At 51.6% G+C, this 111,513-nt stretch overlaps 28 protein-coding genes across 28 annotated transcripts; 14 read left to right on the top strand and 14 right to left on the bottom strand.

Annotated features, from left to right (window-relative positions):
* Window positions 1-5,553: 5,553 nt before the first annotated feature.
* Window positions 5,554-9,141, top strand: LIDS (Linoleate diol synthase; the record flags this gene model as incomplete). Its single annotated transcript, XM_032031552.1, has 5 exons — window positions 5,554-6,192; window positions 6,247-6,470; window positions 6,521-7,423; window positions 7,472-8,515; window positions 8,568-9,141. 5 exons carry the CDS (start codon window positions 5,554-5,556, stop codon window positions 9,139-9,141), a joined length of 3,384 nt encoding a protein of 1,127 aa, XP_031888720.1.
* A 242-nt stretch (window positions 9,142-9,383) lies between these two features.
* Window positions 9,384-11,114, bottom strand: pnbA-4 (Para-nitrobenzyl esterase; the record flags this gene model as incomplete). The annotated part of the gene is made up of 4 exons (XM_032031551.1): window positions 9,384-9,794; window positions 9,842-10,521; window positions 10,570-10,806; window positions 10,859-11,114. 4 exons carry the CDS (start codon window positions 11,112-11,114, stop codon window positions 9,384-9,386), a joined length of 1,584 nt encoding a protein of 527 aa, XP_031888719.1.
* A 701-nt stretch (window positions 11,115-11,815) lies between these two features.
* Window positions 11,816-13,089, bottom strand: CGGC5_v002688 (uncharacterized protein; the record flags this gene model as incomplete). The annotated part of the gene is made up of 3 exons (XM_032031550.1): window positions 11,816-12,488; window positions 12,542-12,783; window positions 12,847-13,089. The coding sequence occupies 3 exons, from the start codon at window positions 13,087-13,089 to the stop codon at window positions 11,816-11,818; spliced, it is 1,158 nt and encodes a 385-aa protein (XP_031888643.1).
* An 802-nt stretch (window positions 13,090-13,891) lies between these two features.
* Window positions 13,892-15,457, bottom strand: spe2 (S-adenosylmethionine decarboxylase proenzyme; the record flags this gene model as incomplete). The annotated part of the gene is made up of 1 exon (XM_032031549.1): window positions 13,892-15,457. One exon carries the CDS (start codon window positions 15,455-15,457, stop codon window positions 13,892-13,894), a length of 1,566 nt encoding a protein of 521 aa, XP_031888725.1.
* Window positions 15,458-17,754: 2,297 nt separating this feature from the next.
* On the bottom strand, window positions 17,755-18,712 carry CFD1 (Cytosolic Fe-S cluster assembly factor CFD1; the record flags this gene model as incomplete). The annotated part of the gene is made up of 2 exons (XM_032031548.1): window positions 17,755-18,621; window positions 18,680-18,712. The coding sequence occupies 2 exons, from the start codon at window positions 18,710-18,712 to the stop codon at window positions 17,755-17,757; spliced, it is 900 nt and encodes a 299-aa protein (XP_031888724.1).
* A 1,253-nt stretch (window positions 18,713-19,965) lies between these two features.
* Window positions 19,966-22,395, top strand: CGGC5_v002685 (uncharacterized protein; the record flags this gene model as incomplete). The annotated part of the gene is made up of 1 exon (XM_032031547.2): window positions 19,966-22,395. The coding sequence occupies one exon, from the start codon at window positions 19,966-19,968 to the stop codon at window positions 22,393-22,395; it is 2,430 nt and encodes an 809-aa protein (XP_031888723.2).
* Window positions 22,396-23,435: 1,040 nt separating this feature from the next.
* On the top strand, window positions 23,436-25,041 carry bphA-2 (Benzoate 4-monooxygenase; the record flags this gene model as incomplete). The annotated part of the gene is made up of 2 exons (XM_032031544.1): window positions 23,436-23,743; window positions 23,823-25,041. The coding sequence occupies 2 exons, from the start codon at window positions 23,436-23,438 to the stop codon at window positions 25,039-25,041; spliced, it is 1,527 nt and encodes a 508-aa protein (XP_031889045.1).
* A 652-nt stretch (window positions 25,042-25,693) lies between these two features.
* Window positions 25,694-28,191, bottom strand: CGGC5_v002683 (uncharacterized protein; the record flags this gene model as incomplete). The annotated part of the gene is made up of 3 exons (XM_032031543.1): window positions 25,694-26,119; window positions 26,170-27,397; window positions 27,449-28,191. 3 exons carry the CDS (start codon window positions 28,189-28,191, stop codon window positions 25,694-25,696), a joined length of 2,397 nt encoding a protein of 798 aa, XP_031889046.1.
* Window positions 28,192-30,215: 2,024 nt separating this feature from the next.
* Window positions 30,216-31,568, top strand: nob1 (20S-pre-rRNA D-site endonuclease nob1; the record flags this gene model as incomplete). The annotated part of the gene is made up of 1 exon (XM_032031542.1): window positions 30,216-31,568. One exon carries the CDS (start codon window positions 30,216-30,218, stop codon window positions 31,566-31,568), a length of 1,353 nt encoding a protein of 450 aa, XP_031889041.1.
* A 1,237-nt stretch (window positions 31,569-32,805) lies between these two features.
* Window positions 32,806-33,868, bottom strand: cctO-5 (Cyclochlorotine biosynthesis protein O; the record flags this gene model as incomplete). Its single annotated transcript, XM_032031540.1, has 5 exons — window positions 32,806-32,873; window positions 32,933-33,224; window positions 33,279-33,400; window positions 33,454-33,579; window positions 33,637-33,868. The coding sequence occupies 5 exons, from the start codon at window positions 33,866-33,868 to the stop codon at window positions 32,806-32,808; spliced, it is 840 nt and encodes a 279-aa protein (XP_031889043.1).
* A 1,377-nt stretch (window positions 33,869-35,245) lies between these two features.
* On the top strand, window positions 35,246-35,708 carry CGGC5_v002680 (uncharacterized protein; the record flags this gene model as incomplete). Its single annotated transcript, XM_032031539.1, has 2 exons — window positions 35,246-35,321; window positions 35,374-35,708. The coding sequence occupies 2 exons, from the start codon at window positions 35,246-35,248 to the stop codon at window positions 35,706-35,708; spliced, it is 411 nt and encodes a 136-aa protein (XP_031889044.1).
* Window positions 35,709-36,305: 597 nt separating this feature from the next.
* CGGC5_v002679 (uncharacterized protein) lies at window positions 36,306-38,939 on the bottom strand (the record flags this gene model as incomplete). Its single annotated transcript, XM_032031538.1, has 1 exon — window positions 36,306-38,939. The coding sequence occupies one exon, from the start codon at window positions 38,937-38,939 to the stop codon at window positions 36,306-36,308; it is 2,634 nt and encodes an 877-aa protein (XP_031888655.1).
* Window positions 38,940-40,514: 1,575 nt separating this feature from the next.
* ayr1-0 (NADPH-dependent 1-acyldihydroxyacetone phosphate reductase) lies at window positions 40,515-41,695 on the top strand (the record flags this gene model as incomplete). Its single annotated transcript, XM_032031537.1, has 4 exons — window positions 40,515-40,555; window positions 40,649-40,701; window positions 40,785-40,953; window positions 41,059-41,695. The coding sequence occupies 4 exons, from the start codon at window positions 40,515-40,517 to the stop codon at window positions 41,693-41,695; spliced, it is 900 nt and encodes a 299-aa protein (XP_031889039.1).
* Window positions 41,696-41,818: 123 nt separating this feature from the next.
* Window positions 41,819-43,249, bottom strand: CGGC5_v002677 (uncharacterized protein; the record flags this gene model as incomplete). Its single annotated transcript, XM_032031536.1, has 1 exon — window positions 41,819-43,249. The coding sequence occupies one exon, from the start codon at window positions 43,247-43,249 to the stop codon at window positions 41,819-41,821; it is 1,431 nt and encodes a 476-aa protein (XP_031888964.1).
* Window positions 43,250-44,297: 1,048 nt separating this feature from the next.
* Window positions 44,298-45,335, bottom strand: vlmA (Fatty acid hydroxylase vlmA; the record flags this gene model as incomplete). The annotated part of the gene is made up of 1 exon (XM_032031535.1): window positions 44,298-45,335. One exon carries the CDS (start codon window positions 45,333-45,335, stop codon window positions 44,298-44,300), a length of 1,038 nt encoding a protein of 345 aa, XP_031889040.1.
* Window positions 45,336-47,019: 1,684 nt separating this feature from the next.
* Window positions 47,020-47,921, bottom strand: CGGC5_v002675 (putative sterigmatocystin biosynthesis peroxidase stcC; the record flags this gene model as incomplete). Its single annotated transcript, XM_032031532.1, has 4 exons — window positions 47,020-47,126; window positions 47,180-47,476; window positions 47,536-47,751; window positions 47,816-47,921. The coding sequence occupies 4 exons, from the start codon at window positions 47,919-47,921 to the stop codon at window positions 47,020-47,022; spliced, it is 726 nt and encodes a 241-aa protein (XP_031888902.1).
* A 4,435-nt stretch (window positions 47,922-52,356) lies between these two features.
* Window positions 52,357-53,547, top strand: invA1 (Atromentin synthetase invA1; the record flags this gene model as incomplete). Its single annotated transcript, XM_032031531.2, has 1 exon — window positions 52,357-53,547. One exon carries the CDS (start codon window positions 52,357-52,359, stop codon window positions 53,545-53,547), a length of 1,191 nt encoding a protein of 396 aa, XP_031888903.2.
* Window positions 53,548-59,382: 5,835 nt separating this feature from the next.
* alt5-4 (Highly reducing polyketide synthase alt5) lies at window positions 59,383-64,449 on the top strand (the record flags this gene model as incomplete). Its single annotated transcript, XM_066151021.1, has 6 exons — window positions 59,383-59,428; window positions 59,516-59,784; window positions 59,854-60,190; window positions 60,248-60,273; window positions 60,350-64,353; window positions 64,407-64,449. The coding sequence occupies 6 exons, from the start codon at window positions 59,383-59,385 to the stop codon at window positions 64,447-64,449; spliced, it is 4,725 nt and encodes a 1,574-aa protein (XP_066009571.1).
* Window positions 64,450-65,917: 1,468 nt separating this feature from the next.
* On the top strand, window positions 65,918-67,079 carry mlcB (Compactin diketide synthase mlcB; the record flags this gene model as incomplete). Its single annotated transcript, XM_032031529.1, has 2 exons — window positions 65,918-66,851; window positions 66,919-67,079. 2 exons carry the CDS (start codon window positions 65,918-65,920, stop codon window positions 67,077-67,079), a joined length of 1,095 nt encoding a protein of 364 aa, XP_031888901.1.
* A 2,028-nt stretch (window positions 67,080-69,107) lies between these two features.
* On the top strand, window positions 69,108-70,254 carry aclL-6 (Cytochrome P450 monooxygenase aclL; the record flags this gene model as incomplete). The annotated part of the gene is made up of 3 exons (XM_032031528.1): window positions 69,108-69,776; window positions 69,827-70,149; window positions 70,197-70,254. The coding sequence occupies 3 exons, from the start codon at window positions 69,108-69,110 to the stop codon at window positions 70,252-70,254; spliced, it is 1,050 nt and encodes a 349-aa protein (XP_031888787.1).
* A 935-nt stretch (window positions 70,255-71,189) lies between these two features.
* CGGC5_v002670 (Reducing polyketide synthase) lies at window positions 71,190-72,005 on the bottom strand (the record flags this gene model as incomplete). The annotated part of the gene is made up of 1 exon (XM_032031527.1): window positions 71,190-72,005. The coding sequence occupies one exon, from the start codon at window positions 72,003-72,005 to the stop codon at window positions 71,190-71,192; it is 816 nt and encodes a 271-aa protein (XP_031888899.1).
* A 1,412-nt stretch (window positions 72,006-73,417) lies between these two features.
* On the bottom strand, window positions 73,418-79,577 carry BOA6-1 (Reducing polyketide synthase BOA6; the record flags this gene model as incomplete). The annotated part of the gene is made up of 4 exons (XM_032031526.2): window positions 73,418-73,423; window positions 73,479-74,666; window positions 74,722-78,734; window positions 79,247-79,577. The coding sequence occupies 4 exons, from the start codon at window positions 79,575-79,577 to the stop codon at window positions 73,418-73,420; spliced, it is 5,538 nt and encodes a 1,845-aa protein (XP_031888898.2).
* A 3,089-nt stretch (window positions 79,578-82,666) lies between these two features.
* On the top strand, window positions 82,667-83,398 carry FUS5-3 (Esterase FUS5; the record flags this gene model as incomplete). Its single annotated transcript, XM_032031525.1, has 1 exon — window positions 82,667-83,398. The coding sequence occupies one exon, from the start codon at window positions 82,667-82,669 to the stop codon at window positions 83,396-83,398; it is 732 nt and encodes a 243-aa protein (XP_031888663.1).
* A 3,138-nt stretch (window positions 83,399-86,536) lies between these two features.
* On the top strand, window positions 86,537-87,961 carry gltA-1 (Citrate synthase; the record flags this gene model as incomplete). The annotated part of the gene is made up of 1 exon (XM_032031524.2): window positions 86,537-87,961. One exon carries the CDS (start codon window positions 86,537-86,539, stop codon window positions 87,959-87,961), a length of 1,425 nt encoding a protein of 474 aa, XP_031888786.2.
* A 563-nt stretch (window positions 87,962-88,524) lies between these two features.
* CGGC5_v002666 (uncharacterized protein) lies at window positions 88,525-89,249 on the bottom strand (the record flags this gene model as incomplete). The annotated part of the gene is made up of 4 exons (XM_032031523.2): window positions 88,525-88,892; window positions 88,954-89,018; window positions 89,065-89,182; window positions 89,237-89,249. The coding sequence occupies 4 exons, from the start codon at window positions 89,247-89,249 to the stop codon at window positions 88,525-88,527; spliced, it is 564 nt and encodes a 187-aa protein (XP_031888897.2).
* Window positions 89,250-90,854: 1,605 nt separating this feature from the next.
* On the top strand, window positions 90,855-92,694 carry mpaDE-1 (Cytochrome P450 monooxygenase mpaDE; the record flags this gene model as incomplete). The annotated part of the gene is made up of 6 exons (XM_066151020.1): window positions 90,855-91,020; window positions 91,073-91,245; window positions 91,303-91,552; window positions 91,601-91,709; window positions 91,759-92,162; window positions 92,219-92,694. The coding sequence occupies 6 exons, from the start codon at window positions 90,855-90,857 to the stop codon at window positions 92,692-92,694; spliced, it is 1,578 nt and encodes a 525-aa protein (XP_066009430.1).
* Window positions 92,695-93,378: 684 nt separating this feature from the next.
* aflT-5 (Efflux pump aflT) lies at window positions 93,379-98,690 on the bottom strand (the record flags this gene model as incomplete). Its single annotated transcript, XM_032031520.2, has 9 exons — window positions 93,379-94,928; window positions 95,636-95,809; window positions 96,229-96,394; window positions 96,463-97,260; window positions 97,972-98,161; window positions 98,251-98,290; window positions 98,375-98,401; window positions 98,585-98,610; window positions 98,668-98,690. The coding sequence occupies 9 exons, from the start codon at window positions 98,688-98,690 to the stop codon at window positions 93,379-93,381; spliced, it is 2,994 nt and encodes a 997-aa protein (XP_031888692.2).
* Window positions 98,691-100,269: 1,579 nt separating this feature from the next.
* Window positions 100,270-104,213, top strand: CGGC5_v002663 (uncharacterized protein; the record flags this gene model as incomplete). The annotated part of the gene is made up of 5 exons (XM_066151019.1): window positions 100,270-100,287; window positions 100,466-100,470; window positions 100,525-100,609; window positions 100,985-103,183; window positions 103,260-104,213. The coding sequence occupies 5 exons, from the start codon at window positions 100,270-100,272 to the stop codon at window positions 104,211-104,213; spliced, it is 3,261 nt and encodes a 1,086-aa protein (XP_066009431.1).
* Between the last annotated feature and the right edge of the window lie 7,300 nt (window positions 104,214-111,513).

Below are 111,513 nucleotides of genomic sequence, written 5' to 3'. Positions count from 1 at the left end.
GAGCGACGAGCGGGTGGACGCAGACGGGTCGGGGAATGTAGAGGTTTTTTTTTTCAGTTTGGGGATAATTGTCGAGGCACGCAGCGATGGGAGAGCAATTTGAGGGTGAATTCAGCCGGCGCGTGGTTGCTGGTTGACGGATTGTCTCTTGGGCGCTAGTTTCAGAGCGGGAAAGGGGGTGACAAGCTCAGATGCGGTTGGCGTGATGCAGGTTGCTTCTTCGGGAGAAGGTTCGGTTGATTGGCGTTTGTCGTGGTTTGTGTGTGGCGGAAGTATTGAAGTCCCAACGAGGAGGGGAAGGGAGGGGACGCAGGGAAGAGGAGGAGGCGTTCGATGGCTTGCAGCTCCCAGTTCGCACGAGACTCGATTCGACGCGAGATAAGGTAGGTAGGTAGGTGGACAATGTCGAGTCGAGGTGAGCAGGTGTGTGCAGGTGAAGACACAGTTATGCAGGTGAAGGACAAACGGTAGAGAAGAGTCAGGTAAGGTCAGCGATACGAAGGGTGTCGGGTCGAGGACACGAATACGCGACGGACTGTCTGCAGTTGCTGAATCAGATGAGACGCAACACGAACAAGACGAGAGATGCGCGACGGCAAGTGCGAGGACGAAAAGAGCAGGAGAGCAGGTGCAAGTGCAAATGCAACTGCATCATGGGGCAAGCAAGAACAATCACAATCAATCAATGCAAATTGGCATCCTCCTTCCTTACTTTCTTCCTTCCTTCCTGCCGCCCCCCCCTTGCTGCCCTGCAATCCAACCTAAACGTAAGGTAGAAGGTGCTGCCCTTGGGTTCTTCCTTCCTTTCCCGCCTCAGACCAAAACCTAAGGAAAGAGCGACGGCAACTTCCTCCTCCCTTCCTTCCCGTTTTCCCTTAAATCCCCCCTTCCTCCTTCCCCAGACACAGCCAGGCCACAGCAAGGCAAGAGGTACCCAGTTAGGTGCAACATGGGACTCTCCTTCCCTGCTAATACTGAACCTAATACCTTAGGTACGCACCTATCCAGATGCATACTGCGACCTAGCGACCCAAGAACGAGGGTCCTTGGGGTCTTGAATTCGGTTTGGGGTTCCAGGTTGAGCTAAAAAGGAAAATAACGGGAGCCATGCCATGCGTCTTAGCACTGCGACCCTGAAGCTCGGGTCCGGCTAGGGAGGCGCCTGTCACGGCGACTTTGCAAACTGTATTCCGCCTGTATTTTCGCACTCTGCGTGTCTTCCACTCACAGCTGCGGATACCACCGTCTGTCCACAGAGCAGGCCCCAGTCTGATAATTCATCATTTCTCTGCGACGCGCTGCCAAACTCAATCTGCTGTGGCAGCCGGTTCTGACATTAATCATTGACGTGCTCATCGCCATCTTCACCGTCCTTCTGAAGCCAATCTCGCCATCCGCCAAGCGGATCTCACTAGCACGGTTTGAGGAATGTCAATCTCTCCTTAGCGCTCCCCAGAGATCTTGTCCGTTGTGTGCCTGAAGTCCCTAAGAAAACTAATGCACAAGGGACTTAGACTTACTAAGCCTGGGGCAGACACTTATCAACGGTTCTACGGCTCAAGACAGCGCGGACTGTGATGGCGGACTCAATTGCCATATTGAATGCACCGCAGTCTCAGCTCACAGTGCTCCGAGTCAAAGTCGGGCTTCACCATGGTGGATAATTGAATTTGCAAACTCTTCATTAACTTATTAATTATCCACGCAAACTTTGTTCGACACTGACCACGCGTCTCGTCTCAAATTCCGGCTCGGCATCCACCCCCTTAAACCCTTTTCCATGCCTTAAAGCCGACAGCAAGAGCTTGGCGCAAGACACACTTGAGAGACAACAAACACTGCGGGCGCATTTCCCCCCTTGCTTCAAATCTCAGGAGAGCAAACAAAAACAAACAGTTTTAGACTACTCTTGCAAGCTGCAACAGACTGCATGGCCCGGCTCTGTCTGCTGGAGGAGTCCGGAAACACCTGCAATGGCAAAGCACTCCCGTGGGACGCAGACCAGACGTGTCTTGTTCGAGGACGCCTACAACGGCAAACACATCAGCCTGCCGACGTCATTTTCACGTTTGGGGCGCACGACCGCCGGGACCTGAGAGTGTCGAGACGCATCACCTGTGTGTTTATTTTCAGCATCCGGGAACCATGCGTCATCCCAACTCTAGTTCTATCCGTACTCATCCTTCTTTCTAAGCTTGAAGACGCTCAGAGGTGCAGAAGCTGCCATGTTGTCGCCCGATATCCACTGAAAGCCCCATCTCTCACCTAATACTTCGCTGTTGAAACCAGGCAAAAACACTAGACTAGGCCTTTTGCGATATACCGGTCAGGCACAACGAACGTGTGTCAACTCAGGTTAGCCACATCAGCCTCCCGCATGCTCCAACTGTTTGTGGCGTTCACGGCATGTTTTCTCTTCCCTACAATCATCTGCATTTACACGCCTTTGGAGGAAAGAGCTCGAGCGGACCTTCCCTTATCCACCCGCCGCTATGCGACACTTCTCATTCGATATCTCAGCAAGTTCAGGAACAAACACAATTTCAGACCACAGGCCGTACCACCGCCCTCACCTAAGACGACGCCAAGCGATGAAATTGGCCAATGATCACAGATTCTGCGCACAAACCTTGGTTGTTACTCCAGCGCTTGCGCAGTAAGCTGACTGCGCGGGGTTGGAGGACGCCAGTCACAACACTGTATTAACATACTCGCACACACCACTGCTTCCCTGAAGCTCCAGGGACTATGGGGATGGAGAACCAACATCTCTCAGCCCTACACTCCGGAACCCTCGCTAGCGGCCGTAACACTGACATGCTTCACCGGTGCAAATCGAGATGCATGAGACCGGCCATGCTAGTCAGCGATTTACCTCGCCAAACCTACTAGTCATCGTCAGCAATGCAAGCCGGGTACACCGAGTTGTTGTGTCTCTTCACGGAGCTGTCAGCTGTGTGTCTCGGGGGACGGGTACACGGCTTCTGATCGCATCGTAGAGGCTGGCTGACTGGCTGGCGCTTTGCTTGACAACTCAAAGGTGTGGCCGAGGCTGAATCGAGGCTGAACTCGACCTCAAGTACGAGATCAGCAAGGACTTGCTCTTTCTTTCCCCGGAGCCCCCAAGGCCCCCATTCCCATTGAAGCCATCCCAAGACCCTGAGCGCGGTGAACCACTTTGTCTCGGACCCCGCATCCAAGGCCACGGAACTGTGCTCCGCCCACTAACAACATGAGTTTTGGTATTATTCCCAAGGCATGCCACCTCATCTCAATGGCAAATTGCGCAGATGCGAATTACAATTGAGGCGACCTGAGTTGACGACCCGGACGACGAGGCAAGATGGGGCGAGACGAGAGGCCGGGGACACGGCAGGCAGCGGCCCTATCCGGTGAATGGAGGTCGCTGCAGCCTGCAGGGCCTCACTTGCGCGTCAGAAAGGCCCTCGGCTCGTTCGATCGAAACCGGACAGCGGCCAGTGACGGTCAGCAATGACACTCTGCAGAAAAGCCCCCCGGCGCCACGCCCGCTGCACAGCCCAGCGGCACGGAAAGGCGACCGGTCAGATGGGCCCGGCGAGAGGGCCCGAACCGATCATCACTGTGCGGAGCCCCCACGAGGAGGAGACCACTGAAAGAGTGCGGTCCTCTCTTCTGCAGCCACTACACACAGCCTCTCCCGCGAGGTGTGTGTGACGCATTTACAGAGTGCTGACGGGCCAAGAAGCTGACTGATATGACGAGAGACATGGCCGGCTTCAACCTCGAGCCACTCTTCCGCGATTGTAATATGCATGTTGGTGCAGAGTTACAATTCGCATCACATCAGAGGGGGCCTCAGTGAAACCTCCCTACCTAGCACGGTGCTGAGCTGCCGACTCAGAGCCTGCAATACTGACAAGTGAGAGAAACATCGGACTTTGGTCACGTCCACCACGACGACCACCAACAGCAACAACAAATATCACATCAGGCTGTCATTTACCTGGGGTCCGTCTCCATTACACTGCAGTCGGTAAGGCCCCCAGCCCCAGGTACGGACGCCATCTACACAAATCGACAACGGCCCGAAGTCCGCCAATCCGAACCATGCCGGAATTGGGCGGTACCAGACCCCATAGGCTTGCATGCGCTGGGGGGCCATCATGAAGAATACGATGCCCTACAACTCCTTGCTGGGAATGGCGTATGCCTAGAAGCAGCCTCTCGACCGCGGACTTCAGTTGCTACCGAGTATCTCCATATCCGTTACGACGACGGTCAAGAATGAAGTCACAAGCCTTGCTGCCTCTGTCGGACACGGCAATCACATGTGTGTTTAGCAACCGGGGGAAAGAAAGATCGACTCATACTGCGCAAATGCGTCCTCATCTCCCCACAGTTCCTCGGACACGCGAGAGACACTCACCGAAAGCCCCCCATCTGAGACAGAGTCATCGAATCGCTCTGGTGGTGCAGATAGTTCGGCCAACAGGGATGGACGGAACGCAGATGGAGACTTGCGCAGTGAGGGTGAGGTTTAAGGCAACCCGGCGAGGTACGAGAAGGCGCCAACGATTGGCCCTCGTTGCATCTCGTCAGCGACCTCAGGAACTAATTGTCTTCAGCCGCTCGCTCCCCAGCGCAGCATCCTAATCATCCTAACCCAACAGGTGTGTCTTGCGCGGTGCGTTTCCCGCTTTCGTTCTACCTGCCCCTCCAAATCTGGCAATGAGGGACATTTCAAACAAATCAACATCGGCTGCTTCTATTGCGACCTCATTGCTCTTGTCCTTCGGCCCCAGCGGCGCAAACAGGCAGACGGCACAGGCACGCAGGGTACGTTCAGCTGCGCCTTAGCAGCCCCCACGATGCAGGAGATGCGCTGCGATATCGTCCATTATTGGCTCGGCCACGCACGATAGACAGGGGGCCCGTTGGTCCCTCGCGTCGCACCCCGTCCAATGGCTGCCTGCGTTTTACCAACTGCATCTTTCTTCACCAATCTTGGGGCCTTTTGGGGCTGCTTCTTCCGGTCAAGACCGACGAGCGATTGACATGCCTCGGAAACTACGCACTTGCGCAGCTTGACAAGACTAATGGCGGGAACCCTAGAGGCCGGGCTCCCTGGCAGGACTCTAGTTCGCAAATGGATCATCGTCTAGGTACGGCGTAGTTCCAATGATCGAGCTAGCAACACCCATGACACCTTTGTGGACCTCCAACATCTGACCTCAGCGCCAACCTGAAGCTACCGTCTACCTCGTGCAGAGCCTGATCCTCAACGTCAGTTAGTTCGGTAGCATTTGTTCCTTGAGGCCCATTCATCCGCGCCTCGTTCTCGTCCTCGTCCTCGTCCTCGTGGCTATGGAGAGGAGGGTACCCGTATCCCCATGTTCGCCCTAAACTGGGGTGGATTTGTCCCGCAACCGTACTTGTAGTCCAAAGGCTATGTTCCTGTCTGTCTATATATGAAGGAAGCAGCCATCCCAACAGTAGATCAGAATTTCTGCTCCTTCTTGTTCTTAGACATCGCTCCTTACCTGTTCCTCTGTGAACTGATCTATCGACAACATGTCTCAACAGTCACATACTGAGCAGTTCCCCAAGAACCAGCCGCCCCTGGCTGAGAGGTTGGCATCAGCCCGCCAGCTTGTCACCAAGGCCATTTCAGCAGTGCCTCCTCATCCAGAGCCTCTTCCCAGCCCAAATTCCGACCAGGGTGAGCCTAGCAACTTGCTCCAAGATGTCAAGAAGCTGGGCTTCGATGACTTTGATACCCTCGTACACTTCTTTTCTTCGGCCGTCGAGGGCCAGATCAACGACAACGAGTTATTGCTCGAGAACCTCATCCAGCTCTTTGCCAAGCTGCCCCAGAACTCAGTCAAGGGCAAGAGGCTAGAGAACGGCTTGATCAACCAGCTATGGAACGGCATCGACCACCCTCCCATGACGACGCTTGGAGAGGACCACAAATACCGCGCCGCCGATGGCTCCGGCAACGCCATTCATGATCCCAAGATGGGTGCGGCGGGACAGCCGTACGCCCGCTCAACACCAGCCAAAAGCTACCAGAACCCTAACCAGCCCGAGCCGGAGATGATCTTTGACATGCTCTTTGCCCGCGGTGGTGAATTCAAGCCTCACCCCAACAAGATCTCCAGCTTCATGTTCTACCTGGCTACCATCATCACCCACGACATTTTCCAGACTGTAAGATCTTCAAATGTCGAGAATACCAGAGCAGTGCTAACAACATGGCTACAGAAGAATGGAACTTCACCTATTAACCAGACTTCCTCGTACCTGGACCTCGCTCCTCTGTACGGTCGCAACCAAGCCGAACAGGACCTCATGAGGACGAAGAAGAACGGTCTGCTCAAGCCGGACACATTTTCTTCCAAGAGAGTTCTGGGATTCCCTCCTGGCGTTGGTACTCTTTTGATCATGTTTAACCGTTACCACAACTACGTCGCTACCAACTTGGCAACGTGAGTTTCTCGAGTTCTGTGTACTTGCGTTCAATGCTAACAATCGGCAGAATCAACGAGGGTGGCCGATTCCAGAAGCCAACTGGCGACGACCCGGAGAAGACGGCAAAGTATGACAACGACTTGTTCCAGACTGCTCGCCTCATCACTTGCGGTCTTTACGTCAGCATCATTCTCCGCGACTATGTCCGCACTATTCTGGGTATGAACCGCACTGCATCAAGCTGGGCCTTGGATCCCCGCACCAACGAGGGCAAGAGCATTCTCAGCCAGCAGACCCCTGAGGGTACTGGAAACCAAGTGTCTGTCGAGTTCAACCTCATCTACAGGTGGCACAACACAATCTCCCCCAAGGATGAGCAGTGGACAAAGGATGTTATGAAGAAGGTTCTCGGAAAGGACCCCACCGAAATGTCGCTGATGGAATTCGGCCATGCGATGAGAGACTGGGAGCAAGAGATCCCTGACGACCCCGCGCAAAGAGGCTTCATGGACCTGCCTCGCAACGCCGACGGCACGTTGAACGAGGCGGATCTGGCCAAGATCTTCAAGGAGTCCGTCGACGATGTTGCCGGCTCCTACGGCGCCAACAGGATTCCCGAGGTAATGAGGCCCATTGAGCTGATGGGAATCATGGCATCCCGCTCCTGGAACTGTGCCACGCTCAACGAGTTCCGTGAGCACTTTGGCCTTACTAGGCACCCGACATTCGAGGACATCAACCCCGATAAGGAGGTTGCTGCGAAGCTCAGATTCCTGTACGGAAGCCCTGATGCAGTCGAGCTTTACCCCGGCCTGATGGCCGAGAAGGCGAAGCCGCCCATGGCGCCGGGCAGTGGTCTCTGCGGTAACTTCACCATGACTAGGGCCATCTTATCTGATGCGGTCGCGTTGGTTCGCGGCGATCGCTTCTACACAATCGACTACACGCCCAAGAACCTGACCAACTGGGGGTAAGTTTCGATATTCTACGGGAAAGTGAGAGGTGCTAACCGTTACAGATTCAACCAAGCCAGCTACGACCTGAATGTCGACCAGAGCCACGTTCTCTACAAGCTGGTCTTCCGCGCTTTCCCCAACTCTTTCCAGAACAACAGCATCTACGCCCACTTTCCCTTCGTCATCCCCTCAGAAAACAAGAAGATCCTCGAGAGCATCGACAAGGCCTACCTGTACACCTGGGACGAGCCCAAGACCAAGACCCCGCTGATCCCTATCCTGTCGCACAAGGCCGTCAGCGAGGTCCTTTACAACCAGCAGGACTTCAAGGTCATCACCGGTGACGCTATCAACCACCTGGTCGCCCAGCCCAACAAGCCCCACTACGGCAAGGACTTCTGCCTCTCTGGCGATGGAAAGGAGCACGCCAAAAACCGCACGCTCGTCCGCAAGTCTCTGATCTCCGGCCCGTGGGAGACGGAAATTTGGAAGTGGTACACTCACATGACGCCCAAGATCCTCAACCTCAACAGCTTCCCGATTCCCGGAAACAAGAGGGAGATTGACCTGGTCCGGGACGTCATTAACGTCACCAACACCCGCTTCAACGCTGCGCTGTTCTGCATGCCGATCAAGAACGAGGAGTCGCCGTGGGGCGTGTACACCGACCAGGAGCTGTACTCGGTCCTTGGCGCCCTCTTCCAGGCCGTGTTCATGGATGCCGACATTGGAAACAGCTTCAAGCTTCGCACAATCGCCCGTGAGCTTGCTCAGGATCTCGGTAAGGTTGTGATGCTTATCGCTCAGACCATCAAGAAGGCGGGCCTGATTACGGACATCGTCGCCAAGATTCGCGAGGGCGAGGCGTCTCTTCCCACGTACGGCAACCATCTTATTGAGCGCATGCTCTCCGACGGCAAGGACGTCGAGGAGGTTGTCTGGGGAACCATCATGCCCGTCATCACGGCCAACGTCGCGAACCAGTCTCAGGTCACTTCTCTCTGCGTCGACTACTACCTCGACAAGGAGGGCAAGAAGCATCTGCCCGAGTTGTACCGCCTGGCGCACGAGAACACACCGGAGGCGGACGAGACCTTGCTGAAGTAGTAAGTTGCATCCCAAAATCATTCTTTCAAGAATACCGCTAACAGTGTATAGCATGCTTGAGGGCTGCCGTCTCCGCGGACCCGTCGCGGTTTACAGAGAAGCTACGTCCACACAGGTCATCACTGACTACTCCCCCTGTCTGCCCTCTGAGTCCGACCCGACCGGTCGCGACCCCATCACCAACCCCGACATCGAGGGCACCAAGCGCGAGGTCAAGATCCCCAGGGGCTACCGCGTGGTGTGCAACTTCGCCACCGCCGGCCGTGACCCCGCCATCTTCGAGGACCCCAACGAGGTTCGCCTCGACCGCCCCCTGGACTCTTACGTCCACTTCGGCTTGGGCCCGCATTGGTGCGCGGGCAAGGAGATGTCTCGCGTCGGACAGACGAGTCTGTTCAAGCAGATCGTCGGCCTCAAAAACCTGCGCCGCGCGCCCGGCGGACGGGGCGAGATGAAGAACTTCCCTGCCTCCCCGTGGAACGGACAAGTCGGTCTGCCTGTGGAGGGCCAGAATGGAAGCGCGGCGCATCAGCAGCCTTGGCTTGGACTGAGGGCCTTCATGACTGTTGACCAAAGCTCGCTGTGGCCTATCCCCACGACAATGCGTGTGCAATGGGATGAGTAAGTGTAATAATTGGCGCGTGTGGACTTTTTTGTATGAGTAATGCGGCAAAATTGTACGAGAATGATGATCGGTTCGATTTGAATAGCGATTTGAATAGCCCTTTGAATAGAATACTGCAGGGTATAAAGGAATCTTAACTCTCCCACATTCCCGTGACAATAGTTGACGTTGTCAGTCACCGACTGTGTTGTCTCGAAACACGCCTACATCAGCTCACTCCTATCAATCGGGAGGACATACTTTTAGCCAGACATGGCCTCCAACTTTGAGTAGATATCCTTGTACAAGCCACACCTCTCGTCCAAGATGGTGGTATTGAACGGCGTCACAGCAGTTTGAACGTTGCCGACATCCCCTAAAACGACAAGATCTAGAGGTGCGTATTGCGAACCAACGGCTGGCCATCCTGGGCCCGCATTAGGTTCCTTGACAAATCGCCCGATCGCGCCCCTGAGGTACTCATATACTGCGTAGGATTGGGGTGTATAGGTCGTGTTGCTAGGATCAGTGAAAAGAAGGATGGCCTCTGAGCCATGAAACTTGCCGAGCCAGGCGTACTCCTCAGGGAAGAAGTTGAGGATGGAGGTGTTGAAGTAATAGCGCCATGATGGAATCTTGTGGGAGGCTGCCGCGGATGACAGAATAGACTGAGGCTATCGTAGTGTCAGTTTTGTATCATCCGAGAAACCAGGAAACGTACACATAACCAAAGGAAGTCTGTGGTTATAGCTGAGGCAATATCGAAGTCGGTTGTCAAGCCAGTGGAGCGATAGACTGACACTTTCACCTCTCTGTCTTCTTCCTTGATCAGACCATCCGGTAGATTTGCTTCAAGCCAGCTCGCGAGGTCAACCTCATCATTCACAAGGCTCCTTCCCTCTTCAGCCACTGTTCCGGTCAGTATTGGGACTCTGGTAACCCGGCCGCTCCTCCACAGCTCAGCAGGACTACCCCAGACGGTGACATAATCTAGTTCAGGCCCGAATGAAATGTTGTGTTTCGACATGGCCTCGACAAGGTCCTCAGACGGAATCTTCATGCAATCCATGCCGCCAGTCGAGTTCGCACAGCCAACGGCGGAAGCAAGTGCCGACCACTCTTTTCCATCACTCGGAGGAGGTGATGCGAGCAGACCGAAGCTTGTTTGGCCACTCGACATGATTGCGGCGCGAAACGGTAGAGGCAGTTCGGTGGCATACGCCTTGAGATGCTGGTCGACTGAGAGAGCCCCTGCCGACTGGCCCCAGATAGTGACCTTGGTGGGATCACCTCCAAAGGCCTCGATGTTCTGCTGAATCCAATCGAAAGCGAAACGCTGATCATAGAGCCCCAAGTTACGTTCCGGAATGGGGACGTCGGGCGAGGAGGGAAAACCAAAGACTTGAGGTCACATTAGCGCATGTAATGACAGGGAGGAGGAGCCCGGACCGTTTGTTCTGTACTGGAGGCTCACCACGATGATGTCCTCATACGCTGCGAAAGGGGAGAGATCGATCCTTGCGTGGCCCATCTGGTAGCCCCCGCCATGGATGAAGACCAACACTGCCCGGGTGGCGTTTGACGTAGAGTCCGGCGCAAAGACGTTGATGCGCAGACAATCCTCGCTCTCGGGTGGTTTTGGGGTGTTGAACAAAGTCTGCAAAAGTTCGGGACGAGGACCAAGTTCTAGATTGTGGATTAGTATACACTATGTCACCTTCGAGAATTGTGGACGAACCATTGAGACCGAAATTCTGATAGCAAGCTGGGCCAAATTCCGTTGCATCAAGAGGCTCTGTCCATGACTCTGGAGACTCCGGACGGGAGAATCGGGCTGGTGTCGTAGCGTACGGGATCCCGAGAAACTTGTTTACTGTCGCCAACCCGTCCCCAATGTTCGTTGAGATGCCTCGGACGGCCCCTGAAGATATCGTGACAGTCGGTTGCGCGGAGACCACGATGAGTGGCAGCAGAAGGGATTGGTTTACTCGCATGGTTACAGCTTTCGAGCAATTGACATGTCGACAAAGCATGCAATACAATAACGTGTTTATCAAAAGGTCGTAGTCCATCTTTTATATACGTCGAAACAGCGTGTAGCCGAAGCTTGTCGTAAGAATGCCCCGGCATGATCTGACGTAAGTGCATCTTGCGATGCCACCCTTATTCGACTGTGCCCTTTGCAAGATCCTCCACGCCAAGATCAGCTACTTTAAAACTCACGATGTGGCGCCGATTGACGCCTCTCTTTGGCCAGCGTGTTACCAAAACATGAATGTGGCATTGGGTAATTTCACACAGGATCCCTTGGCCCCCGGTAAATTTCAGCTGCAGATCCTGAATTGCGCGGAAACAAGGTGCAATACGAAACACGACGCCAAGAAACGTGGCTTGCTGATGCCCACAAGACAACGGGGGACGATCTCAGCCGATGCGAGATACGAGACCAAGCCACATGGAGGAATTCGGCAGGGCGAGAAAACGTGTCGATGGGTCCTACAACCATGGCAATGAAACCAAATTACTTGATTGTTCACTGAGACTAGACAGACATCATGTAGCGACTATACAAAAGGGATGAACAAAAGAAATAATACATGGTGATCGAATGTTGAAAACAAGAAACACGCTTCATCCCTCGTTACCCGTAACCTCATCATCATCCATAACCCATACGACAACATACTTACCATTCTCAAACCGGTTCAGGACTGTGTGTGACAATGATGGACGGCAGAGGCGGCTTCAACGCGCTCCCGCCCACCTCCGACCGCCCATCCGTAGTCTCAGTCCCGGCGGAGGACCCGTAGTCGCTAACAGACCCGTTCCGCCTGACACCGGCGTCCACCGCCAGCTGTTCCCAATCCCTAGCCCAAGCAGTTCCCGGCGGAGGTGGGCAAGGCTTATTCTTGTCCGCCGGGAGGCCTTTTCCCGGAATCAGAATGTCGGGAGGGGCCGGTGTGATTTTGATCTTGGGTTTAGGGTTCGTCTGTTCGAGCTCCGGCAGCGGGGGAAGCGGCTCCGGGATGGGGAGCATGATGCCGAGCGAGTCCGGGTGCGGGTACGGCATGGCGGGGACAGGCGGGACGTTCTGGGCCATAAGGTGCTTGGGGTAGCTGGCCTTGCGGACGAGCTTCGCGCGTGCGGGTGCCGGAACGGTGTGTCTGTAGCTGGCAGGGAAGTAGTAGTATGCCGGTGGGGTTTGTTGCCGGCTCGGGGGGCGGCTGGGTGGCTTTGGCTCCTCCTCCGGCTTGGCTTCCTTGTCTGCGTCTTCGACGAGGATGACGGTAGTGGCCCGCTTGAAGCAGGGGAGCTCGAAGGGATGCGCCGCGATTTCCAGAACTAGGACAACCACTATGGCACTGGCGCTGAGGGGAGGTCAGACTATGGTACACATCTGCGAGGTCTGGGTAACACTTACATCCCCACGATGGACACCGCCAGGTTGAGCTCCGTGATGGGGCTCTCCGCGAGAAACCCTGGGAAGTGTGCAACGGCGCCACACGACAAGATGATTGCCGGAATCCAGAGGAGCAGGGCCAGACGGGAGACAATGATGGCCCAAGAGACCAGAGGTGATTGCAGAGACTGTCTCCTGATGAACTGGCAGTTGCGAAAGGAGACGACCAGATGCAGCACGAGATACATGGGCGAGATCATGGACTAGCAAAAGTGTAAGCGAGCATTCCAGTGAGCGTGCGTGCTGGGTAACGAGGACGTGCTTACAGCGAACAGGATGAAGCTTTGAGTGAGACAGTCCCGCTTCCCCGATCTTGAAGGCCTGAACTGAAGAGCGGAGGTGGTCAAACCACCGCCGGACGCAATGAATAGGAGGAACATGGCGATGCTCAACAGAATGGGAAGAGGTTTCGGCGGAGACTTTGTGGAAACATCGCTCCCAGATACGGACGATTTGACATCCAGCGACTCGACAACGCTCACGGCGTCGTCTTTCGAAGTAGGCGCCATGGTATGAGGATGAGCTGGATTGACTTGATCATGCAGGTTTCGCTTGATCTTTCGGGGATTCATATGTCTGTTCTTGCGCAAGTTCATATATCGCTGCGCATTGGATGGCTGGAAAATTGCTGGTCAATCACGATGACGGCCAACGCTTGCTGTTGTGGCGGGTGGGCCTGGGAACATTCCAATGTAAGACAAGCTTTGGGGGTCGGAGGCCTTTGTAGGACAGGGTCTACGACGGGATAAGGTCCCAAACTGCAGATCAGCCTGGTGCATTCCACGCAAGGGCTGTACTAACAATTACTTTGGCTGGACTGGAAAGCAGCTGGAGGTTGGAGACCCCAGATGCAGCCGGTTGCGAACAGCATACCATCGTGAACATTTCCCGTCAGTCAAGAGCCCCAAAGAAAGGCTGGCGGATCGATGTTGAGGACCTAAAACTTATCTAGCATCGTGAATCACGATCGTCCTCCACGTTAAATCGAGATGGCCTCGAGATGGACTACGTCTATCGAGGTTTAGTGGACAGGGCAGTCAACCTAGCCAGGTTGTTATTGGTTCAACGAATCATGCCGCAATTGAAGATAACTCAAAATCATGTATTGTGGTGGACCAAGGTTGTCTCGGTTCAAAATATGGCGCGGGCCGATGGATGGCAAGTGGCAGGGGGTTTGCTACTCGCAAAGTGCCCCGAGAGAAGGAGAGGAAGTTGGGAGCGGGCCCTAGGAGTATGAACTACGGCAAGTCAAGGAAATAGGTTGTCCAGCAAGACGGAAGAGACTGTATCCTCCGCAATCCCGTTTTCATCCTACATCAGCTCGCCGAGGCGGGCCTCACGATCACCCGCCCAGTCCTCCTTCTCGTAGAAACGGAACACGAGATCGTAGTCCTCGAAGTCATGGACAATGCGGTCGATACGACGGTATCCCCGGACAGGGTCAACCAAACGCTGGGCCGCAGTAGTTCTGGAGACAAAATCACCCATACCGTAGGGGTTGGCACTCTTCCCCTTGGCCTCGAATAGGGTAACGCTGAAACGTCCAGGCTTGAAAATCTCTACGACGTGCTCAATGATCTCCGCGGTGGTACGGCCACTCTGGCCGCCGGGCACGTTGGTCTCGAAAGAGGCAAACGAGCAGTCGGGCTCAGGGGTCACATGGACGGTGAAGTAGTGAGCAGCGTTGGCCCCCTTCTCGCTCTTGGACGCGTCCTCATCGTCGGTGATGGCAGGAACGACGCCGTTGGCGGAGAAACCACAGGGGCTGAAGAGATAGGCATCGACACGCGCACCGGGGTACTTGCTTGTGGGGTAGACGCTGGACAGACCGCATCCCTCAGACACGACGGTACCGAGAGCATGGCCCTCCGTTGTCATAGCCTCCTTGACAGCGCGGTCAGCATCGGTGAGGTCCGACTCGCCAATGTTGCTGAAAACGTCCACCTCCTCATCAGAACTCTTCTCAGGAACCTGGGAAAGGTCGCCCAAGCTCTCGTGGGCCTTGTCTCGAGCAGCCTGAGTCTGCAGCAGATGCGATTTGTCGCTAGCGACCGCACTCGCGTGCGACAAATAGAATTGCTTCGCATTCTCAGGGTCGAGGTCGGTCATGAGAATCTCCAAAGTTTCGTCGTTGTGCTCCTCGACACCGCTGCTGAAGCTGGCAACGCTGCCAGTCGGGATACGAGACGCAGACCCAAGAGGAGTCTCCTTCTCCTCGGGAGTGCGGGGAGGTGTCAAGGTCTGGTTGGGCGAGGTGATGTACAGGTACCAATGGTCTCCGTTCATCTTGCCAACCATGTAAGCACTGCCGCCTTCAAACATGTCGTCGAGGTACTTGACTTCCGACTTCCAGCTGCGATGGGGACCCTCCTGGCGATCAGGGAACAGGAAGTTCTTGCGACTGTAGAAGACGCGGTAGGGGGTCGCGGCAGCCTTGATGTCGGTGGCCGCCTTTGCGTTGTGGAAGGGGAATCCAGCGTGCTCAGCAGCGATATGGAGCAGACGCTGCAAGCCCAGCAACAAAGTCGTGGTGCCGCAGGTCTTGAGGATGAGCTTGTGGGGGAACACAAACAAGCTGGACTCGGAGAGCAGGTAGGCATCGACGGAGTCGGACTCGAGGACGGACAAGATCTTGCAGTTGACCATGTCGAGCATGGTGACCCAAGTGTCGGCGGAGACAGCCTTCAGTCCATCGGGCTGGGCGCTCGCGGGGAGAGCGTCGGGACCAGGAGCGAACCAGACTTCGAGGAGCTTCTCGGGGCCCTCGAAGGCGTTGCTCGAGTCTAGATCGGCAGCGACATCGTGATTGATAGTCAGATGAGGAGTTGCCTCAGACGGAGAGAAGGTGTAGTTGTTGGGGACCGAGAGGTTGACCATCTTCAGCGGGGCGGGCTATCTGGGCGCGACCCGGGATATTATTGACGAGATGGAGATGTGGTGTTCTCGGAACAGGAGGGCTAGAAGTCCGCGGGACACTAGCTACCACTCAAACGAACTTTGCGGCGTTCGTTTGAGAGAGTAGGCCCACAGGAGGGTGGACGTTCGTTGAGGCTGGCGGAGCCAGCAGCAATGGTATTGATAGAGGGGTTTTAACGTCACTCGAAAGGACGTTAGGGAGGCCGGGCTTGGAGGGGTAGGAAAAAGACCCTTGGGAGCGGAATGTTGGCTCGATAGAAGGGCCTCGCTCTGGCAGACACCGATACCTGTGGTGGAGTATCGGACCTAGCAGACGAGGTTATCTGCGTGATCGGGGTTTGAGGGTACGGACGAGGAAGACAAAGAGGCTCGTATGGGCAGTCAGTCGAAGTATGTTGGTGCTTGGAATATCAGCAGGTGTTATCTGGGCCTGGGAAAATCTGTTAGTAACATGAGGAGAAGAAGGATGGTAGATTGCAAAAGCATGGCTGGTCCTCAAAGGACCAACACCTCATTCCCGGCGGCTTGGAGCTTTACAGCAGACCCAAAGAGGGAGAGAATGGGAGAAGGACGGAGAAACGTACTTTGCGGGCTTGGAGAGGAAGCGTAGGAGGTCGATCCGGTTCATAGACGGCCAGAAATCGGCAGAGATGGAGGGGCGAAGGCGGCAGAAGCAGGCCAACGACGTGTGTATCACCGTGATGTGGTGTTAGATTCGAGGATTGATCATCGAAAGATTTGGATCTCTAGATGGGTATCTCGAGAAAGGTCGGCCGGAGAAGCTTCCGATTGATGCGCTGGCACGATACGGGGAACAGGTGTCGAGGAGGAGTCTCGTGACGGCAGAGAGTGATGCGCCGGCGATGGCAAAAATTGAAGCTGAAGTGATCGAACTAGTCAGAGAGCAGCTCTCGACAGAACGAAACAAGGCGGACGGGTTTTCAAGTCGCACAACGTGTCTTGAGGGTGGAAGACAGGATCAAGCTCGAATTTTGAAGCTTCCAGCTAGATTCTGCGAGGTTGTTGTGGTTGTGGTTTTCTGTGGAGGCCGTGGAGGGGAACACAAAGTGGAAAAAAAAGTTGATTCTGCGCATCGGCGATTGGCGGTTCCCTGTCTTGGACACCCAGGTAAGGTTAGGTATTTCTAGGTACCCCTCCCCTCGCGTCCCGTCAGGCCAGTGTCCCCCCTCGGCGGGCTGGGCGCGTTGTCGTCCCCCACCTAACCTGGAAAATTTCAGCCCAAACAGCCAAACAGCGACAGGGAACCTTATGAGGAGGTGTTTTTCATCTCATGTATCTGGTCGTTTCTTTCTGTTGACCAGCCCTTCCTCGCTGCATCTTGTTCCCGTTCAGTAGCTTCCGTCCGCATGTTCGCGCCAGATCATTGGTTTATGGGGGAGCTCTGCCCGGGAGAGAACGGGCAGCGGATAATATGCGTCTGCTCGTGAGGTACAGCTAATTGGCTTGTCTCGCGGAAGGGGGCGACTATGCCATGCAGGAGACGCGCCGTGAAGAATGGAGCGAGACGTCATTTTCGTCAGCTCCCCTGCTGTACTCTGTACCTTACCTCGTGGTCTGGGCTTGACACCGAGACACACTCATGCAATGGGAACAGAGGGGTCAGGGGAGTACATAATCTTCCTGGCGAGTAATTGTGTAAATAATCGATTGATATTGGGTTGAGTCTTGTTTAGTACACTGACTCTTGAACAACCGACGTAGTATTCTCCGTTGTTTCGCAAGGTAAGGTACACTTTCAATAATGCGGTGAGACCGCGAGTACTAATAAGGTACCCTCGGCGACTGAAGCCTGAGTTCGGCCGCTCCAGGGCAGGCCAATTCAATGTCAATCAGGCACCGTCGAGACGTTGGCGGGGCTTTTTCTGGGGAGAACGCCAGCCCGGCCAGGGATTCCGCCAATCTCAGCCACCCTCACATGTCCCGACTCCAAGCCTGCCCAGTGCCATGCATCGTATTCTACGCTGCCCATCAGTTGTCGCCGACAATGCGTTGCATCGCCATGATCCGCAGCAGTCATGCTGCTGCAATTTGAGCGGAACTTGATGATGCGTCAACAGGGGACTCTTCCGGTTGTGCTGCTGCTGGCGTCTCTGCACAGCGCCTTCATCTTGTTGGAGTAGGCAGGGCGTGAAGGCTCTCTCAACCCAAGTCCCTCTGGACCATCGCCTGGACATTTGAGCCACCAAGTGCGCGGATGGCATCTGCTTGGTTGTGTGATGGATGCTTCTTCAACTCGTTCATGACTGGGCTTGACTTTCGACGGTCGTTGTCAACTTGGTCGTAATTTCCTTGAAGATACCTGAGAGTGAACAGTCCTGATATTTCTCAACGAGAGTATCGCCTGACTGCATATTGGACTGGCTGAGGTCCTGACCGTTGACTTGGGTACCTTGGGGGTACTGCGGTCTCTTGCCCGACTCGACAAGCTCACCAAACTGAGGATCGATGGGGACGGTTCCAAGGAAAGGCACCGAGAACTCCTGAGCCATGACCTCTCCGCCCCCAGAGCTGAAGATGTTGGTGCACTCGGAGCAGTGCGGGCAGACGAAGCCGCTCATGTTCTCGATGACGCCGAGCACTTTAAGGCCAGTCTTGACGCAAAAGTTGAGCTCCTTCTTGACGTCGGCGGTTGCGACGGCTTGAGGGGTTGTGACGACCACCGCGCCCGCCACCTGGCCAGGCCGAGCATCGCGCATGAGAGTCTCTGCGAGAGAAATGTGCTCGTCACTGGTGCCGGGAGGGGTGTCGATGAGGAGGTAGTCGGTCTCATCCCAGAGGACGTCCGAGAGGAATTGCCGGACCATGGCCGTCTTTTTGGGACCGCGCCAGACGACAGCGTCGCCGCGCCGAGGAAGAAGGAATCCGAGACTCATTGCACGGAACGGGCCGATGCCCTTTTCTTCGACGGCATCGTGGACGGGTACGGGAAGCCAGCCGCCGGGTGCCTGGGTGACCTTGGAGGCTTCAATAGAAAGCATGCGCGGGATGGAAGGGCCTGTGAGGTCGACATCGAGAACGCCGACAGAGAAGCCCGCCAAAGAAAGCGATAGGGCGAGCTGAGTCGTGACGGACGACTTTCCGACGCCGCCTTTGCCCGACAAGACCTGCACAAGCCAGTCAGTGTACGATCGTCGCGAGGAAAGTGGGATGGCGGGGTAGTACCAGCACAATATGCTTGACCTTGGTAAGCGACATGTTGGTTTGACGTTTCCGAGGGAGAGAAGAGTCGAATGTCTGGCACGGATGACGAGGTATTCCAATATTGTGTCTACACAGGAGGAAGTCAAGGTTGTTGAGATGTGAGGATGCAGACAAGTCAAGGGCGGCACATTTCAAATCAACGAAAGACGGCGAAGCTGCGATGTCCGTCCCCACCCTGCCTCTGCCGGCCAGGTCAATCAATCGGCGCCGTGGTTGGTAAGCACTGGTCAGTCAAAGACGGAATTCTGGCCAGTGGCTGGGTTGATCAGGGTTTGATTAGCCTCCGTTCAAATTGTCAGTGAGGCTGCTTTTGAACGGAATTTTGACACGTTCTAGAAGACTTCCATTCTAAAAGGAAGGTTTTTTTTCGCCTCTCACATGCCGTCATCGGCGCTGGCCGTAGTGAATTAAAGGTGTATGGACAGTGACTGCTCCCCTCCTTATCTAATCTTCTTATCCTGCTCCTCCGGCTGGCTAAACCTCGGCATCGAGCTCTCGGTTTGTTTTGAGCGAGTAAACGGCTGGGCAGCCAATCAACGATACCACGTCGCGACCTGCATTTGGTCGGTGTACCTACTGCCGGGGCGTCTTGGCGATGATACTCGAGCTGTCCTCCTCGAAACAAAGGGGTGAAGTTGCAGGCAGCCAGAACCTGGGATTCGATAACGCACCTTGGAAAGCAAATAATTCTCCATGAGAGCTGAGAGTTGACAGTGACAGGCTTAGTCACCTCGCTTAGCTCAGCATCCTCCGGTGCTGAAGACAACGCTCAGGCCGGCCGCAGCCAGCCAAAATAGACGCTGCTGAAGCTCCCGAGGAACCGTGAGACAGCGCTGTTGTCTTGGACGTGGGTCCGGAGTCCCTGGACATGGGTGGTCCACTGGTCGCGGTCTGGGACATGCAGCCGTCCATTCCACGAGTGTCCTCGCTTGCCATCACAGTCCATTCCCTCCTGCGTTGCAGAAGCTCCTTTTTTCCATGTTCCACGCTGGTGCCGTCGCTGTTTCCTGACCGATTGAGACATTTGCGCCCCCCTCCAACGCCGCATCCGTCATCCCGTACGGATACCTAGGCTGATACCTCAGCCATTGCCACCAACCCCAGGAACCGACCTCTCGAGCTGCGCATCGCGAACCGTCGACCATGGCCATCTAATCTCGGACTCCGATCACCACAATCCGCCGATGCGCGAAGGCCTGATCCCTTCGATTGAGCATCGACAACAACATGAGCTGTAGTTCCACACTATGGACGATCCATGGGGCTCCCCGTGGGCAACTTCCGACAATCCCACCGCGCCGTCAACCAGTCCCTCCAAGACCATCCTCGAACCTCCGCCAGCCGCCTTCCTCTCCACCCCGAGCAATCTGACATTGCCTTCTGCCCAGTCACCATGGGGGCTAGACGACGATGCGTTTGGCGATTGGGCGTCTCCGGACCCCGCCAAAGCTTCGAACGCGTCGCCATGGGCTTGGGGCAACGAGCCTGCGCCAATTGAGCAGCTCACCCCCAGCTACGAGCCGAGGCCCCGTCGCAAGAGCAGCACTCCCAAATGGCCCTTGAGCCGCTCAGCTTCGCCAGGCCTGAGGGCACCAACTACACCAAATAGCCTATCGTCAGGCCGCTTCTCACCAGATCCATGGGCAAATGCTTCCTCCTTCACCAAAGACGACCCCGAGCCTTTGGCGCAACTGCCCCAGATACCCGATGTGCCGTCGACGGCACTTGACACTCCCACCATCGAGCTCGAACCAGATACCCCGAGACAAATAATACCTGAAAGTAATTCAACAAACGGACGCCCCATCTTCGACTTCCACCAAGACATACTCGAATCCATATCCAAGCCTCCCGACGACATCGCGGATATTCCCGTGAACGACTATCAACCTGCGCAGTTTGACGGGCCGTCACCTTCCTCAGCATCCGCATCATCTGGAGAAGAGGACGAAGTTGAAGATGACGACGACGACGACGACGAACCTCAAGATGTGCCACACGCCGACTCCCCCATAACTTCGATCGAAGACAACCCAATTGCCAAGAGCATACAGAGGAAAGCCTCGTCCAAGGTCCAGTCCTTGGTAGAGATGTACGATGGAATAGCCAAGAGGACAACCGTCACTCCCGAGCGGCAGCCTCCCCCCCGGCGAAGTGCCAGCAGAGATTTGAACGCAAGTACAGACGATGCCTCGATCCATGACTTGGATGACTCCATATCCTCGAACGACGACGAATCAAGACCGGTGCAAGCATCCTCCACTGAAGACGTTGAGAAGGATTCCGCCAAGACTCAAAGCGACGTTGCAAACGAATGGGAGGAGCTTCGAAAGCCAAAGGTTCCAGAGCACGATCCTTTCGTGGTCGACTTAAGCAATCTAGACGCCTTAGTACCTGAGTCTACCTCTCTACCAACACCAGAAGACCCGGGAGACGTGACGGACCGGATCATCACCGACAGTTTCACCGGCATATCAGAACGCAAGATGTGGTATCGGCTGTCGCGCCACGAATCCCTTCGCAAATTCAACGTTGGACACGATGAGAATTATGTCCGTATCACTTGGATGAACTCCACGATGCGAGATGAGACGATGAAGATTGTGCGCAGGTGGATGGAGGAAGACTCAATGGGAGGACGCGCTTTCCGGGGAGGTCTGGCTAGGAAAGCAGGCGGCAAGTTCTTTGGCTGGGACTCGACAACAGAGTCGACGCCAGTTGACTTGGATCGGGTGTTTGGACGCAAAGCAAAGCGGCAAGCTTCCGTGCATCGACCTACCCACTCTATTCATGCTCTGCCTTCTCTTTCGACGGCACCCATGGTTCCTGCGTCCAAGGAGAGCACGCCAGCTTCTGCTCAGGCCAAGGACAATTGGGGAGGACTGGCCTCGTTCGGCTGGAGCACTGCACCTGGTGATACAAAGGCAGGAGAAGAAGCAAAGGCACCTGAGCGCACTAACTTCGCGAAACCGCTTCCCCTCGGTTTCCGAGGCTTTGACAACACACCAAAGTCGCATGCCTCCTTGCCTGTCTTTGCGTCCACTAAGCCATTCGTGCCTGCGACTTCAACGGCCGATAAGCCGTCTGAAAAAGAGGCAGAGGATGAAGACGAGGACGATGAATGGGGCGACATGGTTTCTCCGACAACTGCAGAAGCAACAGACTCGACGTCTCTTCCCAAGACGAGTTGGGATTCGTTCTCGACGAACCCGCTACCCGATGCACTGCTGACCGCGCCCTCTGACGGCCCCTTGGCTTCCAATCCCAGACCCGAAAGTCTCGGCACCGGGAATAAGACAGCGGAAGAGAGCAAATCAGGAGTCAAGGATATTGGCAATGTAATCCGCCCCACCCCCGCCTCCACACCAGCTGCACCAGCAGGCGCACCCCATAGCCAAGTCGGTTCGATTAAGCCGCCAGAGTCGACGTACGCCTTCAGACCGGCGTCAGTGAAGAAGCGACCACCGAACATCTCCATAGCGCCAAACTCGACCGACCCGCCAGCCCCATCTCACGATGGTAAAGCCGGCGTATCTGCGGGAGGGCTGCTGAACACGCCTCTAACATCGGGCCTAGGGACCCCGTCCACAGCTCAGCCGCGGAATAGTACCGACGATTCTGAGCTGGTGCAGCAGATTTTGCGGAATCTGCCTGACCTATCATACATGCTGAAATGACACTGGGGCATCTTGAGATTCTATACATAGAAAGAGAGCGACATCGGCCTTGCTTCACCATAGAAGACGTGAGACACGGCGCCATTCATATTCTCGTTATTTCACATCATTTAGCCATGCGACTCAGACTCAGCGCATCAGCTACGGAGTTTCTTGGGGCATTGGAAAACGGGCTTTAGCAAGTGGCTTGTTGATATATTCACGGCGTGTTTAGTATGCAATCTAAAAATATGGACCACTACTTCACCAACGATTACTGAACCTCTCCTATCTCCAAGGCCTCGTCAGGGAGGAAACACGACACGCAGTGACTGCAGACTGACACATGTCTAGGGGGCATATGACGTGCGGCCAAGCCGAGCTGCATGACGGAGCGAACCCACTTGAGGCGGTGGGATCGGTTGGAGAGACGGAAGAAAGACGACCTCGCGCCGTCTTCAAACGCCGTTGTAGGCCGAGTCGTGATCCCGATATTCATTGCCGTCTCGCCCGTACTTGCCGGGCTCAGTGCCGGGTGCGGGGGCGCGGGGGCTCCAAGGGGAGCGTCTTGGGGCATTTCGTGTTTAGACGTGGTCATTCCTTGGCCCCAGCACCGTCTTTCTCTTACACTAGAACGAGTTCGGAGGCGCCCAGAGGAGCCCAGGAGCCACAGAGAGGCGGCGGCTGGACAGACACCGGTTCTCCGCGCATCCCCGCAAGATCCACCCAGCAGGGTCCGAAGAAAGCTTAACGCATAGCGTCACGGCCGTCTCGGCGGTGCTAGTTTTAGCATTTTCCCCTTCATCCCTTCTATTTCAAAAAAGACTCATGTGAGAGGACCAAAACGACTACAAGAAGGCCCCGGCGCCCCAGTCTCGACACTTTTTGATTATTCCCGTAAACGTTGCTGATGTGTGGATGACCTGGTCTCAACTGGTTTATATCAGTCTCGCTTCTTCGCTTCCCCATCTTTTTTTTTTTTTTTTTTTTCACAATATTTCTCTTCACACAATTCCTGATCCGAGAGAGTTGAGACACACTGAGAAAAGCAGACCCTCACGATGGCCCTCATCGAGCTTCTCATCTCGCCATGGGCACCGGCCCTGCTGGCTGCAGGCTTGGTGGCCTACTACCTATACCCGTATTTTGTCACGTACGCACATTTGCGTGGCATCCCCTCTCCCTTCCCGGCGCAGTTCACAAATCTCTGGTTGCTGTATATTGTCCGGCGCGGAGACAGATACGAGACGGTTGATAAGCTTCACAAGGAGCTGGGTCCTGTGGTGCGGATCCAGCCCAACCACGTGAGCATCGCGGACGACGATGCGATTAACATTATCTACGGACACGGAAATGGATTTCTGAAATCGTACGTATATGTGAACCTGAGCAAAGCAATACGCACCCGTATGCTTCCTCAGAAGAGACACTAGCTGACCCCGCACCAGCAACTTCTACGATGCCTTCGTCTCCATCCAGCGAGGCCTCTTCAACACCCGAGACCGCCATGAGCACTCCCGCAAGCGCAAGATTGTCTCGCACACCTTCTCTGTCAAATCCATCGGCCAGTTCGAGCCGTACATGCACGAGAACCTCGCGCTCTTCGTCAAGAAGTGGGACGAGCTGATTCAGAACAGCCCGGCCAAGCAGGGCGCCGTGCTCGACTGCCTCAAGTGGTTCAACTATCTGGCCTTTGACGTGATCGGCGACCTCGCCTTTGGTGCGCCGTTTGGTATGCTGGCAGCTGGTGCCGACATTGCCGAGGTCCGTGAATCACCAAACAGCCCGCCCATCTACGCCCCGGCCATTGAGATTCTCAACCGCCGTGGCGAGGTGTCTGCTACGCTGGGAATCTACCCCGAGATGAAGCCCTGGGCCAAGTACATTCCGGACCCGTTCTTCAGCCAAGGTCTCGAGGCCGTGCAGAACCTCGCCGGAATGGCCATTGCTCGCGTCAAGGCTCGTCTGGACAACCCTCCCGATGTCGACCGTCTGGATCTCCTTGCCCGCTTGATGGAGGGTCGCGACGACAAGGGACAGCCGCTTGGTAGAGAGGAGCTCACGGCCGAGGCCTTGACGCAGCTCATTGCAGGCAGCGACACGACGTCCAACTCATCATGCGCCCTGCTATTCCACGTTGCCAGAACCCCCGGTGTCATCGAGAAGCTCCAGGCCGAGCTGGATGCTGCGATTCCCGCTAGCGTTGATGTTCCTACCTACGAAATGGTGCGCGACTTGCCCTACCTGGGCATGGTGATCAACGAGACGCTCCGGTTCCACTCCACATCCGGTATCGGTCTGCCGCGCGAGATTCCCGCCGACTCCCAGGGCGTGTCGATCCGCGGCCACTTCTTCCCACCTGGCACCGTCCTCAGCGTGCCGTCGTACACGATGCACCACTCCAAGGAGATCTGGGGCCCCGACGCGGACGACTTCCGCCCGGAGAGATGGGAGTCTGTCACGACCAGGCAGAAGAACGCCTTCATTCCTTTCAGCCACGGTCCCCGCGCCTGTGTGGGCAGAAATGTTGCCGAGATGGAGATGAAGCTTATTGTGGCTACGTGGGCGAGGCGTTACCGCGTCGAATTGAAGCAGGACTACATGGATACCAAGGAGGGATTCTTGAGAAAGCCCTTGGAACTGAACATTAGCATTCACAGGCGGTAGAATAAGTATGGGTCTGGTGGATGTTGGCACAATGGCATGACGCTGCGTGTCTTTTTGAGATGTAGGTATACATTAAGACGTTACAGAGGAATGTATCCTATGAGTACTCTCATGAGTTTATTCAAAGCCTCTCCAATAATGCCCACACCCGGTTGTCATGGTTTTTCGCAAGTTGCATCCGGATTCATCAGACCATCTGCTTCATGGTCTGGAACGTTACCTTGCTATCTCCCAGCAAGGCTTGCAGCGTAATTTGAAGACCCTTATCATCTGAGATATGCCGCCGAAGCCTCCGTTATTGACTCAAGAAAGAGCGCGGCGGCACTTAAACTCCCGAGGGTTTCGGGTCCATCGCCGGTGGGATAATTGGTACGGAATAGACTAGCTGTACGTGTGTAGCACATCCTGCTTATCTGGCGGCTCGCCTTTAGCAAGCTGCTTGTGTACTTCATAAGAAAATACTTACACATGAATGATAGATCCCTGACTTTGCAATTTGACTCTTGTCATATCGTGCCGAGTACCAACCTCAAGGTTCGCGGCTGTCAGTTTCTGCCCCTTTGTCATCGGCAAGACGGCAATTTCGTTCCCGTTTCACCCGAGTTTACGAACTCATCGGGGCTTTTCGTCTGATTGTGAAGTATCCCCCGCTTCATTGAAAGTCCTGAAAGTCTCCTTGAGACCACTCGTTGGAGAACCAAGCAAGGGATTCTAGACCCATGGGCTCCATGTTAAAGTCAAGGCTGTCCAACGCGCCCTCGAAAGCGTTGTTGACCTCGAGTGAGCCAGGTCCAGCGGGCGGCGGCGCCGGCAACATCTCCTCGTCCGGCTTGTCCGACTCGACGACTTGAATGTCTTCCCAGGCACCGATGCCAAAAGGCCGATTGGTGAGCTCGTCGGCGGCGGGCGCACCGCTGTCCGGATCATCCACGAGCTGCACTTGCTTCGCCCGGCCCAGTCGCGATACGCGCTTCGGCCCGTTTCCGTTTCTCTCGTCATGCGGTTCTTCACTGACCAGTCGGCTAGGCGTGGCCTGTACTGAGAGACCGTGGTCCATGAGACGCTGTAGATCGGTTTGCTGGGGGAGAGGTCAGCGGTGAAGGGAACTAGTGTGATTGCAAGACTCACAATTGCGTTTGCTGCTGTTCCGGAACAACAACCCTTAGTGACGTCAAGACAGATCGAAGCCTTCTTCCGGAGGACGTCAGGGGTGAGACCATACTCCTCCGCGTTGAGATGGTAGATATAATATAGCATGCGGACACACTGATAAGCACAGACAGGCATATCCAAGTCTGCTACAGGGTAGTGGTCCAACTGCTTAATGGAGGTAAACATGTTGGACATCTCCAGGGCATGTTCGAAGCATTGCCGTTGACATTGGGCGCTAAAGTCGGGTCCTAGCCGTTCAGCGGCAGTGCGTGAAAGGGAGTCTCGCAGTCCTACGAGTCCTAATCGGTACAGATCGCAATGGCACTGACGCCACCAGATGTGAATCATGATGAACACGCAGAGTCGCGGCGAGTACGCTCGCAGCCGCAGGCTGTTATCGGACCACCGGAAAGATACGGGCAATCTTTCGGCGAACTCTGAGAGCTCCTTGGCAAATGCTTGCAGCTGATCACGCATGCGAGCCAGGTCATCGTCGTTGGAGCAGGCCGCCGCTCTTTTGGCAAACTTCAAGATCCGGCCGCGAACCCAGAGGATACGTACGTGAAGTGCGAGGCTGCCGATGTCGTCGTTCTCGGACTCGTCGGGCTGAGGAACCAAGCTTCGCATCGAAGGTGGTGCGAGATCAAACTCAAAGTCTCGCTCGTTGCATGGAAGCGGGATATGGATGAGCTCGGGAGACCACAAGGTGAGATCTCGGTACCCGCCGGCCATGCCCTGGTCGATCATGAACAACGCCCACATGAGGCGACGTCTTGATTCCTGAGCCAAGAAACACAAGTCGCTGTTCTCGTGATTAAGACGCAGTGCCATGGCAAATCTCGCAGCGGTGGCGGCGAGTACAAAGGCGCTGGAGAAGCGCCGAGTCAAGATGCGGTATTTGATTATGAGGGCGAGTGTCTGAACCTTGATGGTTGAGGGGTTCTCCAGGCTTTTCAGAATCAATGCCTCGGATTCATCGACACACTTCTCACCATACTCTTTCGTGCCTGGCCCCAGGTCGGTGAGCATACTCGTGATGCCGATGAGAGCGAGCAGCAGTGGTCGGTCTAGACCACCGGCGTGGTGCCTTTGCATGAGTGAAGCACGATGTAGGAATGAGAGCATGGGGATGTGATGAACATGACGAAAGAAATTGTCGAGTGCTCGACTGATGAGCGACTCGAATTGGGGATCAGACGCCGAGCTGTGAATAGTTAGTAACAGCTATATTTCAATTGAATGAGAGCCAGCCTACAGTTCCTGGTTGAAAGTACTTGGGGTGTTGGAGGCCATGACTTCCGGCCCACCGGCATCGGAGTCGTGAGCGCCATCATCTCTAGACTGTGACCGACGCACCTGCTGCTCACGGGCAGCGGCAGCCGATGATGTCGTAGGTGATCTTACAACTTGGTCGACACGGGGAGCGTGATGGATGCTCAGGCGAGCTCGTTTGGATGCCCGGTAAACACACTCGATGCCCTGGTTACGACATCTTTGGCAGGCCGGGGTGTCGCCGCTGCACCGGGCCTTGCGGGAGTGACAGCTCTCACAAGCTTGACGTACGCGACGTCGGGGTAAGGGGAAGGATGGACCGGATGAGAGGCCATTGGGGTCCGAGTTGGGATCCTCGTAGGTGCAGTTGAAGCCGAGACGGTCGCAGTTGCTGCATACTTCGCGGCGGCCATCACAACGGACCTTTCGGGCTCGACAAGTGACGCATGTCGTTGTCGAGGACCGCTTGGTTGGCTTCGGAGACACGGACGAGGCTGATGCTGTCACGGCAGTGGCAGCACCGGGACCGGGACCGGCTGAGGCTGAGGCCGAGGGAGCAGACAGGTCGGACTGGATGTTGTTGGTGGTGGTCGCGGGTGCGGCTGTCGGTGGTCTGTCGGGTCGGAGGTGATGTCCCAGGTTGTCGTTGCTATTGTGATTGATGGTGTTTGGGATTTGGGGGTGATTGTTACTGTTGCCGCTGCTACTACCGAATAAGTCTGCCATTGTCCCAGACACGAGCGAATACGCGTGGGCGCGGCCTCGATTCCTGTCACCGGAACTCGGCGGCGTCTGCTGCAGACATGGAGAGGGATGAGGCTCGGTCTAAGGGCTCATGGATTTCCCATTCCGGGGAACAATCGGCGTGGGTCTCAACTCAGAACACGGCGACCTGTGTGTCCAGTCCTCTCTCTGCGCGCGCGCGCGTGTGTGTATGCGACTGAGTGTTTACTGTGAACGGTAGGTACAAACATGCAGGATAAATCCGGGGAACAACAAGGTAGCCGGTGGCTGTACGTGTAACAAAAGGTGATGGAGGAGGTCTATCCGTAGCTAGAACAATTTTCTGCTCGGGGCAGGCAAGGCAATGGAGCAATGGCAAGGCAAGGCAAGGCAATGAGCAGCTGTGTACATACGCAGTACGGCAGGTGGAAGCAGGGAACGGAATGCAGGCACAAGTGAGTGACCGTTCTCTTCATCAACCATTACCGAAAGCAACAAATGGTAGGTAGCCGGGGCTCTTTCGGAGACACTCTAGGGGGGTGTCTGACGACGAAGTAGGTACTTCACAGTGGCCCCTTGTCCCCCCAACTCGGTTGCCCGAAAAACTCTCCGGGGAATGACGGGGTCCAGCTTCGTTAAGATTGCCCTGAAAATTGCCACCGACTGCAACGGACAGGGCAGCCAGTGAGACGGAGCTGGCTCCTAAACTACCTAGGTAACTTACATACCACGGTAAACACAGAGTCTTCATTGTTCGGCATTGATAGCTACTTAGGTGGACAGATGAGGCTGTACAATTCATGTCATCTTAACGAAGCACAGATCGCTCCTGACGGCAGCTTCGGAAAGCAAAAGCCCAACAGGTCCACTGAGAGCCACGTCAGGAATACCTTGATCAAGGAACTCACCTTACACCGTGTTGAATGGAGCATCATCCACCGCCAGATCCCCGGGTCGGCAGTCGGTCGTCACTGGACACCAGACACCAGAGACCGAAGAAGAAACAGCTGGATTAGAACACATAAATCACGTACCATTTGTAACGGATCACTTCAACGGTGCTTCATTCAAACTCGAGGCTCCGATGAGAGCACGGTCACGCGACACACAGACCCGGGAAGAGCGCAAAATATTCCACATTGTTCTGTCGCATGGCAGGCTGTCGGTCTGTTTGGCCGAGAGCCGACACCGAGAGCCGCAGAGGTGCCTGCATGAGCATCTTGATCTGACATGTGCCCGATTGCTTTTCATAGAACCGTTCTGTTCTTCTGAACGGTTTGAGGAGAGATGTGATACAGGCATATTGCGTGTTGAAAAGCATCCATCACTGACTCTGATTTGATCGCAAGCTTGAGATGCTCTGGCCAACAGATGCACCTCACAGACGAGTCAATTCATTCAACACTGACCGACAGCCGACGTGTCTTTGGCATAGTTACAGTCACAAGCTTCATCGCAACCTTGGTTGGCGGGATCTTACTTTTCCGCAGCATTCAGGCGGATCAGCTAGCCATCATTTGTCCATTGCCGGACTTGAGGAGACGCAGATCTTGGGGATGTCGTGATCGGTCTTTGCAGATGTTGAGCAATGCCTACGGCGCACGCGGCGGTAGCGTCGGCGTCTTCCTGCTGTCATGGTATTCCCTGTGACGTTCAAATTGATCTGCACCTGACCTGAGCGGCCATGTTGCAATCGCAATTTGGGTGCAGGGCGGTGAGGACCCGAGGTGAGCTAGAGTACGACCTGTTCACCGAGCAAGCGGTCTGAGGTGAGCGGTGAGGCCGGGGACCTGGTGTGACTGACCGACAGGTACGGGCGCAGCAGCACTGGCTTATCGAAAAAAAATTACACCCCACCACAACCCCGCGATAGAGGAAATTTCCCGTACCTTTCAAAATCAATTCGCCGCCTCTCCTAATCATCGCCCGCGTTGCGACTGCATTTGAAGTGGCCCTGCAAGTTTTCGACTGTCGATAATATTTCCGGACTGCTTGGAGTAACTGGCGAAATATCCATTACCGCCAAAATGTCTATTGAAACGGCGCCCGCTCCAGCGGTCGCAAGCCCCGCGGCGACCCAAGAGCGCAAGCCCATCCACACCCTCGTCCTCGATACCGGTCCGTTGATCAAGAACGACCCTCCCGTGAGCACTCTTCTCGCCCAGGCCGACGAACTGTTCATGCTCCCTTCCATCATCGACGAGATTCGCGACGTCAACACCCGCACCCGCGTCCAGACTACCCTCATGCCCTTCGTCAAGCTGCGCAACCCGCGTCCCGACAGCATCAAGTTCGTTACCAACTTTGCGCGCCGCACTGGAGATCTCGAAGTTCTCAGCAGACCCGATTTGCACCTGCTTGCTCTTACCTACGAGCTCGATGTCGAGAAGAATGGTGGCGACTCTAGACTTCGCAAGGACCCCAATCAGCGCATCCCCAACACCCCAAAGTCAGCCACCAGCGATGCTGCCGAGGGTAAGCCTTACCAAGAGGTGTCCTCGGTCGAAGGCGAGACAGTCGAAGACGAGACTTCTACGGGGGTGAAGGGGAATGCAGACAGCACCGAGACTGAGGCGACCGCAAGCGACGAGGCAACGCAAGCTCCGCCTGCGAATGCGGATGCGACGGACATCACACAAGAGATGGAGAAACTGGAAGTTCAAGAGGACAAGCCCAACGAGGAGCAAGCAGCGGTCGAAGAGAGTACCGCCGAAGCAGTCGTCGCAAAGGAAGACGCATCGGACGACGAGGACGGCTGGATCACGCCGTCCAACGTCAAGAAGCACAAGGAGAAGGACAGCAAGAGGCTCCAACCGACGGAGCCGGCAGTCGACGTCAAGGTGGGCATTCTCACCTCTGACTATGCCATGCAGAACGTCGCCCTAAGAATTGGGCTCAACCTGCTGTCGCCTGCCATGTCGCGCATTACACAGCTCAAGACCTGGGTTCTGCGTTGCCACGGCTGCTTCCAGGTCTGTAAAAAGATGGACAAGCAGTTTTGCCCCAGCTGCGGACAAGCGACGCTCACGCGAACCTCGTGCACCACCGAGGAGGACGGCTCCTTCAAAATCCACCTGAAGCGCAACTTCCAGTGGAACAACAGAGGCAATGTCTTCAGCATTCCCAAGCCGGTCGCTGGAACCTCCAGCGGCAAGCTGGCGAAACATGCCGGCGGCAAGAACAATTGGGGTACCAACCTCATCTTTGCGGAGGACCAGAGGGAGTATGAGAAGGCTGTTGGTGAAAACCGTCGCGCCCGTCGCAGGGACCTCATGGACGAGGATTACCTACCAAGCATCCTGACGGGTGATCGTACGAGCAACAACGGAAAGGTGCGGCTGGGCCCTGGAAGAAACGTGAACGGGCGCAAGAAGAGGTAGACGGCATAGTCTGGCTGTGTGGCGGTCGACGAGATGTTTAAATGTTCTGCATGATACCATGATAGACCTCAAAAAGGATGGACGGATGGGCAAAGGGCACTCTTCATAGGACTGGGAAGACAAAACAAGGTTGAATTCTTAAATGCGTCGCTTCTGCTTGATATCGCAGAGCGGTCTGCCCCAAAACGGACCGTGTAACAGACTCCGGTTTCCCCATGAACACAAGCCTTCCCCCCCAACGCCTTTAGTTTTTATGTGCCAGAGCCATGGATCGGGGAGCACCCGCGAACCGTTATGCTCTTTCCCCACGCTGCGCAGTGCTGACGCTCTCTCCTGCCAGTCGAACAATCCGTCGCCGTCATGTGATGCTGGTCGGAACGGTTGTGTCTCGGCCGGGTATATGATGGTAAGATGCCGTTCGTTTGGTTTTAGGAAATTACTCGGTCTCTGTGGAGGGGTAATTAGTCACTGCAACCAATGGCCACGATGGGAAGAGATCATGTACTCACTCTGCTGGGTGAGAAGAAGGTTGAAGCGACGCTTGAGGGTGACGCGCTGGCGCGACCACTTGTCGTCGGGGGAGAAACGGGCAGGGTGCGCGGACTTGGTGACCTTGCCGTCGGCAACCTTCTTCAAGGTGTACAGACGGTTGCCCGCCTCGTCGAGAGTGTACATCAAATGCATCTTGAAGTCGGCGTTTAAACTGGCGTGAGTGTGGTGGTGGTTGTCGGCGGAAGAAGGTGGTCGGCGCAGGCTTTGGGTGGATGCTATGGAGGCCAAAGAACTTTTTTTCCCCCCTGCGATCTGAAAATTTCAGGCCACGTGACTCTCGGTCAGGATCCAACCGAAAGGACGAATTGGATATTCACCGAAATATGGGGTCACCGCCCGTTCTCCACTTTTGGTATCAGTGTCAACACTCCAGTGCCATCATCTCATCCAGTGTTATTTCTTCATTTTCTTGGAGATATCTGTCTGTCTCACTTGTTTTTGGGATTGAAATCTTTTTAACCACAGTCTCTTAAGTCTTTTGATATTGTTTTTTCGTAACATGTTGCCCGCCTCTGCTTTACTTTACGTGCTGTTAGAAAACATCTCAAATTCTCAATCACCAACGCGACATTCACACAAGGCATCTCCAAAAGCAAGCACCAGGCTCCTCGGTCGTTCTTGGCATTCTATTCCATCTCATCAGGATTCCATTTTAGTCCCGCAAATACACCGTCGATCGCGTCTATCAGTGGTGATGTCCCATTGCCTGCTCTTTGAACGGTTTGATGCTATGCCCATGAGGGAACGAGGGGCCTGAACAGCGTAATTAGCAGGTGCTCATGCTTGTCCTCTCATGAGATGTTTCCACTGACCGAACTTTGGATGGACAATGTAGTTGTCCTGATAAACGTCCACGGCGTTGTCTCGCGAGTAATCCATGACCTGATTGAAATTCACGCATTGGTGAGGCGCCGTCTGATTGACGATGGGCTGGGCATCTTTGTCGGTCCACATGTGAGTGATGATGGATATGTCGCCTCGACATGCTGCCCCCATTCTAAGCACCTCCAAACAGTGCTGGTTGTGCTCTCTGTTGATCGCGATTTCCTTGTCCGTTGCGTTCGGGAAGTAGTACTCGGGTGACAGAGTCTGATAAAGCCGTTTCTGATGCCCTAAATTAGCGACCCTAACACACTCGGAACCGCGAGCAGAACATACGATGCAGTGAAGCTCATGGAAAACGCTCAACATGCCCAGGTATCCGCCATCTGGCAGCTTTACAGCTTCATGTTGTCGGCCCCAGCGGTGCACCCATTCATCTGATACTCTGATGTTGTTGTCTGTATCGTTTGATCAGCATAGACTCAGTGGAATAAGCTAGAGACTCACGGACATTGCAGCAAATCTTTCCAAGCCTGATCAACTTCAGGTCGAGGTTCCCCAGTGTATTTCCCATGTGGAGGTCCTTGAATGGGGAAGACTTGAAGATGAGTCTCATCGCCGATAGCTCTTGGGGGGGCTGTTATCAAGATCAGCGTTTGGTTTCAAAACAATGCCTCCAAGCTATTCAGCATACAATCAATTTGACTGAATACTCCAGCACTCGGTCTGCCCCGGATCATTGAAATGACGAATATCGTTGAGTATGCTATGATAAAGATAGCATGAAGTGTCCATGATCTGAACCTGTGCCACTGTGACGGCTGCTTTGCTCGAGCTTCCGACAGCTCGACCTCAACATTATCGAGACTCGTTGCGGATCGCTCGTCTGAATACACGGGCGTGTAGCCCTTCTCTCGACGGGCCATCTTAAAGGCAACAAAAGAATTTCAGAATAAAATATTACACAAAACGCTGCCGGCATGAGGTAAGAACCAGAAAACCCAAATGTGAACGCGGGTCTCTAGTAAACAAGCCGAATGAAAAACCGAATGAACGAAACAAGAGTAAGGGGGGGGGGACATGGCCTAGTCAGTCACTTGCCACCGTTCTAACCTGAAGGATTCGAGGGGTTGTGAACGACTGCAGCCCCGCTTCCTGCCTGCTATCCATATCACGCCTTGGATGACAATCGCATATCTAGTGGCTTCAACTTTTGATCCTTATTCCCGCAATTGGAAGGTCACTATCGATACGCTCATGATATCTGACGATGGCGTTTTGAACCAGTTGGGCTGGAGCAGTCTGTAAACGCATGACCTCTTTCCGTGTCTGCGTCCTCGAATCCTTCGAGAAAGTAGCTAAACCAGATATGCTAGCTCTCAGGTCATTCGAAAGATCTGAAAATGTCTATTCGTTGAACTAGGTAGCCTACAACATGCTTGCCACACGATTTGCATCTCGATCCCCCTTGTACAAGCTTAGCTGAAATAAGCATTTGCTGCTGCAGGCATCGAGTTCGGAAGACGTACATGAACGAAATGATGTCTACCGAAGTATTATGGAAAATGATGAGCGCGTCTGTCACGCAGTCGCTCCAAAAATATCTTGCTGTCATATTGCTAGATATCTTGAGTTTCCCTGCATTTCATGTAGCCTAGGAAGGCTTTGCAACTAAATAAGACGACAAATCTATAGTGGCCCATCTTGCTCGAAACTTTGCAAAAAGGTCTTGCTCTCACGATCTTTCCAGGTTTCTCTGCGGTATGCGTGAATCCTCCCAGCTGTGGGTCAGCAAGCTAATGTAAATGGGGAAGGTCGCCCCCAATCAGAGCTGTGACTCTTTCTCCCAAAGGACTACTTCGGATGGGGTAAAATCCTTCAACTTCATGATCCTGTATTGACCGCCTTGCGACGTTTGGGAAACGCTTACTCCGTGGCCGACTCTAAGTGGAGCTGATAGCTTGTGCAACCATCTCCTCTAGCAGCAGAGGTAAGAATCGCGATTCGTCAGCTCGCAAAGCCGTTCCATGTCACCTGCCTGATTGATCCATTGGATCAGCAAGCAAGGTATCAGCTCCTATGAGAAAGTTCCTCTCGCCATTATCTCTGGCCCCTAGGCTCCGAACCAGTCGCCCCTAGAGGCTGCCAATGCAAACGCCTTCCATCATAAGAGGCAAGCGGACACTTACTCCAGCTCTTCATGAACCCAGTCCTCTTTGACATCTCATTAGCTCGTGACACTTCGAGCCAAAGTTATTTCTCGAAGTTTCCATCAAGCTTTCCATACATCTCGCTGCTTCAAGATGAAGACCGCATTTCTCCTCGCAGCTCTAGCAGCCTGCGTCGTTTCTCTCCCAACAGCACCTCATGTTGGACTTGGTGGGCTGGAAACTTTTTGAACTCCCTATAGATCTCTATTGACTCTTAACAGCCCAGACCAATGCCGATGAATCTTACCTCCCGATGAAGGCTCGCGCGGAGACCAGTGCCGATGAGTCTTACCTCCCGATGAGAAGAGCCGAGACCAGTGCCGACGAGTCGTATCTGCCAATGAAGCGTGCCGAGAGGAGCGCCGACGAGTCTTATGATCCCATGCGACGAGCTGAGACCAGTGCCGACGAGTCTTACGATCCCATGAGGAGGGCCGAAGCCAGCGCTGACGAGTCGTATTTGCCCATGAAGCGTGCCGAGACTACCGCTGATGAATCTTACCTGCCAATGAAGAGAGCCGAGACCAGTGCGGATGAGTCCTATCTTCCTATGTAAACTAGCTCCTGCTGGTTCGGAAACTAGTACTTTAGTAGTAAAGTTATAGGGAAATAATTTTATTCATGTTCAAGGCCGTTGGTTTCCATGATTGTTAGTCGCTGTTTGCTCGCCCGCCGACGTGGTCCGAAGAGTGTTGAGGTCACAGGAGCACTGCACCGACCCGAGCAGACGAAAGAAAAACAGATATGGACGCATATATGAGTATGACTCTATCTTTAGCGAGTTTAGAGACTATGTTAGTTTACAGAAAAGGATTGCGGCGGCAGGGTTGACTTTCTTGACTTTGACTCGTCACCTCTCCTTCGGCTCCCGAGGCTCAGAGACCGAATAAAGAAGGGACATCAACAACATGGAACATAAATAGGCACAGTCCTTTATTACATGGTTTCGGAGACTGAGCTTAAGTCAAATGTAGCTGTTTGATTGGATAGAAGTATTGCTTCACTGGGGGTTTCCATTGACAAAAGTCCCAACCTAGTTCACTCTTGCACGAAGTTCTGGCATCTGAAAGCAAAGCTTGTGCTTCATCACACCAAATGAATCAAATTATTACAAGCCCCGCAATACTGGGGAAGTGAAAGAATGTAAAGATTGCTAAGACAGCTGGTAATTGGGGTCATGGAATTCGTAATAACCTGACCCAACTTCTGTGGTCGCGCCCCCATTAGGCAACGTGATGTCGGCCCTGGTGTTGGGCGGGACTTGAACATTCAGATGAAAGCCGTTGCGGTGCAAAGCATTGTCCTCCGTGTTGTTCTCAAGCCACCATTGAACTTTGACCTCTCCGTAGGGACTGATGAACTTGGCGTCCGCACTGGTGATGTTTCCGCCTGGGACGGGGGCGACGGCGATTCTCTTCCAGCCAGGCTCAGCAGGAGCGATGCCACCGATAACTTGATGCATCCAATTGGCAACAGAGCCAAAGGCGTAATGGTTGAAACTCGTCATCTCGCCAGGATTGACGCTTCCGTTCGACAACAGACTGTCCCAACGTTCCCAAGTTGTTGTGCCATTCTGAACAACTTGGTAAAGCCACGAGGGAACCCGAGTCTGTAGAAGCATGCGATAGAAGTCCTCCGTAGCTCCGATGTTGCGGAGAGCGAACCCTAAGGGAGGAGTTCCGGCGAAGCCCGTGCCGACGAGGTAGTCATTTTCTGCTACGATGTCACGCAGCGTCTGCGCCGCAGCAGAACGCTGCTCCTCGTCGGTGTAAAGACCAAAGTCTAAAGCCATGGCATACGCAGTCTGAGTCCTATTTGCGAGGGCGCCGTCTTGAATCCAGGCATTATGGAACTCCTCGGTCAGGTTGTTCTGTTGACGGCGATATTCCGTCGCGGCATCGTCCCGACCCAGAGCTGCTGACATGTTGGCCAGAAACTCCGTCATGTGAATGAGATAAGCATCCGCAACGAGAATCTTCGCAGTCGTAGCGTTGCCAGGTGCATCCGAGGGAGCTTTGGGGTCAAGCCAATCCGCAAACTGGAACGAACTGCGATTCCAGAGACCAACCTCGTTGCGACTGATACCCTCATCAATCCAAGCCTGAGCTTGAGAATATTGCTCCTCCAACAGATCAAGGTCGCCGTAGGCCTGGTAAATATTGAAGGGATTAGCGACGGCAACATCACCCCACACAGCAGCAGGCGTGGCGGGAGACTCCGGCGGGATGGTTGGCACAGTGAAGGGAACGACCATGGAGTCGTTTCGTTGCATTTCTGACCAAATATCCTTGTGCCAGCCCTTGAAAAAGCCGGCGGCGTTGTACAGGTAGTTGGCAGTGGGAGCAAATGCGTGTGCGTCTCCAGTCCACCCAAGACGTTCATCGCGTTGCGGGCAGTCGGTTGGGATAGAGAGGAAGTTGCCCTTCATAGACCATCGGACATTGTGATGAAACTTGTTGAGAAGTTGATTCGAGCAATCGAACCAACCAGTTTCTTCCATATCACTGTGAACCACGACCGCCGTGATTGACTCGGGCGTTAATGGGGTCTCTGCCGGCCAACCATCGATCTGAGCGTAGCGAAAACCGTGGAATGTGAAACGAGGTTCCCATGTTTGGTTACCGTTGCCATGTAGGATGATGGAATCCTCTGCCGTGGCGTACCGAAGGGGTCTTAGGGCTAGTTCACCGTCTTCCAGAACTTCGGCATGGTGGAGAGTGAGGTTTGTCCCGCTGGGCCCAGAAACAGTAAGCCTGAGCCAGCCGACAAGGTTCTGTCCGAAGTCGATGATGGTCTTTCCCGAGGGCGATTGAAAAATTGCTTCAGGCTTCTTCTCTTCAACCCGCCTGACGGGTGGTCCATCAGGTGGAACCAGATCGCCTTTGGGCGCATCTAGCTCCTTCGTAGCAAGCCAGCCGCTGGCTTCGAAAGCCGCAGAAGACCAGCCCTCCAGGTCCGCCTCTAGTCTGGAGTCGTACTTCTCGCCGTCGTAGATCTCAGATGTGAGAATCGGACCGGTGCTCGCTTGCCACGAGGTGTCGGTGGGAATTTCAACGGTGCTGCCGTCATCGAGAGTGGCAACGAGGAGAGAAATCAAACCAATGGTGTCACCATAGTTGTTACGAAAGCCGCCTCCATAACTCAAGCGACCCGAAAACCAGCCCTCACCAACGACAACGCCAATGGCGTTATCCCCGCTGTTGACAAGTTCAGTAACATCGTACGTATCGTACACGTGCCGATAGTTGTATGATTGCCAGCCCGGGGCAAGCATAAGATCTCCGACCCTGTTTCCGTTGATCTCGGCTTCATATAAGCCCAACGCAGTGATGTAAAGGCGAGCGCTTGATACGTTTGCCGTCACAGGGAAAGTCTTTCTGAAGTAGATGGGCCGCTTTGGAGCGTCGATTTCGGTGTCTCTATCGGCGGCGATGGGAACAGCGCCCAGCCAGTCACTGCTGTTGAGGAGCCCAGTTTCAACAGTGACCCAGTCGGACCACGGTGTCGAGGGCTGACCCGATTGACCATGGGCTCGGGCCCTCACAGTAGCTTGTTCAGCCGTGCTTAGAGGCGATTCGGGCCATGGGACGAGCAGAGAGTCGGAGGAGTTGACGCTGTGAATGCTTGGTGCGCCACTGGTACCCCTGATGACCTCGAGGTCGTAAGAAGTCTGCTGCCAGTCGACAGCATTGCCTCCGAACCTCCACGAGATGCGAGGCTCTGACTCGGCTATGCCAAGAGCCAGGCGGTGGTGCTCGAAAGATAGCTGTGATATCGAGACAGCCATTGTATTGAAGGGAGCTGCGAGGCAAAGAGGAGTTGCGCCTGGGAATCTACTAGACCTCACATGGCTTTCCCAAATGGCAGATTATTATATATCTTACAGTAACAAGGGTAACTCGGGCCTTCTTCACCCGTGAATTTGTTGCTGCCTCTGCCTGAGGTCGATGTTGGCAAGCCCGGAGAAGACTCGCGGCAGTCATCTTCGGTGGGCTTTGTGCCGCAGACGAGCTCAAGCTGGCTCGATGAGCTCATTCCAACCTCCATCTCGTCCTGCAATGCCCGAAATCTCTGGGGATCGGGCCGTTTAGCTTGCGGGGTCCCCAGACCAACAAGGTGGGATCTCCAACCCCACGGGGCGATATGCTTAGAAGGATGATGATCTCCGGCGCGGCAGCATTTTTGGTCGGAAATCCCGAGCCCAGGGTATCAGTGCCGGTGGGACGACGTCTGCGTGATCCATTGAGATTTTGTATCGAGGCGAGACTATTTGAACATCGCGTTTGCTTGCTTCTCCTCCCAGAGACCATTTCGTAACTTCTACATGTTCACGGCTTCAACACATAGCTTCATCGGAAGTAGAATGTTTAAAACCAGTGAAGGGGAGCGCTCCCGGGAAGCTAGAGCGAGGAAGTCAATGGGATGAACTGCCAAAACAAACAGGGAGCGCGGAGAAGTCTTGAGTACCTGGCAACCCCGCAAACTCGGTTGCCGGTAGTTGGGGAGAGCCCGACGCCAGGGCTTCATGACCCAGCTTCTCCGCATTTGAGTGTGCGGGGGGGATGCAACCAGCTGACAGACGGTGTGAAAATACCGCTTCAACGATACGGCAATGTCCCTGGATGAGTCGTATCCACAGGAAATACGCGTTTAATCTTACCGTGTATGGACATTGGCCATCCTGCCAAGGAAGCACATCACCAGAGCCTGCAGCACAGGCTTGGCCCGGAGCCGACACTCCCCGTGACCGACAAGTGATTTCTCACCCGCCATTTGGAGTTTCTTGACTAGACACCTTCGGATTTCCCGAAACTGCAGGAATAAAAGTGAGTTATTCGACCGATGGTCCTCCCAGAAAAGATGGAAAAGCGAGCACCCTGGTCAGCCTCCCGTGATCAAGGGGCACCAGCTGATGTCTCCGTACTCGGCCGAAATGTATGGATTCCGCTGGGGTTTCAGAAACACACACACCCGACCATGGCAAAGAGCTTTAATGAATCTGTTTAACTGCTACGGCGGACTTTTCCTGCCTAGCACGAGCCACCCACCACGGCGTGTCGACAGGCTTTGACGACAGGCTGGTTTGGATGAAGAAGAAACAAACAATCTGCGATGACTAAGCTACATGCAAGCATTTCCATGGTTTTGGGCGGAAATCCGCGGACGCGTGCGCGGGCGCCGTCGGCCCACATGTTTGTCTTCAAAAAGCCCCATTATTGTGTGCCTCGGGATAGGTATTTGGGCCAGACGGTCTGTGATCGTCGTTCCTCTCGAGTTTTGTCTTCGACACGGGCATCTTTGTTGCCCTAAGCTTCTCCCATCGTCAACCAAACACCCAGAAATAGACCGCCCAACAGAAGAGATGGGCATCCCAGCCAACAAGAAAACGGTCCTTATTACCGGGTATGCCACCGCAGCCCGCCACCAATGACATGCCTGATTCGCTAGAATGGTCGCCGAAAGAGGGCTCTAGTGCTGACAAGCTTTTTGCTGTAGCTGCACCCCGGGAGGAATTGGCCACGCCCTGGCCAGGGAGTTCCACGCCAAAGGTGGGCAGTCTGGTGTCACACCAACACCCCAGTACCCTCAATCAATAGGCGGCCTGAATGCTCACACGCAGCTTCGTTTTCAGGACTTCATGTCATCGCTACCGCCCGGCGCCCGGAAGTCCTCCAGGACCTCGGGGACAAAGGCATGACAACGATTGCTCTCGATGTCACCAAGGCCGAGAGCATTGCCGAGTGCAAGCAGAAGGTGACGGAGTTGACAGGCGGACGCCTCGATTTCCTCGTCAACAACGCGTGAGGCTATCCCACCCCAGAAGTGCAATTTCCCCAAGCCGAATGACAGATGCGCGCGAACAAATTCGCCAAGCCTTGCTACATATCTGACGAATTCTTGCATAGGGGCCTCACCCACACCGTCCCAGCTACAGACATCAATATGGACGAGGTGCGCCAGACATTTGAGACGAACGTGTTCGGTGTCATGGCTATGGTCCAGGCTTTCGTACCCCTCATGATCCCATCACGAGGTCTCATCATCATGATCAGCTCCCTGTCATCAGTTTCGCCGTATGTCTTTGGCTCAGTCTATACTGCAACAAAAGGGGCGTTGAATTCATACAGCCGCACACTCCGCCAGGAGTTGCGCCCTTTCGGTGTTCGAGTGATGGTATCCATGACCGGCACTGTCAAGAGCGATATCGCTAAGCTTAACCGCGAGCTCCCGCCCAACTCTTTATATACTCGCGTCAAAGACCTGTACGCAAAGCGTCTGAAATTCTCCCAGAACAATGCTACTGTCAGCACAGAGGACTTTGCGAGTCAGCTGGTGGCGGAAGCGTTGAAGGGAGAAGGCTGGCTCGGAGGCTGGCTTGGCGGTGCCAGGAACTGGTTCTGGGCTGGTGGCATGGCAGGATCAGTTTGGTTGGCAAGATTGCTATTTGGTGAATGGCTCTTGGATGAACTTGCGTACAAGAAGTTTGAACTGCCAAAGCTGGAGGCCATTGTGCGCAAGGAAGGGGTCAAGAGAGTTGAGTGATACTAACGCGTATATTCTTACATGGGAGATATAGTTCGATGTGCAATCTATTGATTATAAATAAGTTGAACAGCCCACGCATTCTATTCAGTATGAAGCATTTTCCTCCGTATTAAGGTGACGTTAAGATTCTTCCTCGTCCCTGGTTCTAGACTTTCCGGTACTTTCTTCTCGGTCCCTCAGGCCAAGGAACATTCCGAGCATCAATAAGTCGTAGCAAGCCTTCATAATTCCCGCTCCCGTAAGAACAACTATCCAAAGATTCTTGCCAGACAAGACGCCGGCGGCGCCGATTCCTCCAGCTTGTGCTAGAGTCTTGACGATGTTGACCACGCCTAGAACGGCAGTTCTTTCGTTGGGGAGGACTGCAGCGGCCAAGAATGCCTGTCGAGGGGCTTGATCCATGCTCTGCGTGCAAGCTCTTAGGGACAGGAATGCCATGGCAATCCAAGTACCAGAAGGGCCGGGCCCGGGGATGGGGATCATGGACAGAAACACAGCCGATGGCAAGTGCGTAAAGACCATCGTCTTGAGGGGCCCGAGTCGTCGCGCGAGGGGGAGGGCGACAAGGTTGGAGATAGTGGCGAGAAGGTTCGTCACTAAGAAGAGTGTGCCCAATGATCCTGGCTGCAGCGAGTGAACCGTCGTGAAAAAGTAGGTGAGCCATGAGGGCGATGCCATTCCGGAGGCGAACGAGTCAAGACAGAAGAGAATGAGTAGCCGGAAGAGGATCGTTTGTGAGAGCGGAGAGATATGTGGAAACAGAGACCGCAAACGTTGGATAATTGAAGTTGAGGGCGAGCTGAATCTGCTCTCGTCTTCCCCGTTGCCTGAGTTGTCGGGCAGAAGTGGTCGAGTCTCGTCGTTGGCAGGTTTTGAGCTAGTTGAACCGACCTCGACGGCGGAGCTGAGCCCCAAAATGAGCATCAACTTAATGAGGCCCAGAGCCGCATAGATCAAGAAAACAACTCGGTATGCCTCGTTCGTTGTCCACGAGTCATTGTCTTCGAGCATCTGAACGACCCAGCCGCAAGTGAGGGTTCCCAAAGCAGCACCTGCAGTTCCGAAGAGGGTATACCACGCGAAGATGTCGCTGCGGTGCTCCCTCTGAGTGAGCTGGGCCAGAACGGACTCCTCGACAGCACGAAATGGTCCAATTTCGTTCCCACTGGGACTAATAACGCCAACAATGCTGGCGACAACGAGGACCCAATAGTTGCCAAAGTACGCGAACACGAAGCCACTCATAACCATCAATGCGGCCCCTGCAGCCAAGATCTTGCGCCTGCCGACTTGGTCGGTAATGGTTGTGAGAAAGAAGCTGATGACAACATCTCCAAGAAGAGTCAATGTCATGAACAGACCGATTCTCTCATCCGAGAAACCAAGACTGGAAAGAAAATGGACAAGGATGAGAAACGAGGCGCCGTAGGCAAAGAGTCGCACGAAGCGCTGTAAGCAGAGCACCTTGGTGTCGCGGCATGATTGAGCAATGGCGGTAAAACCACTCTCAGCAGCAAGCTTTGACAGCCAAGACGACGTTTCAGACGACATGACGGCTTTGAGTTTCGTCTAGCTGAATTGTAATGAATGCTGTCTCTGTAATGCCGAACCTTCGCGCAGCATACCGGCACTTATAAGTCGATGGAGGCTCAAAATTGAAGTCCAGGGTCGGAATGTTGGCTCGGAGATATGATAGCGAAGGTCGGAGGACTCGGAGGTCAGCGCAAGGAACAAACGAAACGCACTCGCCCACTCTTTGCCTGTACGGGCGGTCACGTGGATAAGGCCACTTGGATGGCGTTTTGTTTTGCCAATGGCATGACTCCATTGTCCAAATGTCGTCAGCTTGGATGTCGCCGATCCTTGTCCAACGTCTTTTGAGTCCTCACCTTTGTGCGACGCCAAGTGCTGAGGCCAATTGGGATGTGGCATCCGACACTAAAAATTTTACCCAGGCCCCTGCTCCCGGCCGCGTCTCAACGCCTGTTGCACAAGACCGGCACCATCTTGCCGGCGGAGTGGCACCGACGGCAATTTAGCAGCCGTCTGGTCTGGGCAACGACTCGGAGATTCAACCAACGTTTTTCTTCTCTTTTCCGAGGGCTCGGCATCGAGTGTTCATGTAGCAGAGGCTGTCATCTCGAAAGTCAAGTCATGTGGCGAATAGTTGATGGTTTCGCTGACAGCATCGGCAGGTTGTTGTGCATGACAGGTGTCCATTCGGACGGAACCCTGCTGAAGATCCTTTCTGTGCACAACCTTGTCAGAGCAGCATCCAGCCCTAATTCCAGGGCCATTGCAGGCGCTGGACACCTTTCCGTACTACGAAAACACTGCAGGGGTTCATAGCATACTTGGATCATACTGAATCACCCTCCAAATCATAACTTATGCGTTTAGGAAATGAAGAGCTTATGAGGCATGATTCTTGCGTGTTGAATATGTAGTCACGTCTCAACCACCTTGAAATCAGTGAGCTCAATCTCATTTATTTCTCCACAGGCATCAACGTACGGTTGTTTCTAGCTACCTCATCTCAATCCAGCCCATGTTGGCCAGCTCCCCGCGCAATACCTAACGCAGCCTCTAGTGCTGTTTCTCAAAGAAGTGGAAAAACTACCGTATTTTCAAAGTCAATCGTCTCATCGGGGCATTCGATGCGATCCATGCAAGTTCCGAAAACTCGGTCCCACAATCTCGTGTGTTTGCCATAGTTGCCGCTCTTTTTCCAGCCCTTCCGGTGATGGAGGTCGTGATCTTCTAGTAGCAGATCGCAATTGAACCGTCTGAGAAGCCAAGCAAAGGGCGATGGAGTTGTAGCGTATATACGTAGGCCACTGTGTCCACTCAATTCGGTGAAAATGACGTATTCCTGACAAAGCCACCACTCGTAAAACCCCATGGGGAAGCCGAATAACTTGAGAGTCGCATACGTGAGCAAAGGTATGCCGGCAATGTCCCAAAACTCTTGTTCGGAATCTGCAAACAGGGCCAAGAGGGGGTTTGGGTGTTTCGTCAAATGATGTGTTCGGTGATATTGCCATAGAGAGTCGACCTCATGCATAAGTCGATGGTACCAGTAGAACCAAAAGTCGAGAATAATCCCATACAGACCGACCTCGAGGGGTACCATTTTCCAGTTGATAGTATTTGGGGCCTCGTAGCTCCGGTACGCAAGGATAACGGCCATCATGGACCGAAATGTCGATGTCGAAATCAACGATCGTAAGACCTTCTTCACGCTCCTGTCCGGTACGCTGTCGCGCTCGTGCTTATCACCATCCAGAAACCCGTGGATATGGCCGAGGTCGCGCATGATATTGATTTGATGAATAGCGATAAGCTTGATGAAAGCACTGTAGAAAATAAAGGCGGCCACAGGATGCAGATTATACCCCGTGTAAGACACAAAAAGTTGATGAAGAATGAGCGGTGCGCAGGCGTGTACGATAATCCATCGATGGAACTGCCAATGCGGAACGTATGGAACTGGATCGCCCTTCTCGTGGATAGGGACCTTCCTGTCGAGGTCCACGTGGTGTAGGCCGAGTCGTTCAATAATCCAATGATGGGCTTTCCATAGACGTCTATCGCGAAGGCGCCATGTCGATTTCATAGGATCTTTACTCTCGCTCATTGTTTCTGCAAATATGAGGTAATTCGAGGAAATTCTTCGCGGTTAGGAACACAAGGCAAAGTTTTGGCGGCTGGTTATCTGCTCACGACAGGATTCGTGGACGATGGCTGGTTCATTTAATAGTTTCGTCTGATTGCCGCCCTCGGCTCTATCACGTTCACGTGTTTCATTGAGACTAGCTGTTAAGCTCGGACAATACGTCAGGTTGTTAGACGGACTTCCTATTGCCTGCCCCTCACGCACCATCATCCGAGTGTTCTGGGGTTTGCTGCCAGGGTCTTCGTTGTTCTCCCTGGACCCTGGCTGTGCCGGCGACTGTTTCATTCGACCGAGGCATTCGCACTCGCATAGCCGCGCCAGTAAATATCAGATGACAACGTGTTTTCAAGACGATCTGCACTCTGATCGAGCAAGATAATTTGTGAGGAAGATCTACCCGTTGCGTCTTGATCCGTGGATAGCGCAGGGCATCGCAACAATCAACATGTAAAGCAGCCGTGTGATCGCGATGTGGAAACATTGTCCAGAAGACAACACAAAATAATTTCTTGCGGGGGATATAATACCTACGCATCTATCAGCTTGATTTTATGCCTCACCTTCGCGCCAATACACGAGATTTTTCACATTTTCGTCTGTTTCATGGAATATGACAAACAAGAATGTATGGCTTGTGCTTCGTTTCTTGGCTGAATTTGGACCTCGGGAGAATGACGATATTTACGAGCATAAGATTGAGCGGGTCGCTCAGGGATCAGGTTACTATGCTGCTGACAGAATCTTCTAGGCTACATCGACGATCACGAGTGGCGCTCACGAATTTGACTTTCTCGGTTGAGTCCAAGGAGCTTCTGTAGGTCATGCAGAGAAAAATGAGATGTGCAGTGCACGTGCAAACAGTTCGTAGTTCACTTCGCATCGAAAATCGAGAATTGTCATATGCCGGGAACATCCCCGATTAATCATCATGTGGTCTGGTATGCGACACGACAAGATTTCCTGTTCCGTCATTATGGAAAAAAGAGATTATGCGAATTAGTGGTATTAGGGGACATACGTGGAATTGAACAATGCATAAAGCAAATCAGTCTGCAGTTGACACGTGTCTCTGTAAGTAGAGAACATAAGACGCAATCGAACAGCACATAATGCAGATCAATTCTCTACCCAGAGAGTTCTAAAGCTGCTATGTTTGTCGAGGTCTATCTGGAAACCTAGATTGGTGTACCTCTCCTGTCAACACCCATGTAGTTGTCAACCCTAACGGTGTCCAGCTTTCGCCTCAAATAGCCAGATTTAAGAACAACAAAAGCAAGAGAGAAGGTAAATGCTTTTGAATGGGAAGAATGTCACTCTCACACCCCTCCCAAACCCACAAACAAGGTCTTATCCCGGCAGTCAGAAAATGGAAATGGTAAAGGGTTATCCAAATTTCTAGAGATGCGGTGAGGGCGATGTCGCCAAACGTATCGCAGACGAAGAAAATGCGTATTCATCACCATCCTCATGTTCAGTAGCGAAGTAGAGCGGGCTTGGAAGACCTCCGTGCGAACAAGGCTGATGGAGTTGCAACTGAGTTAGGAAAAACATCCCGCAATAATCAACAGTCCAAGGGTGACGATGAAAGAATTCTCTCAAATTTTCTAATTACTTCTGATCGTAAATCACCCATGACTTTCATCGATCATACACTGGCAGCAGCAACCTTGCTGACAAGTCCAAGAATTCCAGCAGCCGTGACGGAAGTGTTAGATCTAGTGAAGCCCTCGGCGAACGGCAAGCGCTCTTCCTCTGGAGTAGAACATCAGCTTTGATTGCCCAAGATATCATGCCATTAAACTTACGGAACAGAACCTTGACCCATTCAGTCTTGGCGTTACCGTCGTCCAAGTTGCCAAAGATGGAGAGGTAAAGGGCAGTCTCAATGAAACTGAACTGAACACCGTCGGCAGTAAGACTGAACTCGGGGTTGGCGGCGGCCGCGGCCTGAAGGCGGGCAGCTCTAGCCTTGGCGGCGGTAGGGATAGAGATGGTCTCGTTGACGAAGTGGGAGGCAACGGTCTCCCAGATTTCCTCGTCGAAGCTGTGGTTGTCACCAAAATAAACATCGTTGCGGCTCAGACTGCCATCATGCTCAATGACTGGGTGAGTAATAATTAGCACTTGTATGGATTAAGTTCGAGTCCTTAGATTGACTTACCTCCATGCTTATCAAGATCGTCCAAGTTGAAAGTGGCGTTGTTCCCGGTTGTAGACGTAAGAAGTGCTTTCTGTCCAACGAGAGTGGTTGCAGCAGGATCCAAGTTCACAGCTGCTGTAAAGCCAGTAATGAGGTCGGCCAGGGAGACGTTCAATCCGTTGCGAGGGAGGTAGCCATGGTTGGCAAGGGTGTTGACCATCGGGCACGGGCTTCGGCCTGTCAAAAGAATGTTAATGGGTGTTTCCTCCCAGAGCTACCCATCTCCACTGAGTCTACTTACGGTCATCGGACGTGGGAGGAGCCCAGTCATTCGCTCCACGACGTATCACGGCGAAGGCATCCACCGCGAGAGCAGCGGAGAGGACGAGGGCGGACTTGAACATCATCTTGAACTTGAGGATAGCGATTGGCAAAGACGGAACGAGCAGGCCGGAACTAAGAACGAAGGACTGGGCTTGATGCAACGGTGGTTAGAAGGGTCCTCCATGGTAGCAACTGGCAGGACATCGTGGGGTAGATAAAGCCCAGTGGTCGATCAGAGCCGCTGCCTGTTCTAGAAATGACCCACTGAGGCTGTCAGCTCGCGGAGTTGCCGGTCAAGGTGACCAAATGTGACGCGATTCCCCATTAGTATCCAGAGCCGTGTGTAGTGACAGATGCAGGGCGACGATACGTGATATAAAATTGCACCTCCACCCCTGAATCGCATCTGCAAGGAACCTCATGATGGGGAACATGCCGAATCAGGGGCTGTCCCGATCGCCTGGTGGTAGCGGGGCTGCCAAAGACCCCTTTCCAAGTTTTTTTCTGGCCAATGGCACCATTTTCGAAAGTAATCATCAGCATGGTAAAAGCCTCGGTAACTTCGGAGAGCTCTATTTTCGGACTGCTCCCGCGCGTTGTCGTGTCTTTCATTTTTTCCCATTCATGCCGCCGGTTCACAAGATATCCCGAGTCCATCAGGTACGCTGTACGATGGCGGCCTGGAAGCTGCTACATCCATGAAGTCCGCACTCAATGTGTCCCGCAGCGGCCCGCGAAGCTTGGGCGCTGGCGAAAAGTCTAATAAACTACAAAAAAGCTTAGGCTATGTATGCTATGCGAGGTAGCATCCTGTCATACGCCATGACACCGCACGGGCACGCGCAAGCACGACGGATGCGACATCAGCAAACCACCAGTGAAGGAACTTTGGTCAAGGGATACCTATGACTGCATGCATTCCGATCCTGGTGGAAGGAGGCGGTGTTTTCAAAAGCACTCGCCCCTGGACCCGTCAGAGTGCCAGAGTCGCCCACGCCGATTCCTATTGATGCTCGTGCGTTGGCATCTCGACAGATCTTGTCCTACTATGGCCTGTATTCGATGTCTTTCCACTAGCACCTATCGCCACGATGAAAGTTGACATGATAGCATGCTTGAATGCACGCAACGCGCCGGTCGCAAGAGTTCTGGGGCGAGGAACGTCGTGTTTCTCAATTCGGCCGCGTCTACCGTGTTCGCAATCACAATACTCACTTGCTCTGGCTGCAGACCGGGAGTTGCAACGAGTTACCTATGGAGCGTAGACGCAAAGCCATTCTGGGCGCAGACAGTTGGCGAAAGCCATGCGCATTTGCAATAGCCTCGTTGCTTAGACTGCGCGCCCACTGCACTGTAACGAACGGGACTTGCTAAGCAACCCCAACCCGATGCTAACATACTGAGAGCTAATACCTAAGCCACGTATGTATCCATGTTGGCCTCGGGCTGTACGGATAGAGTAGAGAGTCTTACGCTGGCAACAAAGATGGCTGTGCTGGTCTGTGAGAATGGCTTGTGAATGCCGGTGCGAGTCATCCCGGTCCCCACTGCAATGTCGCTCAACGTGAAGGCCCCCACGTAGTGAGTGTGTAACCCCGAGCCTGTCGTACTCGGGCCTGGGACAATCTGGAAGTAGAATGTCAAGTAAAAGCTGCGCGCAAACATTGCCGTCAAGGGGAACGTCACCAGAAGCCCTTCCCCAAGAACAGCACCCTGTTTAATGACCGCGGAGGCATCATAGCCCCGACCTGCACAAGAACGACAGCGGCAGTCAAGAAAGCAAACACAACAAAACCGCTCAGACGACCTTGAATATATGATCTCATCTCACTGAAGAGCAAGCGGCAAACTCACAATAGGAGGTATCAGGAGGGCAGTGCCCAGCGGATAATCCGCTGGGCAAGCAACAAATCCGCTGCGGATTTGTTGCTGTTGCCTTTCATTTAAACGATTTGCAATCTCGACATATCTGCGGGCACCGAGCTTGATGCCCCGCCACTCGAGTATGAGACAGGAGGGTAGACTGCTGCCTCTAAGGGTGATCCCGTAAGACCAGCCAATATGACGCAGAACGAAGCTGAGCCAAGGGGCAGATTGATCCAGAAACCCATGCTCCAGATTAGTCTGGCCGAGTCTGTCAATAAGCCACCTAAAGGAGATCTCACTAACGATGCTACGCCAAATATACTTGTTTGAGATCATGAAAAACAAGACGGGGCGTAACTTCATCGGAGGGCCAGCTCCAAGATATCAATTGCTCCAGAGTACAACACAGCCCCTCCTACAGCCGCAATAGTACGACCGGCGATCGTTGCTATCGAGCGAGGGGCACAAACTAGTGAACTGACCCGAAAGGTAATGAGACCAGTAAGGTAAGGCGTGAAATTTGCCCAAAGGAAGTTGTAACGTGGTTTACTACGGACAGCTGGATACGAGCTCCGGCACCACCAAGCATCGTCCAGCGGGTGAAGATCATCCGTGATACCCGGGATAGCCGTTGCTCATGACAGTCCATTAGCCAAGTGATTCATACTTGGCTTTGCAATGTTGACTACGGAACAAGGATGATATTGTCCATTGCGGCCGCGAACAAGACCAAGCAGAGACCGATGCTTAGCAACACGACGATAGCCGAACGCTGGAGCTTTATGTCCATCGCTGGTTTTGTGACACATGCATGGCTTTTCTGATGTCACCGGCATCGTGTTCTTGGTCAATCTTCTCTATGCTGCTGGTAACGTCCTTTGTTACCTAGTAAGCTTTGGCGGTCAGACGGTGGACAGCAGACGCTGTGGTCAAGGGGCCCCTGGTGTATTAAACGACTAAGACCGAATCTTTTGTGGTAAGCCGTTTGCCTACGAAAAGGCGTGTAGAAGTCAGTGAAAGCCGCGGATTTACTGTTTCAGCGGTATTGAGTTTAAGTTTGGGCCGTAAGCTCTGCCTACGGGTCCTCGGAACATTTTCATGCGGCGATATAGACTACCCAGGCCTTGTCTTAATTACCCGACTACAATACCTCTTCGGGATTCAACTACACTACCTGGAGCATCTGAGCCATCTGCCCTTGCAAAATACGCTGAAGGGTCAGATGGTGAGCACAGGGGCCACGTCAATGTCATTCACTGTGAGGAGATCAGATTTGTGGTTCATTCACCACCAAGTAGTCTGCTTATGACTTTTTCATGTAATCTCTGGTGTGCTGCTATGCACTAAAATTTCTGCGTTGGAGTTACTAAGTCACTAGCTTCGAAGGACGAAACTTTTAAGACCCGTTGTTGGTGATCTCCGCAAGCACTGTTTTGAGTAGCAGGATGCAACCTGGCGACCGGAGCCATCGTGAATTCCGTGGCTAAAGTTGTTCTGACCTGATTCAGGGACAGGGCGTCAATCATCAATGCGATGGCTTCCACGACAAACTACTAACCAGGTATACTCATACATCCACTAACCCTTTCCGCCTCACGAGCCTCCGCGCTCTGCAATTTGAAAGATCCTCCTCAGGCTTCAAGTGTGGCTGGACAGTGCCATATGTTGGGTTCAGCATTTCTTGGATTTGAAGCCTGGCACCCCGTCAGAAGGAAACGGCCACTGGTGAGAGTGATGGGCCTCGGAACGTTTCTGATCAGTGTACCTGCAGTTGCAAAGCTGTTAGTAAAACCAATTCAGATCTTGGGTGGGTTACCCCCAACAATAGGTTTCATGTATTATGCATCGTTGGATAAACTACCTAATCAGACTTCCCTATGAAACATTGCTGTGTTGACTCCTAGGTGGCTTTATGATGTATCGTGATGAGATGAATTGCTGCACCTGGCGATCAAAGGAGGCATCGCTGCCAGGTCTCGTGCAAACATTTTGGACAGTCAAAGACACAGCTTCCATGATCGATAGCCCCTCTACATCGGAGCATGACCCAGACCAAAATCCCTAAAAATGTACATGTAGTCATTGCACGAAATACTCATCAACGTCGAAGAAAGAACCCCCAGAGTCGTGAGGATATTCAGCTCAAGCTCCATCCATGGGATAGAGACTACGAAGCTTGCAGCCGGATGAGGGGGAGAAACGGTTGCCATCAAAACGGTAAAGACGTGGGTGAACGTGCTTGGGAATAGCAAATCGCGGAAATCAATATGTTAGGTATATTTCCCATCGAGTGACAAGATCAATCGCAGATTTTAGACGCTGAGACCGAGCCAGGATGATGTATCACATCCACACCTTTTCGAAGCCAACGGTCTGTGTTCTGTGCCAAAAAAAAAAAAAAAAAAAAAAAAAAAAAAAAAAAAAAAAAAAGGCCCGGTGTACATGTGGGAAGGAGAAACCATCCGAAAGTCACCAAACCGTGTGCACAGTCAACGCGAACGTGGTCCTACTTTAACGAAATTGGTCAAAGTGTGACTGACAACAAATCTCAACCCAGATCTTATTAGAAGCTCGCTGGTTCCATAAACAATCTTCCATGAGAAATCTTCGCCTAGGAACTTCCAAAATCACTTCTAAATTCTGAATTTCATCATGACACGTCGCGGAGTTGAGGTACAATCATTGAATAGCTTCGCCCAACGGAAACGCACCCATGAGGGACGCGTGGATACTCATGCGGGCGAACATGTTCCGGTCAAAATCAACAAGACGCAATATGCCATCATTAACTCGTTAAGGGAAGCTGGCTCCATTGTACCTGAAGCGGAAGTTTTGCCAGACACAGATCTTGCAGAGGTCCTTACCAATAGTGGGCTGGACAGCGCAGGCCTGCTTATTTTCAAGGCAGCTTTGGAGAAACGACTGTCGTTGCCATCGCCAATACCAATAACGGCGCTGATATCAGCCAAGACGGTGCGTGCTGTCGAGGTCGAAATCATGAAAACATCGATACAAAGCAATCGCGGGCTACTATTACCGTTCGCCACAGAGGGCTCAAAGACGCCGTTATTCCTTTTCCCGCCTGGAGGGGGCGAATTGAATTGCTGGATTGAGCTAATCCGCTATTTGCCCAACCGCCCCGTCTATGGCCTCCGGCTTCGTGGGCTTCAACCGGGCGAAACGGCATTCGAGAGCATTGACGAAATGGTAAGATCATACGTGCTGGAAATACGCCGAGTAAAACGCCGAGGACCATATGCGCTATTAGGAATGTGTTTTGGAGGCAATGTGGCGTACGAGGTGGCCAAGGAGCTTGAACACCAGGGAGAAGTTGTTGAATTCACTGGAGGCATTGACAACGCGCCGTACATCACCCAGATGAGCTTTGCCGCACTCCGATTTTTCATTATCGACTTACTCGCTACGCGTCGTCTGATCACTGCTGCCGAACAAGCTAGTTTGAAGCAAGAACTTCACGATGCCGACCCTGCAACATTTCCCGAATTCGTCATGCGCCGGTTTCGGACCCGACTCCAGACTGCGGGCATAACGCGTGGGAGGCTTGAGGCATGGTACCGTGTGTTCTCTGGCACGGCTCACATGGCAGATGGATATACCCCGGAAGGTAAAATTGAATCTTACACCTCATTTTGGGCCTGTCCGCTGCCTGAATGGGGCATATCACAAGAAGAATGGCAGGTGAGAATCAAGGGCTGGGAAGATCTGAGTCATCGAGCGGCTTTCCAGTTCATTTCTGGCGGGCATTATACAGCGTTGTCCAAAGAGCATATCGTCGGCTTCCAAAAGGTCCTTAACGCGGAACTTGAGTGCCGTGGATCTTGACCTAGCGCAATACAACAAACTGCCCCTTGTCCTTTTTGATATGTTGTTTCAAATGTGTCATTGAAAATGCAGTATCGTTTTCGTAGCCTTTATCCTACTGATACATGCTAGCTCTGGCGACAGCAGAGCAAACACGAGCAGAGGTCGAAGCCATCTTACCATCAAGCTCATCATACATGTCCCTTGCCTGCCGAGACAGTGTGTAATCTCTACCATCCGACTGCGACGATTCTCTCGGGTCGCCTGTACAGTTGTTGATTCTCTCTCTCAGATCTCGGATTACCCCGGCTTTGCGCGAAATTGCGGTCGTGACCAGGCGACGTGCTATCATGTTGCTGTCGTCTTCGCCTAGGGCAACGCGTCCGAGAACAAATTGCGAACTCCTAGCATCCTTGGTTCTGCCATCCGATCTTCTATCCAGTAGTTCGTTCATGATCTCAGGCGGTGTCTGTTTCCCCTCTCGATCTGCACGATGTGCATATGCTGTTTGGGCTGCCTCCAAAAGTAGCAGGATTGTTTCCAAAGTCGAGTGTATAGTGGCCATTACAGCCAAGTCGTCGTAGCAGCGCGAGCAGTCGCGTGTTTGTTGTATGAGACATGAGATATTCCAGTCCAAACTGATTATTTGTTCAAGGGTGAGAAAGCCCTCGTTCCGGGGTCGGTAGAATGCAATATTCAAGGCGCCCATGGTCTGATCAAAACGACAAGAGCAGCTGGAGTCTTTCGTACCCATGATGGCCACTTGATGTGAATGTTCTGCCAGAGGCTTGCCCACCGAATCAGCGTGAGGAGTTGCGGAGCAGTCCGCAGACATATACAAGATGTTGAACGGCTTTGGGAAGGAATCCTAGCCAAATGAAGAAATCAATCCTTGGGTCTTCGGAAGAGACGTTTCATCATCAAGAAAGCGGCAGGGCGAGTCATGAATTCACCCTTTCCCCCATTTCTCCGTAAAGTTACAGCAAGCGTTCAGTCGGTGTCTCGCTAGGAGAGATTGCGCCAAAGCTTAAGAGGAGGTCGACGCGTGGCGGAGAAATTGCCTCGGATAGAACAATAGGGTTTTGAGAAAGCCCATATGTTGAAGACAACGCCATTCTCAACGCAGCGCATTAGTCGCGGAAATGCAAGCTCTAATCTAAATGTTTCCCCGGCCGCTACCTGCCATGCAGCCTCAAGGAAGTCTAGACGGCAACTTTTCATCGACTGCACCTACGCCAGGGCTGCTGGATTGGCGAACGATTCGACGAGCGAACCACCAAAAGTAGAGTTACTGGTTGCGGTTTCGCCCCCCTGTTCCTGTATAACCTGTCATCCCTCTTCGGCGTCGGCATTTTGGATACTTTTTGTAATCGTATTCCGGCCTGGAGGATGTTTTCATAAGAGCTGCTGAGACTGCTAGAAAACCAAAACTACAGACATAAGTCCTCCAGCACATCCTGAATTGTTACTCAGCTAGACATTCGAAATCACTCATGGAACAACAACCTGAGACAACGCTCAGTAGCTGCAAGGGCAACAATCGCGACGCGGACAACAGCACCTGCAGCGAAAGACTGCCAAGGTTCAGAGCCTCGTGCGACTCTTGTACTCGATCCAAGCTTAGATGCGACGGAGGCAAGCCATCCTGCGGTCGGTGTTCCGACCGGGACGAGTCCTGTGTCTACAGTCGCATAGGACGTGTAGGACGGCCTCCCCGTCTACCGGCCTCACAGCCGGGCCAAGCCCAATCTCATTGCACCGCAAGAAATAAAGCAAGTAGGAGTCACCGCCGTGCCACGATCAATGAGTTTCCAACCACCAAAGACCTTACGAATACTACCCAAGGGCCTTCTAGTCATTCTAAGGGGCGGCCGAAAGATAATCTCAAGACCGCCTGCTCAGATGACATCCGATCCCAGGAATCAACCCATGAGAGTAACGAAAACGACTGTATATCGGTACAGACAACCCTATTTCTAGATCCATGGCTTTCGTCGCACGGTGATGAAGATTCTCCAAGCGGAATTCAACATCTCCTGACACCAATATCGGACGATTCCATGGCAGCTATGACTTCAGTAAGCGGCAACTTTCAAAATACTAAGCCGACGGGAATACATGGCGATTACATACAAGAGGAAGGCCTAGACTTTGATGCTTTTGATCTCCGAGTGATTACGCCAAGCTCTGCACCGGCAGGCACGACCCGTTTCCAAGACGAAGACTTGAAAATGATGGACCTCGGATTTGACGACATCATGGACCCCGACTTCGACATCGACATCGATTTCATATCCAGTAATGAATGTCTCGCACCTCAGTCACAATCACCTTCGACACAGCAAGGGATATGGAAGGGCGACGCGATGTCGGAAACCCCAGTCATTGGTGACCTTGAAAACATATGGAACCAGATTATGTCAGGCACATCGAAGCTGCAGCGGGTTATTGGCTCTATTGCGCCAGCATTGTCTCGTCCATTTGGACCAGACAAGAAATGTTCTTGCCCAACCCTCATTGGCAGGCTCCAACTTCTGGCCATACACCCGCGATTGTCTCCCCAAAGACAGGCTGGACACCGTCGCTACGGCCACAATCGTCTTCGGCAATTGCCACTCGACTTACTAGTCTTTCTTGACGACGCCGTATACCAGACAGTTGTAACAGTTCGTTCATGCGGGGTGTGTGGAAACGCACCGAGGGCATTGCTTACACTTTGCCTCCACGTCGACTGGCTAGTCGATGTGCTGAAAGAGACGTTGGAGACGGGCCTACCTGGTCTTTCAACGCCGGCGTCAGTTTCAAGCACCCAGTCCATAGTCCTGCCAGGAAAGCAAGGGACAGCATCTGGCATTGAAGAGCTCAGAGCTGACGGTGTGTCGGGACGGTCGAATGGAAAGGGCACTCTTGGAGGATATGGTGATCTGAACGACACACTTCCGTTGAGCCTGGGGTCTTTTCAACTGGAGGGAGAGCTCTGGAAAATATGCATTCGAGAGCTCTTGAAGGCCAGACTCAATCGTCTGTCGCTACTCTTAGAGGAGGTCTTTCATCATGAAGGAATCAGGGACCGCGTGAGGAACACGCTGAAAGATACGGACTACGATGCCCGATCCCCGCTCGACAAGGCTGTGAGAAGCCTAGCAGGAGATATTTACTCCAAGATCGAGTTTCTCTTTGGCATGCTAGAGCTTTGGCAAACTTGCTAGAATACCCTATGCCATAGTTGAATTACATTAGCGAAGAACTAAACTGCAACTTTGGATCAAGACTCTTTCATGGTATTCACAACACGAAGAATTCCTTCAGGAGTCAAGCTACACTGGGGATTTGATATTGTCCGTCAGTCTTTCATCATGTGCTTAACGAGAAGGTTCAACAAGCAGTTCAGAACGGAAGAGTGGGCCGAGAAGTGACCTCCTTGCGTGGCACGATAGGCTCACGGAGAACGAAACGAGGGCAGCACCCCGCCCGCATGGTGGACCCTGAGCCAGGCATTCGGTGTGTGCAACATCTGCGACCCTGCAGCGGAGGCAGCATCCGGCCACAACAACCCTGTAGCTTAACGTACCGCACGTACCTTCCTGTTCGTAGACTCTCGTTAGATCTGCACAAAGCTGCAACAGGGACCTTATTGGCCAGGGTCCATGCAGCTGTGGGTATCTCCTCTGCTCCATCCCGGTCTATGATTTTTGGTCCAGTCAGTTAAGCGTGCTGGGGGGTTTACAAGGAGGGTTTTCTGCGAATCGAACGCGAGTCTGCGGTATCCCATCGGCTGCCACATGACGCCAAAAGATACGACTCGGTTATGACCCCAACTTTACCCCAAATGAAGAGAAAGTGACTTTTGAAAAATGGGTTAAAAAGCATCCAGTGCCTTTCCGTATCGTAATTGGCTCACCTCCGCATGGGAGGTTTCTGGCGTCGTGTGGCAGCCGGCGGGAACAATACTGTTTAGGCAGCGTCTAGTTGCCTGGTGTACGAAAGTTCAAACCCTCGCGCATAAAGAGTGCCAAGAGACATTGCAACGGATGATAATGATAAGGTTTGGTGATGGAAAGACCATCAGTTCAATCGGATCACAAGAAAGTACCGAAATCACCGAGGAATCCAGGTTCATTCGGCGTATGCTTGCCAGGCGATCGACCATGACCCGACCGGACGAACTTTGTGATCTGGGCAATGCGGCCTTAAAATCCGATCTGATGTTGGGAACAGAGCAATGGTCAGAGTCTGTGCTGCCCATGAAAGGTGCGAAATGAAGAGGGGAAAACGAAGAGGAGTAGTCCGTAGTCTCGAAAGGGTTTGGGTCAGTGAACCGCTGAATAGACGGACAGTTTGGATGTCTGAGAACCTAGACGTAACGGCAGTATCCAACAAAATTTAGTTTAGCAAGAGTGCATGGGATATGCAGGAAGGATGAATCCTTCAAATGCATCCTGTCACATGGGCTGCAATCAAGGCGGGCTGTCATATGTACAAGCTAGAGCCTGCTCCACCAATCGACCAAATCTAGAGTATATCGTCGTTTGTGTGATATTTGATTCAAAACATAGTCTAGAAATTGCATGTATCCCGAACGAACATCAGACGTCGGTTTTCTTCTCTTGTCATCTATCTTCTACATTTTCAGGTAGTTCACCACATCACACACCCATAATTATAGAACGCCTTGCTAGTATAAGCGAGGAAGGCTTATTGAGGCGAGGTGAATAAGCTCACTGATCAAGAATCGAAGCTCAAATACCACGTTGTTTACTGAGGATGCTATGTCCTACTATGTGATGCAGTAAAACATCTTTCACACGCGCGGACGAGTCGAAGCAGAAAAGCTGTTTGAAACCTCGCCTCACATGAACATCTCGTTTCCCGCCGAACAATCATCCTGGGATATAAGGAGCGCCAGGAACAAAACCCCGACCATTAGTAACCTAGATCATCCGACCGAAGCTGATTTCCAAGCTGACAAATTAAAATAACGGCAAAGATCTTTTGGTGGGCAAAATTGCCTGCCCCACTTCTCTGAGATGTTAGTGCCGTGGATTTTATTCGCCGATACGAAGCAGCGCGGGAAATATACGCCATTTTCTCGGAACATAACGTTAAACAAGGAAGACAGAAACACGTTAGGATCCTTGGGAACATGAACGCATGGGAGAACTTGGGCGACTGAATTAATCATGTAGCCTCTTCCAGAGAAAGATAGCGTTTCGGAAGTGGTGAAGTCTCTTGACATTTCAATAGCTGAACTGGCTAGAAATAGTTACATCGTTAGACCAACAACCGTACAGCACACCGGAGCTTGGGTATTATGGCCTCTACAACCTCTCTATCTGCGAAGCAGGGCACCATGAACTTGGCATGTCTTTCACCGATCGTTGGATCTGACTCCGACAGTGGCCTGGGAACGGATAGCAGCGCTGGACGAAGTCCGTTCCCCGAAAACACATTGGCTCCATGGTCGCCAAGCATAATTCATGATGAGCCAGTCGCAGTGGTTGGAATGGCGTGCCGCTTTTCCAAAGTCGAATCACCTTCCCAACTTTGGGATCTCGTCACGTCAGGTCGTACAGGACGGACAAAGATTCCAGAGAGAAGTTGGAATGCAGAAGCCTGGTACCATCCATCTAGGCAGCGGACGGGGCAGGTACGTCGTTGTGTGATTTCGCCCCAGCAACCCCAGGAAGGCTGGCAATGACTTTTGCCCTCTAAAACACCTATTTACTATTCGCAATGATCGCTCACTAGAGATATCCCCAGATATGCACGACTTCAGGTCATTTTCTTGACGATATTTCAAGTTTCGATGCCCCATTCTTCTCAATCTCGGCCGATGAGGCCGCATCCATGGATCCAATGCAGCGTCTTGGTCTTGAGATTGGCTACGAGGCATTTGAAAACGGTCAGCCACCCACGCCATGCAAGCCCGGGAAAGGCCATCTAAGAAGGACATAGATATAATCTTGGTCATTGTGGCTAACTTCTACAGCCGGAATTCCGATGGAAAAGTTGGCACGAAGCACTACTGGAGTATATAGTGGCGTGATGACCAATGACTACCAGATGTTGGCAGAAGGGGACCCGTCTTCCTTAGGGACCAACTCTGCAGCTGGCACTGGACGGTCGATGCTATCAAACCGCATATCGTGGTTTTTTGATTTACGCGGACCTAGTCTCACGATCGACACTGCATGCTCGTCAACCTTGTATGCGTTGCACTTGGCTTGTCAGTCCATTAAAACGGGAGAATGCCATCAGGTGGGTGCATTTCCTTTTTCCCATTACGAACATAGCTGCAGATAACGGTCCATCGCTAAACGTCTATAGGCATTAGTGACGGGACATAATCTTATTTTGAATCCGACTTTCTTTTCCCAACTTTCTGCAATGCACATGGTTAGCCCAGACGGAATCAGCCACTCGTTTGACTCCTCAGCAAACGGATATGGACGTGGAGAAGGCATGGCTGGTGTTGTAGTCAAGCGGCTGTCCACTGCAATTGCTGACGGCGATGTCATTCGGGCCGTGATCCGGGCCACGGGAGTTAACTCTGACGGCAAGACTCCTGGGATTACTGTCCCAAGTGAAGAAGCCCAAGCCGACCTGATCAGGGAAGTATACGAGAGATCAGGACTGGACATGGCTCAAACCTCCTATTTTGAAGGTAGAATAACCGTAACGGCCTTGTAAACCTTGTGAACATTTGCTGATACTCTCCCAGCGCATGGAACTGGCACACCAAAGGGGGTATGTAAATGATGCATTCTGGTACCCATTTGGGCGGAAGAATCAGGGATATCCTCGACTGACGCTCGCCTGGTAGGATCCTATCGAAATTCGTGCAATAGGTTCAACCATTGGTGCTGCTCGACGGGCTTCTGGAATGGGGCGGTTGGATGTTGGTAGTGTGAAGCCGAACATTGGCCATACTGAAGGCTGCGCTGGCTTGGCAGGCTTGATCAAAACCGTTCTTTGCCTCGAAGCTGGACTTATACCGCCAATCGCGGGTCTGCAACAAATCAATCCCGAGATAGCTGCCGAAAACCATCTAATCAACTTTCCAATGGCAACAAAATCGTGGCCCGGCAGTGGTCTCAGACGAGCAAGCGTCAACTCCTTTGGTTTTGGCGGCGCCAATGCCCACCTTGTACTGGATGATGCGAGATCGTACTTGAAGGAGATGCGAATCAAGGGAAGACACATCACAAAAAAGGCCGGATATCGCAATCAAGATTCAACCGATCAGTCATTCGACACATCGGAAAACATGAGGCAGCTTCTATTCGCGATATCGTCGTTCGATCGGCAGGGTCTTGGGCGCACTGCTCAATCTCTGGGAGAGTTTTTGAGTCAAAAGAAGCCTGTCCAGTTCGAATCACTCGCGCACACCTTGAACGTTCGACGGACATCACATCTATTCCGGAGTTTTGTCACTGCCAAGAGTCAAGAGGAGCTGGTCTCTACGCTTCTGTCAGTGAACAAGGAGAAAGCGCAGCCTCTCAAAATCAGGTCGTCACGGAGCCGACGGCTAGTCTTTCTGTTCACTGGCCAAGGCGCACAACGCCCAGGAATGGCAAAAGAGCTCGTCAGGGAGTGCCCCACCTTCAGAAACAGTATTGCAACCAGCCAAACGTACTTGTCAAACTTGGGATGCAGGTGGGATTTGATCGACTTGTTAAAGAATGGCGACGCGGAAACCATAAGCGACCCAGAGTTCTCGCAACCTATGTGCACAGCAGTGCAAATTGCGCTTGTACATGTCCTTTGGTACTGGGGAGTCACAGCTGCAGCAGTTGTTGGTCATTCTTCCGGTGAGATGGTAGCCGCATATGCTGCCGGCGCCGTGTCTCACGAGGAAGCTATGCGTGTTGCATACTACCGCGGGTTGTTATCAACCCAGGTCAGCCGCCGCCTCGGGAGACCAGGAGCAATGCTGGCGGTGGGTCTATCTGAGAAGAGCTGTCGAGAGTTCCTGCAACGCCACGATTTCGCAAACACTGTCACTGTTGCCTGCATCAACAGCCCGCAGGGTGTAACTCTTTCCGGAGACGCCCAATCGATCTCGCGAGTTGAGGCTAGTCTGAAGGACGCCGGTCACTTTGCGCGCTTGTTACGAACAGGCGGAGTGGCATATCATTCTCCCGACATGCAGATCGTTGGCGAAGACTTTTTGAAAGCTCTTGGCCCATTGAAGCTACGTCACAGGCCTCTAAGTGTGGCAATGTTCTCTTCGGTGACGGAGAGTCTGATATTGGATGCGGCAGAGCTCAATGCCAATTACTGGTACACAAACATGACTTCATCCGTGCGCTTTTCCGGGGCGTTGCACAATCTTTTATTGCATGAAGGTCAAGATGGTCTGTCACCAAGCATACACAACACCACGGTCCTCGAAATTGGTCCTTCCAAAACACTTGCGGGGCCTGTTGGTCAAATAATGGCTGCTGCCTTCGATTCTAAGATTACAACGGGTCTTTCATATTTGTCAATACTTTCGGCTGGGGAAGACTCAAGGGATACGTCACTAGCCGCGGCTGGAATGCTGTGGGCTATGGGACAAGCTGTGGATTTGGACAAGGTCAATAACCTGTCCTCCCGTTGCGACAAGCTGAAGCTGAACGAGCTTCCAATATTGCCGTCCTATCCCTGGAATCATTCAAGATCTTACTGGCATAAGACGTCTCCAAACTCCACAGCTCTGGGTGCGTTAACTGTACCTCGGGCAGACCTCCTTGGTGTTCCTACCGCACCACAGAACCCTTTTGAACCGTCATGGCAAAATGTTCTTCGCCAGGATGAGCTACCTTGGCTTGAGGACCACGCAGTCATGGGTGCCGTCCTATTTCCAGCTGCTGGCTACTTGGTAATTGCTATGGAAGCACTTCGCACTCTCGCTCGCAAGAAGAATTATCCGTTATACGGCGTTGAGCTCTTGGATGTCCAGTTTGAGACAGGCCTGACCCTGGAGGATCACGAGAGTGCTTTGGAGAGCACAAATCGTGGGCAAGGCATCAGATTGACCTTGAAACCACGTGCTATGGATGAGTGGGAATATGACTTCACCATATACGCTACTTCAAGCTCCCCCGAGGAATGGCGACGACTTGTGAGAGGCACCGTTGTGGGTATAAGAAACACGAATGTCCTACGTCAGAAAGAAGACGATTTCGAAACTTCATCGAGAAAAGTGGAGTGGCACAGTGTCAAACGTCCTCAGCTCCTGGAAGTTCAGAGGTCATCAATTGACGTTGTTGATCCGGCAAACTTTTATACAAATCTCTCAGCGATTGGATTGAAGTATGGCCCGACTTTTCAAGGACTCAATGTGATCCGCTGTACGCCCGCAACGACAGCTTGTAGGGTTGGTAAAGCCTACGGCGAGCTTATGGTTCCAGACACTCAGTCTACAATGCCTGGGGCCTATGAGTGTGAATATTTGATTCACCCTGCAACCCTCGACGGCATCTTTCAGTTGGTCTTTGCCGCGCTCAAGGCCATTTGTCCTGGGGGAATGAAAGACGCTGCTGTGCCCGTATCGCTTCGGAGAGCCTTCATTGCGTCATCAATGCCGAGAAATGTCCACTCAAAGCTGATCGGTGTGGCCGACGCGGAGTATGACGGCGATGCGAAAGCAAGTCAATCAGCACCACGAGAAATCATTGGGAGCCTGGTGTTCTCCGACGGCACTTTAGAGGAGCCTGCAGTCATGATCGATGGCATCGTACTCCGCGAGTTACCGGTCGGTTCGGGATACGAGGCTGTCATGGACAGCAAGAGTGACGCTCGCGAAAACAGAATTGAGCGCACGGCCCAGTTCCTCTGGAAAGAGGATATTGATCAGGACTTCGACCTGTGGAAAGATTTGATATTGTCGAAAACAACCAGGTTGGATCGGTGCTCCTTCTTCTTGGATCGATTTTACCACAAACGACCGAATGCCAACGCCGTATGCATTGGCAGCACGGAGCTGCATGAACGACTTCTTCAACCCGCAGTCAATTATTCTGGAACTAGACGGACACATCCTCTCAATCGCTGCACTTTGGTCACATCCCTAGAGAAATGGAGCGCAGTCATCGGAGTTTCCAGCTCATCAACTCTAGAGAACCCTACGACCGAGAAGTTTGATCTTATCCTGTTAGACGAGAACATGCTGGCGGAGGAAGACCTACACGACGACCCACAGAGAAGTTCAGACTGGTTCTTTAAAACCCTGAGTAAGGGTTGTGCTGCTGGTGCTTGGTTCGTCTTGCTCGGAGGTGACGAGAAGTCAGTTCTTCCAATGTCTCAGATCATGTCGGGGGTGGGGACTCGCTCAAAAATCAAAGGCATTCGCATATCCGAGGCGTCTGTGGATATATATTGTATTGGAGATGAGCTGGTTTCCATTCATCCACGCATCAAAGCACTGCAAGAACAAGCACTTCAAGCTGATGACGTCGTCAAAGAAGGCTTCCGACACACCGATATCATCATTCTAGAGCAAGATTATAGCCGGAACACAAGGGCAGCATGCAACATTACAGCACCGCTGTTGAACCGACTGGCATCAACGGGGTTCCGCATCTCTCGTGCAACTCTAAGACAAGCAATAGCACTCCGCGACCAGTTCAAAGACAAGATGATTATCTCGTTGTTAGAGCTGGGACAGCCGTTCGTTTATGATTGGGGTCATCAGGACTTCGCAGACTTCCAACAATTGGTAGACTCGGCGTCACACATTCTCTGGCTTACAACAGGTGGTCTCCTGTGCCCGTATTCAGAAAGAAGCCTTCTTTATTCGCCAACCGTGGGGCTGCTAAGAGCGCTCAGAGCAGAGTACCCACAGTTGGTGTTGGTCCATTTGGATGTGTCAGAAGCCACATGTTCTGACACACCAGAAGCCATAGTGGAAGTCATCTCAGAGACGTTACGTTTGAGTAGAGTGAGCGAAGAAACCTCCTACAGCCTGGAAACCCACTTCGAAATCTACGAGTCTGAGTACATCGAACAGAGTGGCTGTCTCCTCATACCTAGGATCATGGCACACACAGAAGCCGATAACTACGTTTTATCGGAGACATCGAGCCAGGATGGAAATCCTCTCCTTCCAACCTTCCGGGGATCATTCAATCACCTGGAATCAGTGCGGCTTCAAAGTCCACATCTCTGGTCGCAGACGATTGCTGAGTCTCGGCTAGGGTACTGGGTTCTTCCGGAACGTGCCACTGAGAATACGAGGGAAAATAGTCCATTGATGGGCTTGCAAAAAAGAACCTCGGCAATAATTAGGGCGTCCCATTTCACTGTCAAACCTGGCACCTGCCCCAGACTGCAAATGGAGAATGGCTTTGAAGTCCCCATGGCGTTTCACACGCTGGGCGTCATCACGGGCTTGAACGAAGTTCATTCAAGTCGAACAGACTATCGCACTGGTGACTGGGTGCTGAACACTACCCCCCAACCAATCCAGCCTGAATCGATGCATGACGTCAGAAAGCTGGTAAAGCTGCCCAAGTCTGTTGCAAAGGCACCCGCAGCTGCTGCTTACTGGCTGGGACCAATTTCCACGGCATATCAAGTTCTCTCAGTGATAGGAAGCGTCTCACAGGGTGACTATGTTGTCATAGACGTGGGAGAAAGCCAGACGCTTGAACGGGCTTTCGCCATGGTAGCACATCACCTTCGTGCCAGAAAAGCACTTATAATCGGAAGAGGAAGACTCACAGAGCAAGTCGACAAAGATGCTCATTCAGATGGGCCGGAGGACGTCATTATTTCACGGATTTCTTGCCTTAACCGAGCTACGATTAGGTACTTGCAGTCTCTCGCGAATGGAGTGAAGGCTGTGGTCTCTACCACCAGAACGAAGGAGACCCTCGACATGTTGATAAGTACCTTGTCTTCCGATGGTTGTCTCATCCAACTTGACCCAAGAGGGCAGGAAGACTGCCTAGACAATCGATGCCCCAAAAGCTCTCAAATTTTCAAATTCGATCTCCAACTATGGGATCATTCTGCCTCAGAAGAGTATAGAATGGCTATCTCTAGAGTTTCGACTTGGGTTGAGACCGGCACCCTCACGCTGCCCGACGCATTGAGACAAGCATCAACCAGCAACGCCAATGACCTTGCAATGATTTTCGAGTCTACCACACACGGTACAGAACAAGAAGATGCCAAGATTGCCGTCTCGTTAGGACATTCAGATGAGGTTCTGATGCACAGGAAGATGCCAGCATCACCACCTGGAAAAATCGACAATGCAACGATGCTGGATAGTAACGCAACCTATATTATTTCAGGTGGGCTTGGGTCTCTGGGGCTGCACATGGCCAACATGCTTTATGAATTGGGGGCAAGACATTTGATGCTTCTCTCTAGGTCTGGAAAAGCGAATTCATCTGACATAATGGCTGCACTGATGAACCTGGAGAGAAACGGTTGCAATGTCGACGTTGTTGCATGCGACATCACCTCTATGGAGGACATGAAACGACTGGGATCGAAATTCAGCGAGGAGTCAAGACCACGCCTCAAAGGAATTATCCAGTCTGCAATGGTCCTCGCAGACAGCACGTTTGCGAATATGACATTTGAGAACTGGCAGAAAGCTACAGCTCCCAAAATCCAGGGAAGCTGGAATCTCCACAACCTTCAGCGTTTTATGACCGAAGGAAGTTCTTCATCCGAAAATGATGTTGAGGACCTGGACTTCTTCATCTTGCTCTCTTCTGTCTCGGGGGTCATCGGGAACAGCGCTCAGGGAAACTACTGCGCCGGAAACACATTTGAAGACGTCCTTGCTCACCACCGCCGTGCCAATGGAATGGCTGCAGTAAGTCTCAATATAGGGCTTGTTTCGGACTCTAATCACTTTGGAACGGGAACTATGTCATCTTTCAAAAACATCGACGAATATCTACGCGTTTTTGGACACCTGGCTCCTGTTGTGGTCAGCACTGCTGAGGTGCTAGCAAGCGTCAAGATGGCCATTGCTGCATCTAATAAGCAGAATACGGCGTTGACGTCTTGTCCGCTCCAGATTCCCCCACAATTGGTAGTGGGTATATCGTCCCGAATCAGGCGATCGAGAGAGCTTTTGAACTATTGGTCTTTGGATCGTAAATTCGACCATCGAGCTGCATGGGGAGACGATGCGGGGTGGGAAGGTGATCTGGCCCCGAAAGCGAGCTTGCTAAGAGCCAACGAGGCCCTTCCTTTGGCACAGGACTTGAGCTCGGGTAGGCTTGTGGTAGAGGACCTTTTGAAAGCAAAACTTGCTCAAGCTATGACGCTAGATGTTGAAGGAGTGGACGAGGAGAAGAGTTTGGGATCTTATGGGAGTAAGTTCCATCCGAGGCGCCAGCTCCCTCCACTAGCGATCTTTACCACTGCTAACAATTATCACAGTCGATTCTCTGAAGGCAACGGAGATGAGGAATTGGATCAACCGGGAATTCCATGTCGATCTTTCTATTTTCGAGATCCTCGCACCAACTCCAATTGCAAAGCTTGCAATGAGGATTCTTAAAGCATGCGACTTAGTAAACCATGATGCACTGGGATCATAAGGAGGAAAGCTGGCCTGTATGTCATTGTGCCTTTTTTTGGTTAGGTTTCCTTTCTCCTCTGCTTCTCACTTCTTTTCTGGATCGGCAGCCAAGTATTCTTAATGGATGACTGCAGGGCGCTCGTTCGTTGAGGGGTCTATTGGAACATTACCAAGCCGGTAGCGTACCTAGTGAGTACCTTGACGGACATTTAAAGAAGACATCTTGATCTCATACATTTCAAGTGGCATGACATCCCCTCGTGATATATTGACATCTATCACTAGTTGCGCTGTGGTAAACAGCTCAGTTGCGGAATAGTCGATTGCTATTTAGAATACCTCAGCGGCATAGTCTTGCTATCACACAGTCTTCCACTAGTGGTTTCCATTCCGTGTGATTCGGTGCCCATCCCATATTTCTCAGTCTATCAGCTCGACACTGCGCACTAACGCCCCAAAGTCCCGGGAGTTCAGGCATAAGCTCGGCAAACTGGGGATATTGAAGTGACTCGCACTCCATGCCTCTGGAAATTCCATTATCTGCCCCATTCACGGCAGATTGAGCCGATTGAATAGTGCTCCCCGCGTGACGTGCTAAATCTCCCATCTCGAGTTGCCCTGCCTCGACGTAGAAGTATCCACCCAGGCTTTGTCTCGACTCATCTCTTTTCCATCGATCGACAATGAAATAAACAGCCGACGCCAGGTCTTGAGGAGATCCCCAGCTCCAAGTGTTGCGCCCATTTCCCATCATAAATGGACATCTGTCTTGACGACATAGGACAGCATCAACGTAGTTGTGCACGAAACCCCTCGTTCGCACTGGCCCTGTTCCATTTCCCACGGCGAACGGAAGACCCATAATCACTGCAGTGATATCTCCTTTGCCCTCTGCGGCGACAAGTTGAAGAAAAGCTCGTTCTTGTGCCACGTGCCAATGGTGAGTAGGGAGTGCCATAATTGTGTCGAGATCCGCGACATCGCTCATTGATCTTCCATTGGGAGGCTCTCCGAGCCGAAGATTCTTAGGATCTGCCAGAGAGATGATAGCACTCAGCATGATGAAGAGGGTTGGGCGCCGACCCACATCATGCTGCTCATCATGTCCATCTCCAGCCTTTGTCGCGGCAAGACCGGCTAGAAGAGATTTGACGCCCTCCTGGGTGTTTCGTGCAGCGTATATAATAATGTCTGACACCGTTGCAGCGTCATAGAGAAGCTTCTCATTACTCAGGTCGCCGAGTAGTGTATGGACTTCCGGATATGAAGTTGTAATGGTTTCGACAGCTGAAGGCGATCGCACAAGTGCAGAGACCCGAAGGGTGGCAGCGTTTGATACAGACCTCAGGTGAGAAAGAATCGAGCCACCTATGTAACCGGACGCACCGATAAGGAGAATTCTGACGGGGACTGGCTGGGCAGGCATCACGAGTATTTTTCCCTGGCTATTGCTGTGGCTGTGGCTGTGACGGGTTAGAGACCAGTCTTTCTTTCAAGGCGTGGATTACGGCTTGAAAGGAAACGGTGAATCTTACTTAAGATCCTGCAATAATTACATTAGGCTCAGACAGCCTCCACGAGACATCTACCTGTACGAGTTTGTTTGATGATTCCATCACGGGCGCTTTCGGGTAATTGATTCTCATTGAAACATATAATGTAGTAGCTTATACATGTATTACATCGCGGCATTATTTTGTCGGTAAACAGTGCAAACGGTGTAAAGTTCAGGCGAATTTCCGTCGCGGTGACACCGCAAATGCCCGAGCTCACCAGAGGTCTATCGGGTAATTGTCGTGACAAAATTCGCTTCGAGGCTATTGATCCGAAAAACGACCGACGGTGCTCCTTGACTTTCGACCCAGATGGCGCGGACGTAACAGTTGTGTCCAACTAATTGGATATGTTATGGTTCAAGGAGCCTTTGTCATGACACTCCAGCAATAACGGTTTTGGCATGTCAATTCGAACATCGCAACTCACTTTAGTTCCGGACTCCAATCAAGACCGCCACCACGCAAACCCACACACGCTAATGTCTACACCAATGCCTAGCAGTATCTCAGCTGCTCTGAGGCAAACTGGACATGTTCAGTTGGGCCACATCGACTACCAGGCAACACTGAAGATTGTTGCCTTACTCATTGTTATCTACTGGTGCCTTGTATGGATCTACCGCATCACTCTCCACCCCCTGGCTCATTACCCGGGTCCGAAGCTCTGGGCAACCACTTGTCTTGTGCAGACATTCTACGCTTTGCGTGGGGAGTTTGCATTCAAGGTCGCAGATTTACATACCAAGTATGGCCCCGTCGTTCGTCTGGGGCCGTCTGCGGTATCTTACATTGATGAAAAGGCCTGGGAGGATATCCATGGCCGACACGATGGGCGGAAACAATTGAAAAAGGCCAAGGAATTCGTGCCGACAAGCCCTCCGAACGGAGCCCAAGGGCTGGTATTTGTCAAGGATGACAATGCTCATGGACGGCTGAGGCGAAACTTTTCACACGGATTCTCCGACAAGGCTCTGCGTGACCAAGAGGATATCATAGGAGGATATTTCGAAAAGCTTGTCGCAAGAATTCGGCGGTCAAGTGATGACCACGAGCCAATCAATATGATGAGGTGGTATCAACTTACCACATTCGATATTGTTGGAGATCTCACGTATGGCGAAGATATTGGCTGCATGAACGATGATGCGCGCGACCTTCACGTAAGTCAAGTTCCACGGTTTCTGGTGGAATGCTTACTTATTAACGACAGAAATGGATTGAGAATTTGTATTACATTGTGAAAGCTATGTTCCTTCTCGGATTCATGCGAGATTTCTTCCGTCTTGACAAGCTGTTGCTCATCGTCATGACTTCTGATAAACTGCCCTTGAAGAAGAACAAACATCGACTTATGCTCATCGAAAAGTTGAACCGTCGGCTGGAGCGGAAAGAACCACGCAGCGATTTCATGGAGCATGTCATTCGCAATCTCAATACCCCGACGGGCATCACCTATGATGAGATGCTCATGACATCGTCCAATCTCCTCATGGCAGGTGCCGAGACAACAGCAATGACATTATCCGGTGCGACGTATCTACTTTGCAAGAATAAGCATGCGCTTGAAACTGTCACTGTAGAGGTCCGAGAAGCATTTGGGGCCGATCCAGCAAGGATCGCAATGACCACCACTACTGATCGTCACCTCCCTTACCTCCATGGCGTTATCGAAGAAACGCTTCGTTTGTTTCCCCCAGTTCCAACAACACTCCCACGCGCCACTCCGCCTGAAGGTCATTTCATCTGCGGGAACTTCGTTCCAGGGAATACGCAGGTATTCGTAAACCAACTGGCGGCATATCGGTGGCCGGAGCATTTCGCAGAATCTGTATCATTCAGGCCAGAGAGGTGGAATGTCCAAAACAAGGAACCAAAGTACGAGCATGATGCAAAGGGCGTTTTTAAGCCGTTCTCCACTGGACCACGGAACTGCATAGGGAGACATTTGGCGTATGCTGAAGTTCGTACACTGCTCGCTAAGATTCTTGTGGAGTTTGATATGGAACTGATGTCAGAGAGTATTGATTGGATGCAAAGTTTGAAGATTTACGGTGTTTGGGAGAAACGACCACTAATGATACGGTTCAAGCCTGTGACTCATAGGCCGTTAAAATGACGTTGGGCAAGAAAACAATCAGATTCATGCATATTAAGCAACTCGAGTTCCTCTGATAGATGATAAATTGCACGTAAGGCTTGCTAGCGACGAGGGCTGTGGTCCAGAAAGCAGAAACTTGCATATTTTTGATGCGGCTAGGGAGTGCAGCGCTTGCGTTGCTAATGCTATCGAATCTCTCAAATCCGCAATCTGAGCTGGAACAATAAACAGTTTACCTCATGACACGATGGTGTTTGTGGTAAAATTGAACGAGCGACGCAAACCTGTTTGTGAATGAACGTTGACGCGCGACACAAAGTAATATGAGTCTAAACGGCGCTACTTGATTAACACGGTACTGCCTATTGAAGGCTTCATCAATCCCGTCATCGCTCATCCTTCACATCCAACATTGAAGTGACACTGTTTAGGCTTGTGTTTGCAATTTCGAGCTGTTCTCTACCGAATGGACTATTCAAACCTGGGATAAAACAACTTTGCAGAGATCTCTGACACTCTCGCCGTTCAAGATACTCAAGACAGGCACAGTCACCTCCAACTCCTTGAAAAACCACGCTCTTAGATCAACGGCAACCAGTGAATCAATCCCAAGATCCATCAGGGGTACATCTGCGCGCAGTGACGAGCTTGAAAGCTGCATTGTGTCTTGTATCTGCGCCGAGAAGCAGCTGCTCAAGGTCGCCAGTCGCTCCTCGTCAGTGGTCGTTTTCGATAATTTCTCGCGTACATTCTTGGCCATGTCGGAGGTGCCGCCCGCAGACCCACCCGCGGCCCGATCATCAAATTTCTGACCCGCCCGGGCTGTGAAATGCCCGAACCTAGGATCTTTGTGCCATGCTGCCGATACAGGAGGCTGATCGATTGCGACAGCAGTTTCGGACCCGAGACCAACAATCACGTCACCAGTAGCGGATGCGTTTGGTGGCCCTCTCAAAATGGCCTCATGGAAGGCATCCAAGACATCTCCTTCTCCGATGGCTAGAGTGTTGAATCCACGTAGGTTCGCGTGAACTGTCTGCAGGCTTGATGCTCCTGCATTAGCGAAATAGCCAACGCCGAAAACTGTTGAGAGATCGACAGTCGATGCAGCTAACCCTCTAGCACGGCGACCGGCGACAACAGCGCGTCCATACATATTGCCAGCGCAGTAGTTGGACTGGCCTCTGATTCCAACGATCGCGGACATGCTGGACATGAAGATGAAAAAGTCCAAGTCGGTCTCGTGGTAGTATTGCTCAACCAAGTAAGTTCCTCTGACCTTTGGGGCCATTGTTGCCTGAAGTGTCTGGAACGACATGTTTTCTAACAAAGTGTCGTTGAGAACCATGGCCCCGAAAACGACTCCAGCCACAGGGTACATAGAGTCTCGAATGCGATCACAAACGTCTTTAACTGAGTGGGCGTCGGTGACATCCATAGAGAAAGAACGCACGTCGGTTGCTCCCAGACTCTCCATTTCTTCAAGCCACACTTTTGGAATATTGGGCGCTCGACTTGCAAGTGCCACAGATCGCGCACCGTTCTGAATCATCCACTTCGCAACCGACAACCCTAGATCGCTTGTGATTCCAGCAAAGAGGTACGTTTTCTTGGGACTGAAAAGACATGCTGGATTAGGAAGAAGCGCACTACTGAGTTGGCCCGTAGGACTTTCGTCTCCTCCAGCCAGAGACCAGTCCAAAATTTGCGGATCTTTGGCCAGTAGGTAGATGGTCGCGTCGGAAACTGCCACGCGCTTTGGCGCTTTCAACTGACAGATGTCGTCCGATGAAGTCTGCAGATGAAGCTGCAAAATTCGGGAGGCCAAGGATATACTCTGGTCAACGATGGAATATGGTTGATCAGAATTCATATCCGTCCACGTTGTACCAATTGCAGGTTTTGACTTCAGCCGGGGCAAATTGTCGTCGACGGGTTGTGCTTCTAAAATTTCGAACCATCCATTCGGAAGGAGAAAGTGAGGTTTATCTGAGTTGACTCCGGAAGCGACATCTGGGTCTCGGATGGATGTCCAATCGACATAGATACCGGATGTATGTCTGCGGAGCTGGGACCTCAGTCGTTGAGTTGAAACACATGGGTGAATGTAAGAGGCGATTCCACAACATCCGGGTAGTACCCTTGCCATTTTTTCCCGTGCGGTAACCACGTACAGCCTCATGTCATGTTCCTGAGCAAGTTCTGAAATTGCAACCTCGAAAGCGTGATTGGGCTCGACAATCATTATCGCTGCTGAAGCAGGGAATGCCTCCACCGCCAGTCGGCACAACGTGCGTGCCGCGATGGTGTCTCTTAGAACCGACAGAAACACGACGTCTTGATCGATTAGTGTGAAGGGTTCAAGGCCTTCATATCGAAGAGGAATTTTCAGAGCACATTCCGAGCTGTGAAGGTGTTTTTTCGGACGCCTAGGGGTAAGGATGATGGATTTCTCTGGTTCACCGAGTGCCGTTACGTCAGGTTGACCTAGGGAGACATAAAATTGATCATCTCCCGTCGAATAAAACTGAACACAGCGTGAATGTGTCAGAGAAAGACGATAACTTGAACTGGCTGCTGGAAAGCATTCGCGTTCTGTGGATAAAGGCGGTGTCAACTGAGCCAGAGAACCATCGGACTCAGGAACAGGGCGGGAGCTTGAAATTGCATCTGGATGGTATGTGAGAAAGTTTTCGACTGCGCCTAGCACTGTGAGACACGAGTTGTTGGGCTCTTCATTATGTACGATCCCATCCCGACGGACAAGGTAACGCTGATTGGATATGTCAAGTGGCACCAGGCGTGGCAGAAGCAGACGACCACATTCGATTGCCATTTCAAACTCTGCAGAGTTTGTCCAAGTGACATTTTTTGAGTCGACATCGGATGCATCCTTCGACGACAAGAACCCCGCTTGCCAGACAATTCTGGAGATAAGCTGGATTGCATCAGAAGAGGTGCAGTCATCCACGTCAATGAAGCGAAGCCTGAGACCCGGGTTCTCGTATCTGGCGCAGCGGCCGAGCCCAACAATCATGTTTTGATTGGGATCCCGCCCATGCACACGCCCACTGGTAACCCAGAAGATATCGTGAGAGGTGCCGCTGAAAACAATTTTCAAGGCCTCCCAGTCAGCGGACGTAGGGCTACCTAGCAACGGGCTCTCGATGTCCGAGAGGACGATAACCATGCTGCTGGGAAGTAGCGAGCTGGCAGCAGCCGTTTGTAGCCCGTCTACAATCGTGACTGTAACGCGATCACCGCACACGCCGAGGATTCTTGTCTTTAACTCAAGAGCCATGCCATGGCTGATGGCGTTTTCTTCCTTGCCTTTGACAATGACAAGACTATTCGCAGAGAATTCGGTGGTTGATGTTGGAACGCATTCTCGGAATGCCATCCAGTCTTCGTCCGTTGCTCGAGCCAACATTACACTGGATAGATGGTCTTCCGGGTGTTCCATATCTCGGAATATGTGCTCTGTACCAGTCTGGAAACCGGAGGCTTGGAGTACCTCGTGCCACTTTCCCGTCGTCAACAAGGGGCTGAATGTGTCCTTTCGCCACCGGTCTTCAAAATACCACCAGCCCGGAACCGCGCCCATTAGATACGGTACGAGGACTTTGTCGACTGATGTGACTTCAAGTAGCAGAAGAAAGCCACCTGGCTTCAAGAGCTTCCGCACATTCTTCAGTGATGCTTCAATGTCCCTTGTAGCATGCAGAACATTTGAGGCAACGATTATGTCATACGTGGCCGGCGTCAATGCTTGATCCACAACGTCCGTCTCGATATCCAGAGTTTTGAATATCATCCGGCGAACCTCGGCTGCGAACTTGATCTTGGCTTGAGGAAAGAAACCGCTGGATATATCGGTAAACGTGTATGAGCCGTATGCGCCCCCAAGCCCCGTAAACATAGCCTGAGTGGCACCTCCGGTTCCGGCTCCAACCTGAGAGTCTCCGTCAGTATGACCGCCAGAAATATTTTGAATGATTCATACATACCTCGAGAATGTCACATCGTGGAAAACGATGGGCAATGAGACTTGCCACTCGACCGAGATACCGGTTGGCCCGCGCGTACATAGCTGGCTCGACGTATAAACGTGCAAGCATGTCATTTCGGAATAGTACTTCCAGAATTGTCTGACCATCTTCTTGCCGCATGACTCTCAGTATGTTTGCGGCAACTGCTTCGAGTATCTGGACTTCAACACGATGTTTGATTCGGTCAACCCGGCGCATGAGGGAAGAGCGGCGCGCTGGATCACTTGCCCACGGGTTGACATAGTTAGAATGGGGGCCGCCGCCAGGACCTTCGAGACGGTGATGAAGCCACTCCCAGAATCGTCGGATGAACCAGGGCGTCCTCGTCTCATCGAATGCCTCAGCCATAGTGAAACTTTCGTAGACATTGCACATATAGTAATGTGCCAATTCTTCGACAGTTTCAAGGCCCTCAAGATCTCCAAGGGTGTCTGACTCCAGTTGAAAATCTCGTAAGGCGTCGTCTGGGTCAGGAGCCCATATTTCTTCGCAAAAGATGCCTTCCTGATACGAACCATGTGAAGGGACTAGGTTGACACACCGAAGATCCTCTACCTGGAATATCATGCGATATTGATGTTGATTATTGCCCGGCCGTGGATTGACGCCGGGTGGGGGATCGAAAGCCAAACCTTCAACGGTCGCAGTCCAAGATGCGAGCGTGTTTCCTTCTGACACTCGTCTCAACTCCTCACGAATGCTGCGCCCTTTAATTGTAGCATCGAATAGGAATCCAGATTCAGTGTCCATGAACGCACGGTACGCTGAGAGTTGAACCCGTAATCGGCCGATAGTTCGAGGAAGATACGGTGCCAACAGTCTTCCATCCCCGGGCGAAGCAAATGCCGCCAGTGATGTTTGAAATGCATTGTCGAGGGCGGCCACTGGGAAGCATGAGCTGGCCTCTTTTGTTTTCTGTGTATGTTCCCCCATTGCTTCTCCAATGTTTTGATCATGAGGCCTGGCTTTTGTGAGCGTGACATTCGCGTGCCGGACAGTGGACTTCGCTCGACCTAAGCATCGCCGCAAGGAATCCACTTGGAATGGAGCAGTATACTCAAGACCAACAACCTTATACGAGTCATATATCGAAGTTGTTGATATGGTGTGGAGATGGACCGGGTCGTCATGATACGGCGGCATGCCGCTGGTGAAAACAGATGACGATGGGAGTCGTAAATTTGCCACGAGATGGCCGTGGCAGGCAACGTAAGGCTCATTTAATCGAGCAGGCTCTCCAACGGCGGGAAGTTGGGCTTGAATCGAGAACGAAGCATGTATGGTTGAACTGTGTTTTAGCACAGTAGTTTTGGTCTGACTGGCATCCTTGATTCCATCCAGCACAATGTCGTGTAGCCGTATCAGGATGTCAATACCCTCCGTGTTCTTTTCGGAAAGCATCACAGCTCGTCCGAATTCCACATCTTGAAGCTCGATAACATCCAGCTCCAGGTCAGAGCTCGTTTGCGTCGATGATTCCTGACACAAGATTTTGATAAGGTCGCTGGTGGCATCCATGGCCATAACACAGTACCCAGCGGCTGGGAATACTATCTGGCCTTGCACTTTGTGCCCGCGAAGCCACGGAATCTCACTGACGCGAATTATCTGGCGCCATCGCCACTCTCCCAATCTCACCGATTCCGCGGACTTCCGGACAGCGCCGGTGTACGAACTGTCATACCTTAACCCCTGATCAATACAGTGACCAATGAGTGGAGATGACGGCTCCCGACGGAGAAGCTGTGACAGGCGAGCCGACTCGCGCCAATAAACGCGATCATGTAGCCATGCCATGGTTGGCAAGCCAGCAAGTGGAACTTGGCTTTTGTTGCTTGAGACGGACGTCGCGTCAAAGTCGATATTGATTCCCCTCTCCCACAGAAAGCCATAGACGCTGGACAAGCTATCCCGTTCATCCACGCCGCGGGCGAGAGTACCGCGATAGGCCAACTCTCCATTGAAAACGGTCAAGGTATCTACTACCTGTCGTCGAAGCGCTGGATGAGGGCCAACCTCCAAACCTGCCCGGACTTTCTTCAACTTTGCAAGCCTTTCCAGGGCGTCCCGAAAACGAACCGGAGCTAGCATATTCTCCACCCAGTACTGGGCCGAGTTCAATGACTGTGGAAGATTGTGCAGGTTGGCGTTCGAGATCGGCTCCCAATCCATATGCACGCTAGATATCCAGACACAAGTTGGTCTGTTAGACGTTGGCTGCGGCCCATCAAGCCGACATCTCGAGAGTGCCTCACGATAGGCATCACCAGAAACTCTCATGTGAGGTGAGTGGTAGGCTTTGTCAACCCTTAGCATCTGAACTGGAACATTGCGATCCCTGAGCAAGGTCTGCATCTCTCTCAGCTTGTGTAAGTCGCCACTGAGTGTGACACTCCTCGGAGCGTTGTTGGCTGCGACACAGACATGGTCGCGGAACCCGAGCTGGCTGTCGGAGCAAAGAATTTGAGCATCATCCCATGAGATGCCAGCTGCAAGCATACCGCCTTTCCCTCCTTGGTCTCCATCAGTATCATGTGGACTGCGAGCGAGTTTGGAAAAACGTCCTCGGTAATACGCCATTCGAATGGCATCGGCTGCTGATATGCAACCAACAGTGTAGGCTGCTGCAAGCTCACCCGAGCTGTGGCCGATAACAGCCGAGAAGTTGACGCCTACGGATCGTAGAGTATCGACCAGTGCAACCTGTACTGCAGTAGACAAAGGCTGCGCAAATTCAGCCTCAGCAATGCGAGATTCGCCGATTGGAGCTCGAAGCTCCGTACTTAGAGACCATTTGCTACTGCCAGAGAGTTCTTCCTCAACAGCCATGGTGTCTAATAATGCATTTTCCAGTCGGGCAATAGATTGCGCGAAGGCCGGGCATGCATCGAGAAGCTTGGCCCCCATCGTAGCCCATTGGGCACCCTGGCCTGTAAACACGCCCAGAATTTCCGGGCCTTCAGAGCCAGAGTTCCATGTTGTGGAAGAAACCCCGATGTGACTCCCATCGTGGTATGCCTTGACAGACGTACGCATCTGTTTCACCAGAATCGACCGCGAGCTGCCAGTGAACGATATCCCATATTCCAGGCGAGTCCGGCGCTTCTGAGTAGTCCAAGCAAGGCTGTCGAGGTTCACATCGGGATGAGCTTCAAGATAGTCGGCATACCTTGATACAAGAGATGCAAGGCTGGGCTCTTTCGCAGCAGAAATGACGATATTCACTGGTGGTTGTTTTGGGGTCTTCGGTGCTTTGTGAACAGTGCCCTTTGACGCAATCGCATCGAATGACTCCAAGATTGCATGTGCATTTGTACCGCCGAAACCAAAAGAGTTTACAGAAGCACGACGTGGAATCTGTATGGCAGGATCTGTAGACTTTACAGGTTCTGGCCACGGTAAGTGTTCTGTTGGCACCAGGAGCTTACCCGGGCCGAGCATCGGCGCAATCTTAGGATTCGGTGTTCCCAGGTGGAGATTCGACGGGATGAACCCCTGGTGAAGCCCAAGGCATGCCTTGATAACCCCCGCGAGTCCTGCACAGCCTTCAAGGTGGCCTACAACGGTCTTCACTGAACCGACGTAGAGCTGCTCAGGGGGCGCGGATTGATTTGTTGGGGGGGTAAAGAAGGCGTCCCAGATGGCTTGAGCTTCTATCGGGTCACCAGCTGGCGTTCCCGTTCCATGAGCTTCAAAGAATTGGCATCGGTCTTCCGCTTTTCGCAGATCAAGCCCCGCTTTGGCATATGTCTCTCGTATTAAGTCGGTTTGCGCTGTGGAACTGGGCATTGTGATTCCAGTTGTACGTCCATCCTGGTTGACGCCAGTTTCACGCACAACAGCATAAATGCGATCTCCGTCATGCAAAGCTTGTGGCACTGTCTTGAGGATAACACAGGCGACACCCTCCCCGCGTGAGTACCCATCGGCCGCCGATGACCACATCTGGCATTTGCCAGTCGGAGAAAGCACTGCAAATTGGTAATTAGATTGGCCATCAAACATCCAAAAATGAAAAGGCGTAAGTCCGACCTACTGTTTAAGTTGCTCGTCATGACGTACATATCAGGAGCTAGCAACAAATTTGTTCCTGCCGCAACAGCCATACTCGCCTCGCCAGACCGCAGCGCGTGGACCGCGTGGTGGAGAGCAACGAGTGACGAGGAACAGGCAGTATCAATGGTTTCGCTTGGGCCGTGCCAGTTGAAAAAGTAAGAAAGGCGATTACTCGCAATACTTCGAGCTCCCCCAGTCACAAGATAACGTGGAGCGCCATCGATGTCGCGAAGCTGCAAATCCTGCCAATCGGTTGACATAAGACCTACGTACGCAGCAGTCGAACTTCCCGAAGTTGCTTGGAGGGGTATTCCAGCGTCTTCTAAACCCTCATAGACTACTTCAAGCAACAAGCGATGCTATGCTTAGATTAGCTCAAGTACCCTCAAGGTCTGTGAAGAACACATCTCCGAAGCAAGGTTATTACATGCCTGGGGGTCCATAGCCTCAGCTTCTCGGGGTCCGATGTTGAAGAATGCCGCATCGAAAGTTTGGATATCCTGGTCATCGAGGAAATACGAGCGTTGAGTGTTAGTCGTGCCATGATGTGCGGCATCCTCGTGGTAGAATCCGGACGCGCTGAACCGGGATGGAGGAATAGGCGCCGAGAGATCAAGCGGTTCGCTCAGCAAATCCCATAGCTGGGAGGGACTCGACACATTCCCAGGCAAGCGACATCCAATACCGACGATTGCAATGCTATCCTGGCGCTTGTCTCCATTCATATCATGAACAGGAAATTGTGAGCCATCATGCATCTTGTTGGTTTCGTGCTCACTAGTACCACTCATTGAATGTGGAGTAAACATGTTGACTGAAAGGGTGGATGGTTGTAATGGAGAACAGTAAGAGCGGTACACTGTCACTTAGGATTATTTTTCTCAGAATGATATTCACTCAGACTTAACAAGTAATAAGATTGAGCCTAACCCAAGTATTCTTGATAATGATGCGTCTGGTCCTTTCGTAGTTGGCAAAGAAAGCACGTGGTCGCTGAATAAACAGGCGTTGCGATTATCACCCGGTGCACATTTGAGGTGGGGACTCGAAAGACGCGGGTCATTTCGACGCACGCCAATAAGCCACCGCAGAAATCGGAACCTTTCCCCCGCCCCCACCAAGGGTGAAAGGCACCTGGAAATGGGCAATTGGAACTGAATCAACGAGACCTGTCACATCACTATGAAATCAGCTTTCCTGGCTATGATTGAGTTGTAATCGTTCTGAACCTGAGACAACACAGGTCAACACAAGATCAACACAGCAATCTCACCATTATGATTACCCACGCCCTGAAAACTTTCGCGCTGTTATTGTTTGGGAGCCTAGTCTTGTACGCAGGATGTCTAAGCTTCTACAACATCCTTCTCCATCCCCTCAAAGGTATTCCAGGACCCTTCGCCGCAAAGGTTAGCCGGCTTTGGCTTTTCTATTGGGATTACTCTGGGAATCCCCACCGCCATATCCGGGACTTACATGCAAAGTTCGGTGAGATCACGGTCCTCCAGACATATTCAAGCTATGAGAGAGTGTTCTGTCTGACATGGTGCAGGCCCTCTTGTCCGCATCTCGCCCAATGAGGTCTCCATCGACGACGTCAAAGCAAACAATATAATATATTCCCAGACGAATCCATGGCTAAAGCCACACTACCATTATAAAGCATTCCAAAGTTCCAAAGCGTACAGCATTTTCACAGAACTGGATCACGAAGTTCACGCTGCGCATCTTCGTCTAATAGCTCCAGCCTTTTCTCACGCTCGGATCACAGGCGTCGATGCTCAAAATATGCTTTGGGAGAAATGCTGTCTAATGATTGAAGCAATAAATCGCAACATGGGGCAAATCAATTCGAACGACGAGAAGCCCAAGCACCCCCAAACCGCTGAGGTATGCTTGACAAAGATGTTCCGCAGTTTGTCACTGGACGTGGTGACGGAGTGGACATTTGGTCAATGTGCCTATAGCCTGAAAAGCTTCCATTCAGACTTGTTTGAAGTCTTCGATGTGGCAGCGGAAAGTGTGATATTCGTAAGAAAATATTTCCGCTAGCTTCTTGGCTGATTACGGGAAGACCTCGGTTGCTAATAGTAATGGACTCAAAGTTTCAGCACATTCCCTTTTTACGGCGTCTCATACCATACATAGCGCCTTTGGTACCTAAACTGGTTCCGAACAAGCTGCTTGGTCAAGTAAGGCTCGCTTTCCATCTGATTCATGTACTTCAGAACCGTCATGCGTCTAGACGATGCTTCTCAATGTCTCGGCGATGGTGATGCTGATGGTATGAAGTATGCGCAGCAGGCTCTCGAAGCCACAAGGAGAAGAAGGACTGAGGCAAACGACTCAAATGTCGACGGCTCTGTTTTCAGCAACCTTGCATCAGAGGCATGGCAGCAAAAGCGGGGTTTTAAGCCCTCAGATGGCCAGATCATTTCTGATGGCATTGTCATCCTTGCAGCTGGTGAGATTTCCATCTTGAATTGAATGAAAAACATTTGGAAAATGATCAACATTATCTGTAATAGTTCACCGAGACTGTCCGAATTTACATAGACTAACCAGAATCAATGCTGACCAAATAGGCGCCGACACCACCGCTGCAGCTTTGTCCGTCGGAATTCATCATCTCGCCAGGCGTGCTGATCTTTGGGTTGAACTACAGGACGAACTAAAACCTGTGATGACGATGTGTGACGGCTGTCCTCGACTTGAAAGTCTTGCCCAACTACCACTCCTCAATGCGGTGTTGAAGGAAGGCTTGCGAATCTCTTGTCCGATTCGTGGTCACATGCCTCGAATCGTGCCCAAGGGTGGGTGGACGTACCGTGACACATGGTTCCCGGCAGGGGTAAGCGAATAAGGGCAGTCCCAACGATGGGCCTCGCTGACCTTGCGAAATCACAAACAGTCAGTCGTTGCCACTTCCGCGTATTACGGATGCTACAATCAGACTGTGTTTCCCAATCCTGAGCACTACGATCCATCGCGTTGGCTAATTGCAAGCGACACCAGCGAGATGGAAGCCCATCTTCAGCCGTTCTCAAGAGGAACTAGGCAATGCATAGGGCAAAAGTATAACAAGACAGGTGATATACCATATCTCCGTTGACTCTTCTAACTCAAATTTAGCTTAACCCTTGCAACACAACGCCTCGCAATCGCTACCATTGTTCACAACTTCCGCCCAACAGCTATTCGAGACGGAATGATTAGAACACGGGAATACGTCACTCTCTTGGTAGATTCTCCACTAACTGTTGAACTTTCTCCCTGGTAGAGCGCTTGAGGTGCATAAATGTTTGCATGTCTGCTCTGAAGTGTTTTACGGTTTTCGGGTAGTTTTGAGCAGTCCAGAATAAAGATTTGAGCTCTTCTGTGAGTGAAGTGATAATCCATCAAATCCCACAACTCATTATGTTTCGCAGTGCATTGTTTTAGTTGGCTTGTACGACTGTGGTAAGCGATCGGCTAGAAATGAGCTATCAGACGTCTGGGAGCTGCGTTCTCTTCTCGCATGACACAGGCGTTTCGGTTGTTTCATTTGGCGACGTTGTTGGATGACCCCCATCCAACACCAAAATTATAAGCCATCGGGCCATTTTAATACATATCGGGCGGTTGTGTCGCACGACACTACGCTGGCTGTGCGTTCTAGATTCAGCCCGATGTGATGGACTTTTAGCCCAATGGGAGTTTGAGACGACGAGGAGAGTGAACTAAATACTGGCCGCAACCAGAACATAAAAGTATGTCCATGCGATAGACACGAGAAATTGGCGCTGTTTAGGTATGGCGATACGCCCAACACATGGAAAGAAGAAGAAAACCAGCCGACCAATACACTATGCCATCCCGGATACGTATTCTCTGCCTCCACGGTGACGGTACCAATGCCACGATCTTCGCAGCACAGACACGTCATTTACGCCGCGCACTCGATCTTCAGGGCATTGACTTGGTTTACGTGACCGGTCCATTCGAATGTCTACCGGGATACGGTGTTTCGCCGTTCTTCGACGACTGTGGACCTTTCTATCGTTGGAGTCCAGACTTCTACGAACAAGACGATGTGAGCCAGTGCTGCGATGTTGACGAAAGACTCGACCGTGGCCGGGGTGTCATCGACGCTCTTGATGACCTGCGGTACGAATTTGGCGATGTTGATTCAAACATCGACGGAGGCGGTAAAAACACCTTTGCTGGCATTCTCGGATTCTCTTCTTCAGCCGGTGTGGTCGCTGGAATTCTTGCCGCACAGGAAAATGAGCAAAAGGCAACTCCAGTATGGCTGCACTTCAAGTTTGGCATCCTTATTAACGGAACTGGGATGCCTTTGCCGCTCTCAGAGGTGTCCAAGATTCCTCATGCAGCTTCCATCACGACGCCCACCGTAGCGGTGGTTGGAACAAACGACCGATGGCAAGCAGAAAGCAGGCGGTTGATTGGATGCTTTGGGAATGATTCAATCACCTTGTTTGAGTTCAACAACGAACACAAGGTTCCGGCGGAGGAAGCACAAGTTGAAAAGATTTCCACAGCAATCTGCAAGTTGGCGCGTGTAACAGCATCGCTGTAATATATCTCATGCCGAATGTATAAAATCTACTTGACTCATAGTCACCATGTAGCTTGCTCCAATAGAGTCTTATACATCATATGCAAGATAGATCATATTCATGGTGCCAGCCGAATCAAAATATTTCCTTCCAGATTTGCGATCTTGTGTACACCAGCTTCAATATTGACTGGGCGTTGCGTACCGTCTTGCAGTCTGACTTCGTATCTCTGGATGAAACGAGCCAGGATAACCTTCATTGTCCACAAAGCAATGTATCGACCGGGGCATGAAGCTTTGCCACGTCCGAAGTCCAGTCCTGGCCCCGAGATTGACTCAAATGCCAACGATGAAGACGGCGCGTCTGGTATATCTAAGAAACGAAAGGGTTTGAACTCAGTGGCGTCAGATCCGTATATGTTGGGATCATGGTTGAGCGCATACGATGGCATTGCCACTGTAACTCCACGGGGAATTGTAAGTCCATCGGACAACTTAACTTCAACTAGGGCCTTGCGAGCCATTACCACTGTATTATTAAGGTGTGATTAGCTCATGACAGACTTCGTATTGGCAGAAAGTCTCTGAAAATTAGGAGGGTGAATCCTCGGACTTACCCAGCGTTCCTGGGCTCAATCGAAGAACTTCCTTCATGAAGCTGTCTACTTTGCGTAGCATTCCTATGTTTTGGAGTGACAACGTGGCGCCGTTGGAGAGCATCGTTCGTATTTCCTCACGAAGCGGCTTTTGATATTCTGGGTAGGTTGCAAGGTCGTAGATACATTGCATCAACTGCAAATTTGCACAAGGTCAGTAGTCAATTACTGCTTGGCTCGTTGTTGATAATTGCAGTAGCCTTACCGCGTTGACTATCTGATCTGGAAGCAGCACACCATATCAGTTTGCAAATTCGTCACCTCTTTATCAGATATTGGATCAACGGGAAAACGTACTATCACCAGCAAAAACATTGTCGAAGATCTGACCTGTCTGAAAGTTAATATCGACCCCTCGCCACCCGGCGGAGTGATTCAACTGATATTCAATCATATCATGGTGCCGGTCGTCGTGCATATTCCTGCAGGATAATCGTCTCTGGACAAGAGGGTCAATTCGAGACGCTAGCTCTCTTCTAGCTGTCATGAGCGAACGATAAGTCGGTAGAAATTGTTTCGCCAGAGGCCGCAAACAATCAGGAATCGTGCGTAGATCACGCGCCGCCAACATCATTTTGAGGCCTAAGCCGTTGGCATGGTCAAGCCAGCCTGGATCCCGGCACAATGGTGCGTCAACCAAAACACGGCCGAATGCCTGATTGACAAGAGGCCGAAACGATGGGTTGATTTCAACTGAAATCCACCCATCATGAAGTTGTTTCCTTGTTTCCAGAGTTTTGTTGATTGATTGGAACCCCCGCTGTTCCCAGTTGTCCATTGCTAGGCTGATCTCTTCATCCAACACAGGGATAATGTGCGCACCGTCTCGTTTCAGGCTCCCCATCAGCGTCTGCCGGCCTGTCTCGTCGTCTAGATAGTACCGCCATGTTGTGTGTCTTGACACCCAGAAGTCATGAATTGCGGCTCCAAAGCTGAGCTTATTTCTTGGTTGCGCTGCCAGATCATTGGCGTAGGATGCTGGCAGCAGAACGAGGTCTGACTTTGGCCCGACGATTTTGTAAGGGCCTTGGGGGTTCTCAAAGTAGCCTTTCGATAAAAGTCGTCCAAAGTCGTAAAGGGCAGCATCTGGTGGTGAAGCCAACGGGACATGCATTGTTGGACGTTGGCCAATTCGCCATAGAAACTTGACGATCGATAAAGCGGCCAAAGTACCAGCTAGAAAAGCAGCCATTGCAGCCCCAGAAGTTGACAAAATCCCCGCAGTCCGCAACACACCCAAAATCTTGCTGCTAACAGCATCATTCGGTACCGAAATGTTGGTGCTTTGTAAAGTGTTCATATTTGGTATGGGCGATCTGTGTCGTGAGATGGGCCACAGTGAGTAGAATTCGGGAGGTCCAATGCAGAGATTAACTGCACAAAGCACAATAGGTGATCATTCATGTCGTGCAAATCTCAAACCCCGTAACCTTCTTGAATATCCCCGTAACATACAGTTCGGGTGAAATCAATTGATTCATTCAGCTTATGGGATCTTCAAAACGGCCCGAGGGGTGCATGGTGGATACAACCAGTAATGCGAGGAACGCCCCAAACCTTAGTCTCTTAGTCATTGTTTGATTTTCCAATTTTAGCTTTCATACTGACTCTGAGTTTCCATATTTGCGATAACCGTGTCATAGTAGCTTCGGCACTGGCGAGTAACTGACGGCTGATCGCCGTCGGAAGGAACACCAATGAATCACGGCATAAAGCCTGGCGTAATCAGAGGTCAGAACTTCTCCGTACATCACAGTGCTGCGTCTGATCAACATTGATCTCGGAGGGTCTGTGGTGAAGGTGGGCGGCGATTTCAAGACGCACATGCGTGGAGTCTCACGTCCTCAACGTTTTGCGCTCCAATCACGACTTTAGGCATCGGCCAATGGACTGCACCCCTAAACATCATTTGCTTTTTCGGAATCTCGCGTGCAAGATGGTCTGACAGCTATGTGCTGCACCCAGCTCGAAGTCTCGTTTTGCGCCATTTAAGTGTACCTATCATGCGGCCGTCTGGCCAGACCTGTCCTCAATGAGAAGGTGTGAGTGCATGCCAACGCATCGTACGACGTATTTGATCCACGGCGTACGCAATACCACATACATTTTTCCAAAACGGTGGCGATATGATGCATTCTCGTGCTTGCTTGCGCAGAGTCTGCATACATTATTTCTTAGAAAGTGGACTCATAAATCAAATATCGAAGCTGATTACCAAGAGGCCACTTGGGGGTCGAGGGAAGAGATTGGTTATATCAGCAGGTGCACTGGATTGCATCCCGGAACTATTCAAGGTACAACTTTCTTTCTTTCAATTCATTGATATCGAACAAGAACGATCATGGCATCCAGAACTCTCACGATATGCTTGCTGTCGTACCTTTTGCAGATACTGGGCATTGCCTTCAGAATGGGCAAGAACATCTCTGGTTACTTGGATTTTGCTTGGTACGTTGGCAGGGTGATAACCACAATGGTTTTTCTCTGTGTCCGTCAAGTAGCCATGCAGTCTCTCAGTGTTGCGACTGCTGGACTACACATCCTATCACGTCTCGGAAACAATACATGGACTTTACTACAACTTCCCGGACATTTCTTGCAGCCCATCACCGACATATCATCTGGCACGCTGACGGTCAGAGATAATCGCACAGATCTCCAGTATCTGATTCCCATCACTCAGAACGCTATCGATGCCGTGGATGTTGGGCGCATTGTTGACCCTTCTCATCAGAGCCAGTCTGGTTTGCGGGTTTTTGACCCTGGGTATCTCAACACGGCCTGCATCAAGTCAAATATCACCTTCATCGATGGTCAGCGGGGCTACATCCAATACCGCCAGTTTTCCATTGAGTATCTTTTTGAGAACCATGACTATGAGGAAGTAATTTACCTACTTATCTGGGGGAAGTTACCCGACAAACCAGAGAAAGAGCATTTTCAACGGAAGCTTGCAGCAAGCTGCGTTCCGCCGGAACATGTGGTTCAGACCATTGCCTCTTTCTCAAGAGATTCGTCAACCAGCACGATGATGATTGCTGGCATTGCGGCTTATGCAAGCCAGGATGAAGGGGCCATCAGCATAATGGGTTCTGCTAGGCCGGCTTACTTAGGACGTGCGGGCCAGGTTGACGCGGCCATTATTAGATGCATGTCAGCGCTAGCTACCGTCGTTGCACTCGTTTATTGTCACAAACGAGGCAAAGACCTAACGCCAGCTCACCCTAGCGACTCCTTCGTTGCGAATGTCGTGCGCATGATGGGGTTCCGAGACAAACGAAGCAGTGTTCTGCCTGACGTGGGGATCCAGAGGTGCTTAGAAAAGCTATGGATTCTCTACGCCGACCACGGAATGACCAACTCAACAGCCGCATTCTTGCACGCGGCTTCGACTTTAACGGACCCTTTATCATGTTGCATTTCGGCAATTGTTTCCGGATATGGACCACTGCACGGCGGCGCCATCGATCTGGCATACAAGACGTTCGAAAAGATCAAAACACCCAACGAGGTGTACAGTCTCATCACGGCCGTAAAAACGAACAAACAACGTCTCTATGGATATGGGCATCGCATATACAAAACCGTCGACCCCCGCGTAAAGCTCATTCACCGGATGATCGACCAGCACAGGGATAAGGTAGAGTCGAATCCAATGCTGGCCGTCGCATTGGAGATCGACCGGGTCGCAAACGATGACGAGTACTTTACCAGCCGCAACCTCAAAGCAAACGCCGACTTGTACGGGTGCTTCCTGTATACTGCCATGGGCTTTGAGACCGATATTATTGTCGCCATGGCTAGTCTCTCACGTGCGGCAGGTGTACTAGCGCACTGGCGGGAGGCAATGCTGGAGAGAGGCCCCGCACTTTGGCGGCCCAAACAAATTTTCACAGGCAAAGTGTTGTCGCCGACCGTGAAGACTTAGAAAGACAGCAAAACAGGTGACACACCAAATGTGAGCCTTTCTCAAGTTCCGCAGTAACAGGCCCTCGGCATGTGTGGAAACAATTTAAAAATATCGCGAAATCATCGACTGTCTTTGGAAAATGCTCTGCAGTGCGGTCAAGGTAGCGCAGGTAACAACGTGTGGACTAAGCGTGATCCAACCCATTCCTTGCGCAAGCGAATGGGGCATGTCGGGGATTCACTGATTGCTTCCCCGCCATTCCCCTCTTATCTTTTTGCGAGATGTGACATACGGCACTGGGGCGACGGAATTCTTGATGTTCTAGGGTCGGGGCGCAACCCGGGGTTCCGTATGGACCCTTGTCCTCTCCGGCGTTCCACAGTCCGAGGTAAGGCCAGAGAACAGGCATGCGATAAGACCCCACCATGAGCACAAGATGAGCAGAGCTTGCCAGACTCCCCAAAATACATCAATTTATGTTTGCTGTGGAAGATAGAGAGCATCGATTTGAGTGTTGCATGGGAGAAACGAGGCCGCCCGTTAACAGCCGTGTTCCCGTCTTTTGGGTGTTATGCGGTCATTTAACCTCGTTGGAACTCTGGGCCTAGGATCTCCTCGTCACTCTGATTGTCCCCACTCACAGGCTTTGAGCCCACGGAGGAAGGTCTCGAAAAACGACCGCCACGCCCAGTCTTTCGTTCCGCCTTTGTGATGGAGCCGACCCCATCCGACCCCTCGTCCCTGCCCAGTCCAGGTCGCATACTTGTCCCACCGAATGTTCTCAAACCGTATGAGCCGCCGTGACTGCGTTCATGGGATTGACCGGTATCTGACGAGGTCAATCTGTCCAAGTACTGCTTGTAAAGCGGCCGGCAGACGGGGATGCCGATGCAGATCATTGTGACTGCTATCTCAGCAGCTGACCAAACAATAAGGCCCACGGTGTCCTCTGCAACCCTTTAGTAGCTGCTGCAGCGCGGTAGCGAAGGGAGGTGGCAAGGAGAATCTACTCAGGTAGTCGGAACTTGAAAGTGCAGGCACTTCGATCGTTCGCTTGATTCCACATGCGCCGGCGCTGAAGCATGATTAGACAAGGCGTCTTACAGGAATGGTTCTCTCACAATACTCCAAGGCTAAGACTAGCCAAAATGACAATCTTTTCGCGTGTGTTCATCTGCAAACCCCATATGAAGCTCCACGGGAATACCGCATAAAAGAAGTCGACGACGACGCATAGGACTGAATATCGTCAACAAGCCGCCCCGAAAGAACGTTTGCCCCAGTAAGACTTACTACAAAGGAGCATTGAAACTGGTGTTGAGTTAATCTGACAGTATCCTCCGGGTATCCGACGGTCCCATAAATACCGCGGTGGTGTACACTGCAACCAGAAAACGAAGCAAGTTGAGATGGATGCACCCATGAGAAGGCCCATCGATATCCAAATTGCGATCTTGTGCCATACTTTGTTTACTAAGCGGAGAAGAAACAGGCCCAACGACCACTTTGCGATAGCCATGCCGACGACAGCAAACGTTTGTCCTATCGCTTCGAAAAGAATTGCATCAACAATGCTGTCGGGATCAGATATGTCGTCTATACTTTGACCAAAGCCATAAGTTGCTGATATGGTTGTGAATATGGTGTAGAATACGAGAAACGCCTGTAACGCATGTCAGCACGAATGGGCAAGATTCGGACGTAAAGGCACCATACAAAAGCGAGGTTGTAAACATGGTCGTCTACCCCGTAAGCCTCGACAATTACCACTCGTGTGTACGTGCGTACAATCACGAAGGCCAACGTCAATGCAGTCAAACACCACATAGTTGCAATAGCCCAAGGACCGGAACCCCCCAACGGCATTTTTGTCACGCTTGACCGGGTTTCTACGAGAAGAGTAGTCGTCGATTTCTTCGTGGCTACTGAGCGCTGATTGGGAGAGGGTTGGTATTGGAGACGTCAAAGAATATTTGGATATGATCGAGAGAGGTAGAAACATTGCGACATCCGCTGTGGGCGAGCCTCCAAATAAAGTCTTGTCGAAATCATCCGTCGCCAGGATTATGTCAGACCAGTTTCGCTTTCAAGTGGCAGTGAAGGGAAGCGGATTTGATGAACCGTTAGCAGGCATGTTTCGAGATTGAATGAGTCTTGACGGTCCCTCAGAGCTCGGCGAGATGATCGCCATAGCCTCCTCGAATTACCTAAAGCGCGATGCTAGTCTTCTCGGACTTGCTCCATACCGTTGCGTTTGCCTAAAACACAGCAGTGGCTCCTGCTAATTGACAGGCATTCGAAAAACCCCGGGCTGACTTGCTCGCCATCTCTAGGGGGTGGGGGTTCAGCCAATTACACAACTTTCATTGTCGAATACCAACGAACGGTAAGATTCCAAGTACGAGATGCGGCCCTAGCCCGCAAGCACAGCGAATAATAATTGGTCTTTCAGCTGCTGATCTTGCAGTGAAACTCTTCGAATGCCTAACGTGCATGCAAAAATATGGAGATCTCGGACTCGCGTTACCGAATTGAGTATATATATCGCAGTTTGCTTGCGACTGCGGTTAAACGGTTTACCAGTCTACCCCCGTCCCAACATAGGGCAACATCTAAGCGGAGGCTGATTTCAGCCCCCAGGGCAGAGGAAGGGAACAGAAGTTCCAACGCATCGACGTAGACCCACCATTATCTCATCCTTGCCTTGCCAAGCGGGCGACCAATCAGGCTCAAGTCAATCACTGTGAACAATTGCACTGTTTCAATAAATTATAAAAAAAGACCAATGATTTCTCACCCTAGGACATGTAAACCACAACTTTTTCTCGGCACTGAAGACTCAGCATTGAGGACGCTTGAAGTTACCGGAACTCATATTACTTTCGCCCGCTGTTTTGTTGGAAAAACAAACATGGGCGTGACTTACTTGAATTACCCCGCTGGGCTTTTTCGACCTTGGGACGGGACGGCCCTTGCCGTTGCCATTGTCGTTGCTCCCATATTGGCCATCGTAGGGTGGTGGGTGACTGCCTACTTCACCTCCCCCCTTAGACAATATCCTGGGCCAGGTTTAGCCGGTACGTATATCATCAATTATCAGTTATCGCGAATGTTTCTTAACACGCACAGCCTGGACAAATTTGTGGCGACTATCTGTTGTTCGAACAGGAAGTTATCATGTCAAGATCAAAGAGCTTCACGACAAGTATGGAGCCGTTGTTCGCATCGGCCCAAATACTCTGGACCTTGACTTTCCAGAGCTCATCAAGACCCTCTATGGCACGGATGGGAAATGGAAGAAGGTACGCGTTGTTCCCCTACCGCTTCCGGCAAACATTCTGGCTCACACCATGAGCAAGACCGAGTTTTACCACAACAACAGCGCTATCATCGACGGCAGAGTTACCTACCACCTGTTCAGTACCACAGACCAAGCTGAGCATGCACGGATGAAGCGTCCAATTGTCAAGTACTACTCCCAGAGTAGCGTCATGGGAATCGAGCCACTATTTGATACCTTGATCGGTGACTTTTGTGACCACTTGGAAAAGCGATTCATGACCACCTCCAAGCCGACAGCGTGTGATCTTGGCGAGTGGATCGGGTTTTGTAAGTTGACTCGATTGGCGTGGCAGTACTCGAGCTAAGACAAAGTAGACTCTTGGGATGCGAATGGCGCTGCTTCTTTTAGCCAGCGATTTGGCTACATGGACGAGGGATGCGATTATGACGGCACAATTTCCATTGCCGACAAAGCTCTTGACTAGTGCGTTGAATGTGTTTTGGCAACAATCAAGACACTGACTTGTGAATAGCTTCGCTGCTGTGGGGCAAATGCCGTTTCTGGACTTCCTTCTCGACAAGAATCCTGTTATGAGAATCGGCCCTCCGAACCTAGCAAACATTACACGCATTTCTCTCGAACACCTAGTATCTCGCCTCCAAGGCAAAGATCCTAATTACGACCCCAACGTTCCCGACTTCCTGCAGCACTTCATTGAATCTAAGCAGGCACATCCTGAACTTGTAAACGATGGCATCATCATGGGGTACCTCCTCGTCAACTTGCTCGCCGGCGCTGACACAACTGCGATCACCATTCGAGCAATTTTTTGGCACGCGCTTCATCAACCCCTCGTTTACCGACACTTGGAACAAGAGATTCTCTCAGGAGAGCTGTCTGATGTTGCTTCGTACAGCTCAGCACGCGCGCTGCCATGTCAGTAAACCGCTTACAGCTTTATACATGAGCCAAAGCTAATGAACATTTAACAGACCTCGAAGCCGTCATTCGCGAGGCCATGCGAATGCACCCTGGGGTCTGCATGTTACTTGAGCGGTATGTGCCTGACGGCGGCCTGGACCTTCCGGATGGCACCCACGTTCCGGCGAACGTAGCTGTTGGTATAAATCCCTATGTTATTGGTAGAAACAAAAGTATCTGGGGCGACGATGCGGATACCTACCGGCCAGAGCGCTGGTTGCAGAATGAAGATGAGAGCGACGCAGCCTATAAGACAAGACTACGTTTGTACAACGCGTCGGACTTGACCTTTGGTGGTGGGTCGCGAGTCTGTATTGGGAGAAATCTTGCTCATCTAGAAGTTTACAAGATTGTGGCAACATTGATCCGCAGGTATGAAATCTCACTTGTCGATCTCAACCGCCCTTGGAAAGTCACGGGTAGTTGGTTCCCGAGGCAGAGGGGCTTGATTTGTCATTTGAAGAAGCGGGACCAAGGATCGTGTTGAGTCTTTCGGATGAGCTGCCTGGGTTCTTGGGTTGTAATTTGTTGTTGCTAGATACCTTAGACGTGAAGGATATGAAAATTAATTCCGATCGCGATGTAAACAGCCAAAATCAAACAAATGTCAACTCTGGGCATTCGAGTGAGTTTCGTAGGGATCGTGATCGCGCGCCAATGCACCAATACGGCCACTCACAGCGATGACATGTCTACTTGGAGAATTATATGATCTATTGGCAATCAACGACCAAAGGTTTACGAGACTTGACCCTTCACAATCAGACCATGGCTTGTCACGGGCCTTATCCCGCTGAGAGTTTTGCCGTGTCTGGCAACCCAGAAACCACAACATCCAGTCCAAGGGAACCGTCCGAAGCAACGTTTGCATAGGACTGTCATCTAACCCGACCGAGTCTTGAGGCTGTGCCTCCCTCCGGCGGCAAATGGACCTTGGTTATGCACTAGAGTCTAGGGTACTTTCAGTGGAGCGTAATTCTCCAGCTTCTGTTTGGAGACGTTAACATTATAGCTAACCATAATGCACACTACTAGACAGCCAACTGTAATGTCTGATTTACGAGGCCTTGCTTATATTGAGGGTCGTGGGGTCGCATCCCTTCAAAGCCCGGTCTTCACTGTGCAGTATGTATCAATAACAATACCGAAATACAATCCAAGAGGTAAACCGCTAAGGGAATATAAAACAACATAAGAAGGCAACTCCTGCAGCAGTCGCAGCAAAAGTAAAGGTGGATGTAATGGCGTGGTTAAAGATTTGCAACACAGCAGCGAGAAGCTCTGGGGAAAGAGAACCCAGTTGGGCAGCCTGGCCGGCCTTTGCCAGAGCATCCGCATGGCTAGGATCTAACCCCGGGAGGCCCGCAAGCCCCTTAGCGAGTGTTGTTGCAAATATGGTCTGCGCGATAGAGATGCCTAAGGCCGCACCCAGGGAGTTAGAGAAGGCAATGAGCGCGTTCGCGATGGCACGGTCATCCTGTCGTTTGCCGATTTTCTCTGACCACTGAACGGCGACATAGGGAACCTGCCAGACGACACCCAGCGCGGCACCTGACAGCAACTGAAAGCCCACCACCATGCCCAATCCTGAGCTGACGGTCAGCATGTGCATCAAGCCCGCTCCGATGACAAAGAGGCCGGCGCCGACCCAGGCATACGGCCTATGGTCTGACAAGCCGACACCGCCGTCGCTGCTCCGGGAAGACATGGCGCCGCCGGCGCCCACCCCGGCCAAGGCCATAGCCCCAACATAGGCGAGGGTGCGTAGGCCCGAGGCCGTGGCGCTCATGCCCTGGACGACTTGGAAGTAGAATGGCAGGAAGAAGACGTGGGTGAACATGGCTGCCGAAAGCCAAGTTATTAGCAGCATGCCGCCCACGACCGCGCGATCGCGGAGAAGACGGGGAGGGATTATGGCGTCATCGCCGTTGAACCGCAATGAGACGACGAAGGCGCCCGTGAGAACGGCCGAACAGACCAGGCAGCCCCAGACCCGCCCGTCCGACCAGGTGTACTTTGTCCCGCCCCATTGGAGGGCCAGAAGCAGGCTGACCATGGCCGGGACAAGGAGAGCGGTGCCCAACGGATCCATCTTCTGCATTCGCCTTATCATGGGGAGGACTGCAGATGAGGCTGGTGTCAAGCCCCGGTTGTTTAATGAGCCAGGAGGGGCACTCGTTGGTGTGCGTTTGCCTTCATATCCTTCATCTGCATCGCCAACTGTCTGCATTTCTGTGTCTGGCTGAGCCGGAAGCGACGACTGTCTTTGAGGAGGTCGAAACACGGCCGAAATGAATATGGCGGCGACGCCGCCGAGCGGCACGTTTATCCAGAAGCACCATCGCCAAGTCAGTTTCGGTGCATCGGTGAAGGCACCCCCCAAGGGCGGACCAACCAGAGACGCCAGACCGACCATACCAGATACGATACCAAAAAGTGCCGGGGCCCTCTGCGGGCTTACCGTCATCGCAACCATGTTGATGGCGCCTGAGTAAAGCGCTGCCGCACCCACGCCCGAGACAACACGTCCGGCGATGAGGGTCCCCGAGTTGGGAGCAACGGCACAGAGGACAGACCCTGCTTCGAAGACGACCAGGCTGCCGAGATAGATCCACTTGACATTGAATTGGGCGTATGCTTTGCCGTACGGCAATTGAAGCGCCGTCGAAGCGACTAGAGATGCACTACGGTAAAGTCCGGCATCTTGAAGCGAGTCGAAATCTGTCGTTATGCGCGGTATGGCCGTTCCTATGTGTATGCATCTCGGCGTCAGATCGGATCTTTGTTGGACATCTCATTGGGGTTTGAAAGACAAGTTGATTTACATATCAATTGCTTTTTACACAATGGTTCTAGTGAGATATACCGAGGATTGTGTTGTCCACCGCTGCCGCAAAGGATACCAGGCATAGACCTAAAGTTAAGGCGGTAATCGTCACCGTGTTTGACGCCCATTTGCCTCCCTCTTTGTGGGTTCTTATCTCTGACATATTCATGTCTTTAAGACTCTTGGCGTCATTGTTGTCGACGTCTGACCTGCCTATTGGTAAGATAGGGGACTCATCGATGCAAGTCGTCTTTGTGCAGCATTGATCTCTTTTCTCTGTCGATGTTGTAGTAGACATTGTTCACGTTGATTTGAAGTAGCCAAATTGTATCTGAGAGTGTGCCACGCGGAGGGTGAATCTGGTCTACGATACAAAGTAACGTCTTTTGATTTTGTTGTCCCCTTAGATGTACAAAGCCTGGTGTCGACGCACACCACGAGGACGTTGCCGTCATACTGGAACTATGACCCTAAGACAAATCACCCGAACGGTAAACCACCCGAATGGCAGCTACACACCCAATTTACATCGGGTCAGCAGTAACCCATGGCGTAATCCCACGTGCAGATTTTACAATAGCCAATTGGCACCAGAGCTAACCTTGCCTGTCCACATCTGCGTGTCGTCTGCGTGCTAAAATCTCGGCCTTTGGATTACCAATCCTCTGGCTTCTGATGGTAAAACATCTCATGCCTTCCTCCTCCCCAGGACCCTCCGCCAGTTTCAGATCGAACATAGTAACCAGCTCGGCAAGGATCATCTTGATGAGCCATCCTGCATAGTGACGTCCGCAACACGCCTGCACGCCGTAGCCAAAGTTCAACTGTCCCGGGCTATTGTGAGAAAAAGCGCTGTTAGCCATTTATTTTCACCAAGGCCTGGAAAAGTATGCGGACAGGCAAGGAAATGTTACAACCCTGAGTACGAGTAGCTCAGCGTTACCTGCTGAGATCCGGTTTCAACATCCATTTTCATGTTGTAAAATCTTAGACCATCGAACTTTTCAGGATCCGACCATCTATTAGGGTCGAGATTCACGGCGTCCGTCATATATGAGATTTGAGACCCGGCTGGGAAATGAAGCCCCGACGAAGTAGTCATCGGTTTAAGAACCTTTCTGGTCAAAGTTACTGAGGACGGGAAGGTAGTTAGAGAAGTATTGTCTCCCTCTTGAAAAGACGTGTACATCTTACCTAGGGAAGCGGCGTGGAGCCGCTGGGATTCCTTCATAAAACTGTCCATTTTCGGAACCTGAGAGAGCCAACTTCTTTCATCTGTTCGATCGACCTCCTTTAGTTCGTTTCTTAGAATCTCCTGGTACTCGGGGTAGAGTGCAATGTCATAAAGGACCTGCCACAACTGGACCACCACAGCACCACATTAGTAACTGAGCTTGAAATCATGCAATCGAGACAGGAAGAACATACAGTTTCTGAAGTTGGATGTATGGCGGTAAAAATTAGCTGGTATTGTAGTGTCATGTGAAACACGATATCGTCTTGGTTATCTGGGTCTGTCACGGTCAGAAAGTCGTCGATCATGGTCCGCTCCCGGATCTTGCCCGCTTCACTGCGATCATTCCCTAGTCTAGCCACTTCAAACTCGGTCCTCAGACGGTCTGCGAGCCGTCTCTCTTCGTTCCGTAAGTCTCTGTAGCCCTTGACAAAGCGGTATACCAGCGGCTGCGCCCACTTCGGCCATTGTTGAATACCCCGAGCCGCCGCCCATACGTAGGCCAAGTAGGATACTTGACCGTCGACCCAGTACTGGTCTCGAGAAAGCGACTTGCCCACAAATGCACGAGCCATAATTTGTGCTGTAAGCTGCCCGGCGGCGTAGCTGACATTGACTGACGTCCATCCCTCGTCATCGGGATTACTGTACGCTCGATCTCGACCATCAAATAATCGAGAGCAGGCCGCTGTTGTCTCATCTATCATGGGCACAATAAAGCGGGAACCGGTTGATAGGAGCCCCAGCTTGGTGCCTCGGAGAAAAGTATCGTTATTCACACCGAAGCCCGTGGCCCATGATGAGAAGTACTGCAAAACCATGTGGCCAAAGGAAACCTCGGTTCTGGGGTGCATACAAAGTTCCTGAATATGACGGGCGGGCAAGAAGACAACGAAGCCATCTGCCGTCATAACCTTGAACGGCTCGTCGGGGTACTTCTGCGTGTTATCGACGATACCACCCGAACGAGCCGCAATGATACAAAGACGCACCTGTAAAAGACCTTTTCTAAGAGTAGTTCCAAGATTCGGTCCGTCTCTTGGGACCTCGGGGCAATCAAACTTCCAATCCCACTTGGCTGTACCCGCACTCAATCGCGTCACCACCAGCCAAACTACAACAGTAACGCAGGCAATGTACGGCCAAATAGGTAACACATGAAGTAGGGTTATTGGTGATTGAGCTGATATAGTTGCCCAGACGGAATGCACAGCACCTCTTTGGGGGATGGGACACGAAACGTTTTCCATAGTGCACGACAGTTCTTTGACTTATGAAACAAACACCAGTCAGTGTTATGCGTGAGAGGAAGTAACAAAGAGTAATCCCTATAAGCTATCTTTGATAGCAAAGGACGGAAGAGAGAAACTTATTTCATCAAACAAAAGAAAGAACGATAACTTTCGCTGATCTGCTGTTCGGCTGCTAGAAATCGTCATGCCCTGATCGGGTAATTTGGCGTGCCACAAAGGAAAACCTCCGATTTGGACTCTAGCGAGCAATTTCCGAAAAGAATCTATTCCTCCTAAGATAATGATAATGAAACCTCCGTAGATAACTGAGAAAATCATTTTTACTCATACGCATGATTCCAGCCTCAATAGTCAGCTCAAGGCATTGACAAGAAGTCCGCCATCGATAACGAGCCGAGCACCGTTCATATATGCACCAGCCGCGCTTGAGAGCAGCAAAACCGGCCCTACCATCTCCTCGGGGCGGCCCGGGCGTCCAGCGGTTGATCGCAGTGTTGTCTTCTCTGCGACGGGATGCAGACCCCACCCGACTTGGTCTGTGTCCGCGGCGAGGACTGGCGATTTACGCTCGTGAGATGCCAAGGTCGTCATCTCTGAAGGAAATATCCCGGGGCAAATTGTGTTCACGCGAATCTTCATTCTATGAGGATACGAGTTAATACTGCGTCAAAAATTTTCGTCAAGAGGTTCCAAAACTCGTAGGGGTGCCTGAAGGCGAATCACACTTACGGGCGAAGGCCGGATGACAACAACAGGGCAAGTTTGGTTTCTGTGTCAAATGTTTTGTTTCAGTAAGTTATACCAATTCCAATTGGCGGAGGGTGATAAGAGGAAGGAGCTTCTAGGAACGTACCGGCAGCCTTTGAGAGATCGTACGCCACTGATGTCACAGACGTTTGGTTTGTCAAAGCGGCCAAAGACGATATGATCAAGACGTTTGGAGTAGCAGCTTTCCGTAGCAACGGAACCAAACATGTCGTCATGAAGTAGACCCCGCGGACATTAACTGAAACCGTCGTCACGTAAACCCTACATGTATCCTAAGTTATTCATGGGAGCTTACTGTGATTTGCAGCATCGAAATCTTCACTGTATTTGTACAGTCAGCGCACTACATTCTTGATCCTCCAGGATACATTCACTTACTCATCGATGCCATTGAGCAGCATGCTTTCTACCTCGTTGGCTATCCAGCAATGGAATCAGCTGCAGCTCGCATAGAAATCTTCACCTTGTCCACTACCCTGGACTGAAGGTGAAGCGTGAATGTCGTCAGGGTCCCGTAGGCTTACCATTATCTGGATCTTTGGCATAAACCTTCCAGAGGGTCATCAATCCAGCGCAGTTGACGAGGGTGTCAACCTAGAACGAGAGAAGCAGGTTAACAGCGACGGACACAGGACCAAACTGATGCGGGTGTGAACGAAACAAGTTTCAACTTACGTGAGATTCGTGCGCCCCCAACTGCTCCGTCACTTTCTCGCAACCAGCCTTAGTCCCAAGGTCTCCCTGCAGTACGTGTATGTCGCCACCTATCTCACTGGCAGCAGCTTGCAGAACCTCCAACCGTCGGCCAACAATATAAACGCGGGACCCGTTGAGTGCAAATCCCTGCGCGATACACTTCCCAATACCAGACCCACCGCCTGTGACGATGACGACCTTGTGACGTACTGAGAAAAGGTCTTCAATCCTAAGCGATACATGTTGGGAGCATGAAAGGCTGTTCTGCAATACATTGATAGCCTCAGGCATGATCGCTTAGGCACTTATTAATGCGGGCAGAAAGGACTGCTGCGAGTGAGAAGAGTTCATTTGGACGTATGTAGATCTAAAAGCGCTGGGCATATTTATAAGCAAACGGTGACGGTTAAAGAAAGATTTGAAAGAGTGTGTCAGGCGTGCCGGACAGTTTTCACTTAAAGACCCGACGGGTGCCTGGTGACATCTAACGCAATTGAAGCTGTGTCACGGGCCTTGCAACCCTGTCTTGATGAGGATTGGCTTGACACAGGTCTTGACGCTGTTCTGGTCGGATTTAACAGTGGCCTAAGCTACCCTATTGTGTTAGAGGCAGCAGCATGCGATTTCGACTAGGAATTACAAAAAGAGATTATTAGCGATGCCTTCGCTAGCCTCTAGAATATGCTTTTCAATCTTGCGTAAATGCACCTCCAGCTATTTCCTTTTCGAAGCAAGTTCATTCTTCCTCTTCTTTTCCTCTTGCGTGCTCTGGTTAAGATTACCCTCAATGTGTTTATCTGTCATGGTAAACTCGACGGCTGTTTGCAGGTTGCGGATGAAGCGCCTCCCGGAAACCTACTCAGTTATTCCATGCCGGAACGCGTCGAGATACGGCCGTCCGTGTACAGCCATTGGCCCGACTTGTCCGGAGCCCCACCCGTCACCCCCTGCCCGACTTGGAAATCTCGACGCGTTCCCTGGGTCCTCTGATTGGCCGGGATTGACTTCAGTGTCTCCACCTTCAATTGAAATCTCGACGCGTTCCGAAATGAAACCCTGACCCTAACCCTAACCCTGACATCACGTCCACGATGAACTGATGTCGGGTTCATCAAGACGGCCAGCCAAATTAAAGTGGGTCCGCAAAGGCATAGGGTAGGGTTCATTGAAAATAGGGTAGTAGAGTTCATAGTGATTTTCAGCCCCAAAATAAACGAAAGTAGGATGCATCAAAAGCCATAATGTAGATCCAGTCAGAGGTATATTTTCAAAGGTACTCGATGCATGAAAAAGGAGGAACAGGTCGGTTTCGTATGAGGAGGAAATTGGGATGTTGTTGGTGATTGGGCGCGCACGGACCCATCGAGTTGGGAAGAGCGCGCCATCCAGCGAATCAGATAACACACCACCCAGCAGGAGAAGATGATTCAAGGGGGCAGGATGCAGAGACAGGTTAGAAGTAAATAGTTTCAGGAGGCAGGTAATGTTAGTATTTAGCATAGGAGGAAGCCATTTAACAAGCCATTAACAGCAGAATAGATTCATCATTATTCATCCCCCAGCACAAGTCATTGGGATGGAGCCGTTCGTCCATAATCCCCAGTATGCCGTTGTGATTTGTAGGGTATGCCAGTTTGCCGTGGTTGCCGATGAAGTATTGTCACATTTGAGGATACATCACCGAGAGATCCCCGTCGCCAGCAGATCCCATATCGCAGAGGCCATCCGCAGTATCCCAAGGATTGTCCGCACCCAAGCCGATTTAGCCACATTACAGTATCCAGACCCAAGCACGCCACCCATCCCACACATTGCGGCACCGAAGGCGGACGGCATACGATGCGCAGAGTGTCCGTATATGTGCCGGCGGCCACAAGTCATCCAAAGGCATTGCCGGGCCGAGCACGGATGGCACAATGATTGGCAGAAGGGGGGCAATGTGCGTAAGAGGGCCACGGTAGCAAGGGATTTACCGTGGACGACGGGGGTGCCGTGCCAGCGGTTTTTCCCATCGCGCGCCGGGAGCCGGTGGTTCGAGGTCGGGCGGGGGTTAGGGGTAGCCGTTCGAAGCGAGCCATCGGAGCCGGGGACGGACGACACGGCGTGGTTTGTCGCGTTGCACGAGAACCAAGAGAAGCGGTTCGAGGCCGACGCGCGCGAGGAGGTTAGTATAGTAGACGAAAAGTTGGAGCCGAACGGGTGGTTGTACCGCGCCGGGTGGACGAGGGATTTGGAAGGGTTGAACAAGACGCAGTTACAGGAGGCCACGCGACCAATTGAGGATGGCGAGGAGACGTTAGAGGCCATATGGGCCGTGTTCAACAGCGTCGCGGACAAGGCACGCGCAACAGCAGCACCGCACAAGGTCGGGCACGAAGCGTTGTTCGAGGCGGAGCGGAAGGAGATCGGCCAGAAGCCGGTGCGGCCGTTCGATAACCGCATGGAGGACGACACGTGGCAGCGGTACAAGGAGGTTTGGCGTAAGATGGTGAGCATATGGTTCCGCATGGACGAGTGGCCGGAGCGCGAGCGGCCGCCGTACCGGTTCACCATGCGGCAGGGGTCGTTGTGGGATGCGTTCACCAGCCGTGTCGAGGCGGACGTCGGCAGCAGGCAGGCCGCGCAGGCGGAGGAGGTCGAGAGGATGTGTTTGGACGCCATCATCGCCATCATCGAGGACCCGTACAAGCAGAGCCAGAAGGAGAGCGCGATGATCGGCGCGTTGGCGGTGTTGGGCATCCGCGAGGACGGCGGTTGGCACCAGGCGACGGAGTACACGACGAATTATTCGGCCGTGATCAAGGTGGCCAAGATGTTCGTCGTATACCAGGCGTGGTTAGAGCGGCAGGATGAGGTGGCGGCGTTGACGGCGACCAAAGGGGCCGAGGCGGCGTACGAGGAGGCCAGCAGCGTGTTCCATTTGGTGCGCGACAAGGTGCGGCGGTTCATGACGCGGATGCCCGGCCGGCCGGACGACGAGCCCAGGGCGATGAATTGGATTTACGACGCGCGCACGTACGGGATGCACATCCGGTTCAACACGGTGGCGCCGGGGATGGTGGATTGGAGCGGCGACCGGATATCGTTCCGGCGGGTGCGGGTGCGGGTATGCGAGTTGGCCGAGATGTTCCACGGGTTAGCGCAGGAGGCGCGGTCGTTGTTGGCGCAGTTGGCGGTGGTGGACGGGGATGGGGATAGGGATAATGAGCACGGCGATGAGCATGGCGATGGGTATGGAGGCCGATCAGCGTTGGCAGCAGCGTTGCCCGCCATCAGGTGGGAGAGCATGCACGACGACCACAGCCAGGACCGGCCGGGGTATTCGTTTTTACACGACGACCGCAACGAGGCGTGGGTGGGCAAGGGGAAGGGGTGGATCGCACGGCGCATCGCAGAGTCGGAGGCACGGCGGCGGGCGTGGTTAGACCCGACGCGAGGGACGGCGGCGGCGGTGGCGGCAGTGGCAGCAGCAGGAGAGGCGGAGGAGGCCACGTCCAACCACAGCAATAGTCACCACCCGTACCGCGAGAGGACGGTGCAGGCATACAGACAAGCGTTGGAATCGTTCCGGGAGCGGTTGTGGATGTTGATGCACATGGTGGCAGGGCAGCCGGCGCGGGCGCCCGAGTTAGCAGGCATCAGACACAGCAACACGGCCAACGGCGGGGTCAGGAACGTGTTCGCACACGACGGCATGATGTGTTTCGTCACGTCGTACCACAAGAATTACCGCCAGACGGGGACGGCCAAGGTGATACACCGGTATTTGCCGCGCGAGGTCGGCGAGTTGTTGGTGTGGTATTTATGGTTGGTGTTGCCGTTTTGGCAGCAGGTAGGAGGCATCATCCATCAGACGGACCGGAAGAGCGCATTTTTATGGGCGGACGACGTGGTTGTAAGGGGCAGGGCGGCGGGCGAGGCGAGCCGTGATAACACCAGGGGCGACGAGCGCCGCAATAACACCAGGGACAACGACGCCCGTGACAACACCGAGGACGACGACGCCCGTGACAACACCATCACAGACGAGAGCGCCAACGCCACCCCCGGCCGGGCGCCGTGGACGGACGAACGGTTGTGGACGTCAGACAAGGCAAGGCGGATCATGCAGCACGGAGGACAAGGCGTCGAGGTTGGAGGCGTGGAGGAGGGGCGACGGCGCCAATCGGGGCGTCATCGTGGCGACGAACGCGTTAGGGTTAGGTATCGACGTGCCGGACGTGCGGTTGGTGGTCCACGCGGGCATGCCGCGGCGGTTGCGGGATTTCGTCCAGGAGAGCGGGCGTGCCGGGCGAGACGGCCAGCCAAGCCGGTCGGTTGTTATATGCAGTAGGGCAGCCGTGGAGGAGAAGGAGAAGGAGAAGGAGGTAGGGGAGGCAGAGAAAGATGGGAGGGCAGCCGGAGGGGGATGGGAGGTGTCAACAAGGACATATATCAGGGGAGAGGTATGCCGGCGGATCGTGTTAGACGAGGTCATGGACGGGCGGGTGGACCGTCCAGGGTGCGAGGAGGGCGAAGAGGCATGCGACATATGCCGGCAGAGGGCGTCGGAGGTGATGTGGGTAGACGGCGGGGACGGACATGGAGCCAGAGACGAAGAGATCAGGGCGGCGTTCGAGAGCAGTCAGCAAGCCGGGCAGTTCCGCCGGTGGCAGGCCAGGGCAGAGCGTTCAGGGTTAGGGGAGGAGGGGGAGACGTTCAAGCAGCAGTTGGCGCGATGGGCGGGACGGTGCACGTATTGCGGGATACGCCGGAGAGAGAGCGACGGGCACACGTTGGACGATTGCCCAGGCCGCGGGGAGCAGGCGTGGGGGTGGACGGCGCAGTACAGGAGGCAGATGGCGGAGGCCATGTTCGACGGACGGAGGATGGAGAATTTCAGCAGTTGTTTCCATTGCGGATTGCCGCAGGGTTGGTGTCAGCGATGGGAGCCGTTGGGCGAGGACGGCGGGCGGTTCAGGGAGGTCGAGGGCGGTTCATGCCAGTACCAAGGGTTGATGGTTACGATGTTCGCCGTCGCGACGATCGGTGTGGGGTCGAGGGTGTACGAGGAGACGGTGAGGGCGATGCGTAGGGCGGACGGTTTAGAGGAGTGGGCGTCAAGCGAGAAGGAGGTGTACGAGTGGTTAGGGCAGATGATCCAATGGGGAGGGGTGCAGTCAAGCAAGTTGTGCCGTTTGACGAGTCAGTTGTGGCAGAGGGCAGTGGAGGGCGTAGCAGAGGGGTGATCAGGCAGGGCAAGGCGGGGCGAGTAGGGGCCGTACATAGGAGTACGACAGTTTAGGGTAGGGAGTAGGGAAGTATAGTAGTAAAGGATAATAGAAAACAGAGCATCAGATGTTTTCACACAGGATAAGTTCGCATAACAAGTGAGGGCAGAAAGAAGACAGCAAAGAGTGACGGAGGGGACATAGGGTTAGTAAGGGGAAGGAAGAGGATAATCAGAGGAGCAGGGTTAGTAAAGGTGAGGAAGGGAAGAATACGAAGGGCGGGATAGAAATATAAAAGGGATGTAGAATAGAAAGTCACGAGGAGCGGAGGAGCAGGGGAAGGATTCAAACATAATATAGCAAAGAGGCAGTGTTAGATATTTCAGGGGCCAGTATCAGAAATAGATAGTAAGTTGAAAAGAAGATAGAGGACAACAGAGGACGATAGGGATCGATGAAGGTCGATGGAGGTCGATGGAGGGCGATGAAGGAAGATTTCAGTCAATAAGGCAGAACGGGGATTCACAGAGAGGAGAGAGTGTGGATAAGGAAATTCAGAGTTAGTAAAGAGACGGGGGAATCAGTAAGGAAACGGAAATAAACACAACAAGTTAGTAAAGAAGGAGGGAGATTTATTTATCAATAAGTAGATATATGAGGCGTAAGTAGATAGAGCAGGGTTAAAAGAAGGGAAAAAGGTCAGAGTCATAGACGAAGGAAAAGGTTAGGGATAGATGGAAGAAAAGGGTCAAGGACAGCGCAGAGATGTCAGTCAAAAGAGCGGAAAAATGTAGTGTACGTACGTAATAGGGCAATAAAGTGCACAGCCGGGTTCAAAGCATTTTCCAAAGGTTAAATAGCATTCAGTTCGTACACATCACAAAGAAGGAAGATGACACAGTGTATACATACCAGATATATAGAGTATAAGAAAAAACAACAAAATGAAAAGGAGAAGAGAAAGGAAAGAGGAGAAAGACATAAAGGTAGAGGATAGGAGGTTGAGAGCAGATGCAGACGATATATCAAACAGAATGAGGGCAGAGGCATACCAATAAGAAGGAGCAAAGAGACAGAACATCCACACATATACACAACGTAGTATAAGTAAGTTAAGGTAGGATAGATGGAGATAACCATCCAAGTCAGGGTTATACGTTGAAGATCGTCAGATTGTATAGTTATATATACAATCACATAACGATAAGCGTATAAGCACAAAAGCCAAGATAATCATAATCATCCGGGAAATACAACAGGGACATCAGTATAATGCCAAAAGAAGATTGAATATAACAGAGTAATAAGAGGAAATTTAGGTTAGGATATTATCAAAAGATGCACAGTTGTATACAAAATCATCAGTAAGGCGATATTCAAAAGGAAAAGAGCAACATCAGTTTATATATAATTTAACATAAGGTTCAGAAGAAGCAATACCAAGCCAGAGAGGACGTCAAAATAGAATAATAATAGTATAGTTCAAAGGTCGATTTTTGATGCGCATTTCAAGGTTATGATAGTTATTAAGAGAATGATAGGCAGGTTAGGGTTATATCAGAAAACACAGGCAGCAAAGAGGATATATAGTCCACATATGATGAAGGGTTCATGATACCACGACACACAGCATATAATAACAGTAGAAAGATAAGCAGAACAAAGTATAATGCATTTCCACATCACAAGGTTTAATGTTACACGGGAGGTAAAGAAAGAAGATTGACGGGAGAGTTGAAAAGTCCAGAGGCAGGCAGAAGGAGAGAGTAGGAGGGAGAGCAAGAGGTCCAACAGAGCAAGAGAGACCAAGCAGGTAAAAAGGGTTAGGAGATACATATCAAGGTTACATAATACAGGACAGCCAGAATAGCGGTATAAGATTTTAGGGTTAGGGTGGAAGTACAGTTCACAATTTCCACAGTTGGATAATAAGCCAGGGTTAAATAAAAGGTAGAGTAATAGGGTGAAGCAGGTAAAAAGTTAAGAAAGAAGGAGTGAGATGATGGAGGTAGCAACAGAAGAAAGGAATTTCAACAGTGAATGAAGGGATAAAGACGACGCAGATAAGGGAGTCCACAGATGAAGACCATAATGACATAGGAGTAGCAGGGATAGCGAGGAGGGGGAAGAGAATTTGGGTTACGAAGGAAGGTTTCAGAGTAGCCAGTCAGAAGTGATTTTAGAACGGAGGAAATCAAGTGGAGAGAGGGAGGTTTTTAGGGTCATGAATAAACACAGAGCAGTTAAGACGAGGAGATGAGCAAGACAAAGAAGTTACATATAGCAGGTCACGTTATATATTGGTAAGTTTACGTTCAACATGGACGGAAGAGTTAAAGAAAGAGGAGAAAGAGAGAAGGGTAGGATTATCGCAAGAGGGGCAGGTAGAGACGGACAAAAGAAACAGGTCAAGGTCAGAGCAGGAGGAGGTAGTCAGGGATAGATAAGAGGAAAGGGTTAGGGATAGATTTTAGGGTTATTAGGAAACAGAAGGTCAGGGTTATGACGGTAGAGGGAGAGAGAAGGGGCAGATGAAAGAAAAAGGTTAGGAGCAGGGCAGAAGGGGATAATTAGAGGTAGATAAAAAAGAAGGTTAGGGATAGATGGAGGGAAAAGGTTAGGGACAGATGAGAGAAAAGGTTAGGGACAGGCGAAAGAAGGTAGTTAGGGACAGAGCAGAGAGAGATATTCAGGGACAGATGGAAGCAAAAGGTTAGGGACAGATGAGAGAAAAGATTAGGGACAGGCGAAAGAAGGTAGTTAGGGACAGATGAAAGGGCAAGTTAAGGCATTGAACAGCCCAACAAGGATATTAGGAGTAGAGGTTGAGGGATGAGATGGAAAAACAGGGCAGAGGGTTAAGGATAGAGTGGGAGGAGAAGAAGGGGAGGAGGAGGGAGAGAATGAAGGATATTTTTCGGGTCAGGGTCGCCAGGCAGAAGGAGTTTTGGGATGGAGGAAAGGATGTGGAGATGGAGAGGGTTAGTAGGGGAAAAGAAAAAAAAGCCAAAACAAAGAAACAGAAAAAACAGAAAAAACAAAAACCAAAAGGGTTCAGTTGCCAGGGTAGGTAAGACGGGGAAGTAAGTGAGAGGAATGATTCATTCAGCGGGTAAGGTAATTTATTCACAAGTCCAAGTCCAACATAAACAGGGGGGGTTAGAGAAAGAGGGGAGGGGAGGTAGGGGTTATCGCAGGAGGAGCGAGTCGGGGATGGAGGAGAGACAAAGGTGGGGGTTTAGGGTTAGAGGAGATGGTCAGGAACAGACGAGGGAGACGGGTCGGGACAGAGGGTTGAAAAGGTTAGGGATAGGTGAGAGAAAAGGGTCAGGGTCAGATAAAAGAAAAAGGGAAGGGATAGATGAAGGAAAAAGGGTGGGGACAGGGCAGAGGGGAATAGTAGGGAATAGATGGGAAGAAAAGGTCGCGGATAAGAGGCGAATTTGGAGGGTTCATTCAGATGAGAGTCGGTTTGGGTTAGTACAAGGGAAAGGGTAGGCAAAGAGTTCCAGTCAAATCAAAAGAGTTTAGGACAAGTGGAGTGAGGGGAATAATAGAGTTTAGGGTGAAGGCAGATATTAAGAGAGGAGAGGAAATTCAACGGTGAACAGAGGGATGAAGACAACAGAGGTTATGTAGAATGCGTCGGAAGATAACGGAGTTTAGGGATAAGACGATAATGATACAGGAGTAGTAGAGATAGCGATGAGGGGGAAGAGAATAAGGGATGATAAGGGAAGGTTTCAGAGTTACGGGTCAGAAGGAATTTTAGAAGAGAGGAAATAAGGTAGAGAGAGGTAGGGAGCAAAAAAGATCAATTCACAAAGAAGTCAAGATGAGGAGTTGAGTGAGAGAGGCAAGTGATATAGCAGGTTAGGTTATTTATTCGTAAGTTCACGTTTGAATACAGACAGAAGAGTTAAGCAAAAGGGAGAAAGGGAAGGTTAGAGTTGTTATAGAAGGAGTAGGTAGAAATAGGTAAAAGAAAAGGGTTAAGGTTCGGGCAGGAGGAAGTAGGTCGGAATAGGTAAGAGGAAAAGGTTAGAGATAGACAAGGAAAATTAGAAACAAAGGGTTAGGGTTAAAAAAGTAGAGGGATTGGGGAGGGGATAGAGAAAAGAAAAAGGTTAGGGATAGATAGGAAAGATTAGAAACAAAAGGTTGGGGTTATAAAAATAGAGGGGGGGAGCAGAAGGGTTAGGGTTATAATTGAATATGAAGAGGAGAGGGGTATAGGGAAGGGACAGATGGGGAAGAAAGGTTAGGGATAGGGCAGAGAGAAAGGATAGGGATTCATAAGAAAGATGAGAGACAAAAGGTTAGGGTTTTTTTGGGGTTAGGGTGAGAGCAGAAGGAAACAGTCACAATTCAATATAAAGAGGACAGGAGAGGAGATAAATAGGGAGGAAAGGTTAGGGATAGGTAGGAGGAAAAGGGTAGAGATGGAGCGGAGGGAACGGTGAGAATGAAATGGAAAGAAAACGTTACAGATGGAAGAGAAGTATTTAGCGTTAATCCAGATAGAGGTCGTCAGGAACAGATAAGAGGAGAGGTCAGGGATAGACGAGGGTAGGGTTATAAGCGTAGAGGGAGAGAGCAGGAGGAAAGATTTATAATTAAATATAAAGAGAAGAGGGATTCGGGATAGGTAGAGGGAAAAGGTTTAGGGTTAGATAGAAAAAAGAAAAAGGAAAAGGTTAAGATAGAGCAGAGGAAATAGTGATAATTAAATATAAAGAAAATATTAGTTAGGGTTAGATAGAAAAAAGAAAAAAGAAAAAGGTTAAAATAGAGCAGAGGAAATAGCAGTGATCAAGTACGAAGGAAATGGTAAAGATAGAACAGAAGTATTTAGCGTTCATTCAGAGAAAGGTGATTCATAATAAATATAAGGGAAAGAGTAAGGAAGAGATTTAGTCAAAGGAGCATGAGGAGAAGGGCAAAAGTTCAAAACAAACAAAGCAATAGAAAATAGAAATAGCAGTCAAATGGAAGAGGAAAAGAAAGAAACAAAAGCAGAACGAAAACAGGTTAACAGGTAGAAGAGTTAAGAGGAGGAAGGAAGGAAGCAAAATAATAAACAAAGAAGGAAGCAAAGTGATTACATGATAAGTTCACGTCAAATATGGACAGAAGAGTTAGAGAAAAAGTAGAGATAAGACAAAGGTTCAAGAAAGATAAAAGCAAAGGGTTAGGGATAGATGCAGAAGGAAGAGATAGAAGGTCAGGGTTATAATAGAGAGACAGGGTTAAGGACGGAGAAAAGAACAAGGTTAGGGACAGATGAAGGGAAAAGGTTAGGGATAGAGCAGAGGGGATAGTTAGGGTTAGATATGAAGAAAACGTTAAGGATAGAACAGACGTATTTAGCGTCAATCCAGAGGGATAAAGATGGTTTAGAATGAACATAAGGGAAAGAGTAAGGAAGAGGGCAAAGGTTGAGAAGAAATAAAGTGGTTAACATGACAAAGTAAATAGTATAGTGTACGCAGACATAATTACACAGCAAAACGCATAAGACATATAAGAGTAGGAGAATAGGCTGGAAGCAAGAGAGGCAGGTGTTAGGGTTAGGGAGTATATTTCAGAGAGAGGGGCGGTTTTATGGTTTAGAAGATAGGGATAGGAGTTAAGGAAAGCAAAAAAAAAGGAAAAGGGAAAAATAAAATCAAAAAGAAAAGAAGAAAGAAAAACAGGTTAATAGGTGGAGGAGTTGAGAGGGGGAAAGGGATAAGGATAAGCAAAAAAAGGAAGAAAGAAGGAGGAAAAGGGATTAAATGACAAGTTCAGGTTCGATATAGGCAGGAGGGATGGGGAGAAGGTAGAGATAAAAGGTCAGGTTGGTGGCAGGGGGGACAGGGGTGGAGATAGATGTAAGAAAAAGGTAAGATATAGAGCAGAAGGAGATAGTTAGGGGTAGATAAAAGCAAAGGGTTAGGGACAGATGAAAGGAAAAGGTTAGGGACAGACGAAAGGAAAAGGGTTAGGGACAGACGAAAGGAAAAGGGTTAGGGACAGAGAAAAGGAAAAGGGTTAGGGGTAGAGAAAGAAGATAGAAATACAGGTAAGGGATAGATGAGAAATAAAAGGTTAGGGACACATGGAATAAAATGAGCAGGGGCGGACAGAGTTAGGGTTAGAGATAAAATCAAACAAACCGGTTCGGGATAGATAGAGGGAAAAGATTAGTAACAGTTAAAAGAAAAAGGGCAGGGACAGCGCGGGGAGGTTAAGTCAAAAGAGCAGGAAAACAAGGTATACATACGTAACAGGGTAATACAGTAAACAGTCAGGTTAGAAGCATTTCCACAAGGTGAAACAACATTCAGTTCGTACACATCACAGAGGAGGAAGAGGATATAGTATATATACCAAATAGTTTTAAAGAGGTTAGAGTGATATAGAAGGTATAAGAATAATAAAAGAAGAAATAAACAATTGATGAGAAGAAGAGAAAAGAAAAAAGGGGGAAAAGGGGGGGGAAGCGAAAGCACAAAGGTAAAGATGGAAGGTTTTAAGCAAATATAGACGGTATATCAATACGAAGCCAGAGGCATGTAAATAAAAAGGAGCAAAGAGAGGGAACATTCATACAGGAATAGAGCGTAATATAAGTAGGTTAAGGTAAGATAGATTGAGATAACCGTCCGAAGTGAGAGTTGTTCGTTAAAGATGGTTAGGATTAAGGATTACATATGGAATAAATAACGACAAGGGTATCAACACAGACGCCAAGGTAATGATAATCATTCGGGAAATATAATAGGGATATTCAACAGGGGGCCAAAAGGAGATAAGCATCCCAGAATAAAGAAAAGAAGAACAATAACAAAGATGTAATTTTTAGGTTCGTAGTGATACATAAGATAGATAGACGTTTTATTCATTAGTAAGGCAATATCCATAATACAAACACAAGAGCCGGTTCATATATAGTTACATACAGAGTTAAGAGAAAGCAAAGTCAAGCGGGGTGGAGGAGGTCAATATAAGATAACAGGAGTATAGTTCAAGATATAATCAGGGTTTATATATTTCAAGGTTATAGTATAAATCAATAAAACATAAGCAGAATGCAGGTTTTATTACAGGGTTCAAGCAGCAAATGACATACAGGTCATGTATCAAGAAGTGATTCGTAATGCCATCAAGGGTTACACACAATCACAGTAGTAGGATAGATGCAATGGGGCATAAGGCATTTTACCACCATAAGGGTTAATATTATAGGGGAGTTAAAGAGGGGATAGTAACAGAGGGAATAAGCAGTCAAGAAGCAGCCAGAAGGAGAGAGTTAGAGGAAAAGTAAGAGGTATAA

This window comes from Colletotrichum fructicola (assembly GCF_000319635.2).
Source record: "Colletotrichum fructicola Nara gc5 chromosome Unknown KSG_Nara_v1_contig02, whole genome shotgun sequence".
Classification (NCBI taxonomy): domain Eukaryota; kingdom Fungi; phylum Ascomycota; class Sordariomycetes; order Glomerellales; family Glomerellaceae; genus Colletotrichum; species Colletotrichum fructicola.
This window is presented reverse-complemented; position numbering and strand designations above follow the sequence as displayed.